Here is a 144,179-nt window from a genome sequence, read left to right as displayed (position 1 = left end):
CTTTGTTGTTATACTCATAATTGTGTAATTACATACTAATTTTAGAATTGATTTGTTTCCATATTGTATAGTTTACATTTTAATTGTAGGATTGATTTGTTTCTTTAATTATTTCCATATTGTATATATTTATATATATTGTTGTATTGTTATATTATTGTCGTATTGTTATATTGTTATTGTTGTAGCGAATATTCCTATAGTGTACATTGTTATATTGTTATATGGTGTATATGAGTGTAATGTTATATTAAGTATGTTGTTATATTTAGTATTCTTAGATCACACGTTCATATTAAGAATATTGGCATATTTCAGTACTATATTAAGTTTAGTATCTTATTCTATATTATTATTATTATTATTATGTTTTGTATTATTATTAGTGTATATTTTTTTTAGTGTTCTAATATATATGGTATTGTTTTAGTATCTTTAGTATCTTCATATATATAGTATATGATGTTTTATTGCTAATTATATGTATTGTGGTAGTTTAATATCTTAGTTTATTATCCTATTATCATGTATTGAAACCTCCCAAAGAATTTGGTAAATATTTTGAATTATTTATGAAAAATCTATAAATTTTGAAAATAAATCTGGGAGCTATTTTTGTAAATTATTTTCGATTTTCTTTATCCCTATGATTTAATTGCGGGAGTATGAGCCTTCGGGCATCACGTACCCTAAGTTCTGAGGGAATATATATGTATATATTATCTTTATTTATTTATTATTTTATTTATTTATTTATTTATTTTTACATGTATTTATAAATTCATAAAAAGGAGTAATTTAAAGACTTATTAGATTAACTTAGGGATAATTTCAAATTAATTAGGTACCGTTCGTAAGAACGGGCGCATAGGGGATGCTCGTACCTTCCCCTCGCGTAACCGAACTCCCGACCCCAACTCTGGTAATGTAGACCGATTTTACCCCTAACGGGGTAGTAATCATGTGTTCTAACCGCACTAAAGGTTAGTGGCGACTCCGACATTCCATACTTTCCATGAAAATATTAAATTGATTTTAATTTCGCCGCCCGGGGCACACGCACTCCCGGGACGTCGCGACAGTGCACCCCTGGGCTGGAGAGGGACCTCCCTGCTCCCTAAAGCTTCGGGCAATCTCAACCATTACCTACTGAGCCACATTGCATAGCACCAAGGACTTAAATTTCGATTTCGATGGAAATTTCTATGGTCTCAATTTATGGAAATTTTGATTTTGATTTAAAGAAATTACCGAAATTTATAGTAAATGATGGAAATTTACAATAAAACTTTAGGAAATATTAGAATAGATGATTATGCTTAATATGGTATCAAAATACATTAAAAAAATGCATATATGACAAGTTTCTAGTGTGTAGGATATTAAACTACATATCGTGAAACAAACTATGAACTAAAGAACATTCAAATGATTATAAAGTTTTGAAGCTATTCCTTTAAGATTTAAGGCAACAAATTATCATTTAAACAACTACATTTTCAATAAAAATTATACATTTAATGATCTAATACCACATGGACTTTCTTGGTGGCTCAAAGTCATCTCTCCTATCCCTATCATTAGGATTTCGAGATGACATATATATTGTTTACAATAATCACTCCATGTCATATAATTTCCAAAATATTGAGTATAGGTGCACATGTGTTCTTCATACTCCTCCGTAGTCATTTGGTTCATGGCGGTTTCTACTCGGTCAGAAGATCTTCGTGTGCTAGGATTTCTTCTTGTAGGTTCTACTTGTTGTGTATGTCCATAGGATTGTTTTGCATTTGCATACTGGTCATACTCATACCCATATTCTTGACCTGTTTGTCCATACCCATAGACATGTGGTTGCCAATTTCCATATTGTTGTGCCTGCTCATTTTCATGTGAAAATGGTTGGCCATATGTAGATTGTGAGAAGCTGTTATGTGTAGATTCATAACCACCATAACTATTAGAGTCGTGCTCTGTTCCTATACTCATAGATTCCATACTAAGGGAAAAGGTATCCTCTTCTATTTGATGCATCTTCCTTTTTCCTTTTCTACGACTGTACTGCCTATCAACTGGACGTATTTCTCTTTGTGGACCCTCATCTTCTAGTTGGGAAAGACGTGTATATTCCACTTCTGGTCTATGCCATCCTTCATTTCCTCCATAGTCCCTACCATCACCACCTTGCCCATTGCTACCGCCGGGGTTAGATCCGTCACCACCAGCATCATCGTCGTCATTATCATCATCACCACCAGAGGGCATAGTGGATGAAGTTCCATATCTAGATCCAAGATTCATTTGAGAATCATCACTACTAGATATTACTTCTTATACCATTACCTGATTAACATCGATGCCAAAGTCATCTTGTGCATGCTTGGCCATTTGTGGATGGGGACTTCCGTCTCGTTCATCAAGATGGGATGGCCTAATCCATTGAAAAATTGGATACTCATCCTCATCACCCAATTCAACTGATATGTCAAGAAGGTCTAGGGGATCTTGTTCAGCCACTTTGTCCATTTCGGCCTCCGTATCTCTTATTCGAAGCTTCATCTTGTAATAACAAAAAACAAGCTGCTGAAGTCTGTTGTAGGCTAGTCTATTTCTTTGCTTTGTGTGAATGAGTGCAAATGTGCTTCAATTTCGTTCACTAGCTGATAAAGATGCGGTTTGTGACAAAATGCGCAATGCTAGCTTTCTTAGGATTGGAGCACTTGATCCATACATCATCCACCAATCAGTTGTGCAAGATGTTTTAAGAACACAAGTTAGTATTTACTACTTAGTAGATTGTACTTGAAGTTTGTAACTTTGTATTGTACATTTATATAAAAATACTTACCAGGTGCCATGGTTGCCCTAGCTGCTTTAGCAGCTGCTTCTCCGAAGCTTCTTTTAGCATCTCTAAATATAATAATCTAAAAAATATATTGTTATTGAATAATTAAACATGGATTAAGACTTATTTTATTTAAATTTTATTTTAAAAATATACGTCATTTCCAATTTGATCCAGGGCCGAGGAATGTGGCCCAAGGGTGTTAAAAACTTTGTAAACTGCATCAAGAAAATAAGGATCTTCCCCAACACCTTCTTTGTATTGACATTTTGGATTTAAGAAATAAGCTGCCAATTAAATAAAGTAAAATATAAATATGTAATAAGTATTTTGATATATGAATTTCTTTCTTGAAATTTATAAATATTTTATACCTGCTGCATGAAGAGGATGTTCAAGGGTTCTTTCCCACCGGTCATTGATGACTTTGAGAACCCATCTTGCACTTCTTGCACCTATTTCAATGGCCTCTTTCATCACCCTTATTGCTTCAAACACAATTCCTAATGTTGGTCACACTTCACTATCAACTATACGCAATACTCGATATATAGGCTCATAAATGTTACAAACTTTTGCCACTCTATCCCAAAATTGATGGTTAAGAACTGTACTTTCAATTTCTCTATCCATTTTTGTTCGACTAGGAGCATGCTCAGCCCATTCATCAGATGTGAATAGAGATTTTAAACCTACTCTTTTTTTTTGTAGGCTATCAAGTGCAATGTAGTTTATAGCAAATCGTGTGGCCCCTGGACGCACAATATCTACTTGACAGTGCTCCCTCATTTTAGCAAGCAACCATCCATGATTATATATAAAATTAGTGATTTGTCTCCCCTGCAAGATCACTATGCTTATTGTCTCTCTTTTTGATTTCTTCAAAAATGAGATCAATACAATGAGCGGCGCAAGGAGTCCAATACAAGTTGAATTTTTTCATTAATTTTAGACCCGCTTTCTTGTAGGCACTACCATTATCAATCACCACTTGGACAACATGTTACTTTCCTACCTCTTGCACAACATGTTTTAATAAGGAATATATGTATTCATGGTCTTTTATTTTGTCAGAAGCATCTACCAACTTTAGAAAAATTGTGCTTCCTTTCGAGTAAACCATGAAATTTATGATTGATAATTTTGTAGGGCCTGTCCATCCATCACACATTATAGTGCAGCCATACGTGGCCCACTTTTTCTTCACTTCTTATACGTGGTTTTCCATTTCTTTTACCTTTAAATTAAGGTATTTTGTTTTGATTTCATAGGGTGTTGGTGGATCGACTCCCGTTCCAGCTGATTGGCAACCCCATACCATGTTTTTAAAATGAGGTGATTTTGCCTTCTCAGGTGGAGCATTATCATATATAAAAAACTTCGAAATCAACCTATTCATTTCTTCTTTTGTTTTACCTCCTTTGAATAAATTTTTCAAGTTTCTTTGTTTTGCTGCATCTAACTTGTAATGTTGAGAAGACTTTGAAATATATGGCTCTATTTCTGGCTCTCTCACACTTTGAGATCGCCTCATCTGAGGTTGCCCTGCACTACTACCAGCCCCTGAACTGCCTCTTTATTGCCTACCTGCAATCCTACGAGATTGGTCTCTTTCCCATTCCGTCTGTTTTGAAGCATAGAATGCTTGACGATATGCAGACCTTTCATAGGAAGAAATGTCAGGCGGGTATGCAATATCGTCAACATCATCAACTTCATCAATTTGTTGTGATTGCATTAAGTTCCCACGCAATTCATTTTTTATTTGATCCATTCTTTCTATTTTTTTGGCCTTAGCTATTGTTTTTCTTTCTAAAACAATTCTCATTTCCTACTTAACTTCTGGAGGTACTTTGTCGCAGAATTTTATATTATACTGCTAGTCATAATTTGCTAGGTGCATTTTTAATCTTGTTGCACCACCACTTTTCATTTGTATTCCGCAGTATTTGCAAATAAATCCATTCTTGACATTGGGCATCGGGTATCCATGTTCCCATGCTGGATCTTGTTTTCCTCCTTCAGACATTTTTGTAGATAATTTTACTTTCCTCCAAGGTAATAATGAATCAAAAATTAGGTGTTAAATTAGTCAACAATTTTAAAAGAAAATTATTTGAGATGTTTTATTATCAATATAATTTCAATAAATAAGACAAACATTAAAATATTAAATTAAATTTACAAAATTTAATGATAATGTACAAAATTACCAATAAATTATGGAAATTAAATTAGTCAAATAAATGAAATAATTTAAATTATATTAAGCTAGTAAGTACTTTAATTTATTTAATTACTAAGCTATATTGATTAGATGTTAAATTACTCTAAATTTGTAAAAAAAAAAAAAAAAATTATTTTGGATGTTACTCAATAATTTTAAAATAAAAATATTTCGATGCTAAATAAAGATAAACTAATTACTAAGAGAAATATTAAATTATTAAATTAAAATTACAAAATTAATGATAATTTTTAGAAAATTATTATTAAGTAATAAATTTTTAAAATGAATATATTTAAATAAATGAAATAATTTATTAATTTATACTATAATAAGACAATAATAGTAAATTATTCTAATTTTATTTAATTATTAAATTTACTAGTTATTAGCTAATTATTTATTATACATTTATATTAACTTATTATTTAGTATACTAGTAAAGTAGTAACTAGTAACTAGTAAGTTAGTAACATTAACTAAGGGGTAAATAGTAAATGGGAGAGGAGGGCATTGCTGTAAATATATTGGGGACAAGGGGGATTTTGAGTAAATGAAAAAACTTAAGAGTTAAGACATCTTATTTAAAATATAAACCAGCCTTTAGGCAGCCCTTTTATTTTGTGGAGCTGCTGCTGCTCGTGGAGGGAGGGGCGACAAAGGCTCCAGACTCTCGTCCCTCGTTTCTCATCTCTCTTCTCTCGGTTTCTTGCTCGCAGCTCTGCGAGAGCCTTGACAAAAAGGAAGATTGCAGGCTGGAGTTCTTGCGGCTGGCTGCGACTGTGTGTGACGCCGACAACGATGAAGGTGGAGGGTGAAGCCGAAGGCTAGAGGCAAAGGCTCGAAGGGCTGGCAGGAGGGGATTCGAAGGCTAGGGCTTTTCGGAGTTCGAACTTTAAAGGTGGAGGTAGGAGGCAGCAGAAATTTGGAATCTAGGGTTTTTTTTTTTGAAGTTTGAAATGGAAGAAGAAGAAGAAGGCTTTGAGAGTTTGAGCTTGAGGTATGTATCCGAATGCATGTTAATTTATAGAAATAATTTGTGTAGTGGTTGGTGGAATTATTTGGTTGAATAATGGATTTGCAGAGTGCAGAGTATCTCTGTGAGATTTTTTTTTTCACTGTATAAGCTCACGGGTTTCACAACGTGCACAATCACGTGGGAAAAGGCAAAAAACAATCTGAGAATACTCAAAATAGTGCTGAAATTCCTTCCTCCAATTTTTTTTTTCTTCCACATGATTTCCAGGAAATTTCGGAAGAACAGCCGAAATTTTTGAAATTTCGAACGAAATTTGTCGAAAGCCCGAAATTTCGGTCGAATTTTTTCAAAATCGAATCTGTCTCTCAATTTCCTTTCGGGACCCCTCGAAATTCGAAATTTTGACATTTCGACCAAAATTTAAGTCCTTGCATAGCACAACATTTGAATCGAAATTTCAAATTTTGACCGAAATTTAAGTCCTTGCATAGCACAACATTTGAATCCCCGCCTCCTGCACCAGAAGGCCTAGCTCCGTCATCACCATTAGCGTGAGCGCTACTACCTATTGGGTCCATCCTACAATATTACTAAATTATTTTAAGTATTTGAATCTTACAACACTATACTAACTAAAATACCCCTAATGTAGTGACCCGAAGAATAATAGTATTTTAAAAATAAGAGGGAAGAAAATGGAAATAGGAACAAAAGGAGGCAGTAGGCTTCGTCAACGAATTTCTTCAGGATCTCATCGACGAGGTCCCGTTTCATCGACGAGAAAATACTGAGCGAGGATTTTGGGCTACTCTGAATTTTTTTGACGAAGGGTAAGGTTCGTCGACGAATTTCCTTAAGGACTCGTCGACGAGATGATGTGGCTCGTCGACAAATCTCGTAGTATAAATTGCCCTAAACTAATTTTTAATCATAGAATTTCAGCCGAACCCTCTCTCTCTCTCTCTCTCTCTCTCTCTCTCTCTCTCTCTCTCTCTCTCTCTCTCTCCTCTACGGCTCCTCCTCCTTCTTCTGTCGATTTTGGCCCCGTTAGTCACCGGATTGACGATCTAAGGCCATCACGACGTTTCTGGCGGAGTTCTCTTCAAGTCTGCTGGAACGGATCGTTGGTGAAACGAAGTTGGAATTCATCCCAAATTTAGGGTAAGGTCTTTTATTCAGTGTTTGGCTTCCTGGAAGTTGTAGGAAATGATGTAGGCCAACAAATATTGATGTTTTGTTTTGGGATTTATGGTTTTCAGGGTGTTGAGTGGAGAGCCTTGCGGGTGTTGGACCCGTTATAGTAGGGGATTTTTAGCGGGAAACAGGTAAGGGAAATATGCTATGCTAGGTTTTTGAGAATGTTTTTAGTATAAAATTATAAATGTTTCCCTATAGTATTGTTTACAGTAGAGATTTATACAGTTTATCAAATGTGATTAATATGTTTTAAAATTACTGTGTGGCTTGAGAATATAGATATAGTATAGAAACATGCTTTATAGTATTTTCAGAGATGTGTTTTACAGAATATATAGACAGTGAATGTATTTTACAGCAATTACAGAAATACCATGATTATACAATTTTACAGTACCATGACATACAGATTCATAGTTAATTACAGAAACACAGTTGATATAGAGATACAATTTTCCACAGCGTCTGGTTTATATGGTTATTACAGAATCATGGTAAAACAGATAGTGGTATATAGAGATGTATTATATAGTATCATACCCTGTTGGACCATACAGTTACAGAACACGGTACCGTAGTTACATACAGTTTATAGAGTGCAACCACCTATTTAGATAATACGTGGTATAAAGGTCGATCGCATAGCGCCCACGAGTGGACAGGCTCCCCATCATATATGGGTTGAGGAGGGCTGATCAGACTATGGAGTATAGTGATTTATTCCTAGTTGGCCAGCCAGGGTAAATCCCTCCCACGGGCCGCACAATCCTGTCATGAGAGGTTAAATCATGATACATAGTTATCCACATCGAAGTTTACAGTTATTATTATGTTCATACAGCTTTACAAAAACAGAAAAGATATACATATACTAGCAGTATTTTGAATAGAAACCTAAAGTACAGAAATGCTAAGCAATAGGTAAAAATGAAGATTATATTTCTAGTATTATGCTTTACAGATACAGTGATACATGACTATATAGTAATAGATTTTCTCAGTATTGTAGCTCAATTGCCGCACACTAGTAATAGCATATTTCGTTTTACTGAGCTTTGGCTCATCCCAATGTTGAATTATTTTTCAAGTGATCCAAGTAGGCGAGCAGACCAAGCTCGCAGATAGAGGGGTTTCAGTACTGCCCTGTTAGAGAGAGAGTGAGTATATTTTTTGGAATATTTTTGTATACCCCTCATCGATTGGGGATATTGGGGAAACAGTGATATGTGTATATATTGGGAAAACATGTTAGCACTCTGGTATTGTATTGTATATATTTACATATGATTATGTTTATATGATTTCTGCTTCTCGCTACTTAGGCTTAAAAAAAAAAAAACGTGGAAATTAAGCAGGTCATTACACCTAACCTCCTATTACTAATTTAATGTCGAGTCCTATAGTATGAAAATAAAAATCATCGATAGTTTACTATAGTTTTCCTGGAATCATCACCCCAAGAAAATCACAGAAACCACCCCGAAATTCTACCCCCAGACTGCATAATGAAACCCTAAATTCTCATCCTAATTTCTCGACATCAACTTCACTGATACCCTGTTAAACTCTTCTTAAGATTCCATTTCTAAATTCTGGTATTATTTTTTGCTGTACTCTAGAGTATATAGAACCTAGCAACCTAGGCTCTGATACCAAAACTATAACGACCTAAAAATTACATGATTTTTTTAAAATAAATAAACGCACTCTGATATCCCTGCTATAGCATCTCAGGCCTCAGAAGGACACTGAGGTATTCCTGTACATAATAGACACACCTATGCAGCAGAAAACATAAATCATACAACCATATATATACATACAATACCAGAATTCTGTGTTTTCAAACTATAGGCACATTTATACATCTCTCACCAATACCATCTATCTAAAAAAACAACGCTCTGTACACGCATACCCTATAGGCAGGGCAATCAAGATGTCACTCTATTTGTGAGCTTGATCTGCTCACCTAACTAGCTCACCTGAAAAAAAAAATTAAAGTAATGGGGTGAGACGACGCTCAATAAGTGGAAATATGCTATTGCTAGTGTGTGACAACCGAGTTGCATAAATACTATGATAATATCCAAAACTGTATCAACTGATGAATAAATGTAAAGTATAACTTTGCATTCGTTGTAATTTAAAACATAACAGTATCATCACAGTTTTCTATCATTCATACTGCTAATATCATACTATAATGTTGTAAATTTGTATACATATACATAGCTATGACTTTTCCCTGGAAAACTGTATGTCATGATTTAACCCCTCATGATAGGGTTGTGCGGCCCGTAGGCGAGACTTAACTCTGGTTGGCCTACTAGGTAAGTCACTATACTCTACCTTTCCCTGGTCCGACCAAACTGCATCCACTTCTAAGCACGGAACTGGAAAAACTACCTCGTCAAACCGGGCCCCCTCAACCTAGAGTTCTGGGGAGTCTACAAGCTCTCCGAGCGCGGTTGACGGTACCACATACTATCTGAGATATGTAGTTGCACTCTGATCTGTAATAGAAACGGTACCATGCTCTGTTATCTGTATCTGTCGTAACATTTCATCAAGGATCTGATACTGTATATATATACTACTACTATAATTACTCTACTGTTTTCATTATGTTTCCAAAACAACAATAACACTGTATATCTGAACTGTATATACTGTGATATCTAGATTACATATCTGTAATAACTGTATATCTATCTGTATAATCTGTCTGTATACTCTGTAAATCTGAGTGTTATGGTTTTAGGAAAAATGGTATTTTGTAATTACTATAATACACTTATCTAAATAAAAAACTGTAATATACTTATCTGAATAAAAACTGTAATACTTGTTTGATAAATATCTGTCCATATCTGTATATACTGTAAATCATGATATGCTAGGAAAAACTATATAAATTCTATATCAGGTAAACATCCACTTAGGCTACACAAATATTAAAACTCATAATCCGCAAAACTGGATAATAAACTGGTGTAAATATAAATATACATAAAATTTTTGGTATCTTTGCTAAAATTTCCTAGCATATCATATTTCCCTTACCTAACTTCTGAAAAGCCCCTTTTTTGTATCTAGTCCTACACCCGCAGAGTTCTCCACTCAACACCCTGAAAACAATATCTCATAGAACAAAACATTAGTATTTCTACATGTACTACATTTTTTATAATTATAGGAAAGGCAAATACTGAATAAAATGTCTTACCCTGAAATTAGGATGGAGTTCAAGTCAATTTCACCAACGATCCACTCTGACAGATTTGCAGAAAACTTTCCCAAGAGCGTCGTGGTGGCCGAGATTGTCAATCCGATGAGAAACGGAGCCTAAATCGAAGAGAGAAGGGGAGAGGGACGTTTTAGAGAGAGAGAGAGAGAGTCTCCTACACAAATTTTTTTGTAGAAAATCCGAATTTTAGCTATTTATAACCCCGGATTCATCAACGAGACATGTCATCTCGTTGACGAGTCCATAAAGAGAGTTCGCTGACGAATGTGAACCCCTCATCGATGAATTTCAGACTGTCAAAAATCCCCTCTTGGTATCTTCTCCTCGATGAGACACATCTCCGTCGACAAGCCCCTCATGCGTGCTCGTCGACGAATCCCCTGAGTTCGTCGACGAGACCCTATTTAATTCCCAATTTAATTCTTTTTCTCTCCTTATCCTATTTATTAATTTATGAAAATTATTCGGTCTCTACCACCACCCAGCCCTGCTACATTAGAACACAACTAAGACCCTTCTTAGAGGCATCACTATAGATAACAAATCCACCATCCCTAGATGGAATGGTTAGAACTGGAATAGTAACCAGTCACCGTTTTAGCTCCTGAAAACTCAGTTCGCACTCATCAGTCCAATCATACCTCATGTTCTTCCTCGTGAGTCGCATCAAAGGACTACTAAACTGGAGAACCCTTCTACGAACCGTCGGTAGTAACCTGCAAGACCCAAAAAACTTTTGACCACCTGAACATTCTTCAGTCTCGCCTAGTCCACTATTGCCTCTATCTTACTCGGATCCACTGATACTCCTTCTTTGGACCCTACGTGCCCTAGAAATGCAATATGTTCCAGTCAGAACTCGCACTTCTTCAGTTTAGCAAATAACTTCTTCTCCCTAAGCATTTGCAATAGCAATCTTAGACGAACTTCATGCTCTACAGTACTCCTAGAATATACTAGGATGTCGTCAATGAATACCACGATGAACTAATCTAAGTATTCGTGGAAAACCCGGTTCATCAAATCCATAAATGTTGTAGGTGCATTTTTCAGACCGAATGGCATAACCATGAATTCATAGTGGTCGTACCGAGTTCAGAAAGTTGTTTTCGGAACATCCTCCGTTTTCAGCTTCAGCTAGTGATACCCAGATCGTAGATTGATCTTAAATAAAATATGCGTGCCCTGTAGTTGGTCAAACAGATCATTGATCCTAGGTAACGGGCATTTGTTCTTTATCATTACCTTATTAAGTTCTCTGTAGTCTATGCACATCCTCATTGACCCTTCCTTCTTCTTCATAAATAGCACAGGTGCTCCCCAAGGAGAAACACTCGGTTGAATGTACCCCTTATCTAGCAACTCTTGAAGCTGTTCTTTCAACTCTCTCAATTTAGCTGGAGCCATACGATACGGAGCTTTCAATATCAGCGTCGTACCTGGAGCTAACTCTATAATGAATTCCACTTCACGATCTAGAGGTATCTTGGCAAGTCTTGTGGAAACACGTCAGGGAACTCGTGCACTACAAGAATTGTCTCCAATTTACATTCTTCTGCCGGTCTGTCCTTCAAAAATGCCAAATACCCTTGGCATCCCACCCGGAGCAATCTACCAGCCTGCAAAGCTAAAAGGATCTGTGGTGCAGAACATATACACGACCCTATAAACTTGAATTCTTGCTCCTCTGGAGGTCTAAACATCACTTCTTTCCTATGGCATTCGATACTGGTATAATTGGAAGACAACCAGTCCATCCCTAGGATGATATCGAAGTCATACATGTAACGAACTGCTTAATTTACTACATAATTACTCACATTAAATACTCTAATACTAATAACTAATGATATAACGAAGTCGACCCAAACCCGTAGGTAACGAGGACATTGTCATACACAGCAGACACCTAAGAAGCGGTTAAAAATAAAATTCATCCATAATAACGGTACCAAAGCTATTCACAATCCACAAAATTTCTGTAAAAGTATATATACAGTCCCCAAAGACACCAAAATATAAAACTAGGATTGTTCACCTAATTGGGCTTTTCAATCTTATTTTGATGATAACAAAATGAAGGATATTTTAACATGTTGTGTTGAGTAATTTAATTTAGGTAAAAGGACACTCGTGATTGATATGTTGAAGTTCAATGTCAATCCAATGGAAGCTCCTTGGAATATTGAGGTCAATGAAGGACAAATGAAGAGGTTAAAAGCCAAAACAATACTTAAAGTCAAAAGTGAACCTCGAGAGGTTGAAGGAGGCTGAAGGACCTAGTGCTTAAAAAAGACCATGATTTGAAGGACTATTGTAAGTACTTCAAAGCCAAATGCTATTTAGATATGTGAAACTCTCATAAATCAAAAGAAACTAAGAAACACCTTATTAAAAGAGATTAAAATATGTTTTTTTTTTCTCATTTTGAAGCTCATTAGGCAAAGAGACTTAGAGACCTTAGTTTAAGTCTTGGAACACATTTTTCAAAGTTAAACAAGTTAATATTCCAAGATTAATTAAGCAAAGAAGAGTTTAATTCAATAATTTAATTAAATGAGGAAATTGTTTTTAAAAAAATTTTGAATTTCAAAATTAATTCAACAATTTAATTAAATGAGGAAATTGTTCTTTGGAAAAAATTTGAATTTCAAAGTTAATTCAATAATTTAATGCTACCTAATTAAATGAGGAAATTGTTCCTTGGAAAAATTTTGAATTTCAAAATTAATTCAATAATTTAATTAAATGAGGAAATTGTTTTTTGGAAAAAATTTGAATTTCAAAATTAATTCAATAATTTATTGCTACCTAATTAAATGAGAAAATTGTTTTTTGAAAAATTTTGAATTTCAAAATTAATTCAATAATTTAATGCTACCTAATTTAATGAGGACATTTTTCTTTGAAAAAACCTATAAATACCTCTTTGGGTAATGAAAAATTAGACATAGAATATACAAGAAAAGTGATCAAACAGTCAATACGCTGAAGTTCTTCCTACGCTAAAGTTCTTCTTGAGTTCCATTTGATCACATCTTTTGTTGGAGAGAAATTCTACAATTTTGGTAGATTGAGAATATCAAAGTTTGGTTCTGGGTTGCAATTGACTTTTTTTTAAAGAACCATCGGTGACTTATAAAAACTTTAAAGCTTCACATGTTCTATATTGTTTTGGTTTTTTGAAGTACAATTTGGAACTCAAATTTGTACAACCTGCTCTAAATTTTGAGAGTATTTTTTGTACGTAGAATTTATCTTGTACTCTTGTAGATTGTAACGATTCCAGGTTTGTTGGATTGTTGGCTAGGAGAGGGGTAATCGCTTAGAGAGGTGCTGCTCTAGCCTAATTGAAGGAGTAACCAAACGAGGGTATATCGTTTGGAGAGGCGGGCTCTAGCCTATTGAAGGAGTGTGTAAAGGTATTGTTCGGCCCATTAAAGGAACACGTTTAGTGAATCCTTTGGTGGTTTGCCAAAGGCGAGGATGTAGGCTGGGTATAAGCCGAACCTCGTAAAAATCTTGTCTCACTCTCTCTTCCCTTACTTTCTTTATTTTCAGTACATATACAATTGCGTGGATGTTTTAAACATCTGAATTATATACATTACATGAATTAGATATTAAATAAACTTAAAGCTTAATTTGCTTTTGGGATTGCGCAAACCGAAAGGGAGTACGTTAGTTGATCAATCTTTTGTGGAAACTATAAAGTAGTACGTTGATTGATTCAACACCTCAAGACTCTTTAACTTAAAGTTCATTTAAGGTCTAAGTATTTGGAAAGAGTGATTGGATGTTGTATTGAATATCAAATTGAGAAACAAATCTTATATATACAGGGCTTGATTCAAAATGATATACCTAGGGCTGACAACAAAAGCTATATTGTGATTGAATGGTTTAAAATTTGATATTGAGTGGATTGTATTTATTTTTCAAAGAGTACTGAATCTTGCAAATCTAAATAGTGCCACAGTTAACTTATACTTGGCAAATCAATTGGTTGTTTGATTGAACCTTATTTTGATCATTTGTGGATTGAATTTTATTTTTAAATATTTATTGTGTATTTGACAAAACAACAAGAAAACAAGAGTTCATTTAAAAGACTTAAAAGAAGTTAAGGATTCTTGAAGAGGATTAAAAGAATTTTTAAAACCCAATTCACCCTCCCCCCTTTTGGGACTACACCTTAGGTTTCAAGGATCATACATCAAAAACCAATTGACCCTAGTTCTAAACTCACCCTCCTAGTAGGGTAGTATAAACTGCCCCTAACGGCGCGGAGCTTGGTTTGCCTGTCTGTCTGGGTTTCCTAAAATAATGTTAAGCTGGAGCGAGACACCTCTCAGTAAGGGAAATAAACTAAATACAATTATGTGGTAATATGAATATTTTCATATTATAATAAATAAACAATACGTGATACATGCCTGGTAAAAATATGTAATATAATAACTGAGTAATGGATATATAATCATAGGCATATTAAATCATACTAACTTTCTATTATTATAGAATTGTCTGCTATAATTGATAATACTGAAATATACCCAAGATGGATAGTTAGCTGATGTCATATATTACCCCCCATGATGGGTTGTGCAGCCCTAATGCGGGACCTGACAATGGCTGATCCACCATTACCAAGTCATATATTTCTGTAAGTACTATGGGCCCGCCCCACCCTGGTCCAGACTGCCAAGCGGACGTATACAACACTACACTGAAGCCACATCGACTATTCATCTCCCACCCCCTCTACTGGCAGGGGTGGTAGCACAAGTCTGAACTGAATAACATACAGTACATATACATATACTGGTTTAACATGAAAACTAGATTGATTGCATTTCTCTGAATTCTGACATATCATAGTAAACGCGGCCTTGTGCCAGATAAAGTACATAATTATGGCCTTACATTGGCTATCAATCACGGCCTTGCACCAAGCATTACATACATACTGAACTGAATATATGTACTGTTTATCATAAGTGCTGAAACCATAATTTCCTATATTATCCATGTTTTTCCTGAAAATAACTGTAAACATGCCTTTTCCGTAAATCTGACTTAACATAATACAATATACGTGAAATAATATTCATGCCACACAAATTGAACAAAATCATGAATTTTGTTCTGAAATCACATTTTCTAACATTTTTACACTAAAAAACATATTCCTGTGTAACAACACTATTTTCCTAAATATACTCATACATAATACATGCTTTTTGAAAATTAATCTGCTATTAAATAATAATAATTTTTATGAAAAATTACTGCTTTACTTTATTCCCTTACTTTACTACTGAAAAGCTCCAAAAATAACTAGTCCTGCACCGTAAGGTTCTTAACTCAATACCCCAAAAATAACATTTTTTTCCAAACAAAACTTCAGTATTTCTCCAAATACTACTTTTCTACAACTCCAAAAATACCAAATATTCATTAAAAAGCCTAGGAAAACCAACTTACCCTGAATCTGGGATGGTGTCCAAGTTGGTCGTACCAACGATCTACTCCAGCAGAAATGAAGAGAAACTTCCCAAGAGTAGCGTGGCGGCTTCAGATCGTCAAATCGGAGAAAAATCGGCCTGGATTTTTAGAGAGAAGGTGAAGAAACTGTACAGGAGAGAGAGAGAGAGAGAGTTGAGAAAAAAAGATTTCTCTCGCAAAAAGGGTCATCTTGGCCTTTTATAGAATGCTCAGCCACGTGTCTTCATCGACGAGACACGTCACTTCGTCGATGAGACCATAAAGGAATTTCTTCAACGAACACTTACCCTTTGTCAACGAATTTCAGGTACGAAATCAACCTTCTCGGTATCTTCTCGTCGACGAGACACGCGTCCCCGTTGACGAGCCCAAGAAGCCCGTTAATCGACAAAACCCTGTTGAATTTCCTACTTCAATTTCTTTTGCTCTTTCCTTATTTTATTTAATTAATATAATTTACCAAGTCTCTACAATACATGTCAAATACTATAAGGCCAACTAGTAGTACCCTTCCCTAGATCACTACTAGAAAATCACGGACTACTTTACTACGTACAATTGCCGACCCCGATGACGTAACCACTACCGGTTCATAACCCAACTGTTGCATCTCTAATCCACACAGTTTAACAAATCCCTGGGAGATAAAGGACTGCGTTGCTCCCGAGTCAAATAATATAACAGTTTTATTGGAAAGCATGTAAATATTACCTGTTACCACATCTCCAGCGTTTTCTGCATCACCTGGAGTCAAGGAGTACACCCTAGCCTAGGCAGTATCCCCTACTGTCCATCTCGTGGCGCCTGCGCACCACCTTTGAAAGGCTGCTGTGGAGCTTCGCCGCACCTCGGCGGATTACAATCCCTCACCTGATGTCCCATCTTGCCACATCGTAAACAAGCCACCATAGCCCTCCAACACTGCCCTGCGTGAGGTTTCCCACACGTAGAACAAATAGAAGTGGACGGGGTACTCTGAGAAGCACCACTACGGTTCTTCTTCTTCTAGTTGCCCTGCTTTGCCCCTCCATAAGAACTGGAAGGCACAGGTCTCTTCTTTAAGATCTGGACCCCGACATCCTCCTGCAGACTCTTCTCTACTACGGTGGCTTTGTCAACCAGAGTAACAAAGTCCTGCATCTGCCAGATAGTCGTCTGCCTGCGAATCTCCTTCCTCAAGCCCCTCTGAAATTTCTAGGCCTTCATTTCCTCATCCAGAACTATGAATGGAGCAAAACGGGATAACTCCTAAAAACTAGCAGTGTACTGCTGAACTGTTAGCTGCCTCTGCTCCAGACTCATAAATTCCTCCATCTTGGCATTTCTGATAGTGGTTGGAAAACACCATTCAAAGAATAAATCCTTGAACCTGGCCCACGTCACTACTACAGGAATGGGTTGATGCTCCTCGAGCATCTTCATAGACTTCCACCATCTCTCTACTTCACCCGACAACTTGAACATTGCAAATGCCACTTTCTACTTCTTAGTGTAGTTCAGAACGTCTAGAATATTCTCAATCTCCTCGATCCAATTCTTCGCTTGAATCGGGTCTGCACTTTCCATGAAAACAGGAGGCTTTAGTCGGGTGAACTGGTCAATGGAACAACCCAACTCAGCCACAGGACGATCCTGCCCCCTATTCGTCTAAACCACCTCAGCCATCAGCTGCTAAATGAAGTCCCGCAGAACATTTGTGGAATCACTGCCAGCCTCAGGGCCAGCATCCTCACTGCTACTGCCTCCAACATTGGCAGTATTATCCCTGGATTCCATCCTTAAAAGTAATTGAGGAAACCAATTAGAAGCTTAACCAACTAATACTACAATACTATAACTCATTTCCCATAATAACATTCCTAGTACTAACGACCTGCTACTTATATCACCATTTTATTTTATTTTTTTCTTTTTTTTCTTTTTTTTTTCCCATCTACACATAACATAATTACCATCTATTTGAAATACTACAGATAACACCCTAGGCTCAAAGGAGCACTGAGAAAACACTGTACACCATTCATTCTAAAGCGGTAACTGAAAACTATAATCATCTATATAAAATACCAGAAAGCTATAGTATTTTGAAATATATTTACAACACAAAATACCCAATGACAACATTAAAAACTTGGAATCGACCCCAACCCACTGGCATAAAAAATTCACCTACCCTCTTAGCAAAGGTAGCATAAGACAACCTCTACTCGCGAGCCTGATCAACTCGCCTAACTGGATCTCCTATAAAATAATAAGTCACTAAGATGAGACAACGATCAGTAAGAGGAAATACGCTATTACTAGTGTGTGGCAGCTGAGTTACACATTTAACATACTGAAATAATATTGATACTGTAAAATGAGCAAGCTAATATACTGTATAAAGCACCAGTAATGTAGTTTAAAATATAATTGTTTATCTGAGCTTGCTATCTGTACATACTGCTAATATAATAATATAACTTCTGCTGTGTAATATATATGTACATAGGAACTTCTTCTATACCCTGGGATCTGTATATCATGATATATCCCATCATGACAGGGTTGTGCGGCTCGTAGGCTGGACTTACTCTGGTTGTGTCACGACCTACTCATTTTCACATATATTTTTTTTAAAATAAAAATCAACATCACACATCTCACATTCCAACTCAGCAGGTCACAATCTACCTAGACTCGTGGGTACCAGGGATACATCAGAACATACAGCAGAAGCCTACACAGTAGAAAGTATAAAATCATATACATCTCATCATAATGTGCAATACAACATACCAGAGTACTACAATCACTATCTCTCCATAGATACATTCCAAAAATGGAATCTAGGGACAAATCCCACAAAACCTAACTATCCCTACCAAAAACTTACCTTTCGCAGAGGGCAGATAAACAACACTAATTCCGTGGGGCTTTTCCCGCTCTCCTATCCGGGGCTCCTGAAAAGTTAATAAGATTTAGGGGTGAGACACCTCTCAGTAAGGGAAATAAACTAGTACCAGTGTGTGGCAACATGAGTATTCTGTGTTCTACATATACCATACATAACATATTCAATACTGTTTATTAAATCTGGGAAAACATAAGTACATCAAAACATGGCAGAACATACTAAATTTCTTAAACATATCTCATCTCATATCATAATAATAATATCATAAAAACCATCCTGGTAGGTTAGCTGTGTAACACCCCGACCCCGAGGGGCCTGGGATATTAACTTTTTACTACTAATTTACAGCGGAAGCAAATAAACTCAATTTTTATTAAACCAGAGCACTAATATTCCATATTACAATCATTTATTTCAAAAGAAGGAAAATTACACAAACATAAATATCTGAAACCATACTAATATTTCTAATCAATCTTTATTTTTCTAATCCCCCACCCGCATGCTTGCTAAGCCTGATTCCCGACATGTCCTTCAGAGTTATCTGAAATAAAATATGATTGGGATGAGACGACGCTCAGTAAGTAAATAAGATTATTATTAGTGTGTGGCCAAAATGAGTTTTTAAAGAATTTCGTAAAACAATAATGAATACTATAACTTCAAGATTTCTTTTAGAATAAACATAAATTTAAAAATTTCTGCATAAAACTTTTGTCATCAATTTCAACAGTAAATTTTTAAATCATATACTATAACTGCTATTAAACTTTTAACTTTAAAACTGTAAAAATATTTAATGATAAACATACATATACTTTTCCTTATACGTTTTCCTTAGATCGTCATATAAGCACCAAAATGATCCTTTTCACGTAAACTTACACTTTTCCTTCAAATTATCAGTAACTTTGTACACGTAATTAAATATGTATAAACATATATTGTAAAAACCACCCTTAGGCCTGTTTGCCGTAAGTCATGTTTACCCCCATGACTGGGTTGTGCGGTCCGAAGACTGGACTTAGCTGGCTGGCCGACCAAACTAAATCAACGTACGTAAACTTTAAGTGAGATTTTCCTTATTAAGTCCTGGACTTAAACCAGGTGTGCATTCAGGAGAAATCCACTAACATAAATAACCACTCTGTAAACAGTGTGGGTGCACTCTGATCCGTATAAACTTTAAACTGCGGTACCGAGCATCTGTAACTTTGAACTTTCGTTGCCATAAGGGGTTTGAAAATCATCTTATTATAATTTATGCAATTTAAAATAATATCGTGAAAATCTTATCTTTACTCATATTTACATAAAAAAATGTAACGTAAAAATAAACTCATGCCACACAATTTTTGTGTTAAAAATATATATATAATTTTATTTTTGAATAGAAAGAAATGCTGAAAATTTACCCGAGGGGATTGGAACATTTCTTAACCCAAAAATAGATGCAAGTATATTAAAGGTAGAACTGGTATAATTAAATATGCGTAAAAATAAACTCATGGAAATTTTGTGGAACTAAGTAACATAATTAAAATTTACGTACAAAATAAGTTCGGGTATGAATTTAAAATAAAAAGAAACTAACATAATCAAAATTTACTTACCTTCTTCTTTTACCGTGTGCTACGAACACAATAATTATCTTTAAGAAATGAGATCGGAAAAAGTGGGTGATTGAGAATTTATTCAAAAATTCTCTCTCCACCACAAATTCTTTCACTCACTAATCCTTCTCTTCCTTGGAAAATTGTTGTGAAAAATGAAGGTTGAGAGCTCCCTATTTATAGGAAAATTTTGGGGAAGAAATGGAATTTGTAAAAGTGTGGGGAGATGGGTGAAATTATAATTTTAAAAATTAAAAAATGGGCAAAGGATGGGCAAGGTATGGGTTGAGTATGGGATGGGGATGGAGGCCATGTGGGAGTGCTTGCCACCATTCCCGTTAAATAAATTCTTAATTAATTACTTACCTAATTAATTAATCAATTAGTTAATTAATTATTTTATTATTTTATTATTTTTCTTAATCATTATTATCATTGTTATTACTTTTAAACTATTTTTAGTATTTATTTATTTTATTATTTATTTTTGAACAAGAATTTAATTTGAATTTTGAAAACTCATGTGGGCCCCACACGGTCTTGTGGGCCCCACACAACTTCGAGACCCAAATGGATCCTACGTAACTCGAATAATTCTTATACGATTTTATGCATCCTAATTAGCTTCGAGACTCGTGTAAACCTCCATACGGCTTCGGGACTCATGTGGGCCCCACACAGTCTTGTGGGCCCCGCATAGGATACCTATATTATTATTATTTTATCATATATTTCTACAAATTATATCAGTTAAAACATTATTTTATGTACTTATTTACGTATATAAACAGTGTCTTGTGGCTCCGGGACTCATGTGGACCCCACATAGTCTTGTGGGCCCCACATATGATACCTATATTATTATTATCTTATTATGTATTTCTACAAATTATGTCTGTCAAAACACTATTTTATGTATATATATACTTATTTACGTGTACAAATAGTGTCTATCCTGTTTATCCTATGAAATTCCATTTTGACCAGGCTGACCTCCAGGGAGCGACTGAGCCGCAATGGTCTCTGAGCACTCGCTAAGACAAGGTCTTTCTTAGGCATCAAACATGGAATCAAGGATCCTACAGAAAAACACTTCTGTATTGATATTAACTTAATGACTATTTTTATTATTTTATTATTATTGTACTTTAATCATATATATATATTTTTGGGTCATCACAAGCTGGCTGTTGTCATGTATTACCCCCACATGACTGGGTTGTATGGCCCGAAAGCGGGACCTGACAATGGTTGGTCGACCACTACCAAGTCAATAGTCTAGCCTATAGGTCTGATGGGTCTACCCAGATTGGTCCGTACACCAGGGGCGATAACAGCACACTTCTTGAAAATAACCACATCGACCATCCAATCTCACACCACTTCGTACAGCGGCGTTAACACAAATATCATTATCACGAGGACGATGGACACATAGCAACAATACCGTGCAAGTGCTAGCCTAAACTAAGCCAATCAGGTTCTGATATCATATACATATACTAAAATCATGATACATAGATATCTCATATCATTCATTTTCTCATCATTTATATCATTTGCATATATATACATGTATCATGAAAATCATCGGCCCGTACGCCGGTATTACACATTTTAGCACAGCCCGTACACTGGCAAATCACATCACATAGTACAGCCCGTACGCTGGCAAATCTCACCCACATAGCATGGCACGTACGCTAGCAAATCACATCACATAGCGTGACCCGTACGTCGGCAAATCGCATCACATAGCATGGCCCGTACGCCGACAAATCACATAAAAATCTCGGCCAGTGCGCCGGTTTTCCATCATAAAAAAAAAAATCCATATCATCCATATTCCCAGAAAATAGTATATCACAACATTTTTACTCATGCCACACAAGAGATTTTCCACATATTCAACATATGATCATTTTCACAATATTTTGCAAATATAAAACATACATATGTAAACATATACGTTTTCCATAAATCAAATGATAAGTATATATATATAAACATTTTCTCAAAAATAGAAACTAGTTTAGTTTACCCTCTTACTTGATTCCTGGAAAGCCCCTAATAAAACTGTCCCCCACCCACAGTGTTCCTAACTCAATACTCTGAAAATGAAAAATTCCAGAATTAAAGTTCAGTATTTTGAAGCATACAACATTTTTTTTCAACTGCCAAAAACCCAAATATTGAGTAGAAAGTTTTTACCCAAAAGCATTCAAGTTTAACACCTGAGGAGTTCCCTGACCAATACCCTGAAACTGAAAACCTCTAGTATTAAACTTCAGTATTTTCATGCACACAACATTTCTTATAACTAGTGCAAGACCAAATATGGCTTAAAAAGCCTTACCTCAACTTTGGGATGATTTCCAACTAACTTTCTCCCACGATCCGCTCCAGCAGATTTGGAGAGAACTCCGCCAGGAGCGTCGTGGTGACTTCGGATTGTCGATCTGGCGTAAAAATAGCCCAAAAACGAAGAGAGAGAGAGAGAGAGAGAGTGAGCCGAAGGGGGAGAGGGAGAGTGTGTTAGCTTTTTTGAGAAGCTTAAATTATCCGGATTTTCGTATATATAAAACAGAGGATTTCGTCGACGAGCTCGTTCTTCGTCGACGAGTCCTTCGCAAATTTCGTCGATAAGATCATGTATTCGTCGACGAAATTCAGGCTGACTCAAAACCCCTCTTGGTATTTTCTCGTCGACGAGCCCCTGTGTTCGTCGACAAATTCTCTTTAGCCTTCGTCGACGAATCCCCTGTATTCGTCGATGAAGTCCTACTAATCCCCCCGTTTTCCATTAGTCCTTCCAAAGTTCAATGTCATACGCGAAGTCGATGGCCTCCTTCTGTTTCCGGTTTCCATATCCTTTTTCTTTTATTATTTAACTACCATTTGATTCGGGTCATTATAGGTTGGCCTACCAGGTAAGTCAATTTGTATCTCTAACATCCGCCAATCTATAACAATCTGGCCACTGCAATCTCTCAGGGCAATCTCACCTCTATCTCGTCTAACCAACTACCTCAACCCAGCATACTGGGGAGATTGCAATTTTTCTTGCACGATTAGACGGAATTCACATACTATCTAAGTTATGTGGTTACACGTGTCTGAGTTAGCAATGGTACCGTGCTCTGTAAACTGTATCTGTAAAGACCCAAAAAATTAAAATGATTGAAATAATAAAAAAATTAGATAAAATAATAAATAAACAAATAAAAAGAATAGTGTGGAAAATAAAATATATATATATAATAAAAATAATAACAACAATAATAATTAATTTAGTTAATTGAATTAATTAATTATTAAATTAAACATTATTACATTGGATTTAAGAGAAAAAAAATAATGGATATATATATATATATATATATATATATATATAATATTGATATAATAATATTAGTAAGTTTGATAAGATTGCATTTAATGCAATCTGAAAGGTAGAATGCAAATTGGAATTTGCATCCTTCTTGCGCCAGCGTCTCTCATCCTTCTCCAAGTCTCTGTACAGTCTTTGCTGCTCACTCCGTCTCCATCTCTCTCTCTCTCTCTCTCTCTCTCTCTCTCTCTCTCTCAATTTCTCAACGAGTTTGCGGCGAATCGGAAAACGGAAGGTGCTGTTGGATTCCTGACTCCGCCACCGACATTTCTACTAGAGTAAATTTATCGTGGGAATGGCTTAGACACTGCTCCTGAGGAAAGGTAACTTTTCCCTATTTTCCCAATTTCTCTATAAATATGCGGTTAAATCGACGATTGGGTACCACCACATGGTTCTAATCGTGATTGTCGTCATTTTGACGTAGGTAAACTTCTAATTGGGGTTTTCTAGGCCTCACTCCGAAGCGAGAGTGAGATTTGGGAAATTTGGCAAATTAGTTAAATTTGCGGGTATAACTGTTAATTTGAAAATTATGGCCCTAAAAAATATTTAAATAGTATTTTATTTAGGAATAATTTAAATGAAACTAGGATTTTTGAATCAGGGTACAGGTGAGAGCCGCAACCATCTGTGTGGGATTCCTGTTGGTGTAGTTCAAGAATTCAGGTAATGGGGAAATTTATGTATTAAATCAGGTTTTTATGAATTAAAAATGATTATGTGTTATTTATGTATATATGTTTTCATGTGGGTTTAAAATGCCAGTCATGAAATTTATGTTTTTTGAACCTCGGATTGTCGATATAGTTAGGTATATGTGAAAGTAAACGAATGAAAGTGAAAAGCATTTTCTGATGAATTAAATAAGAAATGAAATGTATTTACAGTGTATAAATAATAATTATGGGTTGGCTTATTTTGTAAGGGATGTATATGAATTTTTTTGCTAAATTGTGTGGCATGAGATTCTGTGCATATATATATGTTAAATGTATGAGATGCAGGTTAAATAAGTAAAATACTATGAGTAAAATATGATATGGATTACGTTGCCTGTGTATGTTAAATGCAACCATGTAAATGTAAAACAGCCGAAAGATAGCCATGTTAGCAGATTCTAACGCATTTCTACGTGGACAAACAAATGATGACTAAAGACCAGCTGTAGTACGAAGGAATGAAAAGAAAATATTATGTAACTAAATGACAATGCAATGAAATGAAATATGAAACGTGAATGATACAAATGGGAAAGAGTCACTTAAAGTGAAATGCAATGCAATGTTAAGCTATGAATATGAACAAATGTGTATGATTGAATAATGATAGAAATAATTATGTATTATGATATTAGAAGTATGTATGTACGTAGAACATGTTACGATTGGGCGAGGCGTACCTTTCGCCTGAGGGCTTGCTGAGTAAGGCGAGTGTACTAGTAGCTATAGATGTGGCAGTAGCTGCATAACGTACTAGGGTAGAGGGAACCTACTTGTATGGGCGGATAGATTTCCCTATCCTTAGGGTCTTTGCCGGTAAACTATTGTTGAACTATGTGAGTACGAGATTAATCTAACACTTGAGGGCTTACTGAGTAAGGTGAGTGCTCTGGTATGTTTTAATTGTAACCTTAGGGTTACCTAAGTATCAGAGCAGACGAGTACTACTTGTATGGGCGGGTAATCACTTTTATCCTTGGGTAATCTCGTGGGTTAAATATTTGCATGTGATTGTTTAGGTTCAAAAAACGATTTCAATGTTATATGATGATTTTCAAATGAAATAAAAATGATATCTATTTACCTAATGTTGGTCACACACTGTTTTAATATGTATGTTTCTTCCCTTACTGAGATGTGTCTCACCCGAATATGAATGTTTCTTTTTCAGGACATCCTCAAGGTCGGGCTTAGGGAGCTCGAGGGTATTTAGTCTTTTTTAGGAATATAAAGAAATAGGGTATATGTTCATGATATTTTGGATGTAATTATTTATGCTGTGTTTTAAGTCTTTTAAGGGTGGAATGGTTGTGAAAATACTGAAATGTTTTGGAAATGTATGTATATATGGAAATGCAGGTGATGGTTGGATTTTATGGATTTATAGGTAGAAAATAGAATACTCTGGTTTTACGGTATTATGGTATATATTGTATGGAGACTATATTTATGTTTTCCGCTGCGTATGTATGGAATTATGGAATGTCAGGATTTTATCAAGTATAACGCGCTGGACCCGGGTTTAAGGGTTCGGGGCGTTACAGTATCTGTCTGTAATATCCACAAGGGTCTGAAACTATGTAATGCTGTATATATATACTTATCTTGCTGTTTTAACATGATTTCGAAGCATTCATAACACTATAGATCTGAATTGTAATATCTATATATTCTATCTGGTATATCTGTAATATCTGTACTATTTATCTAAAATCTCTATAATGTCTGTCTAAGATATCTGTATATCTATCTGAGTATTATGATTTAGAAATCATGTTATTCTAAAAAATACTATAAATCATACCTTCTGCTAACAATCTGTACAACTAAACATTTGTAAAGTTATATAGAGAAATCATACTGAACTATAATAAACTCAGGCCACACAACTGTGTAATTAAAATCTCATGCTTCATATCTGTAATTTCACTGAAATAATAATACTCATAATATTCTGGAAAAATAAACTGATCATCATGCTTGTAAATATAAATATATAATCTGCTGTTAAACATTCGAAAAGTGTCATAGCATAGCATATTTCCCTTACCTAGTTTATAAAAGCCTCTTCTATAGTTGGCCCTACACTCGTAGGGTTCCCCACTCAACACCATGAAAACAACATCTTCCAAAACAAAATATTAGTATTTTTTTGTATTCTACATTTCTTATTACTATGGGAAAGGTAAATACTAACTAAAATGCCTTACCCTAAGATTGGGATGAAATTCGAATCACTCCCACCAACGATCCGCTCCGGCAGACTTGCAGAAAACTTCCCCAGGAGCGTTGTGGTGGCTTCAGATCGTCGATCCGGCAAGAAACAGAGTCGAGATTGAAGAGAGAAAAGGAGGGGAATGTTTTAGAGAGGGAGGGAGAGAGAGAGAGAGAGATATTCTTGCGCTGAATTTCAGTCAAAAATTCGGGTTTTAGCTACTTATAGCCCCAGATTCGTCGACGAGATACGTCATCTCATCGACGAGTCCTTAAGGAAGTTCGTCGACGAACCTGAATCCTTCATCGACAAATTTCAGACTGCCAAAACCCCCCTCTCGAGATCTTCTCATCGACGAACTCCATGTGTTCGTCGACAAGGCTCTGTTTAAATTCTTTGGGTTATTACAACTGACATACCCTAATGACTCACATTCTCATTCTGACTCGAGTTCTACCTTTCCACTTAGAAACAAAACCACTGATAGATTGTCGTGATTTTTTGAACCCTTCAAATGATCCAAAAAAGCACAGAAGTTTGCCAATGGATTTATATCTCCAGGTATAACAAGCAAAACTCAAGGTCTTATCCTCTTCCTATACTTTTGACATATTCTAAACTACAGAACCTAGTAACCTAAGTTCTAAGTATACCCCTAACAGGGCAGTATGAATAGCATCACACTTCCGATTGGTTAAGTGCTCTAATACCATGCTGTAACACCTCGGTCCTTTATACGAGCCCAAGTGCTGCTACGCATACGTTATACCTATATCTGATAAACATACATAAAAAACCCGCCCTAAACAAGGACAAATGGGTGTATCTTATACATATCTGTATTCATGCACAACGGAAAACATAAACATTTTTACAAGGTTCTATTAGGCATATACCAGAGCTCTATCTATATTCTTCAATACATAAGATACATACTTAAAACATAAACCGTAATACATCCCTTTTGTAGTGACCTGAAGAATGATATGATTTTAATAATAAGAGGGAGAGAAATAGAAACAGAAATAGAAGGAGGCCGTAGACTTCGTCGACGACATTGCATTTTGGGGGATAACCATAATTTCAAGGAAATTGCTAGGACTCGTCGACGAATACAGGGCCTCGTCGACGAGTGCATAAGAAAATTCGTCAATAAACACAGGACTTCGTCAACGAGAAAATACTGAGAGAGGTTCTGGGGCAGCCTAAATTTCATCGACGAATTTAATGAAGGACTCATCGACGAGGTGACGTGTCTCGTCGACGAAATCCCCTGTCTATAAATAGAAAAATCTGAATTTTTAACTTACAAACGAAGCTACCTTTTCCCTCTCTCTCTCTCCTCTTCGGTGCTCTCTCTCTCTCTCTCATCATTTTTGGGTCATATTTACGCCGGATCAAGAATCCGAAGTCACCACGACTCTCTTAGGGAAGTTCTCTCTAAATCTGCTGGAGCGGATCGTTGGTGAAAGCAAGTTGGAAACCATCCCAAATCCAGGGTAAGGCCTTTTACTCAATATTTGGATTTATGACAATTGAAAAAAGTGTTATACGCTTAGAAATACTAAACTTTAATTTTGGGCAATGTTGTTTCCAGGGGTGTTGAATTGGGAACATAGGGAATCGTCCCTAAGTTGAGGTAAGGCTTTTAAGCCGAATTTGACTTAGTGATAGTTATAGAAAATGTTGTACATATGAAAATACTGAACTTAATATTGAGAGTTTTCATTTTCAGGGTATTGAGTTAGGAACCCTGCGGGTGCGGGACCGTTTTATTAGGGGCTTTCTAGGAATCAGGTAAGGGGATAAACTAACCTAGTTCATTTTGAGAAAACGCATGTATATATATATGTATCATTTGGTTTCCGGAAAATAAATATATTTATATGTAAGATTTATGTTTTGGAGAATATTGTTAAAATGATGGTATGTTGAATATGTGAAAATCCATTTGTGTGGCATGAGTATAAATGATATGAAATACTGCTTTTTGGGAATGTGAATGATATGGATTTTTATGATGGAAAACCAGCGTACGGGCCGAGATTTTTATGATATGTTTGCCGGCGTACAGGCCGTGCTATTACGTGATTTGTTGGCGTACGGGCAATGCCATGTGATGTGATTTGCCAGCGTACGGGCTGTGCTATGTTTGCCGGCATACGGGCCGTGCTATGTGACTGTGATTTGCCAGTGTACGAGCTATGTTATGTTTTGCCGGCGTACGGGCCGAGCTATGATAAAATGTGTAATACCGACGTACGGGCCAATGATTTTCATGATATACAAATATATGCAAATGATATGATTGATTTGATAATTAATGGTATGAGATATTCATGTACCACGATTTTAATATATGTATATGATATCAAAACCTGGTTGGCTTGGTTTAGGCTAGCACTTGCACGGTACCGTTGCTATGTATCCATGGTCTTCGTGATCATGATATTTGTGTTAACGCTGCTGTACAGAGAGGTGTAAGATTGGATGGTCGATGTGGTTATTAAAGAAGTGTGCTGTGATCACCCTTGGTGTACAGACCAGGTCTGGCAGACCCATCGGACCTACAAACTACTGTTTGACTTGGCAGTGGTCGGCCAACCATTGTCAGGTCCCGCCTTCGGGCCACATAACCCAATCATGTGGGGGTAATACATGACAACAACCAGCTAACCTACCAGGAATGTTTTTATGTTATTATTATTATGATATGAGATGAGATATGCTTATGAAATGCAGTATGTTCTTCCATGTTTTGATATACATATGTTTTCCCAGATTTGATAAATAGTACTGAATATGTTATATATGATATATGTAGAACACAGAATACTCATGTTGCCACACACTGGTATTAGTTTATTTCCCTTACTGAGAGGTGTCTCACCCCTAACTCTTATAAACTTTTCAGGAGCCCCAGATAGGAGAGTGGGAAAAGCCCCGCTGAGCTAGTGCTGTGTATCTGCCCTTTTTGAAGGGTAAGTTTTGTAGGGACAGTTCGATTTTTGGGAAAATGTCCCTAGGTCTTATTTTTTAGATGTATATATGGAAATACGGTGAATGTAGTGGCTCTGGTATATGTTGTAAAATTATGGATGTTTTGTATTTACAATATTGTGAATATATATATATTTCCTGCTGCTTAGGCTTCCGATTGTGTTCTGATGTATCCCTGGTACCCACGGGTCCAGGTGGATGGCGACTTGTCGAGCTGGAATGTATGACGTTGATATTATTATTATAAAAAAATTATGGAAAATGAGTAGGTCGTGACACCTTTAGTACTAATACAAAAACTTATGTCTACTAACAAGACTCTACGCGCCAAAGTCCCTCTAGAAGACTATGATTGATGTCCTGTAGGACCTGAAAAAAAAGATTGTAAGATTGGGGTGAGACACTTCTTAATAAGGTTGAAGATATTACATCAGCACGTGGCTACATGAGTTTATTCCAATTAGAAACAATTACAGAATATCACATTCATAATACAGTACTATAAGAGATATATAAACAAAATCCAGCATCATTACAAGCGAAAGTCCCCAAGGTTAGGGTAGGGTACAGGCCCATACACTATACTATTTCCTCCACACGGTACTCAACCCTGTGACTTTGCCCATTTCAATTTTTAAATCTTGTATATGAAAATTTAGGACAATGACCAGCTTTAGAACTTTTAGAAATATGCCTAATTACCTCATGGCATGGGTTGTGCACTAACAAACTTTGACAGGACACTATTCGTGTAGGCACTGTCAAGCATCACAGATATAGTCCGGCTGCCCCACCTGGTCCATTATTTCATCAGTGGCCTCATACACTCCTGCAAGCTGACTATCTCGATACCCACACTGATTCACATGTGTGGTCGCACTGTACCTCAATTAGCAATGGAACTGCGCCTCAAACTATTTAAAGCTTCAGATAAGCTGGAGTGTCTTTCAACTCATTTGAAGTGTCTTTCAACTCCTTTAGTAACAAGTTGTGTCCCAATCAATCATATATATAATTTACAGTAAAACATCACAACTTGTGCAATTCCAGTAATTTCCCAATCGTAATCATGCAATCTTTCATGTATTCTTTCTTTCTGTCAGACAGTGGTGTTAATTGGCACAAACGCTCTCGGTTCAATCCTTTTTACATATAAAGTTTGGTGATTAATCGACACCTGTTTTCCACATTTTCAGATAACAAGATGGAACTTCAGTTTTCACAATTCATTTACAAGTATGCAGATTAGTATGTTCCATTTCATATCATATGTCATGCTCGTTTCGTCAAAATCCGCTATAAACAATATATAATTCGAAAAATACCATTTGGACAGCAAACATGGGTATCAAGCAACTCCTACTTTAGGTTTAAAATAAATAAAGTAGTTTTGGAAAGTTTGGAGTTCATATACCAAAACCGTTATTTTTTCCAAAAACCATAAAATCGTAAAATCATAAGAAACAACATTTATACCCTGTAAAATTTTGTAAATAAGTAGTCAAAATGTGCATAAAGACATAAGTCATCTTTCTAGCTGTTCAGTTTTCTAAAAATACTGATGTAAACAAATCTCCTTACCATAATCCTGAAAATTGAAACACGAACGAATTGCCCCAAAACAACGACATGGGATCCTCGAAACCTAAAAATCAAAGAGCAATACTTCACTATAATCTCAACTACTACATATATACCAAACCAAAAATGAAATCAAATCCTTACCTCGATTTTAGGGAAAACCACGAAAATCCTCAGATTGAAAATTGGATCCGCTATAACTGTAAAGATTCTCCTCCTAATCCACTTAGTGTTGTCGGATTGTTGATTCCAGCAACAGACGACTCAAAACCTTAAAGAAAGAGAGAGGGTTGGTTCGTGTTCTAGAGAGAGAGCGAGAGAGAGAGAGAGAGAATGGAGATAACTTAGCATGGAATAAATGAATATTCTATTTATAACTAGGTTAACCCAGCCAGCCTCGTCGACGAGTTGGAGTTCTTGTCGATGAGCCGAAGAAGGGCATGCGTCGCCGAGAAAGTAACCTCATCGACGAGCCTGAGATTTCAAAATCCCTGAAAATCTCTCGATATCTCCTTGTTGACGGGCCCTTGCGTCTCATCGCCAAGCAACAGAAGAGACTTCGTCGACGAGAAATGGAGCCTCATCAACAAGCGCTATTGTTTTATCCTTTTTAATTTCCTTTCTCTTTTCTTTATTTATTTTTTGTATTTGGGTCCCTACATCATTAACTGAATGCCCTCTCCAGTAACACGTCCCCAATATCCCTTCTCTCATCTTTTTTAGCAATCACCTAATTATTTATCCTTGAAAATATTTGGTTGTCTTTGTTATCATGGTTGCGACCTTACACCTCTCACAAACTCCAACCACGGTCCCATCCTTGTATATTCGCTGGCTACTCAACTCCACATCATGCTTAGATGTGCCTTGATCCCTCCACCTAAAATCTCCATCTCTAGACATGTAGTGTTTGTGGAGCACACTTTTCCTTTTCAGAATAACAAATCTCACCCCGCGTCATCTTTCATCTTACCCTCCTCCACCAATTGGTTATCCAAATCAACTCAAGTGTATATTCCTATATCTCTTCCTAATCACTTCCAATTGTTTGTCACCTCTATCCCTCAAGTTGAGTCTATACCTCCTCCTCTTACTACTACTTCACGTGGTGATTCTTCTTCTTACCAGACTGAATCTCCACACTAGGTCATTTCATCCTCGGGACCCTCTTCCATGCCTCCACTGTCGGATGCATCCAATCCTTCCTAGGTAAGTATCTTATCTCCGATATCCTCTCCCTCATCTGCAATTCTAGCAGAACCTCGCCCTTATAATATTAGGCTACGTAATACATTACAAAGCCAAAACATATCTTTGACCTTCACATAACCACCACTCCCTCCACTATTGAACCTTCCACCTTCAAATAGGCCCAGCAACACCTCTTATGGCGACAAGTCGTGAGCGACGAATACAGTGCCTTACTTTCCAATCTAGATGGTCTCTTATTTGACTTTATCCTATACAAAATGTTATTAGGTGTAAGTAGGTCTATAGGATTAAAAGGAATCCTGATGAATCCATAGCTCATTACAAAGCTCGCTTAATGGCCAAAGGTTTCCATCAATAACCTAGTATAGATTTTTTTGAAACCTACTGTAACAACCCCAATTTCTGCTATATATATATATATATATATATATATATATATATATATTTTCCATATACTAAAAAAACATTGATTCCATAGAATATAGTAAAAGTCAACCCGAACCCATAGGTACTGGGTAATTACTTGTTTATTCATACATGTCATCTAAGCAGTAGAACTATAACATACTTAACTTATATACAATACCAGAGATTCACTATTCTATATATACACATATATACCCCAAAAATTAATTCTGTCTCCAACACGATTACTTACCTTGCAACTGGGGTAATACCAACGAACTCCTCTATCACGGAGCTCGCTCCATTTGTCTGTCGGGATTTCCTGAAATATTTATAATGCTATTGTGAGACACCTCTCATAAAGGGAAATTAACTAATATCGGTGTGTAGCAATGTGAGTTTTATCATATTATAAACATATACTGCAAATAATATAACTATAATATATCTTTAAATTGTAACTAATAATGCATGAAAATCTGTACTTTTAAACATAATCTTACTATATCATAATAAATTTTTGTATCATTTAAATCATCTGTTAAATCTATATATTTCTGAAATCTTATCATGGATGTATAACTGCAAATCATGAATTAACCCCGCATGACTCAGGTTGTGCGGCCCGTAGGCTGGACTTAACACTGGCTGCCCTACCAGGTTAAGTCAAACATGACATAACTACGCACGATTGCCCACCCATCCTACTCTCTGTCAAACCTCTAATAGGTCAGTACATAGAGGGTATCCTACTCATCGCCTACACTTTGGGGCTAATCGGCCTCCGACCCACACTTTCTGAATAGTGTGGTTACACTGTCGGTTATACACCAATCTGGTCCGCCCATCCTACTCTCCGTTAAACCTCTAACGGGTCGGCACACAGTGAGTATCCTCACTCAAATCTGGCTAATTAGCAACGGTACCGCACTCATAACATACGTAACCATCCAGGTTCTACTACTATATAATACATTTCATATAATATATTTTTGTTCATAAATAACATTTTCATATTTATGAAATAAAATCTGGCTTTTACATATTTCTGAATAAAAGTTGACATTTCATAATTTCTGAATAAACTATCATATTAAAACTGATCACGACATCTATGCCAACTTATTATATCATAGCATCTGCGCCGGCTATCATTACACGACATCTGCGCTGGCTGTCATATCATAATATACTATAAATATCTTAACTTCTGTACTGTTTATGATCTTTTCGAAAAATTACTGTAAAATCATACTTATTCTATGAAATATAATATATTCTGACATACTGTATTTACATTAAACTTATACTCATGCCACACGAGCGAGTTCTATTCCATATTATACTATAACATGCTATAAAATCTGTTTTCTCTGTTCAATACTAGTATTCCCAAAAACTACATTAATTCATAAATAAATTTCTGAAACATATACTGTATAATAAACATTAAATTTTTTTTGAAAATCCTGACTTAGTCTATTCCTTTACCTGTTTCTTGAGAAGCCAGTAGAAAACCCTAAATCACGCCTACGACGTTTATAACTCCAAATCCTAAAATCACATTAACCCCAGTTTAATCAGCTCAAACCCCAGTATATTACCATCTAACACCTTTCCTCGGTTCATATATACCAAATAATCACATAAACCCTAAAATAACTTACTTACCCAGATTTTGGGATGGTGCCCAAGCACCCCAAATCAGCAATCTGAGATTTATTGTTACTTGATTTGCTCTGGGTCTTGTTTCTCCCACATTTCTAGTTACCCCTCATATCAAGCCCTTCACCTTGTAAATTCTCATCATTGACTTTCTTCCTTTGATGAAAATCTAATAGAGCACTTGTGATCTCCCCCAATTCGAGAGTTTCTTTTCCCCACATCAAAGTTGTAACCAATTTTTCGTACGTAGGAGAAGTAGGTATGGAATTCAGTAACATCAACGTCTTTTCTTCATCTTCGAACTTCACATTAACTCGCTTCAAATAACTGATGATCTAGTTGAATACGTTGATATGCTGGTTCAGATATGATCCCTATGATATCTTAAGACTATATAGTTTCTGCTTAAGATAAAGCTTGTTCGTCAACGACTTGGACATATACCGGCTTTTCGGTTTCAACAAAACTGCCACCGGTGATTCCTTATCTATGATGTTATACATCATGTCATCAGCTAGACAAAGTCTAACAATTGTCATAAACTTCACTTCCCGTTCCTTCTAATTTATGTCATCCATGCTTTCCAGCTGCTTTTCGTATAATGCTTTTACCATGCCCTCCCACACTAACAAATCCTTGATCCACCTTTGCCATAATCCAAAATTTCCAGATCCATTAAACTTGACCATGTCGAACTTCGCAGAAGAAATCCCAGACACTGTGACATGTGCTCTGATACTAATTGTTGTGACATGTACGATAATTATGATGAACAATATGAAAAAAAACACAAAGATAAAGTAACAAAAAATACACGCAATTTAACGTAGTTTGACAGTATGCCAACATTCATAAGAGCGAGCGGCGGCTGAATTTCACTATTTCAAAGTAGGGTTACATCATATGTATTTATATTAACCCTAACCATACAAAGATATTAAAAAAATTCCTCAAATACCCCTGTATTGTACACCCCCAACCCATTAATCATCCTAGCCCATAAAACAATATATTATAAGCCCAAAAAACCAATGTCGTCGTTCCGCTCCACTCTACTTCCGACATCAGTTTGGTTTCTTTGTATACGTGTTCCACTCAATATGAATCACATACTACAACAGGTTAAATGTTCATAAGATGCATGATCATGAAGTATTCCTTATATATGCTTGATTAAATGTCAATGCATGGCTATACTCATTCTGACTTTTGTTAATAAATTTTAAAAGTAATGATTTATAAAACAATTAAACTATAGGGTAAGTACCTCCTAAACTCTTACATCTTCTTTATTTCACCCCCCAAGTTCTTCCTCCCATGAATGTTATATAAGCCCAAGTCAGTATTGTGCCAAAACTACATCCATTTTGTTAGGAGTGTGTCATCGTAAGTTTTTCAGTTTTCCTGTCACTATTTCTTATATATATGGTCTTTCTTTCTGGGTTTCCATCGCCTTCTTCCTACCACTTGCAAGCTTTCATATTTGGCATATTCCATTAAGAAAAATAATTGTTACGTCATATTTGAAACTTGGAAAGTATAAGGAAAAGAAAATAAAATTATCAAGGAATTCATATTTTCATATTTGAGTATCGAGAAAAGTAAGAAAGAAAATAAAAAATATGCCAAGTTCATGTATAAAATTTTAATTTTAGACGTTATTAATATTTAAATTTTAATTTTATAAAAATAAATTTTTATTTTTAATATAATTTAATAAAAAAGAAAATATAATGAAAAATGAACTTTCTCCTTATTTTTCCTTTCTTTTTCTCTTTCCAAATAAATCCTTAATCCAAACACACTCTTAATTTTAATAAATTTGTCAAATTAAAATGTCAGTCTAGATTATGGACATGTGTAGCAGAACATGATTTGTTTTGAGTGTTCAACCCCAAGAAAGATTTATAGGGCTGTCACCATGCGTTTTGGACATGACTTTAGTTTTTGTTAAATCATTTTGACGAGGAGAAAGAATTCTCAGAAATCGTTTCTTTACGTAAAATTTAGAATTTATCAATCACACAATGGCATGTTAGCATTTGGACCTATACAAATAAGAGACATGATTTGGTGTGAGCCTCAATGACGCGAGTTCGACATCAAGCGTCCAAATCTAGGGCAATTTCTATCTTTACGAACTTGTTAGTAATTGTTAATCTCTTCCCTATAATAAAAGATTGCTTGGAGATAAATTTGATCCTTTTTGAATATACCATTATAAATTTTCTAATGAAATGATTATGTGCATTCCTATTTTTAAAAGATAATAAATAAAAACATAATTTGATTTCCTACAAAAATTTAATTTTGCACGTCATTACATTTGACTTCTTAATTTTTGATTACATTATAAATTTTATTTTTTATTTTTTTATATTTGATACGGAGAGAAACTGTAAAGAAGGTGAATTTTTTCTTATTTCTCTTTACTTTCCTTGAATAAAATCCTTGAACTAAACATATCTTATGTTCTATTTGAAACTTAAAAAAAATAAAATATAAAAAAAAAAAAAATCAACTTTTCCAAATTTAGTCATCGAGGTAAATAAAATTATAAAATAAATTTAAGCATAAAAATATTAATTTTACAAACGATTAACATTTACTTTTTTAAAATTCTTAATCATATTAGAAGACAATTTAATTTTCAATAATATTGGGCTTACAAAGAAAAAAATACTAAAAAAACAAATCCTTTTATTTTTTTTTTCCCCTTCTTTTCCTTTAAAGAAATAAATAGGAAGATAGTATAAAGCATCCTTTTGTTTTTTAGTCCAAAAGAAGTCGTCTATGGAAAATACGATTTTAGTTGTTAAACCTTTACCACCCAGCTTTCTACTTCTCCGCCCAAACTTCGTCTCGTCTTCTGGTTCTCTCCTACTCAGAATTCAGAACCAAGCGTCGCCGCGGCCGGGAACTTGGACGCAACAGATAACTATCGGGCATGGCGAACGTGTCGGGCGATCCTCACTCCATCGACGCTTCTGCCCAGAGCTTCGCTGATGCGGATTTCATCAGCAGCTTACAGTCCCAGCTCGAGTCTCTTCGTCAAACAGTCAAGGTGTGTGAGTGATACGTGCTTATGCCTCTGTTTACTCTAGAAATTCGTTTGGTTGCCTAGTAAATGAAGGAAACTGAAATCGTGAACTTTGGATTTTGATTAGAAGGACCCCTGAAGGGTTTAAAAAAAAAAAGCTTCACTCTATTCGCTCATCTCTAATGCAAAGTTTTATTGTTCATTCTTTCTTTCTGGGCAACCCAACGGAGGGTTAATTCTACACTGTCCTTCTAAAATTCTGGAATTTCTGTTGTCATCATCTACGCAGCAAATTTTTTATTTTGTTTTTTTATTTTTTTTACCTTTTTGCAATCCAACATCAGGAACTCGAGGTTGAGAACATGAAGTTGTCGTCTCAAATTGAGAATTGCCGCTGTTGTTGTCATGAGGTTTGTATTTCAGTTTACGTACTAACATCATTTCAGACAGAATATGAATATGTGTGTGTGTGCGTGTATATTTCAAGTGTACATAACTTTGCTTTCAATCCATTGGAAATTTGGAAGCATGATGTAATGGGACTTTATATGCTTATGCTATGCAGGTGAAGGGGAATTTTAATTGTACTGATGTGGATGATGCTGTTACAGTTGAGAAAACCAGACAATTACAAGCCAGTGGTGATAAGTTGAAAAAGAAGAAATTAGTAGTGAAAATGGCAGGTTTCTTTCTGCTCTTTATGCTGGTTATGGGTGCCAAAGTATTCTTTGAGTTAATTGTTGGTAGGTGTAGTTTTAGATTTTCATAATCTGGGGAAGTGAACTTTCTGGGTTTTGAGTTAATGGGGTTTTGGAGTGTCAACATTTGACATGTTCTAGAAGTTTTCCATCTCATTGAATATGGAAGTGTCATGCCACTTCTGGTTCCTTTGTTGTGTTATTCCACCATGCTCAGGGTTCTCATTGCAAATGTTCCAATTAGTAAGGAATTGTGAGATGTATTCATATCAGTGATTTCACAAAATTTCTCTTTATTGTATGGATTCTGACTTCTTGTGCCATTCTGCGATTTCTTGTCCTGCACTAGTTTTGTAATGGACTTCATTCAGCTTAAATACCATTCATAACACGATGTATCCTCCCTCATAAGTACTAATTGGAATTGTTTATGGACCCAAAATCTTTCATTTGCGCTGATAATTTAGGCATGTTTCTCTGCTGGCCTTGAATCCAGTGGCATTGCTCCAATTTCTTAAGCAGGAGGTGTGGATAAGCAAAGGCAGCCCTTTGGGGCAAGTTGCTAAGGGATTAGCAAATATAGGACATGTTTCGTGAATTAGTTCCTGGCATTATTGCCTGAGAAAGGATCACATGCCAAGGCTGCTGTATTACACATTCCATATAAGACCTACATCTACTGTACTTCACTTTTCAACTCTCATTGTGTAACACACCTTCACGCCATGTGTTGTACTCCTTAATTAATAAAGAACAAATATTATGTAATGATATCCATAGGGTGCTGAAGGCACACCAACTTAATAGTGGACTAATCTTATTAACCTATTGTTTCTTAATCACTGATGTTGGATGTGGGTTTGTGACAAATATAGTTTAAATTTTGGATAAATTACATAGCAAGTCCTTGAAGTTCAATGCAATTGCACTTTAACTCCTTACTGTTTTAGTGTTTGCAATTAGATCCTTCAAAAATTTTTAATTCAAGCAACGTGCTTGTCCAAGTGCCTGAAATTGGAATGTCATAAGAATTGAAATGGAAACATTGAGGATCAAATTGTCAAAATCAAACACCAAGGATTTAAGTGCAATGAAAATTCAGAGACTTACTATATAATTTATCCTTTAATTTTTAATCTAGTATCATATATCCAATATTCTATTATCAAATATGCTATAATTCTGATAAGTCATCTTATGTCCAGTTTATGTTTCTGCATGTTTTTTGAAATTATGATATCAGGTTGGGTTATTTGTGTTAGCTTAATCATTTTTGACCACACAGGTGATAATGCAAAGATGATGCATCATTATTCCAAGCGATTTGTTGCTTTGAAAGTTATGTACTTTGGGCAAAGGTATTTATGTAGCAAAGACTTTGACCTAATCCCTATCCTGTAATCCTTTTCCCCCGTATTGGTCAACATTGTCATCTTTTTTATTATGATTTCCTCCCTCTAAACCTACTCATCCCACCTTAACTTATCTACTTTTAACCTTTTTTTTATTCACCGTCAACGATGCAATCTCTGTTTATTACAATTTACTTCCTGCTTACAACTACCGTGCACTAGAAAATAAAAAGGTGGGCTACAAAAATTCTGGTATGGAAAAGTGAGGACGTGAGAAATAACAGGGAAATTCTAAGTTGAAATCCCCAGAGTACCAATGTACTATAGAATCTCTTATGTGAAAGAGGGCATCAGTTGCCTTATCACTGGTTAACCTTTTCAAGGAATGAGATGTGATATGGGGTTTTAGTCTAACCTCTGTCACAAGGTTCATTTATGTATGGGGTTTGCCAGTTTGTACTCGGATGCAGAAATGATAATGTTGCAAATTTCGTCTTCTAGTTTATGCTTCTTCATATGCTCAAATCCTTATTGTTTTTAAACTTTTGTGTTGGGGGAAGCTTTCGCATTACTTAAATCACATTGCTGGAGTGGGCAAGTCCCTTGTCCATCTCACATTTTTCTTGAATTCGTATCATGGAAAGGTTTGCCTCTGGCTCCTACTTCGTTAAAAGATTTCTTAAATGCTTCTCCAACATTAGAGGCAGAATATTGGTTATATAATCTAGTAACTAGCCCTTATTAATTTCATGCCATCTCAGTTGATTTTCTCACGACATTTTAGTTTAGACTTCTAGAAATGTCACTTTTTCTCCCTATATTTTCATTAATTTTATTTTTGAGTTCCATTCTAGATGCACCATATCTTGGCTTTGGGGAAACTATTGAAGTATGTAGTTGTATGTGCTACAGTAGTGAAGTGGTGATGACGAAGTTTTAAACTGATTTATCAACTTTTTTCTTATGCATGGCTACATTACAGGTTTTATGGTTTTGCTTCGGAGGCACAAATGGAACCAACTGTTGAGGTGTGCTTCTTTTTTCCACTTATATAATTTTTATGTCTTTTAACCCAATATTGCGACAGCAATGTGCAAAAGTAAAACTAGCTGCACAACAGTAATTCTTATATAATTGACGAAATTTCTTTTAACGTACAGTTTTTTTCCTGAATATTGAAACCACCCACCCTGAAAAGCTTCTTTTGCTCCCTCGACCAATGTTAACTATTAAGATTGAAATGTATGAAACAATGAAGAGAACTCAACATCTTAAATTTGTTGTCAATACAACTTTGAGTACTACAAAATGCAGAAATTTTGATGAAAATGTGTCTATTGATTTAAAAGTGATGGCAAGTAGTAGTAAAATGTTGATTTATTTTTTGGGGGAAAACTTTAAGAATGTTTGTAATATAACAAGTGCTTGATGTAAAATAAAATATCAAAGGGCAATATAGATTTAGGAACTGATGATTGTTAATAGACTGTTCTTCTGCCCTCTAAAGGGGGACTACACCTTGAAGGGGGTGGTGGGTTTATAATATCCTTTAATGATTCTCGTATCACTGAATATGGAACAAAGAGGTGCCTGCAGCAACTGCCATTTTGTTTATATGTCTATTCTGTCCCAGGAGAAAAGCAAGACAACATTGAAGGCAGTGCACATATCAAAGGAGGAAAAGACATCTATGCTAACTATACAAATCTCATTTTCATATTAAAAAATACTATTTTTTTAGATATAATATCGAATAAAATTTGTAACTAGTGCCTAAGCTCAAAGTTGCATAAAATTCATAAATGTTTGAAGCTATTGATCCTGTCATTATGATAAACTAATATACGTACTAAAAGCCACTTCATTATCAATTACGTATGTATGTATGTAGCATGTATCAGGGTGGCACATTTTACAAATGGTTAAATGTATTTTATTTGTTATGTGTAAAATTAGCACATTTTACACATGTGAATTTTCCAGAGATCTAACATAAATAGGTTCTTTTATCTTTTCCGGTACATCTATGGAACAACACGAAAAAATGTTTCACGTTTATATTGTATGTCAATAAATTGTAAATACTAATTATTAACTCAAACATTGTGTGGGTTTTTTTTTAATCACTTCTTATATATTAATTGTAATTTAAGTGAATTAACAAACATTTTTTAGAATGTGTATGTGCCAAGATAACTCACTGATCATGTGAAGCATAGGATTACTAATGAATTGATAATATATTTATGGGTTATGCTGATATTCTGCTATTTGTGAAACTACGTTAAGAATGAATTACTTAGTAACAGTGGATATATAGTCAAAGTTTTAAATGTAAATTAGCTGCAATAAACATGCACATGGTCAAAACTTTATCTGATGAGTGTAAGAAACAATATTGTCTTATCAAAACTGTTGTGGCATAAATTGGCGGAAAAGGATTCATATAGCCGACCCCACCTAGTGGGACTTAAGGCTTGGTTTTGTTGTTGTTTTTATAACTGTTGTGGCATAGTGAATCATTGAATCCTAATGAAAGGTTAAAATGAGGTAGTCGGTGCTTTGATGTAATAATCGAAGAAGACAAACATGGGACCCACCTTATAAACTTCATTATTTGTTTGAAGTGTAAAAAGGTAAAATTTTAAAGTAACCAATTAATTAAACAGTATGGGGGTAAAGTTGAAAAATAATTATTTATATTTGACTAGCATAATAGCAAAATAAAGAATATGAAAAAATGCATCACAAACAAAATATCACTGTTTATATATACATAACCATAGATAATTATCTGCATATATATATAAACAAGTGTTTGTGTAGAGAGAGAGAGAGAGAGAGAGAGGGGAGGGAGAGAGTACCAAAAATGGAGATAGCATGGGAAGTAAGAGTTGAGAGACAATATTGTCAATATGAAAAGAAAAAAATAGCATGAAGACCATAAAATCAACGGGGCAAGTTTGAAGGAGGCATGCATGGACTTACAGAAGTACGAAAAAAAAACATATATAAAAATTCAATGGGCCAAATTTGAAGATATTTATGAAAAAAATTACATTTACATACACCCCAATATTTTTTTTTTCAAATTTCAAGTAAGGTAGTTGACTCCACTGTTCCTATGGCATATCCATCCCTATGTGTGTATGTGTGTACATGTTTGATGGGCTATAGAGTTTATATATAATAAAGCAACAAATATATTTAATGAAAAATTGATATATATATAAATATACATTGATGAAAAACTATATTTAAAAATTTAAAATTTTGAATTTGCACTTTAATACCTATATACAAAAATAAAGTAGGTACTCAAAATTTGTTACATTACCACTTTACTGAAAAGCTTTACCTGTTAGATTGTGGGCCGACAATGTATATCATGCCGTAACACTCCCTTGTTCGTGCAGTCCAATAGCACATGGAGAGGTAAACACATGATAAATAACATCCATTATAGGGAATACAATAACTTTTTAAACACGACAAATAAATGTGGGCAATGAGACTAGAGCCCAGGACCTCTGGGTAACCAACTTTGTTACTATGTTGGATTACCACTTCACTTAAAAGCTTAAATTTTTAGGTTGTGGGCCAAGATTGACCATTTTCATCACTCTGGCCATCTGAAAGTTAACTAATCTTGACTCCCAATTTTTTTTTCCTCTAAAAGACAATAATGATTGAGTTTATGTGAGTTTTGTGGTGCCACCATGTGGATGATTTGATAGGATCAGCCTTCCATCTTTTTTCCATAATTCAAAGTTCTCAATTGTGCCCCCAAATTTTGAGAGGTTGCAGACGATGCATGGATCATCATCTCGGCTTCATTTTATGGGATTGATTCATTATCATTAAAATTTATTTAGTCTCATTTTCTCTACTATAGATCCATTGTGGTCCGCCCCTTCCCCGGACCCCGCATATGCGGGAGCTTTGTGCACCGGGTTGCCCTTTTTTTTTCCTCTAATATTTCCATTATCCGATGAACAATGCACAAAAGCATGTCCAAAGCAATATACACAATTCACCAAAAGAATGGGAAAATTTTTGAATTTGCTAAAAAACCACAAAAAATGGCTGCTGCTTTCTAACCTTCTAGATTCTGTGTAGGCGATGATCGCACAGTATACGAATAACGTGTGCATTTTGTACCTTTCTTGCAAGCATAATGCCGCATGTGTAATATAGAAATGAAATGAGAAATTATGTTGTTTGTGAACGTCGTATTATGTCAATCTCATGAAGTGTTGCTTTATAGGTAATTTATTGTTGGAATTTAATTTTTCTGATAAAAAAATTGTTGGAATTAGATTTTTGTTGCTGAACATTCTTCCTTGTAAAGGCAGAAGGCTAGTAGATCACTTGTTGAAGCTTTGCCATTTGGTTTTGGTTTAAACTCAACAAATGACCACTTGCTAGTTGTATAAGATTTTGCCTAGAACATGGAACATTTGGGTTTCTGGAACGGGAATGGGATCGTTGTATGGACATGTTCTAAAATGTGGAAGGTTAGGGGTATACAATATATAGATACATTAGTTAAAATGTGTAATGCCATGTATATTTTGGAGAGGATGTTGAGGTATTTCTAAACCTATAAGAGATTTTCTTTTATGAAATAGATTAATGACTGTAAACAGAATTATAATGCGATAATTCCTGATTTAACTAATAAAAAAGTATGTTGTGTAAAAAATATTGAAATAAAACTTTGGATCATTAGATTTAGTGTTCTAGAACAAAAATGTGCCACATTTTGAAATGTTCATGCCAATTCATGGTTCTCTGGGATGTTAGCTTTTTCTGGTAACTGTGAGTATAACACTTTCTATAGATGTCTTAGTGTTGATTTTAGTTTCCCTACAGTCTGAAATTTTCAGAGCTCTTGAGAAGACGAAGCTTTTATTTGGTGACAAAAAAGAGGTTCAGTATTCAAGATGTGGTAGAACAGACAAGGGAGTTTCCTCTGTTGGGCAGGTAAGTTGGTTTACAAAGATGTTTCCACTTTCATTTTTGTCGCTGTTATTTATGATTGCAAAAAAGAAAATAAAAATGCAGCATCATCTAATTATTTGAACTTATTTTTTAGAAAAGCTATACATCTGAGCTGTATTCAAGCTGTGGATGGAGTTATCATCTATTGTAGCCTACTTATGTAGCTGTACTTGAATATTCTGCTTAATAAGATCTGCATTGTTGTTCGCACGAGGTATATATATATATATTTATTATTTTTATAGAAAAAAAGCTGTTATTAGATTAAGAAAGAATATCAAATCAGAAGGATAAGAAAATATGAAATATTTCATCAATACAAAAAAAAAAAAAAATGAAAGAAAAGAAGCATAATCAAATGAAAACGGTTCTCCAGTCTCGTTGTACATCTGAAAAACACCCTGCTGCAAAAGACCATAGAGACACCATATACCGTGCCCTCCGAAGAAGCATATCTTCTACATACATGAAAACAAAATCATTCTTAATGGCATATGAAATGAGTATAAATTTTCAAGGCATTCAAATGTGCCTATGCCTAACATATATAAAACATCAGGTCATTTTAAGAATTGATGATATTTATCAACTTTCCTCGTAGCTTGTTGATTTTGAATTTGAATAGCAAAGTTCAAGGTCAGGGGTTCAAGAGTTGATGGAAAGGAGAGGAACTCTTTGCCCTTTCTGGATAATTGTTCTCAAATTCAATTTTGGGAAGATGTTTTTGTGGGTAATATTGCTTCCTTCATTTCCTTGTATTGATCATTTGTCCTCGGGGCATAATGATGTTGCTTCTTCCTTCTTGATATCTGATGGTTATATGTCCTTTTGGTATTTTCATTTGTGTTTGTTGGAAGCTTCTTGTACTTCCTATAGGAGGGATAGCCGGTCATGGGTTTTAGATTCTTGGGAGGATTTATTCTTGTATACCCTTTTATGATAATTTGATTAGTGCTAATATGCCGTTTCTGGTCCATAGAAGTATTCCCTCTATTTGAGGTAATACCGATAATATGCTCCAGAACAGGCAAGCTTTGTTGACATTATCTCCAGATGTGTGTTCGTTTTTATGTTTTGATAGTTCAGCAACAGCTCCCCTCATCTGTTTTTGCATTGTGCTTTTGCTTAAAGAATTTGGAATAAATTATTATTTTTATTTGGAGAACATTGGGTTTGTCTGGAGTCAGTGGAGGAGTTGTTGGTCACATCATTTTTAGGGTTTGGTAGGAGAAGATGCTTCCACATTGTGGAGACGTACAGTTTTTGTGGTGCTGTTAATATGTCCTTTCTGCTCCCTAGAAGTATTCCCTCTAATTGAGATAATACCAATAATATGCTCCAGAGTAGGAGACCTTTAATGACATTATCTCCAGATGTGTGTTCTTTTATGTTTCGATATTTCAGAAATGGCTCCCCTCATCTGTTTTTGCATTGTGCTTTTGCTTGAGAATTTGAAATAAATTATTGGTTTATTTGGAGAACATTGGGTTTATCTGGAGTTGGAGGAGGATTTGTTGGCCATATCGTTTTTAGGGTTTGGTAAGAGTGAAAATTCCTCCACATTGTGGAGATGTGCAGTATCCATGGTGCTGAAGAATTTAGATGGGACAGAATGTGTGCATATTTATAGGGAAAAGGTTGACTTTTCTTTCTTATGCGATGGGATTCATTCATTGGCCTTGCTTTTGGTGTTTTGCTGCTGGTTGCTTTAAAGAAGTATGCTTATGAGTTTTTCAGATCCACAGTTGGATTGAATAGAATTATTATTTTGATTGTTTTTACTTTTTTATTTTATAGGGAGGCCTCTTATTCTCCTTATTGTATATTCTATCTTTTCTAATGAGATTCTCTTCATTTCTCATTAAAAAAAAGAAAAAAAAAAAAGGGGGGTCAGGCTGCTTATCGACAGTTCATGAAATATCATGTCTACTCTATATTATTTGAGTCACTGAAAGCAAGAATAAAATCTGTTTTAGGTGATTGCTTTGTTTCTGCGATCAAACCTCAAGGAAGCTGATACAATTACAAGCAATGGAAGTTCTGGAAAAATTGTTTCTGAAGAACAATATGGTATGCCGGATTATCATTTTCAAAAGTTTCAATATACTGTATTGAGCTTCAGTTATTTATCATGTCTGTGCTGTTAGGTTAAACTTGTTAGTTTTACCATAAAACAAGGGCTTCTTGGTGTCACTATGAAAAATTATGAAAATGAAAGCCATAAACAAAAACTAAGAACTAGAAATAGAAACTAAAAACCGAAATCCAGCAACCTGTTTGGTTAATATTTCTAAAACTAAAAAAAATAAAGAACTTGATTAAACAAATGCTCATTTTTGTCCTTGAATAAAATAGCAATTAAAAAATGATTATTATAAAAATACAAAATAATAAAAATTAAAAATACTATAATAATATAAAATAATTATATTACGTAATTATTATATTTTGAAGGGGAGCCTTGGCATAATAGTAGAGTTGTCATCGTGTGACTTGAAGGTCATGGGTTCAAGGCATGGAAACAGCCTCTTGCAAAAATACTAGGTAATACTGCATACTATAGACTCATCATGATACACCCCTTATCGGACCCTGTATATGAGGGAGCTGTGCACTGGACTGCCCTTTTTTAAATTATTAATTTATTATATTTTAAAATTCACGTTACATCATTACAAGAAAAATCTTATTGTACATGTCAATTGAAAATAGTAAAATATATTTTGTAAATGGCTTTATTTTTTTTTTTTATGAAATTTATGGACATTTTTATTTTAATTTTATTATAAATTTATATGATCATTTTATTTTGATTTTAATTTAAAATTTATTTATAAATGAATGATTTAATCCAAAAAAGTTAATTCTGAGTATAAAATATTCTAATAACAGTTTGTCAAAACAACTAAAAACCATAAAATATGTTTTTTTATTTTTATTTTAATTTTATGGTGTTTTTTCACAAATAGTTGAAAACCGATAATAGAAACAGAAAATTGGCAATGTAAGCAAACGAGTTTTCATAATTTGTCTCTTTACTGCATGGAAGCAAAAATGGAAACACAAAAAACAGATATACCAAATAGGCCCTAATATTATGCCATTCTGTTTTTAATATTTAAGGCTGTTAGACCACCCTTTTGGGACTCTACATTGGTGGGACCTTGTGCACTAGACTGCTGTTATAGAATTGGTACTAGGATTTACACCTTATACTGTTTTTAATCCCAGTACCGAAATTAGACTTGGCAGAAAATTATGGCCAAATCAGGAAAGGGTTGCAGTCTTGCAGAACATTATCTACAAAATAGCATATATCACTATCTCATTTGGATCCTAATTCTAGAATCTAAACTTGGTGGAGGATTATGGCCTACAGTGGAAAGGGCTTGCGGAATTTTGTGAATATGTCTCTCTCTGACAGTCTGAAATTTGGCTTTGATGAAGATAGGAATCTGTATATTGGGAAGATTTTTGGGGAAAAATGCAATGAAAAGAAATTGTAATCCTATAAATCTCTTATACTTATTTGAAATGGTTTAAACAACTATAATATGTGATTGTCTGCTAGCTTCTCTTTTAAATAGACAAATAGTTTAATTCAATTTATGTGGAATTTTAAGTAATATAAGTTAATTGTGACCTAAATTTCTGATGTTCATTCATTTAATTTTTTCTTCTCAGAGGATGAGGTTGATTATGTGAGAGTGTTAAACCGAGTCCTTCCAAAAGACATCCGTGTCATGGGCTGGTGTCCTGCTCCTATTGGTTTCAATGCAAGGTTCATATGCCTTTCTGGAAGTTTTCTTTCCTTTTCTCCGTAGGTCTTTCTAATGATAATATTGCATGGCAAATCATTAGATCCAACTGGTTTTAGCTCTTTACTGGCAGTTATTTTACTTATCTGATCATCTTTTTGTCTTTAATGAATGTCAGCGTATTCTGTTTTCTTAATAATTGCAGGTTTAGTTGTTTAATTAGGGAGTACAAATATATTTTTTGGAGAGAAAATCTGAATGTAATGGTAAGCAGGTCATTCTTTTCTTTTTTCATTTTTTAAATGATGTGTATAATTTCATGAACTCATTGAGAAATGGCTGATAGTTCCCATATTTTTCCCTTGTTCATTTTTATTAAGGCAATGGAGAGTGCTGCCAAGAAATTTGTTGGGGAACATGATTTCAGAAACTTCTGTAAAATGGATGCTGTCAATGTACATAACTATAGGCGGCATGTCAGTTCATTCAAAATTTCTCCTCTCAATAAGAGGTTAACATTGGTAGACAAATATTTCCACTACCCTGTGGTTGTTGATTTTTCCATTGCTTTTTTCTTGTATTCACGCTTACAGATGTAATTGAGTTTTATTATTGTATCCGTTTAGTTATACGACTGCTTGCTCTATTTCTACCCACTTTGGTCTCGTCTTATTGATTGAGACAATTTTCACTGTTTTTTCAACAAAATGCTGATTTTGATAGATTGTTTGGATAAAGGCTTTGCTTTTTTATTGTTGATGTTGTCATTTAGTTAATTATAAACCAAATCCATCTTCAAAATGAGTTGTTTTTAGATGGTATGTCTGAGATTTATGTCATTTGTCAATTTTGTTTTACGTATGGGTGCTCCAATCCATTGCTTCTAGATGTGTGGCAGATTATGCCAATGTTGGGAAGTTGGTGTGAAAAGGAAGCTGGGAGGGAGGGAGGGAGGAAAGGAGAGTGTTTTTTTTTTTTTGGTTGGTGGTTTCGTTGGAGTGTTCATTATCAAAAGGAGCATGTGATCCACATTATTATGCATGCTCAAAATTGGGTTTGTGCGTGTTATTGCTACTTTTTTTTTTTTGCATATCCAGCAGACAGTGTTCCTGCAGCGCTGATGACTGTTGCTGGAAGTTCCTTTCTTGCATATATATTAGTGTATTTCCCCTTATGTTTTGGTTAAAGTTTTGCTACTTATCATAATCTGGGGTGGAAGCCGTGTATACTAAGTTATAGATATTCAGGTCTTCACCCTCTTTGAGTGAACTTAGAAATTTTGAAAGACTACAACTACATAAAAAAAAACTGTACTCAATCTCATCCTTCTGTGTCAGGCTTGAAATTTAATTGCGAAGTCTTAACCTAAGGCCACTAGCTACTAAGGTAGCTAAACTTGATGGTAGATGCACTGTTCATGTCAAATTATTCGTTGCACTTCTTGAGCATGTATTATAGCGTATTTTGACGCGTCCCTTGCAGTTCCATTATGTGTAAATGGTGTATTTTTCCATTAACTTCTTTAATAACTAATTTGATGACAAATTGATGTCATAATAGATCATGGAGTCTACTTAATGTAGCAAGAAGAAATTTCTTTCTTCAAGTTATTGTAGGTGGCGCATCTGTCATTTGCTTACAAAATTTCAAACCTACTTGCAGGTTTGAAGGCAATGAACTCTGGGCAATGAAAATTAAAGGCAGTGCTTTCCTGTGGCACCAGGTTCGGTGCATGGTTGCTGTACTGTTTATGATTGGCCAAGGACTTGAATCCCCCAATGTGCGTGCCTGGTGCAGTTAAATTGATGGATTGTTGAATCTCATTAATGGAGATCTTTATACCTGTCCAGGAAATTTTAGCAAATTATTTGCCTCTAATTTTTCTGCTTTTATTTATTTATTTTAATGTCCACAACCATAGCTTATAATAGGCATTGTTTTCAAATCAAGATCCAAATCGTAAATCAAAATTCCAATTTTGGGAATCGAGAATAGAGAATTGAATCGAATCATAAGATTCGATACAAATTCCTAAAATCAATTCTCACTGACATGGCTATATTGATATACAAAAGACAAAAAAAATAGTAAAATTGTTTAAATTTTTTATGTAAAGATCATATTTCATGTGTATGCTATACCAAAACAAATGAAAAACAAGGGAATGAGTCAAAAAATATTAATAAAAAAATTAAATTTATGTTGTTTAAGGGAAGGAATCAAGAAAAAAACAATAAAAAACTGAACTTTGGTGTTCATCAACGATTGAAAAAAATAAAATTTCATGCATATTCATTTTTCGAATTAAAAATGAAAAAAATAACTAACCTAAATATATGATAATAAATGAACAAACTACTAAAAAAACCAACCGATCTTGCCACAAGGAAAGATGAGTACAACCATAGCTAATGTGTGTTTGCCTGTCTTCTCAATGGCAGAATACTATACTCCTCCAAGAGTGAAGAATGGTTTTGCGAAGGCAACATATGAGCGTTCAATTTTTCCTCTTTTTTAGCACAAGAATATTGTTGACAAGGGTTGGAAGGTGATCGCGTAAAATTAAAGCAATAAAAAAAGGAAATGCTGTTTTTAGGATTTAAACTAGTCAGGTTTGTAAGGATATGTTAGGTGCAGAATAAAGTGAATTGATGGATTCATATTGATTCATCAGATTTAGGAATGATTTAGTTGGTTTTAGATTCATTAATAAGATTCAAATTGATTTGGTCTGGAATTGATACGAATTGTATGAATTGAACCACAAACAGTGAGATTCTAACAACTATTATAATAGGTAACATCCAAGATGAGCTAAGTTACGTAATGGATAGTCGACCATTGTATGTCTATAGATACAATGACACAATTGTTTATGTTGAGACTACTGAGAATCACATTTGATGGGATGCATTTAGCTTATGTAGCCTTACCCATTAACAATTTGATTATCCTCAACAATTCAATAAGAGATTATTATGGCAGCTACTTGACTTGGATTTTAAGATGGCAAGCATTATGAGATAGATTTCCCTATGTATGTTTATTGCTGTGTAATGTATGCCAATTTTTCACATAAACTAAGAGTCCATGGTGAAGAAATAAATGAGCATGATCCTCACTACTAGCATAACACATAACACAAATGACGTGGGAGAGATACCAAATGACATACAAACTGTAGGATTACCCTTTTGAGCAAAAGATGCAATGTGATGAGATGCTTGTTGCGATGCCTGATACTGTAGGAACGTTGAACACTCTCCTCTGAGACAGTTATAGTCCGCTGTTCACCTGAACAAGTGGCTAACAAGGAAAACAAACTTGGAATTTAGGGATGCCATCCCAGCACACATTCAACCTCAATACAGCAGAAAATCAGAAACATACAGCAAACAAAATGCTTTCGGAATTCATGGACTCCATCCTAACTATCACAAACAAAACCCACAACAAACAATGTGAACTTCCAGACCAACCTAAACAGCAACAAATAAGGTTAACCACTGACTCAACCACAAAAGAGTCACCAACAACCGGACATAGCTATGCCGCTGCCCCCTAGAATTAGTACCAAACAACAACCAATGAATTGCCACAAATGAACGATCGAAAAAAGATGAATCTGGAAAACATGGCCAATAACTTGATAAAATGGTCTATGGAAGAAGCTAAAGCATTCTGGGAAAAAATTGCAGCAAAATCAGGCCGCAAGTGGTCTCATGCGTTAGCACATGGAGTTGGAGCTGCCAGAAATTGGCTGGCGTGCGGGGGCACGTGAGGACTCTGCCGGAGATGGTATACCACAGACCTATAGATCAGAGGGTTTTGTGGCTACTTATGTGGTTGCTTTTGTGAAATATGGAAGGATTCTGATGGTTCTGAGAACGGCATTGACAGTCAGGTTGTTTTCTGGTAACTGCTGAGTTTTCAGGCAATCGCTGGACTGATTTCTAGGCTATAGAGGTGTGGTTGATCCTCCTATGATGGCATATTTGCATAGGATGATCAGGTTTAAGGTTTGGTTTGGCAGTAGGGTTTAGGTTGGATCTTGCTCCGGTAGCATGTTAAGATATTAGGTAAAAACGGAAGACTTAAATCACAGCTATAGGTCTCTCCCTGAACAATGTCAAGATATTAGGTAAAAACGGAAGACCTAATCACAGCAATAAGTCTTTCCCTGAACAATGTCAAATACCCAACACTGACCATAATACGCTATAACTTATGCTTACAACATAACATTAGCACATGGTAAAAATGCTAAATGGTCAAAATAACCATTAACGGTCTTTACTTGTGAATTTTCTGTTTTTATACTACAAGGGAAGCTTACAAAACTTTTAAAATGTGTAGGTAATTGATGCATTACTAGATATTGACAGCACCCCAAGGAAACCTCAATATATCATGGCTCCAGAGATTCCATTGATTCTTCAGTCCTGTGAATTTGAGAATCTGAAGTTCACTTGCTCATCTGGTAGTTAAATACTATGCTATTGATTTTTCTTTTAAAACCAAAGTTATATTGCGTAAATTTGTTGGTTTGGGGTGTACTGAATCTGTGGTTGGTGCTGGAGAAGTACCGCTGCCTATCCTTTATTATGATTGTAAAGCAACGGTTTAATTGTCTATTACTCATTTATTTTCTGTTCAATTTGTTACGTGAATATCTTTAACGGCAATGTTATGTATGTACTACAAATATATATATATATATAGATATATATATGTATGTATGTATACTTTTTTTTTTCTCTACAAGAAAATTTCCTCAAGCAAGCCTCTTTGTTTTCCTTTAAATATGTATAGTATATGTAATTTTTGACTTTATTTTAACTATGTGTTCCTCTTATGAAACTGCATGAATAAATTTATTTCTTTGGTTTTGTACCACATGGTGATATAATGAGGCAACAGTGTTTTTTTTTTTCTTTTTTCTGGTTTTTCTGTTTTCATTTCTCACTCCAGACATTGTGATCCAAATAATTCAAATAATTTATTATTTGTAACCACACAATCTCAATCATTGTTAAACCATCTAATGAGGTACAGTTATTCAGTTTACGTAGCATCGTGGGAGCATCTCATTATGCTCTAGTGAAAATTCAAGTTAAGTTGACCAAGGGCAGTAAGCTTGACATTCACTAGAATCTTGATAACAAATGCAGAATTACTTAGACCATGAAAGTCATCATAGCAATGCATCTGAATTTTCACATTCTTTTCTCACTTTTTCGTGATTTGTGAAGGCACTTACTCTATTGGTCTTTATTTTATGTGCAATGTTTGGATCATCTTTAACTATTTTACATTATAATATGTATAGATGCCAGGAAAGCTTTGAGGAGGCACTTTGAAAATGAATACCAAACTTACCAGCTCCATGCTGCAATCTTTAAGGAGGCTCTGCTAGCTTGTTCATCTTTAGAAAATGGTGTGGAAAGAAAAGCACACTTATCCTGTTAAACCATGGTTTTGTGGCTTCTTGGGTATTTTCTATTGCTGACCCCTTCGAATTTGCAGATCAGAGCTCTTTGAATAATGGAGCAAAGAAGGGGCCTTCCCACATTCCTCTTATGTCACGGGCATCTGAGCGTGAGTTATTCAATACCTTCAACATTATGTGCTTGAAGTTTGGAAGCATACAAAGTGCTTTTGAGGAAAATAAGTGATTGCAGGAATTTATTCATATAAAATTTTATGTGTTTTTCATTGACTTCTTGGATGTACTGTAAGAGCACTAATCACCATAAGGAGAGGCTGATGCATTATTAGTACTCCCATGCTCTGTTAATTGGGGAAAAAAATTACTTTTTCAATTGAAATTTTACCTTCAGGATCTGGCTGCAACAAATAACTTTCTTATCTAATTGCTAGTATGTTTCATTGCCCTCCATGTCAGAGAAACTTTTCTTCATTGCAAATTCTTTTAATTTTTCTTTGTCACTTGTAAATAGTAGGAAACTAGTTTCAATGTGGGTAGAAAACTTAAGAGAGGCAATTTTTGAAAACACATGAGTGCTTATTCTAGAATATTCACTTCTTATCTTTGCCCTATTATTGTCATTTCTTATCTTTGTGAATGATGTTTTTCTTGTCTATATTTCAACTGGTTGTAAAGCTGTAAGGGAGTGGGTTGGCATCCCCAAACCTTGTGATGAATGATATCTGCACTCCATTTTGTTTGCATTTGACATGCATATCTTAAAAAACAACAAACCATAATATTCCCCTACCACCTCCCAAATTTGTTATATTTATTGCTTCTATTTTAAGGTTTCCACCTAACTTATGTTACTGTTTAAACTGGTTCCAGCATCTTACGAAGAGCGATGTGCTAAATTGAAGTCAAGAGTATGCGATGAAGAGCAAAGGTGATATTGGCATAATCAGAAACTAAAGAGACCAAAGCCAGGGATTTTCCTGTGTTTTTTTCTTTCTGTTGTATGTCCTCTATATTTTAAAAATTCTGTTCCATTGTTTTGGTTATTGACATTATGAGAACTTTGGTTATTGAGGTTGCATTTTTTTTTTTTTTGATGGACAGGGTTTTGCATAGCTGCGCTCCTGTATGGGACAGGTTTGGACTGGATGCAATTATCTTGACTCATGTTTAGCTTGCCAGTTTCCATCTGTAAGGAACATGATGATGCTATCCTTGGTGCAACACAAAACCAGAAACGCTAATCATCCAAATGACTGACACTCTTAGCACACAAACTTGAATTTTTTTTTTAAATTGAACAATGCCAATAAAGTATAAGCTTTTCCTTCATCCATTTAAATGTAATACAGTAATATTCACATTGACACAAGTCCAACCATATAGAACTAGAAGTCAATTGAACGTATGAGTTTGTACATAATTTAAATAAAAACTCATAATTGAAATCGGCAGTGTTTTAAAAGCTAAGGGGCAATTTGGTATCACAGTTCAAATGAAAATGAAAACTAGAAATGAAATTAAAAACCAGAAGCAGAAACTAAAAACCGAACATTAGCAAGTTGTTTGGTTAATGTTTGTAAAACTAGAACAAATTGAAAACTTGATTAAACAAATGAGCATTTTAGTCCTTGAAAAATAACTATAAAAAATATATAATTAAAATAATTAAAGAGTACAAAATAAAAAAATATTACAATAAAAATAAAAATTATTATAATTATTTTACTTAATGATTTTATTTCAAAATTCACTTTACTACAAGAACAATCTTATTATACATGATCATTGAAAAATAGTAAAAATATTTTGTAAATGGCCATTATTATTATTATTTATTTATTTATTTTTTTAAAATTTTTTTAAAACTTTATGGACAGTTTTATTTTAACTATATTTTAAATTCATGTGATCATTTAATTTAGTTTTAATTAAAAAGTATGCATAAAATCAGATCAGTGGTTGATTTGGGCTTTGTAGAGGGGTTAGAGGTTGTTATTTCCAAGAGAACTAGAAAAACAGAAGATGGATTGGATACAAAATCTGATGTTTCAGGTTTTAATTCTGAAAAAGCTAAGGTCTAAGGTTTATGCTCGTCGGAAGGCTGCTTTGATGGGTACAGAAATGAAGAAATTATATGGAGAGAAGGGAGAGCATTCTGGTAAGATAAGGCCAAAGAGTATAAGGAGAGATTTTTTAGGGGAGTTGAGTATTGTGGAAGATGCGCAGGATGAGATGAAGGATTTGGGAAGTAAAGGAGTTTGCGAAGGAAAAGGAGGTTAAGAAATGGGGAGATTTTTCTGATAATTATAGATGACTTTAGTGAGTTTGAGTGTGATGGGGGTTTGTTGTTGGATAAGATTTGAGAACAAGATGGTTATGTAACTGATTCCTATGAAGATCTCAGGGACCTATCATGTGTTCATCCAGCTCCACTGGAAGGATTGGAGGGGGTTTCTATTTTTTATTACAACGGATTGGGTAATAACTCGCAGTGTAATGATGGAATTTTACCTACACCGGCAGAGGTGATTCCAAGGAAGGATTGAGACGCCCAAGAGATATTGGATAAATTAGATTAAAAAATGTGTGATGCTGGACGAATGGAAGTGCATTTTGTTGGGGGTAAGTAGAAAGCAAAGAAGGGTCAAAAGGAGCTAGCAAATCTTAAGTGCTCGATGAATTATAGTGGAATGGGATTGAAAAGGGGTTTTCTTGGTTAATTGCTGTTTTGCTTTATTGTTTTATCTTTATTTTATTGTTTATTATATATTATTTCTTTTTTGTATTTTCTGTTTTGTTTTTTTCTTGGGTGAGATTTCTTTCCCTCTAGATTATAACTTCTGTTTCCCAATTAATACACTTTCTTTTATTATCAAAAAATAAATAAATAGATCTAGAGAAGTTAATTTTGGATACAAAAATATTCTGGCAACAAGTTGCCAAAATAACTAAAAACCATAAAATCTGGTTTTCGGTTTTTTTTTATTTTTTTATTTTTATTTTTATTTTTTTAACAAAGAGTTGAAAACCGGCAATGGAAACAGAAAATTGGGAACATAAGCAAACGTGTTTTTATAATTTGTTTCTTCATTGTACAAAAACGGAAATAGAAAACAACAAACAACAAATGATACAAAATGGACCCTAAAGATTTAAAGCGAGGCGTTTTACCTTTGATAAAGTGATGTGAAAGACTTTTGAGAATTTAATTTTTTATTTAGAAATATATAAAAATAAAAGGTTTGTACTGAAATAATGTGAATTTGATTAGGACAATTGAAATTGACCCTAAAAAATAGTTTAGAGAATGCTAACTCAGATAAGTCAAGGCGTCTATGGCTCCTTGTTCATGCATTACCAGGGCCACAAGTTCCTATAAGCATTAATATTTCACCCCTACATCTGCCTGTTTGTTGGCTCTCTCTAGAGCATCCATACTCATCTCACTCAAACTCTCTCTTTTAGCTAACCCCCAAATGTAATCCAAGAGAGGGTGTCCAAGAAAGATCATCCTGAGTCATTGTGGCTCATTGAAGCAAGAGTGATGTTGCTGAAGAGCAGAAAGGCTGCTCAAGTGTGAAGATTTGGAGGTCTGAAGTAAGTCCATTGTTAAAGATCTGAATCAAGCCCTTGAAGTGGGAAGAGGTTGCCTGAGAAGATAAGAGGCCGCCAAAGTATGAGACCAGCTAAAGATTAAACATTAGTTGATGATCTGAAAGGTCGCGAGTAATACACTTTTAAATTGCATTTTCATAAATGCGCACGCGTCCTATTGTCCTAGAAGACGGAATTTCCAAACTATGCATAAAATGCACACCTTTTATGTTGGTGTGTACACCTAATACCGAAATGCAAGCGCCTTCAGGAGTTTCTTATTGACAACTGGGCATTGAGGCATTTTTCATTCTCCTCGTCTTGAAGAATGCCCCCCCCCCCCCTCTCCTTATTTTTGCTTTCTAAGACAATAGAAATTAGTCTTAAATAATATCTTGTAGACTTGTACAAAACACCTTAAACAAGGAAAATAGGCTCTCAAATAATGGAACCACTATACAAAACATTGCACTCCTCATTAAAATTTTGATTCAATAAATCATATTCCTTGCAATCTCTGTTTATACACTTATTATTTTGCATCAGTTGATTTTTTAAAATAAGCACTGCCATCTTTCTTCTTGAGTCATGACCATAAATTTTGTTTGATTCAAGATCTTAGAATACCCAACTTAGTTGCAACAAATGAATAAATGCATTGTGATCTCTTTTGAACCAAGTAAACTTAGTAGTAAGCATTGTCAATGATTAGCAAATATTGGCGCATGCAGACAACTGATCTTTTATATTTTCTGATCAATGATATTGAATGAACCCATTTAGTAGTAAGTTTCCATTTTGATGTCTCTATAAACTCAATGAGCATATAATTAAGGCAAAATGCACTAACTCTCCAAGTTTGCCAAAAAAATGTTGACTTCCACTAAAGTTTCAAACTCCCACAAATTTCCCCTAAGGTTCCGTAAAAAGACATGAACCTCCTCTTTGGTTTTGAAAATTCAATGGACCTTCCTTGACATTTGATTTTTGGGACACTTAAGCCCCTTCTTGAGCTTGTCTTTGAGGGGGAGGTCTGCACCATTTTTCCAAAACTTAAGGGAGCTGCTAGATTTTTTCATTTGAAGAGAGGTCTGCTCTTGTTGCCAAACCTCAAGGAAGGTTTGTGCAATTTTGAAACTTTAAGAGAGTTCCATGTCATCTCGCCAGGAGGTTTCAGCGTCTTTTGCCCATTAAATGAACAAATGTTTAAACAATAAAACTATTCCTATTTAATTTAAGAACATGACGTGTAAATATCCAAAAAAAGGCTCAACCTCTTAGAAATAAGTCTACTACTACTAAACATTTGTAAAGAGGCTTAACATTCTAGGGATGATCTACAACCATAACATATAATATGTCCATCTCACAAAGAGTGAATATGCTATAAACCATGACACAATGCTAAACAGAAGTCTAACATTTAATATGCCTGTACCTAATGAACCATCTAAATGCGCTTAACTAATTAGTCCATTTGCAATTGCTTCCCTTTGATGAATCTCATAAAAGAGTTGGACATGTTTAACTCAATCCTCACCCTGATATGCCCAACCTTGGTTAAGTCCATTCTTTTGTGCTTGACAATTTGAGGTTCAGCATCCCAAACGTACAACCTTTTGGGAAGTACCTGCATTGGTATCCATTTTTATAGCCATTTGTTATCTTCCAGAACTGCAGAAACCAAGGTTTGGCATGTTGATTCCGATAGATGGAGGATAACTAATATCATGATCAATATTCATGGTCCAACTCTGCAACAACATTACTTGGGGATTTACTGCTACTCTAGTAGCATGGTCCTTTCCAAATGCAAGTTGGAGGCTGCAAGGAGTTGGAATGTCTTGGACACCATGATATAGTGTTATCTTGTCTCTAGATCCTCTATATTACTTGTTCTTATTTTGGTTTTATTTATATGTTGGTTTGGTCATCATAGAAAAATCTTAAAGCCAAGAACATGATAGGCAAGGTGTTTGGGGGGTAGGGGAGGTGGTTTTTGATTGTGTTGTGCAGGTGTAGTGAGAGTAGTATATAGGACCTAAAGGTAAGAACCAGGAATTAGATAGTGGCAAGTGAAGGAATTTTGGCAATAGGAATGAAACCCAAAGCAAGGAATATTCAATGGGTTTTGGCCCTTTTGGGAGAAAAGAGAGGTTGAAGCATGTGTTATTAGTGGCCATTAAGAGGACACATGCAAAGGGGGTTAACTAGAAAGGGAAGGTTGCAGTTATGAGCTAGCATTTGGCTAGAGTTTTGTTGAGATTTTGATTAAATGAATGACCTAACTTGAAGACAGGTCTCTCCCTCTATTTATAATACAAATCAAATACATTCTAATGACAATAATACCCTTACTAACTCTCGCTAATTAACATTCTAACACAATAATAATAATAGTAAAAGACTTAAGTAACCTCTAACACTCCTCCTCAAGCCTGTCATATGCTCCTAGCTTGTTACCAATAAATTTAACACGAGCACCCCTCAAAGCTTTGGTAAACCAATCAGCAAGCTTCGTATCAAACTTCACATAAGTGGTAGTAATGAACTTCTGCACAAGTTTTTCCTGAACAAAGTGGCAATCAACTTCAATGTGTTTCATCTGCTCATGAAAGATTGGGTTGGAGGAAATATGAAGAGCAACTTGATTATTACATATCAACTTCATAGGTTGAGAGGGTGAAAAACCCAATTCTTCCAACATGTTCTTCAACTAGACAAGTTCACAAGTAGTGTGAGTTGTAGCTCTATATTTTGATTTAGCACTTGACTTTGCCATCACAGTTTATTTTTTACTCTTTTGAGAAACCAAATTACCACCAACCAAAATAAAGTACCCAGTTGTCGATCTCCGGTCTAAAGGCGACACAGCCCAATCTGCATTTGTATATCCATGGATATAAGTGTGACCATGATCACGATATAAAAGACCTTTCCCAAGTGCACCCTTGAGACATCTCAAGATGCGACTTACTGCGTTTCAATGGCTTGTCCTCAGAGAATCTAGAAATTGACTCACAAAATTTGTTGCAAAAGATATATCTGGCCAAGTGACTGTGAGATAATTCAATTGTACAACAAGTCTTCATTATTGTCCAGGATTAGGTAGCAAATTACTCATATTTGACACTTAACTTGCTATTAAGATCGATGGGTGTAACAACTGGTTTAGATCCTAACAATCCAATTTCATCCAACAGATCAAGAACATACTTCCTCTGTGACAAAACAATTCCCATACGAGATCTAGATTCTTCTATACCCAGGAAGTATTTCAACGGTCCCAAGTCTTTGGTTTGGAACTTAGTCTATAGAAAAAGTTTGAGATTCTTAATACCTTTATCTTCATCACCTCTGATACCAATATCATCCACATAGAACAAGAAGAAGGATCTTGCTAGGAAGTATGACGATAAAACACAGAATGATCCACTGCACACCATCGAAGACCAAACTCAAGTACTACAACACTGAAATGACCAAATCATGCTTTGGGAGACTGTTTAAAACCTTATAATGTCTTCTTGAGCTGACACACTAAGCTCTACTCCCCTTTAGCAACAAACCGAGGTGGTTGCTCCATACAGACCTCCTTGAGGTCACCATGCAATAAGGCATTCTTCACAATTCACATCTAACTAATTTAGAGGCCAGTGACAAGTAGTAGGCGAGGAGATGAACAAATGTATTGATGTAAGTTTGGAAACCAAAGAAAAGGTGTCAGAATAATCCAAACCACCCTTAAGTATGCCCCTTAGCAACAAGACGGGCCTTCAGACGAGCCACAGAACCAACAAGGTTGACTTTCACAGTGTATACCCAGTGACAACCAACCAGGCAACCACAAACTTGTCAAGAGGAAGAGATACCAAGTCCCAAGTGCCATTGTCCTATAAAGCATTCATCTCTTCAACCATAGCATTCCTTTACCTAGAGTGGGCTAAGTCTTCCAAAACAAATTTAGGAAGCGTAGTACATGTGTGTTTACCTTTCCAAACATGTGCATTTACCTTTCCAAACAACAATGGGAGGATCAACATTATGGGAAATATAATTATTAGATGAGGAAACCAAAGGCGTGCTAGTAGAAACTAGAGGGGACTCTCTTCCTTGGAGCCGCCATCGTGAATACACCTACAAATTAGGATGATCAAGATGGGGGGAAGGACTCGAACTACATGGAGACTCAAATGGTTGGTTGGGCAAGGACATCAAAGTAGAATCTAGAAGATTAGGCAGAGGAAGAGACTCTCTGATCTTAGAAACACTTAGAGGATTGGGTGTGGTAAGGTGTTGACTTAAAAAGGTAACATCGACAAAAACAAAGAAGTGATGCAGCACAAGACTATAACAACAATATCCCTTTTGAGTATATGAATAGCCTAGAAAGACATATTTTATAGCACGAGGATCCAACTTATCCACTCCAGGAGTTAGTTGATGAACAAAGGACAAACACCCAAATATATGAGGAGGGAGATAGAATAAAGGTGGATTAGGAAAGAGAACGGAGTAGGGAATTTTACTACTAAGAATAGAGGATGGCATCTTGTTGATCAGATAGAAGCAGTGAGTATTGCATCACTCCAAAACACTTTAGGTACATGCATTTGATAAAATAAGGTGCAAGTGATTTCAAGGATGTCTATTTTTCCTCTCTGTAACCCCATTTTGTTGAGGAGTGTGGGTTGGGATGATTGATGGACAATACCAAACTGAGTCATATAACTAGTGAATTGTGAACTGAAATACTCTTTAGCATTATCACTTTGAAGTGTTTGAATTGGCAAACCAAATTGAGTCTTTATTTATTTTTTTTAAAAAAAGGCAAAAAAATATATGAAATAGCTCAGAATGATCTTTTACTAAACATAGCCAAGTCCTTGAAATATAGCCAAGTCATCCTGGAATAATCATCCACAAAGGTTACAAATTACCAGAAACCCAACTTGGACACAACTCTATAGGACCTTAAGCATCAGAATGGACTAACATGAAAGGGCTTGTAGTCCATTTATTGACTTGGGGTAGCGAAAGGGACACGATGATGCTTTCCCAATTGACAAGACTCACAATCAAGACTAGACATAGAACTCAAATTAGGAACAAGACGTTTTAACTTTTCCAATGAAGGATGACCACGACTGTAACACCCCAACCTGGGTCTGCCAGGGAGCATTGCGTCTCTCCTCCTCCACCTGAACCAGACAACAAGGGGGCGGATTTTATCGGACTAATGACTGGTCCCACAGACCAACACGTGTCCTTTTCAGTGTGTTTATGTCCTCACTCACACACTTTTTGAGAAAACTTTTCAAAAGGTCACCCATCCCAAGATTACTCCAAGCCATACACGCTTAACCGTGGAGTTCTTATGGGAAGACTCCTGAAAAGAAAGGTGCACCTTATTGATATGGGTAATAACATCTAATCCTTTTAAGTCTTTCTTCCACGGGGTATCATATTCTCCCCTACTTACAGAACACAACGTCCTCGTTGTGAACTCACATTTCTAAACTCAGGCGATGTGAATCTCATCACATTTCCGATTGTGTAATGGCTCTAATACCATTTTGTAACTCCCCAACCTGGGTCTTCCAGGGAGCACCGCGTCTCTCTTCCTCCACCTGAACCAGACAACAGGGGTGTGGACGTTATCGGACTAATGACTGGCTCTACAGACCAACACGTGTCATTTTTAGTGTGTTTATGTCCCTACTCACACATTTCTTGAGAAAACTTCCCAAAAGGTCACCCATCCCTCCAAGCCAAGCACGCTTAACCGTGAAGTTCTTATGAGAAGGCTCCTGAAAAGAAAGGTGCACCTCGTTGATATGGGTAGTAACATCTAATCCTTTTAAGCCTTTCTTCCATGGGGTATCACAATGACGACATGAATTTGGAGAGATGTGGCAGAGGCAGTGCAGGCAGTAGAAGGAGATAGTGGCTCAAAGTGATAAAGTCCACTAGCTTCACGCCCTCTGCCAATCATCTTCCTCGTCTTCAAATCTTGAATAACCACAAAATCAGGGAAGAATGTTGTGGAATAGTTCATGAATTTAGTAATCTTGTTAACATACATAAGATTGAAAGGAAATTTGGGAATATATGAAACTGAAGGAAGTGAAATAGAAGAAGTGGGATTTACATTCCCAATTCCCTCGACTACAATGATGGATCCATCAGCAAAAGTAACGCATGGTAAATTCGTAGGATATTGAAAAGTGAAGAAGAAATTAGGTATAGCTTGGTTGCGGAGTCTATGACCCAAGGACATGGACAAGAAGCATTGGATGACAGGCATATTGTGGGATTGCCTATTTGGGCAAGAGATGCCATGGAAAGAGAAACTTGTTGTGAAGCTTGATACTATTGGAACTTGGAATACTCTTCCTCTGACATGGATACAATACGTTGCCCCCCACTCGGCCCCAAAGGTGTGGAGTTGGTGGTGGTTGCATTAGCTGCTCCCAAAGGTGTGAAATCGCTTGAGGCTGCATTGGCAACACGTGAAGGTCTACCATGGGGACCTCAACACTGCTCAATAGTATGATTACTTCGTCCACAATGAGTGCACTTGCGAGAAGTGCCTTGACCTCACCCATCTTTACCACAACGACCACTCAAACCACTTCGATAACTTCTACGGTTGTTTGGTAGAGAACTAGAATCACCCTGTGTAGCAAAGGTTGTCCTCTCAGAGTTAGATGCTAGAGCAAGAGAAGGTTTGCTAAAGGAAGCACGAAGGATACGAGAATAAACAACAACAAATGATGGCAACTCGACACTACTAAGTATCTGGGATTGAACTACGCCTCAAACTCGGGTCTCAAGTCTACTAGAACTAAAGAACTATCATCTGCTCCCTCTTCTTCTGCATCTCACGAACGTTGGTGGTTATAAGTTGCACGACGTTAAGCTCCTCATGAATATGCTTCATCTCTCCAAAAATAATCCGCAATGGTCCTATCTCCTTGTTGTAACTGAAAGTACTCCTGAGATAAATCATACATACGTGTAATGTTACTAGGGTACAAAAGCTTGACATAATCCCAATTCTCCTTGCACGTATCTAGATGCATAAACATCTGTGTGATTTGTGGCTCCGTCGAATTCCACAAGAGGGAGACTATGAAGGCATCTTCTTGAATCCACACTTCTTTTCTCTTCTCATTAGAAGGATTAGATTGGAGCAAATGGTCAGATTTTCCTAAACCTGCTAAATGAACCCGAACAACTTTAGACCATTGAACATAATTCTTTCCATCCAACTTTTGAGTTGTTATTTGTGGCTGCAATGAAGGAAACATATTTTTGGAATTTATAGACTCCATCCCAACATTGACAAACTTGCAGCCACACCAATGTCAAACAAGGAGAACAATCAAACCTAATTGGGACATTTACAAACTATGTGAAGCACCGATACAACTGCAAATGAGGTGAACGACTTAACAACTGAGATAGCACTGCCACAGCCTCACGATATTAACTTACGAACACTGCCACTGCTCCAAGAAACTCACAAAGAAGCCTTTACAAGCACTGAACAAAAACTAACAGATTACCACGAGTTCGTAGTCGAAAAAAGTTGGATCCTTGGACAAAAAATCATGTCCAACAACTTGATAATATTGTCTAGAGAGGGAATCAGAACATGGTAGAGGGAAAAAAAAGAAAAAAGGTGGCCGGAAACTCTCTCATGTGCTGGTGCATGGGGTCAGCACTACCCGCAGTTGGCTGGCGCGTGAGGCTGTTTCCGGTGATGGGGTTTTGTGGGGGTAGGCTTCGTAGGGTTCTGTTTTTGGCTATATGGTTGGTTTTGTGAAATAATGAAAGGTGGAGGTGGATTTGAGAAGGGCAGCGATGGGAATGTGTTTTTCTGGCGACGGTCGAGTATGATAGGATTTAGGTTGGATCATGCTCTGATACCATGTTGAGATTTTGATTAATGAATGACCTAACTTGAAGATAGGTCTTTCCCTCCATTTATAGTACAAATCAAATACATTCTAATGACAATAATACCCTTACTAACTCTCACTAATTAACATACTAACACTTAAGAATAATAATAGTAAAAGACATAAATAACCTCTAACAAGTTCTAGAGGTAAAAGGAGTTACATGAGGTAAATGAAGTGCGACAAGCAGTTGAATAACCAAACAAAAGTTTATGTACCCTAATTCAAGCAAATTAAGCTGAAACTTTCTACAACTTCCGAGCATTGGGGTTAACGCATATTCCCATGACCAATTTAAAGCGCACACATGGGTTAGGCCGCTTGCAGGGGACAAGTATGAAATAATTAGTATAATTAGTAGTCCAATAGTGTAATTATATAGTTGCATGTCCAATATAAGACAGTATTCATTGTTGGGGCAAAATGGTAATGTCAACTACACGAGGCATTTCTACTCTTTGAGCACATCCAATTTAAGTTTGAGAAGGATTATACAATTGTGGTTGTGATTGATCCTTTTTGACATTGAACAGATGGATTGTGAAGACCTCAGTTCCCATTCATCCACATGAACTAGTTCAATGATTTTAAAATGTACTCAAGAAAAAATGGGCTAGGGATAATGATAATTTTGGCAAATTTCTAAAAGTTCTTTTGACCTTGATTTTGCAAGTAGGAATTGCTCATGTGACTGCAAAATAGATATCAGTACATGCTCTTACCAAGAGGCTCTATGTTGGGAGGCTGAAACTCAAACCATTGAGGAGCTTCAAAAACATGAACTTTATTGAGGATGAACACATTGAGTCAGGGATTAAGTTTATACCCATTAATTTTCTGATATATACCCAGTTATTTGAGGTTCTCTCGCCACTAGAAAGAGGCACTTGTGAAAAGATGATGTATTAGGCTCTTTTAAAATATTCATTTGCCATAAACCTATGTTAAACTTCTATTAGATGACCGACTTATGGTTTATAGTCTGCTCATTTTTTGTGACATGGACATATCTTTGGGAGACTGAGTTTTTTTTTATGGGTGTTTACAAGATATGTTCTCATGTTTTCGATAATGAGATATTCTGTTTTTATTTTTGGAAGGTTGAGTGTCTACATTTTTTTCTTGTTGGCATGAATATGTCCCAAAAACTAATAGTACTCCATTGTCTTCTTGTTAGAAACCTAGTAATGGTTTTATTGTTAAAAAATTATTGAAAGTTGATTATATGTATAGTTTATATTAGTTGTTACTTACAATATTTAATTTTAGACAACAAATGCAAACATGGCATCAATATATCTATTCAATGTTTCATGACGTCAATAATGTGTTACTTCTCGTCAATGTCATTGCATGGAGAAATATGGAAAACCAGTTGTTCGCATGCACCCTTGTTTATTACTTGTGAAAATAGTTACTGTTAAGTTTACATGGTTGAATTGAGACCACAATATACTGATTCGTTCTAATAAAATGGATTGTTTTGGGATCTTGAATCAAACATAATCAGTGGTTGCAATGAAGTATGGAGTGTATAAAAAAAGATCATCTTTACAGGAAAAAAAAGTTAAAAATAATGGAGTTTCAAGACTTTATTAGATTGAAATGATTTGTTTAATGCTTACATGATTCAAGTGCTTACTTTCTTGGTTTGTGTTGTGTACTAGAGACTTTGCAGAAATACTTCAATTATGAAATTTAATTTGAATTATGGATAAACTCTTATTTTCATTCTACTTTTTATTATATCTGGCTGGACTCATGTCATGTCCGAATAGCATGATTAAATGGATAAAAGGAAAAAAATTGTGTTAAGGGCATTTCTATTATGTCAAATGCTTGATTTGAAAAAAAAAATAAAAAAAAATTCATTTTTCAGGATATTTTGTTTCTTTTGAATGATTAGCTTGAATAAATGTGTTACACTAAATGAGTAGATAGCAATTTTTCTGTCCCTTAAAAATAGCAAGCCAAACACAGGCCAAAATATGTGCCATATCCAATCTAGAGCCGTCTTATTTAACCAGAATATGTCTTGTGAAACAAACATGTCTTAATTGCACATAGAACCTTGCATTCAGACCATTGCAATCCCATTATAATTCTAGTTCACAATGGAATTCTAGTTTTGTGCACCATTTCCTATTCCAGCCTAATAGCCTGGAATGGACAAACCATTTGGCTTGGAAGCATAAAGGGACAGCTGCATACCAATTTATCCATAGAGTTATTTTGTATATTTCAAAACTCCCAATTGATAAACCTTCCTCATGGCTTTATGTCCATAACCGTCCCAATGACAACAATAAGAGGTTGACTTAGTTGTTAACAACAATATCAAATTCACCACTAATCTGTATTGAGTCCTAGATTTTTACCACTTTGTGTCTTTTATCACTTTTTGTGTCTTTACCTCTTCTGTGTCTTTACGACTTTTTCTATGGGATATTTTTTTTATGGAATGTCAAAAAATATTTTCTTGGATATTTTCTATGTTATTCTGGTAAGATATTCTGGTATCCTAACAGAGGTTTCTATAAGTTGTGTTGGAAAGAGTCTCTGTTGTATCTGTTATCTTTTGGATGTTGTGACAGACAATGCTGTGTTGTATGATTTTTTATATTGACTAATTGAGATATTTTTGTTGGGTCGTCAAGCCTCTATTTTGATTTCTTTAGGGGGGTTAAAGTCCAAAATATAGATAGCTCTTCATCAAATATTTTTTAGGAACTAAATGAATTAAAATTAGGCCTATTGTTTTTCATCATTTCATGTGCATGTTTGAAGATTACTAAGAAAACAATATGTTATGTTCTTTACTTTTCCAACATTAGTGGTAAAATTGGAAAATGGCTTAATTTGAATTTGTTCATCTGGACATACCAAACAGCACGGATTGATATTTGATTCCATATTTTATTACATGTTGAACCAGGTGCAAAGCAGTTTGAAATATCATTTCCGATTGCACTGTGTTTTAATTTCAACTTTGATTTCGTTCATGAACCAAACAGATTCGTGGAAAATTACAGGACATTAACAAAGAAGTGCTTCATGAATCATTGATGAAGTAGAAATTGAATATCACTTCTTTGTGGTTTGCAGGGAACACGCACGTTGAGAATTGAGATGCATGTCATATTTAGAGGGCTCTCTTTCTACGAGGGAATGTTTTGCGTGTAGAACGAGTGGCTTGAGGGCCCTTGAGTAAGTAAAAGAATTCTACCTTTTCATGGTAGACAGTTTCATAGTATACTCATGATCCATGAATGTATATTTTATTGGGACCTTTATATGGAAGCCATTTATTTTGTCACCATGGATAAAAAAACTTGAGTTTTCGAAAGAAGGTGTTGCTGACTTTGCTGTGGCATTGAGTCATGTAGACTTCAGTGTTATTTTATTTATTTATTTTTTCCTTTTGTTGCTTGTGTTTGCTTTGTGTTGAATCCCAGCAGGTTTGCTTTGTGTTTCTAACTTTTTCTAATTCAGCACACAAAGAAGTTTCTACTACTAGCTTCGTTCTTTGTTGCCTATGGCTGAGCTCTGCCATGGCAAATGTTATAGCTTGTTTTCTATTCTCTATCTAGATGATGAAACAATGAATTTTCAGGCTGTTTCAGTTGTCGAAAACATTTTAAAATTTTTAATATCTATTTTAATTTTACATCACCTATGTTGGAAAGTTGGAAAATAATTAAAAAACTGTTTTTTCTAAATTTCTTATGCTAATGCTGAAAAACTGAAAATTATGATGCCATTTTTTGCAATTTAAAAAAAATGAAAACTCATTTCCACAATTGAAAACAAGCCCCCTAGGGTGGCTTTTGTATTCCATCTTGATGATGGACATAGAAAAGGAGAGCGAGAGAGAGAGAGGGAGAGAAGAGGGCTTGCACATGAGATTGATAAAAGAGTCAATAAGAGAAAAAGGAGTACAATAGAGGAAAAGGAAATGGGAATGAAAAATGTCATTATGGCACTATCATTGGGGTATTCAAATAAATCAAGGCTTCTATACATAGATGAGGTTAATTACTTCAAATTTATTAATTGAGGGGATTTTTATCAATTATGACTTGTTTTATTTTTGGGTACAATGTGAGATTATTTATTTGTAATAATTTTTACAAATAAAATAGCATTATAATCTGAGGGTTGCTCATCCTTTAGTTTACCTCTCTTCCTCTCATAATAAATTTCCTTCTTCCAAAAGAAAAAATATTTCTCCCATGTTTGGAGAGGTCTTAAATTTGGATAAGATGATGTATAAAAATTGTATTGAAATTTATTCAAATTGATCTAGATTTAAATGTAAGGTCTGGAATTTATGCTCAAAAATGCTATCTGTCAAAAGACTTTTGATGGCTATATATAGTCACTGAAAGTTTGAAAATCTGCTGCTAAAAGTAAAATCATCATTTGTGTTCTTTTGGGCGTTGTGTTTGTAGGTTTTATAAATTAGGATAGTAAGTAATTGCCATGGCTTTTTAAACCTTTGGTACTTAAAGGAGTCTTTAATTGGTGACAAATATGATAAATTATAGAAGGGATCGGCTTTGCGGTTGCCTAGAATTTTTTGTTAAACCAAACATAAGGGTATCCTATGTTTTGTATTGAATTTTGTTCAAATTTAAACAAATTCAAATTTAAAATTCAAATGCAGTAATTATACAACAACAACAAAACCAAACCTTAGTCCCACTAAGTGGGGTCGGCTATATGAATCCTTTTCCGCCAATTTATGCGATCATGGACCATTTCTTTTGATAGATTCAAGGATGTTAAATCCTTACTCACTAACTCTTCTCAAGTTATTGTAGGTCTACCCCTACCCTTTCTACTGTTCCCCACAGTAACTAAGTCACTCTTCCTCACAGGTACACTATAAGGTCTACGTTGCAAGTGTCCATATCTTATCTTATCTTCTATAGGAGCTACACCTAACTTACCACGAATATGTTCATTCTTTAATTTATCTTTCAATGTTATACCACTCATCCATCTAAGCATTCTCATTTCGACAACTTTTACTTTTTGGATATTATGTTTCTCTGTCACCCAACATTCCAATGCATATAGTATAGCAGGTCTTATAGCTGTCCTATAAAACTTTCCTTTCAATTTTAAGGATATTCGACGATCACATAAGCACATTTGAAGCACTTCTCCATTTTACCCGACTTGCTTTAACTCTATGCATTACATCATCTTCAATTTCTCCTTCAGCTTGCATAATAGATCCAAGATATCGAAATTTACAAGTACTATTTATTTCTTCATCATCAAGTTTAACTTTGTCTCCAATATTCCTCCTATCATTACTAAAATTACATTTCATATATTCTGTTTTATTTCTACTTATCCTAAAGCCTCTAGATTCCAAAGCTCCTCTCTATAATTCTAACTCAACCTGTACTCCGTCTTTAGTTTCATCAATTAATACAATATAATTAGCAAACAACATATACCATGGAACCTCCTTTTTAATACTCTTAGTCAATTGGTCTATCACTAAAGCAAAAAGATAAGGACTCAAAGTAGATCCTTGATGTACGCCTATGGTAATTGAAAATTCTCTAGTTTCTCCATCTAGTCATTACTCTATCATACGTATCCTTAATGACATCAGTATACCTACAACATACACCATTTTTTTCTAAAACCCACCATAGAACTTCCTTAGGTATCCTATCATATGCTTTCTCAAGGTCAATAAATATCATATGCAGGTCCCTCTTCTTTTCTCTAAATTTTTCCATTAATCTTTTTAAAAGATAAATAGCTTCTATGGTAGATCTCCCAGACATAAAACCAAATTGATTTTCTGAGATCTTTGTTAGATCTTTGTTCAACTACTCTTTCCCATAGTTTCATCGTATGACTCATAAGTTCAATTCCACGATAGTTATTACGATTTTGAATTTCTCCTTTATTTTTGTATATAGGTATTAAAATGCTTTTTCTCCATTCATCTGACATTTTCTTAGTTTTCACAATTGTATTAAATAAATTAGTTAACCATATAATTCCGTTATCACCCAAACATTTCCAAACTTCAATTAGGATGTTATCTGGTCCCATAGCTTTCTTATTTTTCATCTTTTTTAGTGCAAACTTAATTTCGTTAACTCTTATTTTGCGAATAAATCTTATATTTTTAATCTTTTTCTCATTTGACAATTCTAAGTTTAAGCCTTCTATTTGGTTTTCGTTAAACAACTTATTAAAGTAACTTCGCCATCTTTCTTTAATATCTTCGTCCTTAACCAAGACAATATCATCCTCACTTTTATATATTTTACATGTCCCAAGTCCTTGCTCTTCATTTCTCTAGCTTTAGCAAGTTTAAATATATCTCTTTCCCCTTCTTTTGTACCTAATCTATCATACAAACTATTAAATGATCTATATTTAGCTTCACTAACGGCCCTTTTTGTTTCTTCATTGGTTTTATGGCGGGTGTTTTTTTTTTTTTTAACATGTAAATAAAGGTACAATAGAAAGACACTATTTTATAAGTTCCAGTACTTGAAAGAGTTCTACTGTCGTTATTTTCGCACAACTGAGGGCATATCTGGATCAAGGATTTTACATGAAGGAAAGTAAAGGAAAATAAAAAGAAAATTCATTTTCCATTATATTTTTATTCTCTATTAAAAACTATCAAAAATGAAAGTTTGTTTTACCATGACTAAAAATTAGTAGAAAATAAATATTAATGATGTGTAAAATTAATTAATTAATTAATTTTTTTATATAGATTTGACATATTTTCTATTTTTTTTTTCTCATTTTCCTTGATAACCAAACATAAAAATGAGGATTTTTTTTTAATATTTTCTTTTCCTTTTTTAATATTTTCTGAGCTCTCAATGAGGTCTAAAAGTTCAAAGAACTGAAACTAAAACTTTGTATAAAATGTGTAAGCTTTTGAACTTTCATTGGAGTCCTTTTATCTGGTCTTAGATGTTGCTACCTGAAGTTATAAAAAACAATAACAAATCAATGCTTATCTTATTTTTAGTCGCCATGCTTGTGATTTTTTCTCTCCCGTATATCGCTCTAAATTTAGAATGACAAGAAATGATTCATGTGTTAATTTGATTCAAAGAAACGATTCATGTAACCGACCATAAGGACTTGAGGCTTAGTGAAACTTAATAGAAGGATAGCCATTATTTATTTTATTTTATCATCATTATTATTTGGAAAAAAAAAAAACTTGTCCTTTTTATGAACAAGTGAATTGCATGCTAGTAATATTTGCATATACACACACACACAACATGCATGAAATGAGTTTAGGGAATTCCTAGACAAATAGAGATGTGGGTGGGATCAAATAAGAGATGCTAGCTCACGAGGGATCACATGGTTCTGCCTTCCAGGTCATAAATTCATAATCACAGACTCTTTACCAGTTTTGGTGCAAATAATTTTTTCAAAAGACAACTTAGACTAGCTTCTAGCTTTTTTTCTTTCCTTTTGGTGAGCTGGCATGAACTGTAAGCATTAAATAGCTACTCTTTCTAGCTTTCACCCATTAACTTAGACTTCTATGCTCTATTTTCATTTTTTCCTGACATTGCATTTGGAAGCATAGATTTCGAATCTTGAATTTGGATTTGAGTGAATTTGGATAAATTTCAGTATAATTTTATATTATATTTTATCTAAATTCAAAGCCTTTCCAAACATAAGGTAAGAGTGTAAAGAATGCTGGGTTGAATTGAAGTATGAAGCAAACCCACTTATAAAGGATTCCAATTTTAGAATCCTCAGGTACAAAAAGTGGTGGTCTGGATGTTCATTAAGTCTGAACAACTGTCATAAAGGTGAAATCCAAAAGTATAGTTTATCCTTAAGTTTAACGAACAAGTGGAGCCTAATGAAGTGCCCCCAGGTCATCTATGATTCCCCATGGCTGCCCTCCTTCTATGCAGCCAATATCCAGTAAGAAAAAAGACCCTCATCCCAAACAGATGATGAACAAAGAAAGGGCAGCATGCTTAGATTTGAAAAAACCGAGTGGCAATTTGATTTGATGCACACTTGCGCCATAGAGACTAAGCACTATGCTCTAAAAATTTGACTGACTGAATAATTTTGATCAAATATATCCTACCCAATGGACCAGATAACTACATTTGGTTGCTAAAATGTGAGATCCAATTCATATTTTAATCTAGCAGTTGCATCAAGGCACTGTGTTCTTTTCTTACATGGGCACTGAAAAAAGCAGTGTGAATTAAAGGAAAAAATGCACACAAGATGTTTGATTTAATATTAATAGATTAAAATTCCAACTATGCTTTACAGAAAAGTAAATAAATAAATAAAAGAAGTTTACAAGGGCTTCACACTCAATTCAACTCCCTTAATTCAAAATTGGAGAGATTGATTTTTGGTTATGTGATGTCACATTGTTGAAGTACTCTATGCTAGCTATTTTCACAAGTTTCTTCTCTTGATCTTTGCTCATGAGCAATTCAAGCCATGAGTGAGAACAAGGAACTCTTCTACTTCGCATGGGATTGTGAGACCTCCCATAGGATGATCAAAGCCAAACTCTTCTTCAGCATGACTCAACAAATTCTGGAATGAAGGATGCTTCAAATAAGATATTGGAACCACAAACCGCTTCTTGCAGATTTCTCCAACATAAACAACAAAGTGGCCTTTGGGTACATCTGTAATATGTGAACTAGAAAGAACTCGCTGCAGAGTATGCTTGGCTGGAATAATCCTGGGAAAACGGACACCCATGATGTTCTCAACTTTATTTTTTCTGTGAACAGTGAGAAGTCTCTCAGAATGTAAACTAAGTCGAGTGTTGGCAAGGGACAGCTGAAGCTTGAATAGGTATATATAATAAAGCAAATACTGCCAGCCACTTCCCTCAAAATGAAGTGGGTGCCAAAATGAGGGTTATTAGAAAGACAAACCATGAAAGATCACATGGTTCTGCTTCCTCAAATGAATGAAAATATAAATTTGGTAGTTTTCGTATGCCAGTGCATTAGTCGTGATTAATCATAAAAGTCTACCAACTTAGCACAACAATTAGGTTGTAGGGACTACTTGTTTTGCGAGGCTATCGAGTTAGGGAACAATAGGTTATTAACTCATGTGGATATGTTTCTTGAGATGTCCAAGTATGGGGCTGATGACAATTAGTATAAGCTTGGGCCTTGAATAAGATGACAGATTGAATGGAAGCATAAACCAAACCTAACACATGATATTGTCCTGAATTAATGAGTACACCAGCGCCTAGACTAACATGACCAGAATTACCACATACTTGTCACCTTTGATGTGGAAAAAAGATTTCTCCATATTCACCATTCTCTTGGTGGACAGTATGCTCATGATCATGCTAATCTGTCATCATGACTACAATTTCATGCTGAATACTGTACGGCTTCAGCATGGAATTCAAATGATATACCTTTTGGAGTCTAGAACTGTTTCACTTTAAATAGCATGACTTGCAGTGTCATTAAAGGTGTCTTGTGTTTTAAAGGATATGGGTTGTAGTACAGAGTATGATTGAAAAGGATGACTTATGTAATGGATTATTTGTTTTTTTCAAAATGGCTGTTGGTTAGCCCCTCAACTCTGCTGGACCAAGTGAATGAGATATTTGAAAATTTCAAAGTAACATATTTAGAACTAATATGCTTATTAAGAGAGAAGGATACTCATAAAAAATTTTCTTAGATGAAGAGCAAGTGAATTTCTGCAAACCCTTCATATGTGGGTAGTATAAAAGGATATCTTGGTAAAAATTCTCAGAGAAATGGAGAGAGTGAAGAAGAGAGATGTGGTTTGAGTCAAATAAGGGGTACCATTTCATGATCACATGGTTCTGCCTACAGGCCACAACACATTTATCTTTCTGAAATTTGGAGTCAGTTGAATGGTGAAACTCATCCTCAATCATCAAGTGGGAATTGCTTCAAGAAAACAAGCGGCAAAAGAATCTTCAATTGGATTTCTAAAACATGAAATTGACTGTATCGTGAATATTTCATAATCCCAACTAGTGTACATGAATGAATACAGAGGAAGTAGGAAGAAGCCAAACATTTTACAGCCACAAGTTTCTACCAACATCTTTGGCATAGCCACTTGTTTCTTCTGCAATGTTTTCCCATACATCTACCAGCTTCTCTGCTTATCTCACCTGTCAACATGAATGATTCGAGTTTCGTATATGGAGACCTTTCAAAAATGAAAAATTTGAGGATTGCACAATTTAGAATGCTGACTGTATACATGAATGATTTAAAAGAATATTTCATAACCCAATCATTAGATGTTCACTTTTAATATTTGAATATACACATACATGGATAAATATACGTGAAGGGTATCATGGAAAGGGAAATGGAGATAGAATGATACAGAGAGATCTGGGTGGGGTCAAATAAGACATACTAGCTCATAAGGGATCACATGGCTTTGCCTTATATCAATTTGAACACCATACCCTACCAGTTTTGGTGCAAATATTTTCATAGGACCTCAGGTTAGCCTTTTTTTCTTTTCTTTTCTTTCCTTCTGGCAAGCTGGCATGAGCTGTTAGCATTAAATAGTGACTCTTTCTAGCTTTTATGCTTTAAAATTTCAGAATGTAGACCACTATGCTAATATTTTTCCTTACAAGTATGAAGAATGCTGAATTGAATTGAACTGAAGTATGGAATAAAGCCACTTGTAAGGGATTCCAATTTTAGAATCCTCAAGGACAAATATTGGTGGTTTGGATGTTCACTGAAGTCAGAACAACTGTCATAAAGGTGAAATCCAAATTTATAGTTTATCGTGAAGTTTAATGAACAAGAGGAGCCCAATGAAGTGTCCCCATGTCATCTATGATTCCCTGTGGATGCTGAGCTTAGTAGAAAGACAAACCACGACAGATCACATGGTTCTGCTTCTTCAAATAGCTGAAAATATGAATTTGGTAGTTTTCATTTGGCGGTGCATTAGTCGTAATTAATCATCAAAGCCTACCAACTTAGCACAACAAATAGGTTGTAGGGACTACTTGTTTTGGGAAGCTAGTGAGTTAGGGAACAATAAGTTATTAGCTCATGTGGATATGTATCTTGAGATGTCCAAGTAAGGGGTTGATGACAATTAGTATAAGCTAGGGCCTGAGTTTGAAGAAATGACAGATTGAATGGAAGCACAAACCAAACCAGCACATGATATTGTCCTGCATTAATGCGGTACTCCAGTGCCTAGACTAACATGACCAGAATTACCATATACTTGTGACCTTTGATGTGGGAAAAAGAATTCTCTATATTGACCATTCTCTTGATGGACAGTAAGCTCATTATCATGCTAATCTGTCATCATGACTACGATATTCAAGCTAAATATGATTTCGGCCTGGAATTCAAAAGATATATCATTTGGAATCCAGAAGCATTCACTTTAAATAGCTTGCAGTGTCATTAAAGGAGGCTTGTGTTTTGAAGGATATGGGTTGTAGTACAGAGTAGGATTGTTATTTTTTTCGAAATTGCTGTTGGTTAAAATTTCTTATGTGAAGAGCAAGTAAATTTCGGCAAACTCTTCATATGTGGGTAGTGTATACGTGAGGGATATCTTGGACATTCTCCGAGAGACGGAGAGAGTGAGGAAGAGTGATGTGGTTTGTGTCAAATAAGGGGTGCCATTCCATGAGGGATCCTCAACCACAAGTACGATACTAGTTGATCACTTGGGCCAGGGAGATGCTTAGTACTTTCTTATTTGCTCTTGGTGAGATACATGTCTTGTGGACAATGAATGGTGATATTATAAACATTATTACTGTTCTTGTTGTTACAGATTTGGTGTAAACTTTTCTAATATAAACCTCTCTAGCTTTTCCTTGACATAACGGAATCTAATGGAGTTAAATTGAACAATATTACTGCATGTCAGACTACTTTGCATTGTGCGTCAGCACAATAGTCAGAATTCTGGTAAACATGCAAAGCTTTTATACATTATCACAGCAGAGGACATGAAAAATTCTAATTTGTAATGTCCCGAGGAACTACATGAATTGCATATGTTCTCCCATTGCTATGCACATCCTTATACAGACTAAAAATGGACTCAAAAGTTCTGCCACTGCAGGACGGTGGACCAACATTATGTCATTTTTAAAATTTTTCTTAACTAAAGAATAGCCAAATTTAAAATATAATATAAAATAAAATAAATTTGTCTTTTTATGAACAAGTAAATTATTTTGGCTGCAGACTAGTCATATTTGAATACACACACACACAGAGGATAAATATGCACACCATGTCTTACGAGGTTTGGTGCAAATATTTTCAGAGGATCACAGCCTGTAGCCTTTTTTTGCTTTCCTTTTGGTAAGCTGGCAAGCCTGGCATAAGCAGTTAGTATTAAATAGTGACTCTTTCTAGCTTTTATGCATTAAAACTTTCAGAATGTAGACCTCTATGCTTACTTTTTTTTTTCCCTGCGATTCTGAAGAAGGCTGAATTGAATTGAACTGAAGTATGGAACAAAACCACCTTTTAGGGGTTCCAATTTTAGAATCCTCAAGGACAAAATTATTGAAGTCTGAACAACTGCCATAAAGGTAAAATCCAAAATTATCGATTATCCTGAAGTTTAATGAACAAGAGCCTAATGAAGCGCTCCCATGTCATCTACGATTCCCCATGGCTGCACTCCTTATTGTATGTAGTCAATATCCAGTCATAAAAAAGACTCAGTCCAAACAGGTGATGAACAAAGAATGGGTAGTATACTTAAAATTGAAAAATAGTCTGGTGATTTGATTTTGATGCATGTTGTGCGATAGAGCCTAAACACCACATATGCTCTAAAATTTTGAATAACTGAATAATTTTGATCAAACAAATAGGGCCTAAACCCAATGCTCACCCAAGAAAATGTCAATGAGAGGAAAAAAAGGCACACAAGATGTTTGATGAAGATTAAAACTTCCTCTATGCTTTACAGAAAAATAAATAATAAATAAAAAGAAGTTTACAAGGGCTTCACAAGATTCAATCCAACTCCCTTACTTCAAAATTGGGGGGATTCATTGTTGGTTAGCTGATGTCACATAGTTACAGTACTCGTGCTAGCTATTTTCATAATTTCTTCTCTTGATCTTTGCTCATGAGCTATTCAAGCCATGAGTGAGATCAATGAAGTCTTCTACGTTGCATGGGATTGTGAGACCTCCCATAGGATGATCAAACCCAAACTCTTCTTCAGCTTGACTCAACAAATTATGGAATGAAGGATGCTTCAAATAAGATATTGGAACTACAAACCGCTTCTTGCATATTTCTCCAACATAAACAACAAAGTGGCCTTTGGGTACATCTTTAATACGTGGACTAGGAAGAACTCGCTGCAGAATCTGCTTGGCTGGAACAATTCCGGGAAAACGGACACCCATGATACTGTGAACTGTATTTTCTCTGTGAAGTAACAGTGAGAAGTATCTCTGTGAAATGTGAACTGTGATGAGCTTTGAATAGGTATATATAGTACAGCAAATGCTATCTAGTGAATTCTCTCAAAATGGAGTGAGCCACAACGGGGATTTAGTAGAAAGACAAAACCACACCAGATCACATGGTCATGCTTCCTCAAATGACTGAAAATAATAATTTGATAGTTTTTGTTAGTGCAGTGTATCAGTCTTTATGATCATCAGTCAACCAACTCAGCGCAACAAATAGATTGTAGGGTCTACTTGTTTTTGTTGGTAATGAGTAGGGGAGCAATAGGTTATTAGATCATGTGGATATGTTTCTTGGGATGTTCAAGTGAGGACTTGATGACAATTATTATAAGTTCGGGCTGGAGTTTGAAGCAATGACATATTGAATGAAAGCACAAACCAAACCTAGCACATGATATCGTCCTGCATTAATGCAGTACTCTAGTGCTTAGAGCTAGCATGACCAAAATTACCAAATCCTTGTCATCTTTGATGTGGAAAGCAGAGTTCTTCATTTTGACCCTTCTCTTGATGGATGTTATCCTCATGATCATGCCAATCCGTCATCAAGACTATGACTCTCAAGCTGAATACTACATGATTTCGGCTTGGAATTATAATGATTACAATTGATGTCAAATGATATACCGTTTAAAGTCTAAAACCTTTTCACTTTAAATACAAGACCTGTAGTGTCATTAAAGGGGGCTTGTTTTTTAAAGGATATGGCTTTTAGTGCAGAGTTGGAGCAAGGATAACTCATGTAATGAATTATTATTATTATTATTATATTATTTTCTGATAAGACTTGTGTTGGCCCCTCAACTCTTTTGATTATAAATGATATTTTTGAAATTTTTGAATTTTTGAAGTAAAGTTTTAGAAGTAATGTGCTTAGGAGCTTGGAACAAATTATGAGACAAAAGGATATTCAAAATTTTTATAGCAAAAAATTTCTTAGATAAAGAACAAGTGAGCTTCTGCAAACCCTTAATGTGTGTGTAGTATATACATGAATCATATCTTGAAAATTCTCGGAGAAATTGGGAGAGCAAGGAAGGGAGATGAAGTTTGTGTCAAATAAGAGGTACCATTTCACAAGGAATCGCATGATTCTGTCTTTCAACGCATCATTATTAATCAAAAGTACAGTACTTGTCACCTTTGATGTGGGAAAAAGAATTCCCCATATTGACCATTCTCTTGATGGACAGTATGCTCATGATCATGCTAATCTGTCATCAAGACTACAATTTCAAGCGGACTACTGTATGATATCAGCATGGAATTCAAATGATATACCATTTGGAGTCTAGAACTATTTTCACTTTGAATAGTATGACTTGCAGTGTCATTAAAGGTGTCTTGTGTTTTAAAGGATATGGGTTTTAGTACAGGGTAGGATTAAAATGGATGACTTATGTAATGACTTATTTATTTTTTTCGAAATGGCTGTTGGTTAGCCCCTCAACTCCACTGGGCCAAGTGAATGAGATATTTGAAATTTTATAAGTAACATATTTAAAAGTAATATTCATATCATGAGAGAAAAGGATACTCATAAAAAAATTTCTTAGATGAAGGGCAAGTGAATTACTGCAAACCCTTCATATGTGGGTAGTATACACATAAAGGATATCTTGGTAAAAATTCTCAGAGAAACGGAGAGAGTGAGGAAGAGAGATGTGGTTTGAGTGAAATAAGGGGTACCATTTCATGATCACATGGTTCTGCCTACAGGCTACAACACATTTAGCTTTCCGAAATTTGGAGTCAGTTGAATGGTGAAACTCATCCCTCAATCATCAAGTGGGAGTTGCATCAAGAAATCAAACAGCAAAGAATCTTCAATTGGATTTCCAAAAACATGAAGTCAACTGTATCATGAATATTTCATAATCCCAACTAGTGTACATGAATGAATACAGAGGAAGTAGGAAGAAGCCAAACATTTTACAGCCACAAGCTTCTACCACCATCTTTGGCATAGCCACTCGTTTCTTCTGCAATGTTTTCCCATACATCTACCATCTTCTCTGCTTATCCCGCCTGTCAACCTGAATGATTCGAGTTTCATATATGGAGACCTTTCAGAAATGAAAGACCCCAAATAATGTGTTGGGAGGGAAAATTCATGCATATGAACTGAAGTCAACATAAATAATTATCTCCAAATGAACTCGCACTGTTACGTATATGAAGCAGCATGGTGCTAATGATTCCAATCCCAAAGTTTCCCAGAAAAGGGGGAAAAAAGAAGTAAAGGTATTAATGAACCACAATTGAGCCCAGAAACTCCACAATGCTTACCATGTTTTAAGGGTAAAAAGAATTGGAAAGTAACACTAGGAAAGTTCCTTAAAAATAAATACAACAAAATTTTTAAAGGCTGACTATGCAATTCCCAGAAAAAAATTTCATCTTCAGAAACAAATATGAGTGACTGATGGATGCAGCCTTTAGATTCTGAAGTTAAGCCATACACTCACTCCTTTACATTCAGTCAACTTCTAAATTTACTTTGAGACAACCTTGGACTTGGAAATATTTCCAGTTATTCAGACCATCAACATATGTTTTCTTGTGCTACAGTATAGTAAACAGCACTTTTACAATGCTGTGAACGGCAGCCAAGCCCAAAATTCAATTCAACTCCCAAGTCAAGCCTCCTTCAATGTCATTCTACCAAACTAATGCCTGTGGTTGATTTACTTGACTATTTCTACTGGGTTTGATTGCACCAGGGATCCTGGGAGTGGTTCTCTGAACATGCCTTTTGTTTTCTTGATGCAACACATTATTGCTTTGCGTGTTTACCGTACTAGTTGATCACTTTGACTAGGGGGATGCTTAGTACTTTTTATTTCCTCTTGGAAAGATGGTGTGCCATCTGGGCAATGAATGGTAATATTATTATTGTTATTACTGTTCTAGTTGTTATGGTTTTGGTTTAAACTTTTCTACTGTAAACCTTTCTAGCATTTCTGTGCATCAGCACGATAGTCAGAATTGTGGTAAACATGAATGGTAATAATAATATTACTATTATTATTTTTTTAATTTTTTTAATTTTTTTAATTGAGTCTATGAGTAAAAGCAATAAAGCCTTTCACTTTGCATGGGTTTGTGAGACCTCCCTTTGGATGGTAGAAACCAAACTCTTTTTCAGCATGAGTCATCAAATTCTAAAATGGAAGATGATTCAAATAAGGAATTGGAACCAGAGACATTCTAAAGATAAAACTAAATTCACTGCTTACTTGTTAGGATTTTTTGTAAGTAGAAGGTACAACTAAAAAGGCGCTATTTTATAAGTTATCATTAATTGAGAAGACTTTTACTGGCTGTTTTTTGTCACTGCTAAAAGTTTGAAAGAACGGAAAGTAAAACATTATATACAACGATGTGGTATGTAAACATTTAATGGAGTCCTTTAATGGCAATAAATATTGCTACCAAAAGTTCTAAAAACACTAGTAAAGGTAAAACTAATGTTTATTTAGTTGTTAGATGCTGTGCTTGCGATTTTTCCCTATATTCTTAAGAGGATATTGTCCAAAATAGTGCAAATTGTCAAAAAATGATTTGTGAAGCTGGCCTTCCTTAGTGGGACTTAAAGCTCGGCAGTGGTTTTAGCTCATGTGATTTTCATGGATAATGGTTCACTTGACATCATGTTGTTTTTAAATTTTTTTTTAACTGAAGAATAACCATAATTTTTTTAAAAAAATTTGTCTTTTTATTTTTGCCTGCAGACCATTAATATTTGAATATATACATACATGGATAAATATACGTGAAGGTTATCATGGAAAGGGAAATGGAGAGAGAATGATACAGATAGACCTGGGTGGGGTCAAATAAGACATACTGGCTCATGAGGGATCACATGGTTCTGCCTCATATCTATTTGAACACCATGCCCTACCACGTTTGGTGCAAATGTTTTCATAGGACCGCAGCTTGTAGCCTTTTTCTTTTCTTTCCTTCTGGTAAGCTGGCATGAGCTGTTAGCATTAAATAGTGACTCTTTCTAGCTTCTATGCATTAAAATTTCAGAATGTAGACCTCTATGCTAATATTTTTCCCTACAAGTATGAAGAATGCTGAATTGAATTGAACTGAAGTATGGAACAAAGCCACTTGTAATGGATTCCAATTTTAGAATCCTCAAGGACAAATACTGGTGGTTTGGATGTTCACTGAAGTCTGAACAACTGTCATAAAGGTGAAATCCAAATTTATAGTTTATCCTGAAGTTTAATGAACAAGAGGTGCCTAATGAAGAGTCCACATGTCATCTATGATTCCCTGTGGCTGCCCTCCTTACTGAATGCAGTCAATATCCAGTCAGAAAAAGGACTAAGCACTACATATGCTCTAAACTTTTGACTAATTGAATAATTTTGTTCAGACAAATAATACCAATAGACCAGATAATTACATTTGGTTGCTTTAATGTGAGAACACATTAATAATTGCACCAAGGAACTGTGTTCTTTTCTTACATGGCTGCCAAGAAACAATGTCAATAAGAGGACAATATGCACACAAGATTTGGATTAAGATTAATACTTCCACTATTCTTTACAGAAAAGTAAATCAATGAATAAAAGAAGTTTACAAGGGATTCACAAGATTCAACCCAACTCCCTTACTTCAAAATTGGAGTGATTGGTGTTTTGGTTATGTGATGTCACATGGTTAAAGTACTCTGCCTATTTTCATAAGTTTCTTCTCTTGATCTTTGCTCATGAGCAATTCAAGCTATCAGTGAGATCAATGAAGTCCTCTACGTCACATGGGATTGTGAGACCTCCCATAGGATGATCAAACCCAAACTCTTCTTCAGCTTGACTCAACAAATTCTGGAATGAAGGATGCTTCAAATAAGATATTGGAACCACAAACCGCTTCTTGCACAATTCTCCTACATAAACGACAAAGTGGCCTTTGGGTACGTCTGCAACACGCTGAGTAGAAAGAACTCGCTGCAGAATATGCTTGGCAGGAACAATTCTGGGAAAATGGACACCCATGACGTTTTGAAGTGTATTTTTTTTTTTCTTCTGAAGTTACGGTGAGAAGTGTCTCTGAGAATGTAAACTAAGATGAGCTCACGCACTGGACAGCCGAAGTTTGAATAGGTATATATAATAGAACAAATGCTATCTAGCCACTTCCCACGAAATGGAATGAATGCCAAAGTGAGGTTAGTAGAAAGACAAACCACGACAGATCACATGGTTCTGCTTCTTCAAATGGCTGAAAATATGAATTTGGTAGTTTTCATATGGCGGTGCATCAGTTGTAATTAATCATCAAAGCCTACCAACTTAGCACAACAAATAGGTTGTAGGGACTACTTGTTTTGGGAAGCTAGTGAGTTAGGGAACAATAGGTTATTAGCTCATGTGGATATGTATCTTGAGATGTCCAAGTAAGGGGTTGATGACAATTAGTATAAGCTAGGGCCTGAGTTTGAAGAAATGACAGATTGAATGGAAGCACAAACCAAACCAGCACATGATATTGTCCTGCATTAATGCAGTACTCCAGTGCCTAGACTAACATGACCAGAATTACCATACACTTGTGACCTTTGATGTGGAAAAAAGAATTCTCTATATTGACCATTCTCTTGATGGACAGTAAGCTCATGATCATGCTAATCTGTCATCGTGACTATGATATTCAAGCTAAAGATGATTTCGGCATGGAATTCAAAAGATGTATCATTTGGAATCGAGAACCATTTCACTTTACATAGTATGACTTGCAGTGTCATTAAAGGAGGCTTGTGTTTTAAAGGATATGGGTTGTAGTACAGAGTAGGATTGAAAAGGATAACTTATGAATTATTTTTTTTTTTTGAAATTGCTGATGGTTAGACCCTCAACTCTGCTGGACCAAGTAAATGAGACGTTTGAAATTTTCAAAGTAAAATATTTAGAAGTAATATGCTTATTATGAGAGAAAATGATACTAATAGAAAAAAATTCTTACATGAAGAGCAAGTAAATTTCTGCAAACTCTTCATATGTGGGTAGTGTATACGTGAAGGATGTCTTGGACATTCTCAGAGAGATGGAGAGAGTGAGGGAGAGTGATGTGGTTTGAGTCAAATAAGGGGTGCCATTCCATGAGGAATCATCAACCACAAGTACGATACTCTAGCTGATTACTTGGACCAGGGAGATGCTTAGTACTTTCTTATTTGTTCTTGGTGAGATACATCTCATGTGGACAATGAATGGTGATATTATTATCATTATTACTGTTCTTGTTGTTACAGATTTGGTTTAAACTTTTCTAATGTAAACCTCTCTAGCTTTTCCGTGACATAACGGAATATAATGGAGTTAAATTGAACAATATTACTGCATGTCAGACTACTTCGCAATGTGCATCAGCACAATAATCAGAATTCTGATAAACATGCAAAGCATTTATACATTATCACAGCAGAGGACATGAAAAATTCTAATTTGTAATGTCCCGAGGAACTACCTGAATTGCATATGTTCTCCCATTGCTATTCACATCCTTATACAGACTAAAAATGGACTCAAAAGTTCTGTCACTGCAGAGATACTAGCTCATAAGGGATCACATGGTTTTGTCTTATATCTGTTTGAACACCATGTCCTACCCGGTTTGGTGCAAATATTTTCATAGGATCACAGCTTGTAGCCTTTTTTTTCTTTCCTTTTGGTAAGCTGGCAAGCCTGGCATGAGCTGTTAGAATTAAATAGTGACTCTTTCTAGCTTTTATGCATTAAAACTTTCAGAATGTAGACCTCTATGCTTACTTTTTTTTTTTCCCTGCGATTCTGAAGAAGGCTGAATTGAATTGAACTGAAGTATGGAACAAAACCACTTTTAAGGGGTTCCAATTTTAGAATCCTCAAGGACAAAATTATTGAAGTCTGAACAACTGCCATAAAGGTGAAATCCAAAATTGTAGATTATCCTGAATTTTAATGAACAAGAGCCTAATGAAGCGCCCCCATGTCATCTATGATTCCCCATGGCTGCACTCCTTATTGTATGTAGTCAATATCCAGTCATAAAAAAGACTCAGTCCAAACAGGTGATGAACAAAGAATGGGTAGTATACTTAAAATTGAAAAATAGTCTGGTGATTTGATTTTGATGCATGTTGTGCGATAGAGCCTAAACACCACATATGCTCTAAAATTTTGAATAACTGAATAATTTTGATCAAACAAATAGGGCCTAAACCCAATGCTCACCCAAGAAAATGTCAATGAGAGGAAAAAAAGGCACACAAGATGTTTGATGAAGATTAAAACTTCCTCTATGCTTTACAGAAAAATAAATAACAAATAAAAAGAAGTTTACAAGGGCTTCACAAGATTCAATCCAACTCCCTTCAAAATTGGGGGGATTCGTTTTTGGTTAGGTGATGTCACATAGTTACAGTACTCGTGCTAGCTATTTTCATAATTTCTTCTCTTGATCTTTGCTCATGAGCTATTCAAGCCATGAGTGAGATCAATGAAGTCTTCTACGTTGCATGGGATTGTGAGACCTCCCATAGGATGATCAAACCCAAACTCTTCTTCAGCTTGACTCAACAAATTATGGAATGAAGGATGCTTCAAATAAGATATTGGAACTACAAACCGCTTCTTGCATATTTCTCCAACATAAACAACAAAGTGGCCTTTGGGTACATCTTTAATACGTGGACTAGGAAGAACTCGCTGCAGAATCTGCTTGGCTGGAACAATTCCGGGAAAACGGACACCCATGATACTGTGAACTGTATTTTCTCTGTGAAGTAACAGTGAGAAGTATCTCTGTGAAATGTGAACTGTGATGAGCTTTGAATAGGTATATATAGTACAGCAAATGCTATCTAGTGAATTCTCTCAAAATGGAGTGAGCCACAACGGGGATTTAGTAGAAAGACAAAACCACACCAGATCACATGGTCATGCTTCCTCAAATGACTGAAAATAATAATTTGATAGTTTTTGTTAGTGCAGTGTATCAGTCTTTATGATCATCAGTCAACCAACTCAGCGCAACAAATAGATTGTAGGGTCTACTTGTTTTTGTTGGTAATGAGTAGGGGAGCAATAGGTTATTAGATCATGTGGATATGTTTCTTGGGATGTTCAAGTGAGGACTTGATGACAATTATTATAAGTTCGGGCTGTTGTTTGTGTTGAAATATTTTCTAAAATAATCAATTTTATGGATTTTCAAAGTTTTCTGTTTCTATATTTTCTAAAGCATTTATGAGAGCATTCAATGCTATGTGGTTTTGTTCCACATTGGAAAAAGTGAAAAAGGAAGTCATTAATAAATGATAAGGTGGAATATTCTCTTAAAGTTGGTTTAGAGATAGTGTTAGTGTGTACTCTAGTACACCCTAGGACGGTGCAATCTGAACCGTGTAAATAATCTAACGGTCAGATTTTAAATTTGAATAGATGTAACTGTTGGAAATAGGCATAATTCAGTCTATTTAAAGGCAAAATTAACTCCAAGAATCCTACAGAAATATTCAATCATTCTCTCCTTCTCTTTCTTTCATAAGGTTTTCACAAATTATATCTTCTTCAATTCTGGGTTTTGTTTTCCGCAGAAATAGAATTCTAGAAATTTGTTCAAATTCTTCTAAGAGTGTTTGTGATCAATTTTTCGTTTGTGTATAACACAAACTGATATCAAATTATATTCTGGATTTCATTGTATCCTAGAAATGTATTTGCTAACTCAATACGCGCTGATCAGGTGGGGGCAAATAACATTTTAAGGAAAACGACATTGTAACGTGCGTTGAAGTGTTTTCTATTCTGCAGCATTTTCTCTATTTCATTTTACAGTTTGCAGCAATGACTGATTGAATGGAAGCACAAACCAAATTTAGCACATGATATTGTCCTGCATTAATGCAGTACTCTAGTGCCTAGACTAGCATGACCAAAATTACCAAATCCTTGTCATCTTTGATGTGGAAAATAGAGTTCTTCATTTTGACTTTTCTCTTGATGGATGTTATCCTCATGATCATGCCAATCTGTCATCAAGACTATGACTCTCAAGCTGAATACTACATGATTTCGGCTTGGAATTATAACGATAACAATGGATGTCAAATGATGTACCGTTTGAAATCTAAAACCTTTTCACTTTAAATAGCAAGACCTGTAGTGTCATTAAAGGGGTTGTTTTTTTAAAGGATATGGGTTTTAGTGCAGAGTCGGAGAAAGGATAACTCATGTAATGAATTATTATTATTATTATTTTCTGAAAAGACTTGTGTTGGCCTTTCAACTCTTCTGATTCTAAATGATATTTTTGAAATTTTTGAATTTTTAAAATAACATTTTGGAAGTAATGTGCTTAGGAGCTTGGAATAAATTATGAGACAAAAGGATATTCAAAATTTTTATAGCAAAAAATTTCTTAGATAAAGAACAAGTGAGCTTCTGCAAACCCTTAATGTGTGTGTAGTATATAAATGAATCATATCTAGGAAATTCTCGGTGAAATGGGGACAGCGAGGAAGAGAGATGAAGTTTGTGTCAAATAAGTGGTACCATTTCACGAGGAATCTCATGATTCTGTCTTTGAATGCATCATTATCGATCAAAAGTACAGTACTTGTCACCTTTGATGTGGGAAAAAGAGTTCCCCATATTGACCATTCTCTTGATGGACAGTATGCTCATGATCATGCTAATCTGTCATCATGACTACAACTTCAAGCTGAATGCTGTATAATTTCAGCATGGAATTCAAATGATATACCATTTGGAGTCTAGAACTATTTCACTTTGAATAGTATGACTTGCAGTGTCATTAAAGGTGTCTTGTGTTTTAAAGGATATGGGTTGTAGTACAGAGTAGGATTGAAAAGGATGACTTATGTAATGAATTATTTATTTTTTTCTAAATGGCTGTTGGTTAGCCCCTGAACTCCACTGGACCAAGTAAATGAGATATTTGAAATTTTCAAAGTAACATAATTAAAAGTAATATGCATATTATGAGAGAAAGGATACTCATGAAAAATTCTTAGATGAAGGGCAAGTGAATTTCTGCAAACCCTTCATATGTGGGTAGTATATACATAAAGGATATCTTGGTAAAAATTCTCAGAGAAACGGAGAGAGTGAGGAAGAGAGATGTGGTTTGAGTGAAATAAGGGGTACCATTTCATGATCACATGGTTCTGCCTACAGGCTACAACACATTTATCTTTCCGAAATTTGGAGTCAGTTGAATGGTGAAACTCATCCCTCAATCATCAAGTGGGAGTTGCATCAAGAAATCAAACAGCAAAGAATCTTCAATTGGATTTCTAAAAACATGAAGTCGACTGTATCATGAATATTTCATAATCCCAACTAGTGTACTTGAATGAAAACAGAGGAAGTAGGAAGAAGCCAAACATTTTACAGCCACAAGCTTCTACCACCATCTTTGGCATAGCCACTTGTTTCTTTGCAATGTTTTCCCATACATCTACCATCCTCTCTGCTTATCCCACCTGTCAACATGAATGATTCAAATTTCGTATATGGAGACCTTTCAGAAATGAAAAACCACAAATGATGTGTTGGAGGGAAAATTCATGCATATGAACTGAAGTCAACATAAATAATTTTCTCCAAATGAACTCGCACTGTTACGTATATGAAGTGGCATGGTACTAATGATTCCAATCCCAAAGTTTCCCAGAAAAACTCCCAGAAAAAAATTTCATCCTCAGAAACAAATTTGAGTGACTGATGGATGCAGCCTTTAGATTCTGAATTTAAGCCATTCACTCACTCCTTTAAATTAAGTCATCTTCTAAATTTACTTTGAGCCAACCTTGGACTTGGAAATATTTCCAGTTATCAGACCATCAACATATGTTTTCTTGTGCTACAGTATTGTAAATTGCACCTTTACACTGCTGTGAACGGCAGCCAAACCCAAAATTCAATTCAACTCCCAAGTCAAGCCTCCTTCAATGTCATTCTACCAAACTAATGCCTGTGGTTGATTAACTTGACTATTTCTACTGGGTTTCTTTTTATTGATTGCACCAGGGATCCTGGGAGTGGTTCTCTGAACATGCTGCTTGTTTTCTTGATGCAACACATTATTGCTTTGCGTGTTTATCGTACTAGTAGATCACTTTGACTAGGGGGATGCTTAGTACTTTTTTATTTCCTCTTGGAAAGATGGCGTGCCATCTGCCATCTGTGCAATGAATGGTAATATTATTATTGTTATTACTGTTCTAGTCGTTATGGTTTTAGTTCAAACTTTTCTACTGTAAACCTTTCTAGCTTTTCTGTGCATCAGTACGATAGTCAGAATTGTGGTAAACACACAAAGCAGTTATCCATTGTCACAAGAAGGGGACATGAAAACTTTTAAATTTGTTTTGTCCCAAGGAACTACATTAATTGCATCTGTTTTATCCAGTCCTCATTGCTATGAACAACATTATACAGACTAAAAATGGACTAAAAAATTCTGTCACTGCAAGATGGTGCACCAAGCATTAGTTTCCGGCTTGGATTCGAAAAATTCATGACCATTTGATGGACCCTTCTTCTGTAGGGGCTGTTGCACTACAAATACTATAAACCTTAGAGCTGAATTATCTTCATTAATCAAATGCTACCCAAATGGAGCTTGTAACTGCTCTTGGGTTCTAGCCTCTAGGACATCACAGCTTACTCATCTTTCAATCCAAACAGTTAAAATAAGGCAGAGTGCACTTACAATACAAGGCCACCAGGGGGGAACAAACTCATTAGAGGACAGAAAAGAAAAAACTGAAGTTGCTTGATTAACATGAGAAAGATTTGACTCCATATTTTTTGTACAGAAATATAAAAGTTTACAAGGGCTACACAAGATCCAACCTAATTCTGATAATTGGAGAGATTAGATTTTAGTTTAGTGTTGTGAAAGATTTGAAATGCTATAGGCTAGCTATTTTCGCAAGTTTTTCTCGCCATCTTTGCTCACAAGCAATTGAGTCTGAGAAAAATCAATGAAGTCTTTCACTTTGCATGGGTTTGTTAGACCTCCCTTTGGATGGTAGAAACCAAACTCTTTTTCAGCATGAGTCAACAAATTCTGAAATGGAAGATGATTCAAATGAGAAATTGGAACCACAGACAATCTAAAGATAAAACTAAATTCATTGCATACTTATTATGGTTTTTTGTAAGTAGAAGGTACAACTAAAAAGACACTATTTTATAAGTTTTCGTTAATTGAGAAGACTTCTACTGGCTGTATTTTGTCACTGCTAAAAGTTCGAAAGAACGGAATGTAAAACATTATGTACAGCGATGTGTTATGTAAACATTTAATGGAAACCTTTAATGGCAACAAATATTGCTACCAAAAGTTCTAAAAACACTAGTAAAGGTAAAACTAATGTTTATTTAGTTGTTAGATGCTGTGCTTGCGATTTTTCCCTATATTCTTAAGAGGATATTGTCCAAAATAGTGCAAATTGTCAAAAAATGATTTGTGAAGCTGGCCTTCCTTAGTGGGACTTAAAGCTCGGCAGTGGTTTTAGTTCATGTGATTTTCATGGATAATGGTTCACTTGACATCATGTTGTTTTTAAATTTTTTTTTAACTGAAGAATAACCATAATTTTTTTTAAAAAATTTGTCTTTTTATTTTTGCCTGCAGACCATTAATATTTGAATATATACATACATGGATAAATATACGTGAAGGCTATCATGGAAAGGGAAATGGAGAGAGAATGATACAGATAGACCTGGGTGGGGTCAAATAAGACATACTGGCTCATGAGGGATCACATGGTTCTGCCTCATATCTATTTGAACACCATGCCCTACCACGTTTGGTGCAAATGTTTTCATAGGACCGCAGCTTGTAGCCTTTTTCTTTTCTTTCCTTCTGGTAAGCTGGCATGAGCTGTTAGCATTAAATAGTGACTCTTTCTAGCTTCTATGCATTAAAATTTCAGAATGTAGACCTCTATGCTAATATTTTTCCCTACAAGTATGAAGAATGCTGAATTGAATTGAACTGAAGTATGGAACAAAGCCACTTGTAATGGATTCCAATTTTAGAATCCTCAAGGACAAATACTGGTGGTTTGGATGTTCACTGAAGTCTGAACAACTGTCATAAAGGTGAAATCCAAATTTATAGTTTATCCTGAAGTTTAATGAACAAGAGGTGCCTAATGAAGAGTCCACATGTCATCTATGATTCCCTGTGGCTGCCCTCCTTACTGAATGCAGTCAATATCCAGTCAGAAAAAGGACTAAGCACTACATATGCTCTAAACTTTTGACTAATTGAATAATTTTGATCAGACAAATAATACCAATAGACCAGATAATTACATTTGGTTGCTTTAATGTGAGATCACATTAATAATTGCACCAAGGAACTGTGTTCTTTTCTTATATGGCCACCCAAGAAACAATGTCGATAAGAGGACAACATGCACACAACATTTTGATTAAGATTAATACTTCCACTATTCTTTACAGAAAAAGAAATCAATAAATAAAGGAAGTTTACAAGGGATTCACAAGATTCAACCCAACTCCCTTACTTCAAAATTGGAGTGATTGGTGTTTTGGTTATGTGATGTCACATGGTTAAAGTACTCTATGCCTATTTTCACAAGTTTCTTCTCTTGATCTTTGCTCATGAGCAATTCAAGCTATCAGTGAGATTAATGAAGTCCTCTACGTCACATGGGATTGTGAGACCTCCCACAGGATGATCAAACCCAAACTCTTCTTCAGCTTGACTCAACAAATTCTGGAATGAAGGATGCTTCAAATAAGATATTGGAACCACAAACCGCTTCTTGCACAATTCTCCTACATAAACGACAAAGTGGCCTTTGGGTACGTCTGCAACACGCTGAGTAGAAAGAACTCGCTGCAGAATATGCTTGGCAGGAACAATTCTGGGAAAATGGACACCCATGACGTTTTGAAGTGTATTTTTTTTTTTCTTCTGAAGTTACGGTGAGAAGTGTCTCTGAGAATGTAAACTAAGATGAGCTCTCGCACTGGACAACGGAAGTTTGAATAGGTATATATAATAGAACAAATGCTATCTAGCCACTTCCCACGAAATGGAATGAATGCCAAAGTGAGGTTAGTAGAAAGACAAACCACGACAGATCACATGGTTCTGCTTCTTCAAATGGCTGAAAATATGAATTTGGTAGTTTTCATATGACGGTGCATCAGTTGTAATTAATCATCAAAGTCTACCAACTTAGCACAACAAATAGGTTGTAGGGACTACTTGTTTTGGGAAGCTAGTGAGTTAGGGAACAATAGGTTATTAGCTCATGTGGATATGTATCTTGAGATGTCCAAGTAAGGGGTTGATGACAATTAGTATAAGCTAGGGCCTGAGTTTGAAGAAATGACAGATTGAATGGAAGTACAAACCAAACCAGCACATGATATTGTCCTGCATTAATGCAGTACTCCCGTGCCTAGACTAACATGACCAGAATTACCATATACTTGTGACCTTTGATGTGGAAAAAAGAATTCTCTATATTTGACCCATTCTCTTGATGGACCGTAAGCTCATGATCATGGTAATCTGTCATCATGACTACAATTTTCAAGCTAAATACAATTTCGGCATGGAATTCAAAAGATATATCATTTGGAACCTAGAACCATTTCACTTTAAATAGTATGACTTGCAGTGTCATTAAAAGGATATGGGTTGTAGTACAGAGTAGGATTTAAGAGGATAACTTATGTAATGAATTATTTTTTTTTTTTGAAATTGCTGTTGGTTAGACCCTCAACTCTGCTGGACCAAGTAAATGAGATGTTTGAAATTTTCAAAGTAAAATATTTAGAAGTAATATGCTTATTATGAGAGAAAATTATACTAATACATATATGAAGAGCAAGTAAATTTCTGCAAACTCTTCATATGAGGGTAGTATATACGTGAAGGATATCTTGGACATTCTCAGAGAGACGGAGAGAGTGGGGAAGAGTGATGTGGTTTAGGTCAAATAAGGGGTGCCATTCCATGAGGGATCATCAACCACAAGTACGATACTAGCTGATCACTTGGGCCAAGGAGATGCTTAGTACTTTCTTATTTGCTCTTGGTGAGATACATGTCATGTGGACAATGAATAGTGGTATTATTATCATTATTACTGTTCTTGTTGTTACAGATTTGGTTTAAACTTTTCTAATATAAACCTCTCTAGCTTTTCCGTGACATAACAGAATATAATGGAGTTAAATTGAACAATATTACTGCATGTTAGACTACTTTGCAATGTGCATCAGCACAATAGTCAGAATTCTGGTAAACATGCAAAAGCATTTATACATTATCACAGCAGAGGACCTGAAAAATTGTAATTTGTAATGTCCCAAGGAACTGTGGGTGGGCTTGCTACACATGGGTGAGCACCAACTTAACCCAAAAGCTTAAGCCTATTGGGTATTGGGTCAACCATGTATATAAGCACCCATCATTCACTCAAATTTTCCAATGTGGGACAAACTCACAAGTGGAATTTTCAACAATCTCTCCCTCAGTTCTGAGTTTCAATTGCTCCCCCTTGAGCGAAAACTATCTCCCTTATGGGAGTAAGCCCAATTCCCCAACAGTTGCTCAAGTGGGCCTTACCACTGGCGCCTTACGTGTCTCAGATTGCATTCCACGTGCCTCTGAACCAATCCTACTTCCCACGTCTTGATCCTATTCGGTTCCATCCTAGGCCTAGATGATCCTTATTGGTCTCGGTCACACACTTGTTCCTCCAACTGTTAGCACGTCAGGAGAATTAGCTTTACGTCTCGACTTTTACGATGTCGCTCACCCAGAGTTACGAACCGTCGGCTCTGATACCACTTGTTAGCATCGGAGCAGTCCATGGGTGGGCTTGATACACATGGGTGAGCACCAACTTGACCCAAAAACTTATGCCTATTGGGTCTTGGGCCCAACCATGTATATAAGCTCCCATCATCCACTCATATTTTTCAATGTGGGACAAACTCACAAGTGGAATTTTCAACAGGAACTACATGAATTGCATATGTTCTCCCATTGCTATGCACATCCTTATACAAACTAAAAATGGACTCAAAAGTTCTGCTACTGCAGGGCGGTGGACCAATATTATGTCATTTTAAAAATTTTTCTTAACTAAAGAATAGGCATATTAAGGAAGAGAAAAATCAAACTTGTCTTTTTATGAACAAGTAAATTATTTTGGCTGCAGACTAGTCATTTTTTAATACACACACACACACACATAGAGAGGATAAATATACATGAAGGGTATCATGGAAATTCTAAGGAAAATAAAGAGAGAATGATAAGAGAGATGTGGGTGGGGTCAAATAAGAGATACTAGCTCATGAGGGATCACATGGTTTTGCCTTATATCTGTTTGAGCACCATGCCCTACCAGGTTTGGTGCAAATATTTTCGTAGGACCATAGCTTGTAGCCTTTTTTTCTTTCCTTTTGGTAAGCTGGCAAGCCTGGCATGAGCTGTTAGCATTAAATAGTGACTCTTTCTAGCTTTTATACATTAGAACTTTCTGAATGTAGACCTCAATGCTTACTTTTTTTTTTTCATACAGTTACGAAGAAGGCGGAATTGAATTGAACTGAAGTATGGAACAAAACCACTTTTAAGGGATTCCAATTTTAGAATCCTCAAGGACAAAATTATTGAAGTCTGAAAAGCTGCCATAAAGGTGAAATCCAAAATTATAGATTATCCTGAAGTTTAATGAACAAGAGGAACCTAATGAAGTGATCCCATGTCATCTATGGTTCCCCGTGGCTGCACTCCTTATTGTATGCAGTCAATATCCAGTCATAAAAAAGACTGTCAGTCCAAACAGGTGAACAAAGAATGGGTAGCATGCTTAGAATTGAAAAATAGTCTAGTGATTTGATTTTGATGCATGTTGTGCCATAGAGCCTAAACACCACGTATGCTCTAAAATTTTGAATAATTGGTTAATTTTGATCAAACAAATAGAGCCTAAACCCAATGCTCACCCAAGAAAATGTCAATAAGAGGAAAAAAAAAACACACAAGATGTTTGATTAAGATTAAAACTTCCTCTATGCTTTACAGAAAAATAAATAAATAAAAAGAAGTTTACAAGGGCTTTACAAGATTCAATCCAACTCCCTTGCTTCAAAATTGGGGGGATTGGTTTTTGGTTAGGTGATGTCACATATTTACAGTACTCATGCTAGCTATTTTCACAATTTCTTCTCTTGATCTTTGTTCATGAGCAATTCAAGCCATTAGTGAGATCAATGAAGTCTTCTATGTTGCATGGGATTGTGAGACCTCCCATAGGATGATCAAACCCAAACTCTTCTTCAGCTTGACTCAACAAATTATAGAATGAAGGATGCTTCAAATAAGATATTGGAACTACAAACCGCTTCTTGCATATTTCTCCAACATAAACAACAAAGTGGCCTTTGGGTACATCTGTAATACGTGGACGAGGAAGAACTCCCTGCAGAATCTGCTTGGCAGGAACAATTCCGTGGAAACGGACACCCATGATGCTGTGAACTGTATTTTCTCTGTGAAATGTGAACTATGATGAGCTTTGAATAGGTATATATAATACAGAAAATGCTATCTAGTGAATTCTCTCAAAATGGAGTGAGCCACAATGGGGGTCAGTAGAAAGACAAAACCACACCAGATCACATGGTCATGCTTCCTCAAATGACTGAAAATAATAATTTGATAGTTTTCTTATTGCACTGTATCAGTCTTTATGATCATCTGTCTACCGACTAAGCACAACAAATAGATTCTAGGGTCTACTGTTTTTGTTGGTAATGAGTAGAGGAGCAATAGGTTATTAGATCATGTGGGTATGTTTCTTGGGATGTTCAAGTGAGGAGTTGATGACAATTGTTATAAGCTTGGGCTGGAGTTTGAAGCAATGACTGATTGAATGGAAGCACAAACCAAACCTAGCACATGATATCGTCCTGCATTAATGCAGTACTCTAGTGCCTAGACTAGCATGACCAAAATTACCAAATCCTTGTCACCTTTGATGTGGAAAACAGAGTTCTTCATTTTGACCCTTCTCTTGATGGATGTTATCCTCATGATCATTCCAATCTGTCATCAAGACTATGGCTCACAAGCTTGAATACTACATGATTTCGGCATGGAATTATAATGATTATAATGGATGTCAAACGATGTACTGTTTGAAGTCTAAAGCCTTTTCACTTTAAATAGCAAGACCTGTAGTGTCATCAATGGCGGGTTGTTTTTTAAAGGATATGGCTTTTAGTGCAGAGTCGGAGAAAGGATAATTCATGTAATGAATTATTATTATTATTATTTTCTGAAAAGACTTGTGTTGGCCCCTCAACTCTTCTGATTTTAAATGATATTTTTGAAATTTTTGAATTTTCAAAGTAACATTTTGGAAGTAATGTGCTTAGGAGCTTGGAATAAATTATGAGACAAGGATATTCAAAATTTTTATAGCAACAAATTTCTTAGATAAGGACAAGTGAGCTTCTGCAAACCCTTAAATGTGTGTGTAGTATATACATGAATCATATCTTGGAAATTCTCGGAGAAATGGGGAGAGCGAGGAATAGAGATGAAGTTTGAGTCAAATAAGAGGTACCAATTCACGAGGAATCGCATGATTCTGTCTTTCAACGCATCGTTATCAATCAAAAGTACAGTACTACATTGTCGGTTTAAACTTTTCTAATATAAACCTCTCAAAATTTTCTGAATACATAATGGAAAATAATGGAGTTATATTGAATAATACTACTTGCAAGTCATATTACTCTGCAATGTGCATCAGCACTCAGACATCAGAATTGTGGCAAACATGGAACAGTGATCCATAGTTACAGCTAGGGCATGAAAAGATCTAAAAAATTTATTGTCTGAAGGAACTACAGGAAATGCATCTGTTTACCAGACTAAAATGGAGTCATAAGTTCTCTCACTGCAAGATGGTGTACCAATCGTATTTCGCAAGCTTAGATATGAAAAACGCATGACCATTTGACGGATTCTTCTTCCCTCTATTTTTTTTTTTCCTGTAGTGGCTATTGTGTTACAGATACTCTAAGTCTAAACATTAGAATAACTGATATTCTTCTTTAAGCTACAAGTTGGAGCATGTAATGGATCTTGGGTGCCAGATTGTCGTAGCGTATTCATCTTTCAATCCGATTACTTACAATAAGGAAACATGCACTTATGCTGATCATTAGAGGTAAGAACATTTGACCCCATATTTTCTGTACAGGAAAAAAAATAAATTTGCAAGGGCTTCACAAGATTCAACACAATTCTGATCATTGGAGAGATTAGATTTTTGTTTAGAGTAGCTAAAGATTGAAATGCTCCATGCTAGCTATTTTTACAAGTTATTCTCTCCATCTTTGCTCATAAGCAATTCAGTCTTTGAGTCAGATCAATTAAGTCTTCCACTTTGTATGGGATTGTGAGGCCTCACAGTGGATGATAAAAACCAAATTCTTTTTTCAGCATAAGTCAGAAAATTGCCTCCATATATATATATATATATATATATATATATATATATTAAACTTAAGTTGCTGCTTATTTTATTTTGTTTCTTTATAATAGGTTTTTTTGGTATTTTATAACTAAAAGGTAAAACTAAAAAGACACTATAAGTTTTCATTAATCAATAAATCTTCAATGGACGTTATTTTCTTTTATTTTATTTTTTTGTCACTACTAAAGCTCTGTTTGGAACTCGGATAATATTAGGGAAAGGAAAGAAAGTATCAACGAATCCACATTTTTATATTGGGTAATCAAGGAAAGTGAGAAAGAAAAAAAGATATATAAAATCTATGAACAAAATTTTGGTTTTACACATCATTCATATTTAGTTTTTATTAATTTTTAGTCATATTAAAATAAATTTTGATTTTTGATAATATTTAATAGAGAAGAAAAACATGAGTGAAAATGAGTTTCCTCATTTTTCTTTCCTTTCCCCAAATAAAATCTTTGATTCGAACAGACTCTAAAAGTTCAAAAGAATGGAAAGTACATTATATAAAATAGCCAGGTTTTTGAACTTTTATTGGAATCCTTTAATGGCAATAAATGTTGTTACTAAAACTTATATTACACACACACACACACACACACACACACACAGAAATATACATGAAGGGTATGTTGGAAATTCTCAGGAAAATGGAGAGAACGATAAATAAAGATCTATGTGGAGTCAAATAAGAGATACAAGCTCATGAGGGATCACATGGTTCTGCCATCTAGCTCATAATCATCCTGAAATTTGAGTGATTGAAAAGGCTGTATATCTGTTTAAAGACCATGCCCTACCAGTTTTGGTGCAAATATTTTCATAGGGCCACAGCTTACAGCCTTTTTTCTTACCTTTTAGTGAGCTGGCATGAACTGTGAGCATTAAATAGTGAATCTTTCTAGATTTAATGCATTAAAACTTTCAGAATATAGACCTCTATGCTCTATTTTCTCCCCTAAGCCTATAAAGAATGCTCAGTTGAATTGAAGCATGGAACAAATCCATTTGTACAGGATTTCAATTTTAGAATCCTTGAGGACAAAAAGTGGTGGTTTAGATGTTCATTGATGCCTGAATAATTGCCATAAAGGTGAAATCCTAAATTATGGTTCATCCTGAAGTTTAATGAACAAGAGGAGCTTAATGAAGTGCCTCCATGTCATCTACGATTCCCCATGGCTGCACTCTTTTATTGTATGCAGTCAGTATCCAGTCATAAAAAAGACTCAGTCCAAACAGGTGATGAACAAAGAATGGGTAGCATGCTTAGAATTGAAAAATAGTCGGGTGATTTGATTTTGATGCATGTTGTGCCATAGAGCCTAAACACCACATATGCTCTAAAATTTTGAATAATTTGAATATTTGATCAAATAAATAGGGCCTATACCCAATGCTCACCCGAGAAAATGTCAATAAGAGGAAAAAAAGGCACACAAGATGTTTGATTAAGATTAAAACTTCCTCTATGCTTTACAGAAAAATAAATAAATAAATAAAAAGAAGTTTACAAGGGCTTCACAAGATTCAATCCAACTCCCTTACTTCAAAATTGGGGGTATTTGTTTTTGGTTAGGTGATGTCACATAGTTACAGTACTTGTGCTAGCTATTTTCACAATTTCTTCTCTTGATCTTTCTTCATGAGCAATTCAAGCCATTAGTGAGATCAATGAAGTCTTCTATGTTACATGGGATTGTGAGACCTCCCATAAGATGATCAAACCCAAACTCTTCTTCAGCTTGACTCAACAAATTATGGAATGAAGGATGCTTCAAATAAGATATTGGAACTACAAACCGCTTCTTGCATATTTCTCCAACATAAACAACAAAGTGGCCTTTGGGTACATCTGTAATACGTGGACTACGAAGAACTCACTGCAGAATCTTCTTGGCAGGAACAATTCCAAGAAAACGGACACCCATGATGCTATGGACTGTATTTTCTCTGTGAAGTAATGGTGAGAAGTATCTCTGTGAAATGTGAACTATGATGAGCTTTGAATAGGTATATATAAAAGAAGGGCGGCACCTCCATTTATTTATTAATATACCCTCACTTTTGGCGGAGGAATACCGTGGTTACAAGACAAGCAATGGGAGATAACATATAGAAAAAACTTTAAAGCCTTCCAAAAACAACACGAACATGCAACCAAAATAGGACTACATATCCAAACAAATCAAAACAAGGACCTACTAACCAATAAAACATCCCACGCATTAAACCAAATAAAAGAAAAAAAAAACAAACATATACCAAAAGAAACCAGCTAAACATACCTCATATAAGCCGTACCCATCTTATCCAGTTTATACAAACCATTGATAACTCTAGGAAGTTGGCTATTATTTGAATAGGTATATATAATACAACAAATGCTATCTAGTGAATTCTCTCAAAATGGAGTGAGCCACAATGGGGGTTGGTAGAAAGACAAAACCACACCAGATCACATGATCATGCTTCCTCAAATTACTGAAAATAGTAATTTGATAGTTTTCTTATATTGCACTGTATCAGTCTTTATGATCATCAGTCTACCGACTAAGCACAACAAATAGATTCTAGGGTCTCCTTGTTTTTGTTGGTAATGAGTATGGGAGCAATAGGTTATTAGATCATGTGAATATGTTTCTTGGGATGTTCAAGTTAGGAGTTGATGACAATTATTATAAGCTTGGTCTGGAGTTTGAAGCAATGACTGATTGAATGGAAGCACAAACCAAACCTAGCACATGATATCGTCCTGCATTAATGCAATACTCTAGTCCTTAGACTAGCATGACGAAAATTACCAAATCCTTGTCACCTTTGATGTGGAAAACATAGTTCTTCATTTTGACCCTTCTCCTGATGGATGTTATCCTCATGATCATGCCAATCTGTCATCAAGACTATGGCTCTCAAGCTGAATACTACATGATTTTGGCATGGAATTATAATGATTACAATGGATGTCAAATGATGTACCATTTGAAGTCTAAAACCTTTTCATTTTAAATAGCAAGACCTGTGCTTGTTTTTTAAAGGATATGGGTTTTAGTGCAGAGTCGGAGAAAGGATAACTCATGTAATGTATTATTATTATTATTATTATTATTTTCTAAAAAGACTTGTGTTGGCCCCTCAACTCTTCTGATTCTAAATGATATTTTTGAAATTTTTGAATTTTCAAAATAACATTTGGGAAGTAATGTGCTTAGGAGCTTGGAATAAATTATGAGACAAGGATATTCAAAAATTTTTTAGCAACAAATTTCTTAGATAAAGAACAAGTGAGCTTCTGCAACATGACCTTTGGGAACGTCTGTAATGTGTGGAGTAGAAAGAGCTCGCTGCAGAATATGCTTGGCTGAAACAATCCTGGGGAAATGGACACCCATGATGTTGTGAAGTGTATTTTTTCTGTTAAGTAAAAGTGACAAGTATCTCTGAGAATGTGAACTAAGACAAGCTCTGGCAGTATATAAGTCTAGCCACTCTCAAAATGGACTGAGTGCCACAGTGGGGGTTAGTAGAAGGACAAAACCAAGCAAGATCACAAGGTTTTGCTTCCTCAAATGACTGAATATATGAATTTGATAGTTTTCGTATGGCAGCGCATCAGTCATGATTAATCATCAGTTTACCCACATAGCACAATAAATAGGTTGTAGGGACTATTTGTTATGGGGGGCTGGTGAGTTGGGGAACAATACATTTAGTTCATGTGGATATGTTTCTTGAGATGCGCAAGTTAGTATAAGCTTGGGCCCGAGTTTGAAGCAATGACGGATTGAACGGAAGCAAAAACTAAACATAGCACATGATAGTGTTCTACAGTAGTGCAGTAGTTTAGTATGGAATAAGGTGTTCTCCATTTTGACGCTTCTCTTGATGGATGGCATCCTCATGATCGTGCTAATCTGTCATCATGACTGACTTTCAAGCTATATATTGTACGATTTCAGCATGGAATTATAACAATTTCCAACACATCCTCATTCTGAAATTTGAGTTGGTGACCATCAATACCAAATCCAATACTAGCTAGTTGACCACTTGGACTAGGGGGATGCTTAATATTTTCTTATTTCCTCTTAGTAAGCTGGCATGCCATGTGAGCATTGAATGGCAATGTTATTGTTATTACAGTTGTAGTTGTTACGGATTTGGTTTAAAATTCTCTATAAGCCTCTCAAAATTTTCTATATGCATAACGAAAGAAATTTCTGCTTGCAAGTCAGATTACTCTGCAATCTGCAGCATGTGCATCAGCACAGAAGTCATAATTGTGGTAAACATGCAAAGAAGCGATCCATAGTTACAGAAGTCAGATTGCTCTGCAATCTGCTACATGAAATGCTTCTGTTTACCAAACATACATTGCACTACAGATATGCACCTCATTATACTGGCTGAAAATGGACTCAAAAGTTCTGTCACCGCAAGATGGTGCATCAACCATATGTTGCAAACTTAGATTTGTAAAATGCATGACCATATGATGGATGATTTTTCTACATGGGCCATTGCACTGCAGATATTATAACTATAAACATTAGAATAACTGAAATAATCTTCATAAATCAAATGCTACCCAAATGGAGCAAGGCCTAGAGGAATCTATGTTTATTGTGTATCCTGTTGTGTCAATATGAAGTTTTGTGTCATTGCAAACGGATAATGAACCAATCAATGGGAAATATCATATTTGAAAAACACACAAACAATTTGATGGACCTTTGTTCCATGGAGAGTTATGGCAATACAGATGCTCTAAAGTCTAAAATTTAGAGTAAGTGAATAATTTTCATTAATCTAATGCTACACAAATTGAGCATTTCCTTTTGGCTACTAGAATGTTAGAGTATATTCATATTTGACATAAATAATTACAAGTGTACTTGATCCAAAGCTGTCGTTGAAAATAGTCAAATTAGAAGGAAAAGAAGAAGGAAATCCAGATGTTTGATTATAAGAAATTCTTGACTCTCTTTACATAAAAATAAAATATGTTAACAAGGGTTTCAAAAGATTGAAGGGGAGCTTAGGCGCAACGTGTCACGAGCCAACTATTTTCACACCTTTGTGAAAGGACCATGCGGTGCTAGCTAAAGCACTTTTGCTTAACTAGCCAGCCTATCGTTTACCAAAATTCATCCATGAACCACAATCATTAACATTCAATCAAATAGCAGCGGAAGTAATAAGCAGTTATGAAAGCAGTGGCAAGCAACCAGTAAACATTGAAGCAACGCAATTCATTAACAACACCTCTGTTAACATTGTGTGTTTAGCGAGAGAGGCAAGTAAGCTAAACACGTTGACAATAGCTAGTGAGTTTTACAAGACTGATGACAACTCACCCTTCCCTAAAGAGCTTTTTTATGCAAATATCATCCTGGCACTAGGAAACATCAAAGTGACCAAGTCATACTACCTTATTTGGCATATAGAGAAACAACTAGTAGAAAATAAACCTACACTAGTATTTACATGATAGAAACTCATCCCTAACGCATGAGACAAGTGGTCACAGACAAGCATAATGCCTTGAACAAGTTAGGCTCGTGATGCTCCCCCACTTATGCGGTCGATGTCCTCGTAGAATTTGACACTAGGTACACTTTAACTTTGTCCACGAATGGTTGCATATCTTCTGCAGAAATCTAGCTGATTTATTCATCACCAAGGCCTTTCCAATTCACTAGGAACTCCTGCCTCTTCTTCCTTAAGGATGTGGACTCTCTGTCTGCAAGGATATCTTCAACTTCACTTCTGTCATGTTGCACTGTCTTCAACTGCTCTGTTTGACTGACTTCTGCTCAGATCATCGGTGTCGACAATGAACGGCTTGAGGCAGCTAACGTGAAACACAGGATGCACTTTCATCCAAGTCGGAGTGTCGATTCTATAAGAGGCCTTCCCGACTTTGGCCAAGATGGGGACTGGTCCTTCATATTTGTGGAGTAGTCTTCTATCTTGTCCTCGTAGTGACCTGATCTATTCAGCATTAAGCTTAACAAGCACCAAGTCACCTACGTTGAAGTGTTGTGGGGTCTTCTCCCCTAATTTGCCCACTTCTTCATCTGCTTAGAAGCTTTCTCTAGGTAGGCTCAAGCAATCTCAGCATTCTATCTCCATTCTCTGGTGAAGATGTACGCCCTGGGACTCTTTCCTCTGCACGACTCGTCCATTGTGTGAGATAACAGCAGTTGTTGGCCTGTATCAAGTTCAAAAAAGCTCTTGTTGGTTGTTAAGCTCTTTTGGGCGTTGAGTCAAATAACACAGTAGCATTATGTGACAAAACAAAAATCGTACCTATCACCACATTGACGGCGTTCCCTACATCGCCCGACGTCAATGAGTACACCCGTGCCTGCGCGGTGCCCCCCTGGTGACCACCTCTTGGTACCTGACTACTTCCACCATACTGCGGTTGTGAAGGCCCGTAGTTCAATATCGCGCGACAATCCCGCACCTGATGTCCCGCTCCACCGCACTAGTAGCAACCCGTAAAACCAATCCTGCACTCACCCCCATGCTTTTTATGGAATTTGGGACAGGTAAAGTGCTGAGAATTCCCCTGAGGGCCTCAAGGTCCCGTCACCTTTCGCTGGCCCAACGAATTACTAGGCCGCTTCCATGAACTCTGACTGGTACTGAACTGAAAGCTCTGAGATAAAGGGCTCTTCTTTTGATTTGCCCCTCTCTCTCTCTCCCCTTCCTAAATACTGGCCTCCGCCGCAATGGCTCTTTCCACCAATTCAGTAAAGCTCTGGACCAATAACGCCGCCACTTGCGCGCGTATCGCCTGTCTCAGCCCTCTCTCAAACATCCAAGCCTTCTTTGGCTCATCCGGGACCATATGTGGAGCGAATCAAGATAACTCCATAAATCGGGCCACATAATGTTGTACAGTCATGGACCCCTGAGTCAGACTCAAGAACTTCTCAACCTTTACCTCCTGGGTGGCAATGGGGAAGTATCTGCTAAAGATCTCCCTAAAACAACTCCAGGTGATAGATACATACCCTAGATGCTGCTCCTCCACTAACCTGGCCGATCTCCACCACCTCTTTACCTCCCCCACCAATTTGAAGGTGGCAAACCGAACCTTTGGTTCCTCGGTGCATTCCAGCACCCCCAGTAATTCCTCTATCTCCTAAACCCAATCCTCCGCTGCAATCGGGTTCGGGCCTCCATAAAACGCCGATGGATTCGTCCGGGTGAACTGCTGGAACGTGCAGCGCTTGTTAGCCACTGGCTTATCTCGCTCTCTAAAATCCCTCTGGGTTTCCTTCCTAGCTTGCCATGCTATACTGCGCAACACCGCCTAAGCATCGACATCGTCCTCGCTGGATGTGTCCACATGGTTATCTCTCATAACATTCACGTCCTTTCCCCTAAAGTTCATCTTGTAAGTGGGATAGAAACCAGCTCAATATTCCATTCTTATCATGTGGCACACAATAATTAAATGAAGAAATACCATGATAAGAAAAATTCTCAATTTAAAAGGACAGGTCAAACAATCCTGACGTAAAATCGTCGACCTATAGACCTCTATCCCTACTCCAAAACAATTACATACTCACCTAACTTAACGTTTCAACTTGAATTTCGAGTTTCAACTTCACAACCCAAAATGAAAACATCGATGGATTTACCATGGTTTTCCTGAAATTGTCATTCCAAGAAAAGCACAAAAGACCGTCGACAGAGATCTGCCTCCAAGTCTCCAGATTAAAACCCGCCTAACTTACTGACTCTTATCCTCAACTCATCTCAACCTATACTCTGGTAATCCTTATTCGTCCAAGTCTGCAAAACCTAGCAAACCTAGCTCGAATACCACCTGTAACGCCCCAAAACCCTTGTGAGCCCCGCGTGCTACTTTAGTGACGTCTGTGTACCTGATACCATCTCATAATATAAAACATGCAGCGGAATAAGTAAAACATTCTCCATAGTCTATTACCAAAGTCTAACCATCAACATACAACAAAGTATTTCTATTTTCATATTACATCTCAAACCAAAAAATTCAACTAACTCAGTCCACACGACCATAATACAAGCCTTGAGATGTACAACATAAACATCTCACATCTGAGTTCTTGCAGACACTCACAAAAAGAAACTATACTAGTCTCCACCCCCTAGTTCTGCTAAACTCGATCTCTGTGATTCCATGAAAAGATATGTTGTATACGGGGTGAGACGCCCTCTCAGTAAGGAAGATGAAGTGAATGACAGTGTGTGGTTAGCATGTGTTTCAGTGTATACAAAATCATACATCTCTCTTTTACTAAAAATGGTATGCATACTCACTTCTCATTTCTCGTACTATAAAACAGTACAGAAAACAATTACATCATTTACATAAATATACTGATATGCATAAAAGACTCCTCATGGAACTATACGCCATGTATAAACCCCCGTGGTCAGGGTTGTGCTACCTGAAGGCTGGACTAAGACCTGGGGGATCAACCCAGACCAAGTCACTCCCTACTAACTACGTCTGCAGGCTTCCACAACTCACTTACGGGTCTGATTGCCTTACCACTTCTTGGTACGTACTTACAGGGAAGGTGACTCCTCTACCTGGGTATTCGACTAGGACCACCCAACACCACTCTCGTAGTACAGTGTGAGCGCACACGGTCAAATGGTGAAACACTCTCTAGCTACGGTACTGTACTCATAACAACTGGGTCCTCAGGGTTCCTAGAGCATATCACGCAATTTAAGTAATTAAAACTATACTTTAAACTCATTTCACATAAAATTTGTCATTTTATAAACCCCGGCCTTGCGCCGTTTACTACAAACTCGAGCCTCGGCCCTCTGTTACAACTCGGCTCTCAGCCAATGAATAAAACTCCGGCCCTTGGCCGTCTGGTAAAACTCGGCCCTCGCGACCATCATATAAATCCCTACATTAATCAAACAGTTCCAATATGTTTCGCAAACAGTTCAGTATTACACAAACACTCCCATTTCTGGTATTTCCATATCTCTAAAAATAGTATTCACCTGCCACACAATTTTCCATATTTAAAACATAACCCGTAGGCAAGTAATAAGAACACCGTATAAATGGTTTGTAGGATCAAACCGAACTTTTCACCATTCATTTCTACTCAAAATATCATATCATATATCCTAGGTTTGAAAATGGGACTTTTGAAGGGTTGGTTTTAGAAACCTCAACTGAAAACATAAATATAACTACTCCATAAACATTTCCATCGGTTCAAAATCATAAAAATGCTGCATTAACATAATCTCCTTACTTGTTTTTGAAACAGAAATCGAAACGGACGAAAAACTGCAAACCCTATCTTTTCGAACTGGTGAAACTACGAGATCCTATGCGTCGGAAGGTGAGAGAGTGATCTGGGGGCACTAGGGAGCCCATAGGAATCTTTTAGCAAAGAAAACTTGAAACCCTAGCAGAGCTCCAAAAGAGAGTTTTTGGAGTTTTCTTGAAAAAATGAGCTCACTTCTATTTATAAGTGGGCAACCCAGAAGAAAACCGAAGCCAGTTTCCCCTGTTCCCACAAAATCGTCGCCAGTTTTGTGGTTGACTGGCCCAGTTGATCCAAAACCGTGGCCAGTTTTCCTCCAACTTGGAAAACCGTCGCCGATTTTGGCCCTAACTTCCCCAATTCCTTCTTTTTCTTTTATTTTCTTTTATTTCTCCCTTTTATATTCATTTTCCTTTATTTTTCAAGTCCGAGTTCCTACAAGCTTGAAGGAAGATAATATAGTAAAATTCAAAGATAAAATGATTAAAAAGTGTGATTGGACTGCAGGTAGATGCAAATATTGTTTGGAATAAAATGGCTAATTCTTTCGTAAGGATAAAAATACTCTAGTAGTAAAGAAAGTTGGTGGTGGGATCAAGAAGTCCAAAAAGTTGTTAAAAAAAAAAAAAAAGAAGCATAAAATATGGCAAAATTGTAGAAATATGGAAAATCTTGAAAAAATATACAGAAACAAGAAAAAATGCAAAAAAAAAAAATATTAGTGAAGCTAAACATAGAGCTTATGATACTTTATATACTAGACTATATGCAAAAGGAGGACTAAATGATAAAAAAACATTTATAAACTTGCTAGAGCTAGAGAAATAAAATGCAAATTATATAGGTGATATAAAATGTATAAAGGACGAAAATGATGATGTCTTAACTAGAAAAGAAGACATAAAAGAGAGGTGGCGAAGACTAGGAATATTCAAAATGAGATCCCTTGGTGCATGTTGTTTGCAGATGATATCGGGTTGATTGGTGATAGTAGGAATAAAGTGGAATCTAAGCTAGAACTTTGAAGAGTCACATTAGAGTCTAAAGGGTTTAAGTTCAGTAGGAATAATACAAAACATATAAAATGTAATTTCAGTAATATAAAGAGCAGTAGTGTGGAGAAGAAGATATTAATAGCACTAATAGATTTAAATATCTCGGATCTATTGTGTAAGCTGAAGTGGGAGTTGAAGAATACGTAGTACATAAAATTAAAACATGTTGGGTAAAATGGAGGAGTGTGTCAGATGTGTTGTGTGATCATAGAATACCCTTAAAATTGAAAGGAAATTTTTATAAGACACAGCTATAATGTCAGCTATGCTCTATGGTTCAAAATGTTGGGCAAATAAGAAACATGTACAAAAAGTAAAAGTTGTTGAAATGTGAATGTTAAAGTGAATGAGTGGTATAACATCAAAAGATAAAGTAAAAAATGAATAGATTCGCAATAATTTAGGCATAGCATCGATTAAAGACAAGATAAGGGAGGGTGGCTTAGATGGTTTGGGCATTTGAAATGCAAGTTTAGTAGAGCACCTATGAGGAGGAGTAAGTTATTGTTTTTGGCATGAAAAGGAGTAGGGGTAGGCCTACAATAACTTGAAATGAGGTAGTGAAGAAGGATTTAATAGCCCTTAATCTAATAGAGAAAAACACTCTCGATTAGATGAATTAGCGAAAAAGGATTCATGTAGCCGACCCCACCTAGTGGGACTAAAGGCTTCTTGTTGTTGTTATTGTTGTGAGGGGCTCAAGTATTTCCACCAACCATGCATTTTAATTTTCATTGTTAAGATACCTTTTTAGGAAAAATGGAAACACTCGTGTGTTTATTATAATTTAAACAAAGGCCAAAAATATTTACAATCATTTAGTTTTTGAAAAATTTATTAATCTTAGCTTTTGGAAACAAATGAATGCATATCAATACTATTTATCTATAACTATATCTATAACTATGTATTTAATTTCATTATGTGTGTGTGTGTGTATAACAAAATTAGTTAAACTTTAGTCATTCCCATGCATGTGTTTAATTAATTAACCTATTTTTTTTTTCGACATAGCATTCAATATTATCCCTACTTTTTTTTTGGTAAAAGAGGGCGGCACCTCCTTTCTTTATTAGAAAACCCTTCACTTATGGTGGAGGAATACTGTGGTTCCACCAAAACAAGTTACAAACAGATAAAATCGAAACGTAACAAAACGAAACGAATACAAAACAACACATTAGACTCTTAAATTAGGAAGACCAATTTTTTCAAGGCGTATTATGCCTCTAACTAGACGGGGTAAAGAAGCAAACTCCAGATATCTCATAGTGGTGCCTTCCTCTCCCTAATGAGCCAATAAGTCCACAACCTTATTTCCTTCTCTAAATTAGTGGGCAATGGTGAAATTAATCATGGAAAGAGCCCCAAGAAGCTCTTTCCAAAAATCCCACAAATACCATAACATGCATCTTGTAGAACAAACCCAATCGACCACTACCTTAGAATCACATTCAATCTCCACATTCATATAACTCATTTCTTTGCACATCCGCACTCCCTTCGTCAGTGCCCTAAGTTTAGCTTTATTATTAGAGCCATAGCCAAAGAAGGAAGATTAAGCACCCAAGAAAGCCCGCTGCAATCTCGAATCACACCACCCCCTCCACATGTCCCTCAATTTCCTCGACAACAACCATCTACGTTCAACTTAACGGACCCAACCTGAGGGTTCCCACACCTAACATGTAACGACCTGCTATTTAACTAAGTTTTTTTATTTTTATTTTTATTTTTATTTTTATTTTTATTTTATACCATAACATTTATAATGCTCTGATACCACACTGGATTAAACTCAACCATCAACCTAAGTAGCGAGAAGCAGAAATCAAATAAACATATCCATATATAACTATATACGATACTAGAGTGCTAACATGTTTCCCAAAATATACATATATGACTATTCCCCAAATATCCTCAACTGGTGAGGGCTATACAAAAATACTCCCAAAAATATACTCACTCTCTACTGATAGGGCAATACTGTGACCCCTCTATCTGCGAGCCTGTCTGCTCGCCTAGCTGGTTCACTTGAAAAATAATTCAACACTGGAATGAGCCAACGCTCAGTAAGACGAAACATGCTATTACTAGTGTGTGGCCACTGAGCTATAGTTGGTAAAAATAATCTGATTTAGGAATAACATGAATAATTGAATCTGAAAATGCTGATATTACATAACGTATAATAAAACCATTAACCATATTATTTAACATGCTAATCCGTATGAAACTACCTTTCGTATTAATACTACTATTTCTAAAAAATCTACTTATACTTATAATATCTGAGAAAATTTCCCTGAATGGCTATATGTCATGATTTAACCCCTCATGACAGGGTTGTGCGGCCCGAAGGTGGGACCTATCCTGGCTGGCGAACCAGGGTAAGTCAACTAAACTCCAACAGTCTGATTGACCCCCTTAATCCATATCTGATGGAGAGCTTGTCCCGACATGGGCACGATCGACCTCATACCACTTACTATTTGAGTAAAGTGGTTGCACTCTGAACTGAATATCTGTAACTACGGTACAGTGCTCTGCTGTCTGATCCATCAAGGTCTGATACTATATAGGTAACTGATATTTGTAATATACTGTTTTTACTGTGGTTTCTAAAACAACCATAACCCCATAAAATTTAACTGAAATTCTAAATAAGCTGACCGAAAATTTGTTTTCTGTATAACTGAATAGCTGTCTGAATATCTGTATATTGGGGTGTTATGGTACTGATAAACAAGTTATTCTAGAATTACTAAAAATGCATATTTCTGAGTATACTGTTCACTGAAAAATTTGTCATTCTATATCATGCAAATATCATAGTATTTCTGTTAATGACTATAAACATGGTATTCACAAATTCTATAATTATAGTATTGTTTCTGTTATCGACTCAAGCCACACAAATACATACTAATATTATCAAGTCCTGGAAACTATAATATATATATATATATATATATATATATAACTTGAATAGTAATTTGATAAAGATATATAATTCATGCTGAAATCATAAAAAAGTTTCCTAGCATAGCATGTTTCCCTTACCTGACTACTGGAAAGCCTCTGTGGTATACTGATCTAACACCCGCAGGGCTTCCTACTCAACACCCTGAAAATAACATTCGCCAAAACAAAATATCAATATTTCTTGGCCTACATCATTTCCTACAATTGCCAGAAGGTCAAAAATTGGCTAACAAGCCTTACCCTGATTTTGGGAAGAAATTCAACTCGATTCCACCGACGATCTGCTCCGGTAAACTTGGAGAGAACTTCGCCAAGAGTGTTGTGATGGCCTCAGATAATCAATCCGGCAATTGAAGGGGCCGAAATTGAAGAGAGATGGAGGAGAGGCCGTAGGAGAGAGAGAGAGAGAGAGAGAGAGAGAGAGAGAGAGAGAGAAGAAGTTGCGTTGAATTTTCTGTGATTAAACTGAGTTTAGGGCTATTTATACTGCAGGATTCGTCAACGAGCCACGTCACCTCGTCGACGAGTCCTGTAGAAAGTTCGTCGACGAATCTGCACTCTCGTCGACGAATTTCAGAATTCCCAAAAATCTTCTCTCGATATCTTCTCGTCAACGAAACCCCTGTGTTCGTCAACGAGGCCTGGAAAAATATCTTGGGTTATTATATCCCAAAATGCGATGTCGCGTTCGTCAACAAAGTTTGCTGCCTCCTTTTGTTCTTGTTCCCATTTCCCTTTCTCTTTATTATTTAAATAACATTATTGTTCGGGTTGTTACATAACAACACAAGGAATTTGTGCCTTTGGAGAGATAATTGGAATCTCAAGAGCACTTAAAACTTTGCTATCCTAAGTGGAAAGGAATCCGCTTGATCTCATATTCTCCGAAACCCTCCTAAGCCATACCTTGATTGCCAACCAAACTCCTTCAGCCAATTCCTTAGCACCTTCCATTCAAACTCTACATCGACACACCCAAAGTCTCCAAGTTATTAAACTCGGCAAGAACTCAATGATTACACCTCTCTGAGTCGATTTCTTAGCATAAGTAAACCATTGTTGAACACAACAAATCCAAGAAACTGCATTCGTACAAGGAGCCCCCAAGGCTGTAGCAGCAAAATCCCAAACCTTCACAGCAATCTCGCTCGAGCAAAGGACATGATTCAAGGTTTCTGTTTGCCCCAACTCGCAACAATTACACTGAGAAGCAAGAGCAATACCCAAGGATTAAACTTTCTCATCCACCGGCAATTTGTCAAAACGAGCTTTCCAAGCACACATGCTGACCTTTTTTGGCAAGAGATTGTGCCACAACCAATCCATATCCCTTACATATGGCCCTCTGACTCTAATTAAATCCTAAGCACTTAATGACGTGAAGCTTCCTTTATCATTGAGTTTTCAAATTAGAATATCCTCACCTGGTCTGTAACAACCCGAAGAATAATGGTATTTAAATAATAAAGAGGGAGAGAAATGGAAACGGGAACAGAAGGAGGCAGCCGACTTCGTCGATGAACACGACATTGCATTTTGAAAGTGATAATCCCAAAAAATTTTCCAAGCCTCATCGACGAACACAGGGGTTTCGTCAACAAGGGTTCTTCAGGATCTCGTTGACAAGAAGATACCAAGAGAGGATTTTTGTTAAGTCTGAAATTTGTCGACGAAGGTGCAGGTTCGTCGACAAACTTTCTACAGGGCTCGTCGACGAATCGTCGACGAATCCCACAATATAAATAACCTAAATCCGGGTTAAATGCATAATTTTCAACGAAATTCTCTCATTTTCTCTCTCCTATGGCCTGTCCCTTCTCTCTCTCTTCGATTTCGGCCCCGTTAGTCGCCAGATCGACGATCAGAGGCCACCACGACGCTCCTGGAGAAGTTCTCTCCAAATCTGCTGCAGCGGATCGTCGGAGGGACGAAGTTGGATTTCATCTCAGATTCAGGGTAAGGTTTTTTGTTGAAATTTGGCTTTCCAGCAGTTGTAGGAAATGCAGTATACGTAGAAATAATGATGTTTCGTTCTAGGATATTTGATTTTCAGGGTGTGAGTGGAGAACCCTGTGGGTGTAGGACCCATCATAGTAGGGGATTTTTACCAGAAAACAAGTAAGGGAAATATGCTATGTTAAGCAGTTTTAGAATGATTTTCAGTATGAAAAATATATTTTTACCAGGTTATTATTCACAGCAGAACTTATACAGTTTAGTAATTATGCATAATATGTTTAAATTATTGTGTGGCTTGAGAATATACATATAGTACAGAAACATGTTTTATAGTATTTTTCAGAGTTATGTTTTACAGAATATACAGACAGTGGATATGTTCTATAGTAATTACAAAATACCATGATTATACAGTTTACAATACCATGACATACATTTTTATAGTTCATTTTAGAAATACTGTTTATACAGATACAATTTATCACAGCGTCATGGTTAATATAGTTATTACAGAATCATGGTAAAACAGATAGTTGTATATAAAGATGTATTATATATTATCAGACCCTGATGGACCATTACAGATACAGTTTACAAAGCACGGTACCGTAGCTATATACAATATAGAGTGCAACCACCTATTCAGATAATACGTGGTATGTAAGTCGATCGTATAGTGCCCACGAGTGGACAGGCTCCCCATTAGATATGGGTTAAGGAGGGCTGATCACACTAACGAAGTATAGTGATTTATCCTGGTTAGCCAGTTAGGATAAATTCCGCCTACGGGCCGCACAACCCTGTCATAAGGGGTTAAATCATGACACACAATTATCCACAGGGAAGTTTTCAGTTATTATTATGTATATACAGATTTACAAAGATAGAAAATACACTTATATATATTAGAAGTATTTTGAGTAGAAACCTAAAATACAGATATGTTAAGCAACAGGGAAAAGGTGATGGTTTATATTACTGGTATTGTATTTACAGATTCAGTGATACATGATTATATAGTAATAGATTTTCATAGTATTGTAACTCATTTATCACACACTAGCAATAGCATATTTCGTCTTACTGAGCATTGGCTCATCCCATTACTTTAACATTTTTCAGGTTATCCAGGTAGGCGAGCAAATCAGGCTCGCAGATAGAGTGAGTATTTTTGGGAGTATTTTTGTATAGCCCTAGCCAGTTGAGGGTATTTTGGGAAACATTTTAGCACTCTGGTATTGTATATAATTATATATTGTTATGTTTATTTGATTTCCGCTTCTCGCTGCTAGGTTGATGGTTGGGTTTAATTTAGTTTAGTATCAGAGCATTATAAATGTTATAGTATAAAAAAGAAAGAAAAAATCAGAACTGTAAGAGAAATAGTAGGACGTTACATGGTCTCCCACAAGCAATATTCTATATGACTTCTTCGGCTTTGTCATTACCAACCAACTCCACTAAGTGCTGCCTATCCCAAGCACCATCCACCCACGCATCTTTAATATTAAGTAGAGGATTTTGAATATTGTTAAATTGCAAACAAAGCGGGCCACTAGCCAACCCTTTTCATTCTTTACCTTCAACTTCATGTTCTCCGTCACCTGAGGTAAGACCCGCATGACTAATTTCCAAAACCGAGAACTTGAGTCTTTAGAAACCACCATGGAGATATGTCCCTGTTTCACATATTTAGCACGAAGAATTTTGTCCAAAGATTGGCTAAAGTCATGAGCCTCCATGCAAATTTCATATGTAGAGATTTTTGAATTTCACCAAAATCACGAACACCTAATCCACCCTCACTAGTGGCCTTGCACAGTTTAGACCACAAGCACCACTTCATTTTCGGCTTTCCATTTATCCCACCCCAAAAAAAAGTTGAGAGGATAGAATTCATCTTCTTGTGGACTGCCTTTGGAATGTCTAATACTGCCAACAAATGAGTCGCCATACAACTAAGAACATGCTTTAAAAGAATTAAACGACCACCTTGCGAGAATAGCTTTAGATTCCACCCCGCCACCTTGCTTTTTATTTTTTGAACCAATGGCTCCAAGGATCTAATCGTAAAGCACCCAGAAACAAGCGGGACACCTAAGTAAGTGATCGGGAAAACACCCTCCATAGATCTAATTAATCTTATCAAACTCCGCCTCCGCCACATTGGAATTTTCTTTGAAAAGAAGATAGCTGTTTTTTCTTTGCTAATCATTTGGCTAGACCACTGCTCATAGATACCCAAAACTTTAATAAGACGCCGCATGGATCGTTTCTCCCCATTAAGAAAAATCAAAATATCATCTACATAGAGTAAATGTGAAATCAAAGGAGCCCCCTAAGGGTGATGAAGATAGGATCATTAGGATAGAAGAGGTAGCCCCACATGATTTTGTTGTGCAAAAGAAATTGCTGAACTAGTACTTATACTAATGGTATTGATAATAATAATGGTTGTTCTATTCTTGAAAGTTGTGAGCACGATAGAGGAATAATTACTAATTATATGGTGGTGGAGATGACAACTTTTTTTTTTTAACTAAAGGAGGGCAGCACCTCCATTTAATTATTGATATACCCTCACTTTTGGCAGAGGAATACCGTGGTTACAAGACAAGCATTGAGAGATTACAGATTAAAAAAAAAGGATTAAAAGCCTCCCAAAAACAATACCAACAACCAACCAAAACAGGACTACAAATCCAAACAAAACTAAATAAGAAAACAAATCTAAACAGCCCTATCAAAAACAAAAATAATAAAATAAATTAAATCAAAAAATCTAAAAATCTAAACCAACCAAACAAAAAACGAGAGGATTAACTAATGACGAAAGGAAGTGAGACTCAACCTATCCATCCAAAGGATACTTTTTAGAGAACGTGGTAAAAATGTTGTTCTTCATAGATGACATTGTTTCTCATTTCTCCTTCTCTAGCAAGAAAATCAGCCGCACTATTGTCTTCTCTATATTGATGGATCACCATGAAGTTCACTCCTTCTAGCTCCGCCATGAGGTCCTCCCAAAAATCCCAAAGATATCACAAGATACATCTACCTTTTCGAATCCAATCAACAACAATTCGCGAGTCACTTTCAATAATCACATTAAAATAATAAAGTTGTTTACATAAACGAATTCCTTCCAGAATTGTTTTTTATTCCGCACTTTTGTTCGTACTTTCACCATGCCATGGCAGTCTCGAATAATTCCTTCATCTCCTGAAGTACCCGGATTGTCCCTACAGCTACCATCACAATTAAGTTTTATCCACCCTACTGGAGGTTTAACCTACGAACTAATTTTTCCAAGTCTGGCGCAAACTCCCTAATGCTGAATTTTAAACTCTTTCAAAATCGTAATGTCCGATATCTTCAATTTTCAAAACAAATTAGAGCTCTCAACTAAAGAACTAACACAGTATCGACCACTTCTCCACGTATGATCCGCACTTTAATAAATTCCTTCCATTCTCGCTTTGCATCTTCGATTCCACAGGCACCATGTAATCAAACACAGAATCAAACCGGTTAAAATACCTTTAATAGATGATTTTCGAGCATAGTGGAACCAGTTTGCAATTCTTTTTTTCCAGGGAAGGAGCCGTTGGAAAGGAATCCCCAACACTACACTAGCCCGACGCCAAACCTCTAAAGCCACCTCACCTAAAGAAAGAATGTGATCAGTGTTTTCTTGGCTTCTCTGCACACAGCAATCACAAGTCAAAGCCATCGATATTCCTTTGGCCTGAATTCTATCATCTACTGTCAATCATCTAAACCAGGCTTTCCATAAACACATTGAGATTCTTCTCAAAAATAAAGAATGCCAAAACCAGTCATTCCACTCAAAATTATCACTTCTGCTCCTCACTGGCTCCTATATCATTTTTGTAGAGAACTTGACGTCAGGGGCAGGTGGTGGAGATGACAACTGATTTTGCAGATGGCCATTATAGTCAAGTTATTTTTAATGTATGGATGTTTCTTATAATGCACTTGAAATGAAACGAAAAGCCCTCACTTGCAATATTACTTAATCCATCAAATATAAATACTCTTAAATTTAGAGTAAATGAATAATTTTCATTAATCAAATGCTACCCAAATGAAGTAGAAAATTGCTTTTGGTTCATACAATACATGTGAGCATATTCTATTTTGGTACAAATAAATAATTAAAGCAAGGGAGTGTGTTCGTACTTCATACAAGGCCACCAAAGGAAAAAAAAAGGTCAATCAAGATAAGAAGGGGAACTTAAGATGTTTGATTCTCGGTTGCTTCATTGAAAAATAAAAATATTTTTGATTGAAACCAATTCCTCTAATTCAAACTGAGGAGATTAGTTTTTGATTCAGCGGCTTCAGAGAGTTAAGAGTCTTTTTGTTATCAAACCCAAACTATGATGAGTGAGATCTTCTACTTTGCATGGGACTGTAAGAGCCCCCCCCCCCCCCTTTCAATCATTGGATGATCAAACCCAAACTCTTCATCTGTGTGAGTTTTCAGCATGCTCTAGACAACAAATGGCTTCTTGCAGGCTTGTCCAACATAAACAAAAAAGTGGCATTTGGATAGCCTGTGTGGATGGGTGGGGGAAGAGGGGTAGAAATAATATGTCGCAGTGGATGACTATAATTTGAGCCAGTATATGTGGGGCAAAGACTATGCAGCCTCTTCCCTCAAAACGGAGTGAGTGTCACAATGGGGTTCGTAAAAGGAAAATATCACACCAACTCACATGGTTTTGCCTCCTGACCTGACTAACAGTGTGTACTAAATAGCTTTCATATGGCCTATCAACTAAACAAATGGGAGAGGTCCATTATTTTTTAACAGGTAGGATCTAGGAGGCATAAAACCTCTCAAACGTTTTGTGTAAAATTACATACTATGCATCATGTTTCTAGAGATTAGAGATCATATGTAGAGATAAAGCCACTGAGACTATTTGTTTTTAGGAAACTAGTGAACTGGAAAGCAATAAGCCTATCAGCTCATGTGGTTCTGCACAACGAGGAGTTACCAATAATGAAGTTGGTCGAGCTTGGGCTAGAATTTGAAGAAATGACAGGTTGAAGGGAAGCACAAACGAATCTAGGACATAATATTGTTTTGTAATAATGAATTACCAAATCCTTGTCACTTATGATATGGAAAGAGTTTCCATTTTGGCACTTCTCTTCATAGACAGCATCCTCAGGATCAGGGCATCTGTCATCGTGACTATCACCCCTCAAGTGATAGTCAAAACATAAACCATTGGAAGCCTAGAACCATTTCACTTTAAACAGCATGACCAATATTGACATTCTCCAAAATATGGCTTATGTTTTAGAATATATGAATTTTGGTACAGAAGGGGGTTGGAAGGAAACGTATGTAATTGATTATTTTAATTAAAAGGATTTCATTTAGCCCATCAACCCCTCGATCCAACTAAATTGGATAAGTGAAACTTCCTAATTTCCAAAGTGACACTCTAGAAGTAATGTGCTTAGGAGTTTGGGAATGCATTGTAGCAGATGAAGGGTACCCATAATTTATATGAAAGAATCCTTAGATGAAGAACAAGTGAATTTTTGTTGGATTCAAACCAGTCATAAGTGTATATCATACGCATGAAGGTATCTTGGAAATCCTCAAGAGAAATGGAGCAACAAATAGAGATAGGTTGGGTCAAATAAGGGATACTAATTTATAAGGGATCACATGGTTCTGCCTTCCAACTAATCATCATGCAGAAATTTGAAATGAGTGACCAGGCTTTATATCAGTTGAAACACATCATGCCCTACCAAGTCTAGGCAAGCATTATCACAATACCCCATCTGAAACTAGAGAGATGTTGACAGGAGATGGCCTTTTGTTGGTTTTAAGCACTATACTAGCTGACCACTTGGACTAGGAGGGGTACTTGTTTTCTTTCTTCTTTTCTCTTTGATAATCTGGCACGCAAGATTATTGTTGTTCTTGTTGTTGCTGTTTGGAGTTTTAAATTGGCAATGTAAACCTCTGGAACATTTGTATACATAATGAGAAATTGTAGAGTTACAATGAACAGAACTACTTGTACAACATTATGAAAATAAACCCTGATTGAGAAATTAAATTGCAAGGTCTGGCAAGTAATAAGTATTATAAGCATATCCAATTACTCCTCCAATGTGCATTGGAACAGTAAAAGCACGCAATGAAGTGATCAAGAGTTTTGCCTTGTGGGATGGGGGTGGGAAAAATCTAAATCTATAGTGTATCAAACAGAAACCCATGAAATGCACCCATGTACTAGTCCTCTTGCTATACAAATAATTATACAGACTGAAAATATACTGAAAAAGATGATGAACGTATGAACCAACCATAGCTCATAAGCTTAGAATTGAAAAATGCACTACCATTTGATGGTCCTTGTCCTGTAGGAGAGATAGCACTTTAGACACTTTGAGATACAGACTTAATAATTTTAGCAATCAAATAATACCCAAATGGACCAGCTAATGGTTTTTGGTTGCTACAGCCTACAATGAGCAGATTTGATATGCAGTTTCTGTACAGAAATATACAAATGTTTATGAAGGCTTCACAAGATTCAACCCAATTCCCATAATTCAAATATGGAGAAACTAGTTTTTGGTTCACTCGAGAGCTAATTGTACTCAGGGCTAGCTATTTTGCTACACACTGTGGCCACTGAAGTATTAGCTAAAATCTATTAAGCTCACTAAACTTTTAATTTGTACAAATATGCAACTCTACGTACCAAAGTGTCGACAATATTCCCCTTTTGCCTGCAACAATAAACGCCGCCCTTCCAATAGAATTGCTTTGGTGAAAGCCATTTTTTAGCGTGCATAGCAGCTTGGATCCCACTTAGGCTGACTATTGCTTAATAATTTCTCCACCATAAAACTTAGCAAGGTCACATGATCATCAGATTAAGCACCCATCAATCTGCGATTTTAATCGAATCATGAACTATTGGGAAGTTCAGCCAACTCCAAAGCTCGTGAAATCCCATGCACCATAAAATTCTCCGACGAGAAAATCTCCGGCGCTGTTATCTCCACACCATTAACAGCCAATCCTGCACTCATATTTACCCCCCTCCCAGAAATTTCAAGATCCATATCTGGTAGCAGCGTCCTCAACGACGCCTTCTCTGGCAGCGCGCCCATCTCTGCGTAAGTAAACCTCCGAGGCAGTATATGAAGCCTCACAATTCTGTCAAGCAGCGGCAAAGGAGAAGCCACGAATGCCAGGTCCGGCGGGGCAAAGACCGTTAAATCGCTCAAATCCATGCAATCTTCGAGAAGATTATCAAGAACAGCATGCAGCCCAACTGCGAACGACACGAACCCATTTAAACTCAGCAATCGGATAATTCGATTCCACTCCGGAATGTTCTTGGATTTCCCGAAACCCGAAACCAGCCGGTGATTCGAATCGCAGATGGGCGATCGAATAAAAGCCCAGCCCTGACGAACATCTTGGGGATCCAGAGGAGAGAAAGGCTCAAGAACGCCGTGAATCGAAATGGGTCCTCCAAGAAACAGATCCGCGTGAGAAATTGAGACGTTGTTGATCTCCAAAGATCTCTGTTTCGCGTCAATCTTCGTGATGGCTGCATTCTTTCCCTTGAGACGAGTCTGGAGGCAGGTTCCTTGGGGTTTTGCCAAGAGGTCTCGGAGGGAGAGCTTGGAAGGGAAAGTGTGATATTGGAGGAGAGGTTTGGCGAGCCAGGGGGTGAGAGTGAGATTGGAGATGGCGGAGTCATGGATGGCGAAGATGGTTGATTGAGAGGAAGGGGAGAGGAAGAGTTCGGGGGAGATCTGAAGAAGGGTGGCAATGGCGTTGAATCCTGGTTTTCTGAGAGCTTGAGAGGCGTTTCTTGTGAGCTCGCGGAGGGCGGCGGTGTTTGATGGGATTGCGGAGTCGCTTTCTGGGTGCAGAGCTGTTGAGATTGCCATGACGGCTAGGACCACGGAGACCGTGAAGTAGATTGGTGCGTGCCACCAGCGCGAGCAGGCAATTGCCATGGAGAGAGAGAGAGAGAGAGAGAGAGAGAGAGAGAGAGAGAGAGTAGTTGCAGCCCTGCAGGGGAAACACAGAGCGAACAGGGGAGGTCGGGAAGAAAGCAGGAAGAAAAATGTTTGGAGGGAAATGGGAGGATTCACAAAAGTGGGGGGAAGAAAGCTCGGAAAGCACTAGTTTAAAAAGGGGATATTGTGATATTTTAGTAAGTTGAGTGACCTAATTGTAAAAATTAAGAGTTGAATGCTTAATTAAAGTTAGTCAATAGTTTAATGATGGCGGTGTATTTTATGGCCTAGATTAATTGGGAATAAGGTTATGAGCCTGCCTACATAAGGGTCATGTACTACCCAACAAAAAATGTGACCTAGTTGCTGAAAAATGAAAGTGGAGTTGCATTTAGTCTGCTAAAGGATATGTATACTTTTATTTATTTATTGTGACTTTTATTACAGTCATTGGATCGTCTTTAAATCCAACGGTTGTGTGGTATCATATATATGTTTGTAAGTCATGGAAAAATATAGGGATGACTTGTCATTTTGTGCAAGGAAAGTTAGAGAGGGGTTCTCTTTAGGAAGAACTTTTATTCAATAGGTTGAGAGTAAAGGGGTGTACAGGAGATCTGGGATCGTGGAGAGACTGATCAGATCTTGTACTGTCATCATTTCATAGTGGATTTTCTTCAGGTGCACGCTCCATGGACGTAGGCAACCTTGTCGAACCACGTAAAATCTCTTGTCTCCATTTTTCTGTGAATGTTTTTTGTGTAATTTATTTTATTGATTGGAAGATTAAAATCGCTGCGCGTCAACAAGTGGTATCAAAGCACGATTTTGATTGGGTGCAAATCTAATAGATCATATCAGATCGAAAGAAAATTTTTTTAGATTTGAAGTTTTTTCGCAGGAGTGCTCAAGATCATAGTGGTTCGTTTAGATCTGATTGAGGTACACAAAAATTCATATCAGGTGCCGAAAAATTATTCCTGAATTTTTCAATTGAAGGAGGATTTTTTGGATTTGAAGTTTTCTTGCGGGAGTGTTCAAGATCAAAGCAGTTTGTTCAGATCGGATTGAGGCACGCAAAGAATAGATCAGGAGCCGAAAAATTATTTTGAAATTTTTCGATTGAAGGTGTGAAAAAAAAATTCCAGAAGAAAAAAAAAATTTGCTGATGAAGAACATGATGAACAGTGCCAAAATTGGGTGACAGACCCGAATTCAAAATTGGGTCAAAGTGCGAGTCGAGGCGCGGATCCTCCCCATGGAGCGCTAACATCAAAGCTGACGCAGACGTCATTGCTGATGTCATCCTGACATGTGTTGACGTTAGAGGAGAGTGAAAAAAAAAGAAAAAAAAATTAATGGCGAGTACTTCGACGGCCAAGTTCGAGGTAGAGCCCTTTAATGGGAAAAATAATTTCAATCTGTGGCAGAGCACTGTGAAGGATGTGTTGGTTCAACAGGGACTGATTAAGGCACTGTATAGGAAAGACAGGAAGCCAGAGACCATGTCAGATGATCAATGGAAGGAGCTGAAAATGAAAGCGGTAAGTACCATTCACTTAAGTTTAGCTCCAGAAATTAAATACAGTATGTTGAATAAAACATCATTAGCTGAACTTTGGAAAAAATTGGAAAATATTTATATGTCCAAGTCCCTAGTTAATAAACTATATTTAAAAAAACAGTTGTATCAGTTGAGGATGACTTTGAAAACCACACTACTGCTAGGTAAGGAGACTTTTACAGTTGATGAGGTGACTACTGCCATTCTGGAGAGTGAGAATTTTTACAAACCAGATCATCCAGGACATGGAGAAGGGTTGGTGGCTAAGGGTGAGTCTAGCCAACAGCAGAGCAGGAGTTCTAGCAGGGGTAATTGGAATCGAGGGAAATCTCGATCCAAGTCCAGGGGTAAAAGTGGGAACTAGAAGAGTGGTTGTTTTAATTATGATGAAGAAGGACTGTCTAAGAAGGAAAAGAGATTTAGAGGAAAAGAATAGGAAGAAGACTGAGCATGTAACATCCTGCTAATAAAATAAAATCTTTTCCCCTATTTTAATATCAAACATTAACCTAAACAGCGGAAGGCCAATCATAAAAAATAAATTCACACATAATACAATACCAGAGTGTCAAATCATCCCCTGAATACATAAACATCATTGTTCTCTCAAAACTACCCTTGCTGATACCAAGAGTTTACAAAACATGCCACCCAAAAATAATACTCACTCTCAAAAAGGACAGTACAACAACCCCTCTACCTACGAGCCTACTCCGCTCGCCTAGTTGGTTCACCTGAAAAATAATTCAACACTGGGATGAGCCAACACTCAATAAGACAAAACATGCTATTACTAGTGTGTGGCTACTGAGTTATATTTCTGTATTAATAATCTGATTTAGAAATAATATCATGGATAACTGAAATTGCAAATGTTGGTATAAACAACATATATTAAAACTATATAAATTTACTTTTCATAATACTACTACTATTTCTGGAAATCTACTTATACTTATAATATTTGAGAAAATTTCCCTGGATGGTTGTATGTCGTGATTTAACCCCTCATGACAAGGTTATGCGGCCCGAAGGCGGGACTTATCCTGGCTGGCCGACCAGGGTAAGTTAACTGAACTCCGACAGTCTGATCGGCCCTCTTAATCCATATTTGATAGAGAGCTTGTCCCGACGTGGGCATGATCGACCTCATACCACTTACTGTCTAAGTAAAGTGGTTGCACTCTGAACTGAATATCTGTAGCTACGGTACCGTGCTCTGCTGTCTGATCCATCAGGGTCTGATACTATATAGGTAACTGATATCTGTAATATACTGTTTTTATTGTGGTTTCTAAAATAACCATAACCCCATAGAAGTTATCTGAAATTCTAAATAAATTGACTGAAAATTTGATTTCTATATAACTGAACTGCTGTCTGAATATCTGTATGTCGGGGCGTTATGGTACTGATAAACATGTTATTATGAAATTACTGAAAATGCATATTTCTGAGTATACTGTACATTGAAAAATTCGTCATTCTATAAACATGAAATTCTTATGGTATTTCTGCTAATAACTATAAACATGGTATTCACAAATTCTATAAAATATAGTACTGTTCTATTATCAACTCAAGCCACACAAATAAATATTAATATTATTAGGTCCTGGAAACTGCAAATATATATATAATCTGAATAATAATTTGATAAAACATATAGTTCGTACTAAAATCGTAAAAGGGCTTCCTAGCATAGCATATTTCTCTTACCTGACTACTAGAAAGCCCCTACAGAATAGTTGTCCTACACCTGTAAGGTTTCCCACTCAACTCCCTGAAAATAACATTCACTAGAATAGAATATCATTATTTCTTTGTCTCCATCATTTCCTACAACTGTCAGAAGTCCAAAAACTGAATAAAGGCCTTACCCTGATTATAGGGAAGAAATTCAACTCAATCCCACCGATGATCCGCCCTGGTAAACTTGAAGAGAACTTCGCCAGGAGCGTCGTGGTGGCCTCAGATCATCGATCCGGCGACTGACGGGGCCGAAATAGAAGAGAGATGGAGGAGAGACTGTAGGAGAGAGAGAGAGAGAGAGAGGGGAAGGTTTGCGTTGAGTTTTCTGCTATTAAACCAAGTTTAGGGCTATTTATATTGCGGCCTTCATCGACGAGCCACGTCATCTCGTCAATGAGGTCTAGAAGAAGGTTCGTCGATGAATACCATCTCCTCGTCGACGAAATTCAGAATTCAAAAAATGTCCGCTCGGTATTTTCTTGTCGACGAAATGCTTCCTCATTGACGAGGTCCTCATATACCCTCGTCGACGAATCCCCCGTGTTCGTCAAAGAGGCCCTAGGAAAATTCTTGGGTTATTACATTCCAAAATGCAATGTAGCTTGCCTCCTTCTGTTACTGTTTCCATTTCCCTCCCTCTTATTATTTAAATATCATTATTCTTCGGGTCGTTAAAGAGTAGGCTATTGTAGTGGAAAGCAGTTCTTCTATTTTGATGGGGATCTTTTGGCTGTTACTACAGGTTCTAGTTACTTAGCTAATACCTAGACTTTGGATTCGGTGTGCTCATATCATATGTGTCCATACAAGGACTGGTTTGACTCCTATGAACCAATCTCTGGAGGGACAGTGTTGATGGGTAATGATGCTTCCTGTGGTATTCTTGGTATTGGAACGGTCAAAATCAGGATGTTTGATGGTGTGGTTAGAACCATCATGGATGTGAGGCATGTTCCAGATCTGAAAAAGAATCTGATTTCCTTGGGTTTTTTGGATGGTTTCTTTTTTTCAACTAGGGATGGTGTGCTAAAAGTGGCTAAAGGTTCACTGGTAGTAACGAAGGGTCATCTGAGGAACAATTTGTACACTCTGGTGGGTAGCACAGTGACAGGTGGAGCTGCATCTAGTACCTCTTCAGATATAGATACAAATGATACTACTATGTGGCATATGAGGCTGGGTCACATGAGTGAGCATGGTTTGCAGAAGCTGCACAGGCGGAACTTACTGAAGGTAATTCTTGTTGTAAGCTTAAGTTCTATAAAAAATGTTTGTTTAGTAAACAGCGCAGGGTGAGTTTCAGAACAGGAAAGCATACGAGCGAGGAGGTGCTGGAGTACATTCATTCTGATGTATGGGGTCTAGTACAGGTACAGTCTCACAGTGGTGCTATTTATTTTGTCTCATTTATTGACGACTTTTTTAGGAAAGTCTGGGTGTATTTTCTAAAGCACAAAAGTAAGGTATTAAGTAAGTTAAGGGAATGGAAAGCTCAAGTAGAGAAGCAAACAAGGAAAAAGGTGAAGTTTCTGAGATCTGACAATGAACTAGAGTACAAAAACAACTAGTTCATTGACTTCTGTAAGGAAGAGGGGATCACTAGGCACTATATAGTTCCACATGGGCCACGGAAAAATGGGGTGGCTAAAAGGATGAACAGAACATTACTAAAGAGGGCAAGGTGTATGAGGATTCAGGCTAATCTACCTAAGTCATTCTGGGCAAAAGCAGTGAGTATAGCACACTACCTGGTAAACAGGTCTCCTTCTGCAGCTATTAACGCAAAGGTTCCTGAGGAGGTATGGACAAGTAAGCTAGTAGATTACTCTGTGTTGAAAATATTTGGTTGTCCATTATATGTGCAAGTGCGGGAATAGGACAGATCAAAGTTGGACTCTAAGTCCAAACCGTGCGTATTTCTTGGTTTCCAATAAGGAGTGAAGGGATACCGATTGAGGGACCTTATAGCATAGAAGGTGGTCATTAGGAGGGATGTGGTCTTCGATGAGGAAGCCATGTTGAAGAAGAATGCCGATAAGAAGGTGGAGTCTGATTCAGTAGGAGTACCTATTTAGGTGGAGCTAGACAGTATTCATAATTCAGGTATGGGTAATACTCAGACTACTATTGTTGATTCTGTTGCACAAAATATAGTGAGACAGGCTACAGTTCCTTAGAAAATTCCTCAGACAGGTGATAGACATGAGCCTACAGGGCTAGCCACCGGCAGAGAAAGGATGAATGTTAAGCCTCTAGTCAGGTATGGGTTTGAGGACTTAGTTGCATTTGCTTTGATTACTAGTAGTGGAGATCCTTCTGATTTTCAGGAAGCAGTTCATAGTTCTGAACGAGATAGTTGGCTTGGAGCTATGGTTGAGGAGATGGAGTCTCTTCATAAGAATGACACTTGGTTGTTGGCTCAGAAGCCCAAGGATAGGAAGCTGATTAGTTGTAAGTGGGTTTTCAGAAAGAAAGAACCTACTTCAGAATCAAAAGGGATAAAATATAAGGCTAGGTTAGTATTAAAGGGATACAAACAGGAAGAAGGTATATATTATAATGAAATATTTTCTCCTATTGTTAAGCATGCTTCTATTAGATCCTTGTTAGCATTGGTTGCCATGCATGATTTAGATTTGGAATAGATGGATGCAAAGACAGTTTTCCTTCATGGTGAGTTGGAGGAAGATATCTTTATAGAGAAACCGAAGGGATTTGTGGAACAAGGTAAAAAGCACCTAGTATGTAAGTTGAATAGGTCTCTTTATGGTTTAAAGCAATCCCCTATACAATGGTATAAAAGGTTTGATTCTTATATGTTGAGGATTGGGTATGTTAGAAGCAGTTATGACAGTTGTGTTTACTTTAGATTGCTTAACAGTGGTGTATATGTGATCCTTATGCTATATGTGGATGACATGTTGAATGCCTCTAACAATCCTGATGGGTGAATGTGTTGAAAGTCAGGTCCTAGGATGAGTTTGAGATGAAGGATCTTGGTGCAGCTAAAAAGATCTTTGGCATAGAAATCAAGAGGGACAAACAACAGAAGAAGTTGTGGTTTTCACAGGGTAAGTATATTGAGAAGGTGCTGGAAAGGTTTAACATGGATAAGGCTAAACCGGTAAGTACAGCTCTAGCTGTTCATTTTCAGTTGTCTACTAAAGTGTGCCCTTCTACTAATGAGGATAAGTTAGATATGGCTAGTGTGCCTTATGGCAGTGCAGTAGGGAGTCTGATGTATGTTATGGTATGTAGTAGACCAGACTTGTCATATGTAGTTAGTTTGGTAAGCAAATATATGGCTAATCCAGGAAGAATGCATTGGAATGCGGAATTCTCAAAATATTCCCAAAAAACCGATATGATCAAATTCCCGTTGTTTAATTTAATTCCCAAAATATTCCCAAAAACCCAATATGATCAAATCCCCGTAGATTAATTTAACACCGGCATATGGATATAATTAAAATAAAATAACCAATTTAAATCAAGCATATTTTAGAATAAAACCTGACATAATCTAACTCACTTACCCTAACCTTGGAGTGGTGCCTATGACGAGCAAAAGATGAAATTTTTCTAATTAAATCTTTAAAGAGCGGAGCTGGGACCCGGGAATGATGTTCGTTCTTCAATTTGACCGAGAAATGCAACTAAAAATGAGAGAGAGAGAGAGAGAGTAGAGAGAGAATGGAGAGAGAGAGAGAGAGACGAATTGAGATTTGGGGGGGGTCTTGATTTTGATTTCTTGAAGGATTCTTGATCCTTTAAGAAACTTATATTTTATATATATATATATATATATATATATATATATAAAATGTTATATTAATATATTATTATATGGTATTATATTATTTATTTAATAGTATTAATTAATTAATTAATTAATTTGTATTTTTTTATTTTTTACACTTATATGTATATTATTTTTTTTTTTTGGGTCGTTACAATTGCACTCTCGTAGAGGACCTTTGACATGTCACGAACCTCACCGTCTGTCTTCGGGCACTAGGCAATAGACAACCTAAAATGATCTGCCCTGAGATAACCACAATCTCCTTACAGCTTTGTCATTACAAATCTTCATCAGAAGAATCCTCTTGACCGCACCCAAGTATTTCATGTCAAACTTTTTACTCAATAGAGTCTTCAACTGATTTACCTCAGTTATATTCCTTATAGCAATCAACATGTCATCAACATAAAGCAACAAAAATATAAGTGAATCGTCCTCAAGACTCCTCACATAAACGCAACTATCATACTCACAACTCTTGTAGCCAATTCAGATCATGTAGGAGTCAAACCGTCTGTGCGACTGCCTCGAAGACTGCTTCAACCCGTAAAGTGACTTCTTCAATTTACAAACCAAGTGCTCCTGTCCAAGTTGGCAAAACCCTTTTGGCCGTGTCATGTAAATTAGCTCCTCCAATTCACCATGGAGAAACGCTATCTTTACGTCCATATGCTCCAAATGCATATCATAAAGCACCACCAATCCCACCACTACCATGATGGAAGTGTGTTTGACCATAGGGAAGAAGATTTCATCATAATTAACTCATTTCCTCTACGAGTAACCCTTTGCTACCAACCTAACCTTGAACTTCTCCTTCTATTTTTCTGAAATTGCTTCTTTCTTCCTGTACACCCACTTGTTTCCCATCATCCTCTTCCTTGCTGGAAGCTCCACCAAATCCCACGTATGGTTCTTATGCAGTGATTCCATTTCCTCCACCATAGTGCCCATCCAACTACTTTTGTTCTGGTTGTGCACTACCTCCTAAAAGGTAGTAGGATCCCCGCTACTAGTGATAAGTGCATAAGACACTAGATCATCAAAATCATACCTAGTCGGTGGCCTGATAGTGTGTCTAGGTCTATCTATGGCTATACTGCGATGTTCCTGGTCTCCTGAGCTAGAACTCCCTGCTTCTTGACCACTGTCATCTCCACCTTGAGTCTCTAACTCTACCTACACCACACGCTCATTGCTGCTACAGTTTTCTAACACCTGTTTCTCTTATTCTTCCAGAGTATGCTGCAACATAACTCTCTTATCAAAAATCCCGTCTCTATTGATCACGACTTTGTTTGCCATTAGATCCCACAGCTTGAACCCTTTCACCCCTTTCTGATATCCCAGAAAGATGCACCGTCCAAACTTCGCCTCAAGATTTGATCTCTCCTCACCAAGAATGTGCACATAAGCTAGATACCCAAATACTCTCAAACTAGAGTAGTCTACCTCGTTACCTAACCATACCTCCTCTATAACTTTCCCATTTTGTCATGCCCTTGGTGATTGGTTAACCAAGAAATAAGTCATACTCACCGCCTTGGCCATAAATTCTTAGTGAGCCATGCATTCAACCTGAGACACCGGGCCCTTTCAGTTAGGGTTCGGTTCATCCTTTCAGCCACACCATTTTGTTGTGGTGTCTTACGTAATGTAAAATGTTTCCTTATTCCATGCTCTCTGAAGCTCGAATTTGTGTACTCAATGCCATTTTCTAACTTGAGACACCTAATCTTTCTCCCGGTTTGGTTTTCCACCTCACCTTTCCACAATTTAAACTTGACAAACGTCTCTAACTTGTGCCGCATGAAGTACACCCAAACCTTTCGTGAGTAATTATCAATGAAACTCACGAAGTACATATGCCCTCCTCGTGATGCTACTCTCACCGCGCCCCAACACATCTGAATGAATGTAATCGAGGATTCCCTACGTCTTGTGCATGGCTGCCATGAACTAGACCTTATTCTATTCCCCAAGCACACAGTGCCTACAAAAATCCAGCTTGCATGATTTGATCCCCTTCAAAAAAAATTTCTTATGAAGCTCCTTCATTACACGCTCACCCATATGCCCTAATTGCATATGCCATAAGACAGTGCTATCTAACTCAGACTCTGCAGCTGCAGCTCCACCTACAACTGTAGTACCTAGCAGTTTATAGATATTCCTTGGTATGTTTTGCCCCTTCATCACGGTTAGAACTCCCTTACTCACCTTCATTACACCACTTTCATGTTTGTAACCAAACTCGTTACAATCTAAAGTGTCTAATGAAATCAAATTCTTCCTTAACTCTGATATATGCTTGACATCACTGAACGTCATCACCACACCATTATACATCTTGATTATGATGTTCCCCATTTCGAAAAATTTGCATGAAGCATCGTTTTCCATCAGAACAAAACTATAATTCACCAATTTGTAAGTGGTGAACTAGTCTTTGTTGGGCGTTATGTGATAAGAGCATGCTGAATTTAAGATCCAAGAATCTGTGAGACCATATGAACTGGATGAAATCGAGAGCATATCACTATCACTGCTCGCGAAGTCTCCTTCTTCTACTACATTCGTCATGTTTGATGAACCTTCTTTATTTTTAGCATTCCTCGTCTTCATCTCTGGACAATCCGCCTTTATGTACCCCTTTTTCTCGGACTTAAAACACCGTACGTCCTTCCTCTTCCTGAAATTGGACCGAGCCTTATTGTTACTCTGTCTGCTCTGGAACTAGCTCTTCACACGATCCTGATTACCTGTCACCACAACCCCTTCAACTTGAGAATTCTCATCGCTGGTCTTCTTCCTCTGATGGAAACTCAATAGGACACTTGTGATATCCTCCAACTCCAGAGTTTCTTTTCCCCATGTTAGAGTCGTAACCAGATTCTCATACGTAGGAGACGTAAGAAGAGAATTCAGCAGCATCAACATTTTGTTTTCTTCCTCGAACTTCACATCACCCCGTTTTAGATCACTAATGATCTTATTAAATACGTTGATATGTTAATTTAAATTCGAACCCTCTACCATCTTAAGCCAATATAGTTTTTGCTTAAGATACAACTTGTTCATCAATGACTTGGAAATATACCGGCTCTCCAGTTTTAGCCAAACTGCTGCCAGTGATTCCTCATCTATGACGTGATACATCACGTCATAAGCCAGACAAAGCTTGATAGTAGCCATTGTAATGACTTGATCTTTCATGCCATTTTTTTTTTATATTAACTGTAAAAATCCACTACTCTGATGCCATCTAATAAAAACCAAATCATAGTCACAGACCAGATAGGGACCGTGGAATCTGGAACTCAATAAGCTACCTATGCAGCAGAAAGTGGAATATATACAATCATGTCAATATATATACAATACCAGAGTGTCAGAAATTTCCCCAAAATATGCATACATAACCATTCCCAAAATACCCTCATCTGGACTTAGGGACTACTCAAAAATGACTTCCCAAAAAAACTCACCCTACAAATAGGGCAGTATTGTAGTCCCCTCTATCTGCGAGTTTGATCTGTTCACTTAGCTAGATCACCTGAAAAATGTTAAATCACTGGGACGAGACAACGCTTAGTAAGACAAAATGTAAAAACCCCAAAAATAGAGATATAAAAAAATTAGTGGATTGATTTCCAAAAAAATAAAAATAAATAAATAAATAAAAATAAATAAATAAATAAATAATTAATTAATTAATTAAAATTTTAATTAATTAACTAATTAATTAATCAGATTTAAAAGAAAAAGAAAAAAAATTTAATCAAAATTTATTTTTATTTTTATTAATAAAATATATTATTATTATATTAATTAAATATATTATTATTATTATTATTATTATTATCATTCCTGAAGCTAGAAGCTTCAGGAATGCATTTGGTTGGCAGGCGCCCCCCCCCTCTCTTCCTATCTTCTTCTTCTTCTTTCTTTATTTTCTTTTCTTTTCTTTTCATTTAACTTGCAGCTCTGCAAGTTTTCTATCTCTCCTCACGTTCTCTCTCCCTCTCTCCTCGATTTCGTGACGGATTTTCGTCCGATCGAAAATTCGAAAATATCACTGGACTCCATTCGCCGCTACCGTCATTTCTACCGGAGTGGATCGGTGGTAGGAGCGGCGTAAGCGTATTCCCTGAGGTAAGCCATTTCCCCGGGGTAAGTCATTCCCCCATTTTTCTTTAATTTCTTGCAAAATATAAGCCCAATTGACGAACGGACACCACCACGAGAATCTAGGGATGATTCTCTACAAGTCTAGTGGGACGGAATTCTCGTGGGGGTGTCGGGCCAAAACCCCAGATTTGAGGTGCGGCGATTATTAAGGGGCTTATTTTTAATTAATTAGTATTAATTTAGAAATGCTAAAATATTAAGCATTTGGAACTGAAGTAGGATTTCTGGAATTTAGGGCCCGGGTGAGCGCCGCGGGTGTAATTTTGGGACCTGCAGGCAAAATTTGGAAAATTAAGTGGGGATGTTAAATAATAGTTTAAATGTTAACTTGAGGTATATGGAGCCTAAGGAAGGCTAGATGAGTATTATTTTGGAGAAATAAATTAATTAATCTGAAAAAAATGTAAATTGCAGGAATTAAATTTCGGGCGCCAAGGGCGTGAAATTTTGGGTCCTAAGGAATTTCTCAGTAGTCAGATAAGGGAATAAACTAAAGCAGTAATTTTCTATACAAATTATTATTGATTATGAGTAAATTTATTTTCAGAAAAGCATATGTTATATTGTGTATTACGAATGAAATGTACGATTGAGAAAATACTGCTATGATGATTAAAATGTATATGTATGTATGAGATATAAGGAATTCACGATTTTAGAATATGAAGTATGACTTTTAACAGCATATGTGTGGCATGAATATTATTTTATGTGAAATGTATTATGATGTGAAAGATTTTACGAACCAAGCATGATTTCAGGTATTATGAAAATATGAGTTATGTTGTGATGGTTTTGACGATTATGTAATAAATGATGTATTTTCAGTATATATATACCTGAAACAATTTTGGCGCGAGGCCATATATTTATGTTATCGGCATGAGGCCGTATCTATGTTTTTGGCGCGAGGCCATATATTTATGTTATCGGCACGAGGCCGTATTTATGTTATTGGCGCGAGGCCATATATTTATGTTATCGGCACGAGACCGTATTTATATTATTGGCGCGAGGCCATATTTACTATGATTTTGGCACGAGGCCATATGTATGATTTCGGCGCGAGGCCGTATCTATGTTTTCAGCACGAGGCCGTAATGATGTTACGTGTGATCATGTATTATATGTTTTCACAACCAGGATGTTAGTTTAGTTCAGACCAGGAGCTCGGTACCGTAGCTATGGGTTAATTTTGGCACGAGGCCTTATTAGTGCTACCGTCCCACGAGGGGATGGGAGATGGATAGTCGATGTGGCTTTCAGTAGAGTGTAGACGTCCACCTGGCAGTCCGGACCAGGGTGTGGCGGGCTCATCGTACTTACAGACATATTTGATTCGGCAGTGGTCGGCCAGCCATTGTCGGGTCCCGCCTTCGGGCTGCACAACCTGTCATGGGGGGTAATACATGACACCAGCTAGCTAGTCATCCTAGGTTTGTTTTCAGTACTACAGTTATAACAGATGATTTTATGCATAATATGATTTATTAACAGATGTGAAAATATATGTTTACCCAGTACGATATGATGATGTTTATAGAATTATGAAATGTACTATATACGTATAAATGCATTAAATATTCATGTTGCCACACAGCTGTATTTAGTTTATTTTCTCTTACTGAGAAGTGTCTCACCCCCGAACATTAATGATTTTTAGGAAATCCAGTGAGACCGGCGGGCTAGAGCCGCCATTGAGTGATTGGAGCTTCCCTACTAGAAGGGTAAGCATTGAACTAGGATCGGGAGTTTTTGTTATTTAATCCTAGTGTTATTTTGACTTTTGGAGGTTGTATATCATAACAGTATTTCGATGTTATAGAAAGCTCTGGTATTATGTTTTATGATCGGATGTTTGAGATTTTATGTTTACTGCTGCTAGGTTTTCCGCTGTGTTTGACAGGTGTCCCCGCTACCCACGGGTTCGGGTTGACCATTTTATTTATTATGTGATATTTTATGTTAAGAAATTGAGGGATGTTACACAAAATATGTTATTGTTAGTGTGTGGCAGATGAGTTTACATAATTGTAAAAAACTGATTTAAAAGTATTACAAATAACAGAGTCTGAGAAAACATGTATAAAAATAATACACAATAAAACTCATACCTACATTGCTTAACATAAACTGTTTTTTCTGAATATTCTATTCATTATACTTCTAATATTTATAGGTATGTCTACGATTTTTGTAAATCTGGATATATATATATATATATAATAACTGAGAAAACTTCCCTGGATGGATAACTGAAAGTAGAATAAAGAACCTTCTGTTGGTCAGTGCAGTGCTGAACTTCCAATATCTTCTCAGTCTGCTGCACCTAGTTCTCTACTACTATCGGATCGGGTCCTCCCATAAACGTTGGAGGGTGCATGTGGGTGAACCTCTCTGTGGTACAACCCATAGCAATAGGAGAGTGTTCACATCTCCTAACACTTCGCTTGATCTCCCACATAACCTGCCTCGTCAAACCCTGAGGCACAGAAGGAGACTCGTCACTTGCAGTCCCCTTGGAACCATTATCCAAGTTGTTATCCGTGGGCTCTATTCTAAAAGTATGATAGGAATCAGTTAGAATTCCTATATCATACATAGTTAACACAATCATTGAAAGCCAATCATGTTAACTACAACTTTCACGGGTTCAGGTCTGTCCTACTACACTAACACGAAACCATCAAGGTTTGCCGTGATTTTACTAAAATTGTCATTCCAGGAAAAACATAAAACACTGCCAATGAGTCCCTGCCTAGCTACAAGACAACTCTCGACCTACTCTACCCATTTCCTACATCCTATACTCTAGTATGTACATATATTCACGCCTAACCAAGTCTACAAGACCTGACAACCTTGTTAGCTCTAATATCAAGCTGTCACACCTCGAACCCGTAAATGGGCCCCAGGTGTGAATTTAGTAAGCTAACTTGTCTCTATATCAATTAAAACATATATGATACTACACTGAATGAGGGTCCGACCCCGTGGGGTACACATACACCCTGTACACATTCACATATATATCCATACACATCACGTACGCAGCAAAAATATTCTTTCTATTACATTCAACTTACCATACCAGAGTCTATACATGACTAAAATCTATGCTCCAAAATACAGTACATACCCCGGGTGTCTACAAAACCCAACCATGACAACCCGGTTACAAAACCAGTACTTACTCAACTACTATACGTAGCTAACCGGAATCCATGCTCCCGAATGCTAGGACGCTAGTGGCGGCTACTCGAAGGTCTTGAAAAATATTTGTATAATCGGGGTGAGACACCACTTAGTAAGGAAGAAAACATGTTATATTAGTGTGTGGCATACAAGTATTATTTCGACATAAAACATAACACAATACAGTTCCAATATTTTTCACAATCCAGTTCTAGTACATACAATACCAAACATACGGTCAGTGTCGTCACACTCAAGCACCCGATATCCTGCAATAACCGAAGCCCCACAGTGATATCATTGCTAATACAATGTCCACTCACACCCATCGGTGACCAGCCGGAACAAACAGGCGATATTTCACACCCTCGGATATAGAGCCGGATACTCTCGCCCACGGTATTTAGCCGAGGCATGGCGTTTGCCCACGGTAATTAGCCGAGACGTGGCAAATTTCACCAAACTTGGAAAATTTTGGAACTCATATTCCTATACCCATCAGCTTATGGTAATTAGCCATCATAACTGTTTTACAAAACCTGAAACATTTTACATACAACAGTTCATTCCATACTTTTTTGAGTATACAACAATCATATCGTTTTCAATACAACAGTTCATTCCATACTTATTTGAGTATACAACAATCATATCGTTTTCAATTCGAGAATACAGTTAAATACAAATACAGGTACGGTCATCTCATTACTACAATTTTATACAACATACGATTTTCCAATAAAAATAGAGATGATACCCGAAACCCCCCAATTTTCCCCAAAATTGTAACCCGAAAATCTTACATTTTCACCCGATAGATTTTTCCAAATAAGTAGCCAAAATATACATACAATCGTAAACTACATGTTTATAGATTCCGATTTCAAAAATAACTGATATAAACAGAATCCCCTTACCTTAACTTGAAAACCAAAACATGAACTCTACAGCTCCAAAACAGCTAACCGAGGTACCCAAACCTAAACAATGAAAAACAATATTTCCTTACAATACTATTCTTTAGAGATCTATCGAAACGAAAACGAACTCTGACCCTTACCTCGATTTTTGGTCAAAACTCGAAAATCCTTGAAACGAATTTCCGATCTGCTATAAACGTAGAGATTCTCCTTGTGATCCACGTAGCAACATTGGATCGTTGATTCCGGCAACTGATGACCTGAAATCCTAGAGAGAGAGAGAGAGAAAGAGAGAGAGAGAGGGAGTATTCGAGTTCTAGAGAGAGAGAGAGAGGTTTTTGGTTTCTTCCTCATTAAGCAAAGTTAAAAGATATTTATAAGCAAGTTGACTCGGCTAGACTCATCGACGAGATGGCATCCTCGTCGACAAGCCGCAAAAGGAAGCTCGTCGATGCCAAGGTGGCCTCATCGACGAGCCTGAGATTTCATAATTTCCCAAAATCTCTCGGTATCTCCTCGTCGACAAGCTACTGAATCTTGTCACCGAGCTAAATAAGAGGCCTCATCGATGAGAAAGGAAGCCACGTCAATGAGCCTAGCTAATTTTTACCTTTTAAATTTTCCTTCTATTTTCTTATTTATTTAATACACTTATCTCGGGTCGGGTTCTTACACAATTCTTGTTTCTTTCTGTCTAAGATTTGTATTGGAATTTCCTCATAAGCTAGAGCATCACTGAGTTCCAATTCTGCATAACTGATGACGTGGGAGAGATTTGGGACGTATTTCCTTAACATAGAAACATGGAATATGTCATGTATTCTAAACAAAATTGGTGGTAAAGCTAATCGATAGGCAACTAAACCACCTTTTCAAGTATCTCAAATGGGCCAATAAACCTAGGGCTTAACTTACCCTTTATCTCAAACCTTATGAATCCCTTTAATGGTGCTATTTTAAAAAACACATGGTCCCCCACTTTAAATTTCAATTCCCGGCAGCGAGTATCTGCATAGCTTTTCTGCCGACTCTGAGTTACACTGATTCTATCCTGAATAAACCTGGATCGTCTTCTCTATCTGACCATATTTTTGAGGATGAAAAGTGGTGCTGAATGCTAACTAAGACCCCAAAGCCTCCTGTAAGCTCTTCCAAAATCGTGATGTAAAGCGTGGGTCATGGTCCGAGACTATAGATACTGGCACTCTATGGGGTCGAACAATCTCTTGAATGTAGATCTCTGTCAATTGGTTCATAGGGTAGCTAACTTTAATAGGTAGAAAATGGGTTGTTTTCGTCAGCCAATCCACAACTACCTAGATGACATTCTGACCATGCGGCGTCGGCGGTAGCCTAGTAACAAAATCCATGGATATGTGGACCCACTTCCACTCAGGGATGTAAAGTGGTTGCAACTGCCTTGCTGGCCTTTGGTGCTCAGCATTAACCTACTGGCACGTCAAGCACTATTGCACCAATTCAGCAATCTCCCTCTTCATGCCACTCCACCAGGATTACTCTCACAGATCTCTATATATTTTAGTGCTGCCGGGATGTAGAGTGTACAGGGACCTGTGAGCCTCCTCAAGTATCGTCTTTCTGATATCCACATCTGTAGGCACACACAATCTAGAACGAAACACAAAGTTCCACCATCAGAAATACTGAACTCCTCTCCCTGTCTGTCCTGCACCTTAACTATCAGCTTTACTAATTTTGTGTTTTCTCCCTAAGCGGCTTTAATCTTTTCCTATAGTGTAGGCCGCACAACCAGGTCGGCAATAAATGCATGGTGACTATCCTCTACTAACTTCACGCTGAACCTTTCCAAGTCCATCTGAATTGGATGCTAAATTACTGCTGCTAACTGCGTTGTACCCTTTGATTTATGGCTCAGTGCATCAGCTACCACATTTGCTTTACCTGGGTGGTAGCTGATAGTGCAATCATAATCCTTGATGAGATCTAACCATCACCTTTGTCGCATATTCAACTCTTTTTGTATAAAGAAGTACTTTAAACTTTTATGATTAGAGAATATCTCGCATCTCTCACCGTACAAGTAATGCCTCCAAATTTTTAATGCGTGTACCACTGTAGCCAATTCCAAATCGTGTGTAGGGTAGTTCTTTTCATATTCTTTCAACTATCGAGAGGCATAAGCTACAACTCTATCATGCTGCACCAACACACAGTCAAGCCCTTTCAAAGACACATCACTGTAAATTACATAGCTATCACCTCGAGATGAAATCGTCAGTGCTGGTATAGTGACGAACCGCTGCTTTAATTCCTAGAAGCTCTGCTCGCATTCATCATCCCATACAAATCTGACATTCTTCTTGGTCAGTCACGTAAAAGGCCCTGATAGTCCTAAGAATCCCTCTACAAACTGACGGTAATATCCCGCCAGCCCCAAGAAACTCCTAATCTCCTAAACATTCCTCGGCCTTTCCCAATTTACCACTGCCTCTATCTTACTGGGATCCACTGAAATTCCATCCCCCGATATAACATGCCCAGAAACGCAAATTTATCTAACCAGAATGAACATTTGTTAAACTTGGCGTACAATTCCTTTTCTCTGAGCATCTGAAGTACCAACCATAAGTGTGGCTCATGCTCCTCAAAACTCCTCGAGTAGACCAGTATATCATCAATGAAAATCACAACAAACTGGTTTAAATACTAATGAAACACTTGATTCATTAAATCCATAAATACTGCTGGCACATTAGGTAACCCGAATGGCATCACCAAAAACTCATAGTGCCTGTATATGGTTTGAAATGCTATCGTTGATATATCCTCTGCCTTTACTTTCACCTGGTGATAACCTAATCTAAGATTGATCTTGGAATAGACTTGCGTACTCTGAAGCTGATCAAATAATTCATCTATACAGGGTAGAGGATATCTGTTCTTAATGGTTACCTTATTTATCTCCCTGTAATCTATGCACATCCTCACAGACCCGTCTTTCTTCTTTACGAATAGCACTAGTGCTCCCTAGGGTAATACGCTAGGTCTGATAAATCATTTATTCAATAAATCATGCAACTGATCCTTTAATTCTCCCAATTCAGTTGGAGCCATACGGTAAGGAGCCCTAGAGATCGGTGCTGTCCCTGGAGGTAAATCTATAGCAAAATCTACCTCACGATCGGGAGGCAACCCAGGTAGCTCTTCTGGAAAAATATCTGGAAATTCCCTTACCACTGGTGTACTGTCAAGTTTCGATTCATTTTCTGACACCTCCTTTACAAAAGCCATAAACCCCTGACATCCATCTAGGAGCAGTTTTTTCACCTACATGGCTAACACTAACTGAAGTGGGGAACACACCTGTGATCCCAAAAATTTAAATTCTTGCTTGCCTAGTGGTCTAAATATCACCTCTTTCAAATAAAAATCAATACTAGCATAGTTAGTTGCCAACCATTCCATACCCAGTATCACATCAAACCCATGCATATCTAGCATAATCAGGTCAGCTAGTAACACTCTCCCCTGAATTTCTATTGGATAACCCCTGAGCAATCTACGACACTTCATCACTGACCCTAACGGTGTAGCTAGTGATAATTCTGCATCTAATAACTGAGTCTCGTTTCCAGACAATTTAACATATGCTGCATACACAAAAGAATGGGTGGCACCTGAATCAAATAAAATAGTAACTTGATATGGTAAAACAGTAAAGGTACCTGTCATTATATCTGCGACAGTCTCAGCGTCTCCCGGCATCAAGGCATAAACCCTCGCTGGGGCTACATTGATAACCTCCTCGGTAGGGTCTGGGAGCTGGGACCTGAATCAGCGGTCCTGGGCATGCTCGTGCCATGTGGTCGGGTCTCCCACAATGATAACAGACGTCTCTCCCCACTCGGCACTCTCCCAGATATCTCCTCCCACACATCTATCACACAAGGTAGGTTTGCACACCCTAGTTCCCACATGGTGCCGTCACCTGCCTCTAACCTCCACTGTAACGGTCTCCTCTCCATGGGCCTCGACTGGAACCCGCCTGAAAACCTTGAGGCATGGGCCTCTTTCTTTGACTTTGAGCTGCAATGCTTCTTTGTATGCCACTCTCAATAACCGCAACTCTATCCATAGCCTCTGCGAATGTCTAAGCCCAAAAACTGATAACCTGCTCAAATAGATTCTGCCTCAGACCTTCGTAAAACTTCCTCATTTTTCCTCCTCGTATGGTGCCAAATGTGGGGCAAATCGAGACAACTCAATAAATCGAGTTGCGTACTGTGATACTGTCATCTGCTGAGCCAAGTGCATGAATTTTGCTGCCTTTGCACTCTGAATGATAGTAGGAAAATATCGCTCAAAGAACAGTTCCTTGAATCGACTTCACGTCATTAACACAGGTTCCGGTCTCTACTCCCCAATCAACCTTGCTGATCTCCATTAGCATTTTGCCTCTCCTGTCAATTTGAATGTCGTAAATTCTACCTTTTGTTCATCTGTACATGGAAGCACTGCCAACATTTCCTTAATGTCATATACCCAATTTTCAGCCACAATCGGATCAACTCCTCTTGCAAAAGATGGGGGCTTCATCCGCATAAGCTGCTCGATCGTGCAGCTACGCTCCCCCAAGCTCCTGGTCATTTTAGCCATCACCTGCTGAGTGACGTTGCACAATACCGCCTCAATATCTCCACCTCCTATACTGGAAGGTCCTGTTCTATCACCCCCAGCATTCGTACCATTGCTCCTTGGGTCCATCCTGAAAAGGCAAAGAATACAATTTAAGGACCCTATCTTTAGTACATATCTGATTTATTTTATTCAACTAAAATCTCATATTCACTATTAACTACCCTCCCTGATCTTACTTCAAAATTCAATCCTGTAACCTAAATATACGACCCAATAATAGTTTACTATGGCTTTACTGAAATCGTCACCCCAGGAAAGACACAGAAACCACCACGGAAATCCTGTACCCAGACCACATAACAAAACCTCAAATCCTTTCCTATACTCTGCTATTGTTTCCGCTGCACTCTAAAGTCTACAAAACTTAACAACCTAGACTCTGATACCAAACTGTTACGACCTGATTTTTCATGCCATTTTTTATATTAATTGTAAAAATTCACTGCTCTGATACCTTCTAATAAAAACCAAATCATAGTCATGGACCAAATAAGGACTGTGGAATCTGGAACTTAATAAGCTACCTATGCAGCGGAAAGCGGAATACATACAATCATGTCAATATATATACAATACCAGAGTGTCAAAATTTTTCCCAAAATATGCATACATAACCATTCCCAAAATACTCTCATCTGGACCTAGGGACTACTTAAAAATGACTTCCCAAAAACACTCACCCTACAGATAGTGCAGTATTGTAGTCCCCTCTATCTGCGAGCTTGATCTGCTCACTTAGTTGGATCACCTGAAAAATGTTAAATCATTGGGATGAGACAACGCTCAGTAAGACGAAATATGCTATTGTTAGTGTGTGGTAGATGGGTTTATATAATTGTAAAATCTGATTTAAAAGTACTACAAATAACTGAGTCTGAGAAAACATGTATAAAAATAATACACAGTATAACTCATACCTACATTACTTAACATAAACTGTTTTTTCTGAATATTCTATTCATTATACTTCTAATATTTAAAGGTATATCTACAGTTTTTGTAAATCTAGATATATATATATATATATATATATATATATATATATATATATATATAACTGAGAAAACTTCCCTGGATGGATAACTGAAAGTCATGATTTAACCCCTCATGACAGGGTTGTGTGGCTCGTAAGCGGGACCTATCATTGGTTGGCCGACCAGGATAAGTCAACTGAACTCCGAAAGTCAGATCGGCCTCCTCAACCCTAATTGATGGGGAGCCTGTCCACAACATAGGCATGATCGACTACTGAAAATCCACATACTAGATGGGATATTTGAATGCTTTTAATTTCCAAATTAACATTTCACAATAATATGGTTAGGGCTTTAGTATAATTATGCCAGATAATATAAAACCCATAATTTTATTTATATACACATTTTTCATTTAAGATGAAGAACAAGTGAATTTTTTGTCTGTAAAATAGTGACATGGTTATAGTATAAGCAGGAAGACTTCTTGGAAATTGAGAAATGGAGATAACAATGAGAAATGGAGAGAACAATGATGAAGGAGAGATGCGTCCATGGGGGAATCAATGGTTCGGCCTTCCAACTCATTATCATCCTCATCCAGAAATTTGGAGTGTACATCTGTTGAAACATATCATGCCCTACAAGTTCTGGCAAACATTATCACCAGGACCCACTTGAAACTAGAGAAGGGTGGACAGGAGAATGCCTTTTGTTGGCTTTACCACTTTACTAGTTGATCATATGGTGTAGGGGTATGCATATTACTTTCTTACTTCCACTGTGTAAGTTATGCAATGTGGTCCTTAAATGCTGAGATTATAATTTTTTTTTGCAAGCTAAACAACTGTGGAGCTAAGTTGAAAAGAACTACTTGTCAGACATTTGAATTTCTGAAATTATAATTCAGCAAATAAATTTAAGGTATGTGCATCAGAACACTGAACAGCAATCTACATGAAAAGCTGTGTTCAACAGAGGTTTGTTTCACTACAAACGGATGACGAAACAATAGAGGCTGCGAGCTTATATTTGAAATAATGACCATTCTGTGG

General features: G+C 36.3%; 8 protein-coding genes and 1 pseudogene across 17 annotated transcripts; 1 reads left to right on the top strand and 8 right to left on the bottom strand.

Annotated features, from left to right (window-relative positions):
* The first annotated feature begins 37,542 nt into the window (after window positions 1-37,542).
* LOC131155175 (uncharacterized) lies at window positions 37,543-95,882 on the top strand. Of its 8 annotated transcripts, XR_009136758.1 has the most exons (18): window positions 37,552-37,773; window positions 38,094-38,159; window positions 38,315-38,432; window positions 39,733-39,805; window positions 40,782-40,827; window positions 44,675-44,785; window positions 46,780-46,873; window positions 48,488-48,584; window positions 48,767-48,827; window positions 48,942-49,072; window positions 50,224-50,341; window positions 52,918-53,041; window positions 53,891-53,998; window positions 54,088-54,159; window positions 54,881-54,938; window positions 55,112-55,144; window positions 68,677-68,778; window positions 95,721-95,882. XR_009136758.1 is itself a non-coding variant. In XM_058108124.1 (17 exons), exons 1-16 carry the CDS (start codon window positions 37,657-37,659, stop codon window positions 55,179-55,181), a joined length of 1,464 nt encoding a protein of 487 aa, XP_057964107.1. In that variant the 5' UTR covers window positions 37,543-37,656; the 3' UTR covers window positions 55,182-55,198; window positions 68,677-68,864. The 8 variants fall into 8 exon arrangements, 4 of the variants coding, with proteins under 4 accessions (XP_057964107.1, XP_057964108.1, XP_057964110.1 ...); XM_058108124.1 differs by lacking the exon at window positions 95,721-95,882 and having other exon boundaries at window positions 37,543-37,773; window positions 55,112-55,198; window positions 68,677-68,864; XR_009136760.1 differs by lacking the exon at window positions 95,721-95,882 and having other exon boundaries at window positions 54,881-55,008; window positions 68,677-68,864.
* Window positions 73,849-74,406, bottom strand: LOC131155181 (auxin-induced protein 15A-like). Its single transcript, XM_058108133.1, has one exon. The coding sequence runs from the start codon at window positions 74,338-74,340 to the stop codon at window positions 74,053-74,055; it is 288 nt and encodes a 95-aa protein (XP_057964116.1). The 5' UTR covers window positions 74,341-74,406; the 3' UTR covers window positions 73,849-74,052.
* On the bottom strand, window positions 78,521-79,082 carry LOC131155179 (auxin-induced protein 15A-like). The gene has a single exon (XM_058108131.1). The coding sequence runs from the start codon at window positions 79,028-79,030 to the stop codon at window positions 78,743-78,745; it is 288 nt and encodes a 95-aa protein (XP_057964114.1). The 5' UTR covers window positions 79,031-79,082; the 3' UTR covers window positions 78,521-78,742.
* On the bottom strand, window positions 83,830-84,143 carry LOC131155180 (auxin-induced protein 15A-like). Its single transcript, XM_058108132.1, has one exon. The coding sequence runs from the start codon at window positions 84,115-84,117 to the stop codon at window positions 83,830-83,832; it is 288 nt and encodes a 95-aa protein (XP_057964115.1). The 5' UTR covers window positions 84,118-84,143.
* LOC131155177 (auxin-induced protein 15A-like) lies at window positions 86,350-86,909 on the bottom strand. Its single transcript, XM_058108129.1, has one exon. It carries the CDS (start codon window positions 86,854-86,856, stop codon window positions 86,569-86,571), a length of 288 nt encoding a protein of 95 aa, XP_057964112.1. The 5' UTR covers window positions 86,857-86,909; the 3' UTR covers window positions 86,350-86,568.
* LOC131155176 (fasciclin-like arabinogalactan protein 21) lies at window positions 89,576-122,094 on the bottom strand. 3 transcript variants are annotated; one of them, XR_009136764.1, is made up of 2 exons: window positions 120,768-122,092; window positions 89,576-89,609 (listed from the first exon to the last, which is right to left on the bottom strand). XR_009136764.1 is itself a non-coding variant. In XM_058108128.1 (1 exon), exon 1 carries the CDS (start codon window positions 122,041-122,043, stop codon window positions 120,976-120,978), a length of 1,068 nt encoding a protein of 355 aa, XP_057964111.1. In that variant the 5' UTR covers window positions 122,044-122,094; the 3' UTR covers window positions 120,587-120,975. The 3 variants fall into 3 exon arrangements, 1 of the variants encoding a protein (XP_057964111.1); XR_009136763.1 differs by lacking the exon at window positions 89,576-89,609 and adding an exon at window positions 100,446-100,672; XM_058108128.1 differs by lacking the exon at window positions 89,576-89,609 and having other exon boundaries at window positions 120,587-122,094.
* LOC131155178 (auxin-responsive protein SAUR21-like) lies at window positions 92,563-93,084 on the bottom strand. Its single transcript, XM_058108130.1, has one exon. It carries the CDS (start codon window positions 93,056-93,058, stop codon window positions 92,771-92,773), a length of 288 nt encoding a protein of 95 aa, XP_057964113.1. The 5' UTR covers window positions 93,059-93,084; the 3' UTR covers window positions 92,563-92,770.
* On the bottom strand, window positions 96,169-96,699 carry LOC131155183 (auxin-induced protein 15A-like). The gene has a single exon (XM_058108134.1). The coding sequence runs from the start codon at window positions 96,669-96,671 to the stop codon at window positions 96,384-96,386; it is 288 nt and encodes a 95-aa protein (XP_057964117.1). The 5' UTR covers window positions 96,672-96,699; the 3' UTR covers window positions 96,169-96,383.
* Window positions 100,222-102,085, bottom strand: LOC131155135 (auxin-induced protein 15A-like; annotated as a pseudogene).
* Window positions 122,095-144,179: the final 22,085 nt, after the last annotated feature.

The sequence above is a fragment of the Malania oleifera genome, chromosome 5, assembly GCF_029873635.1.
Source record: "Malania oleifera isolate guangnan ecotype guangnan chromosome 5, ASM2987363v1, whole genome shotgun sequence".
Classification (NCBI taxonomy): Eukaryota; Viridiplantae; Streptophyta; class Magnoliopsida; order Santalales; family Ximeniaceae; genus Malania; species Malania oleifera.
Note: the sequence above shows the minus strand (reverse complement) of the source record. Positions and strands in the feature narration are given on the sequence as shown.

Coding starts and splice junctions, on each gene's coding strand:
- LOC131155175 (XM_058108124.1), top strand. CDS start 37,657: ATGGCGAACGTGTCGGGCGATCCTCACTCCATCGACGCTTCTGCCCAG. Junction 39,806..40,781: donor GTTATGTACTTTGGGCAAAG/GTATTTATGTAG, acceptor GCTACATTACAG/GTTTTATGGTTTTGCTTCGG. Junction 54,939..55,111: donor GTATGCGATGAAGAGCAAAG/GTGATATTGGCA, acceptor TTTGATGGACAG/GGTTTTGCATAGCTGCGCTC.
- LOC131155181 (XM_058108133.1), bottom strand. CDS start 74,340: ATGGGTGTCCGTTTTCCCAGGATTATTCCAGCCAAGCATACTCTGCAG.
- LOC131155179 (XM_058108131.1), bottom strand. CDS start 79,030: ATGGGTGTCCGTTTTCCCGGAATTGTTCCAGCCAAGCAGATTCTGCAG.
- LOC131155180 (XM_058108132.1), bottom strand. CDS start 84,117: ATGGGTGTCCATTTTCCCAGAATTGTTCCTGCCAAGCATATTCTGCAG.
- LOC131155177 (XM_058108129.1), bottom strand. CDS start 86,856: ATGGGTGTCCGTTTTCCCGGAATTGTTCCAGCCAAGCAGATTCTGCAG.
- LOC131155178 (XM_058108130.1), bottom strand. CDS start 93,058: ATGGGTGTCCATTTTCCCAGAATTGTTCCTGCCAAGCATATTCTGCAG.
- LOC131155183 (XM_058108134.1), bottom strand. CDS start 96,671: ATGGGTGTCCGTTTCCACGGAATTGTTCCTGCCAAGCAGATTCTGCAG.
- LOC131155176 (XM_058108128.1), bottom strand. CDS start 122,043: ATGGCAATTGCCTGCTCGCGCTGGTGGCACGCACCAATCTACTTCACG.